The 121,896-nt window shown below is 40.3% G+C and overlaps 2 protein-coding genes and 1 long non-coding RNA gene across 5 annotated transcripts; 2 read left to right on the top strand and 1 right to left on the bottom strand.

Moving 5' to 3' along the window:
- Positions 1–1,253: 1,253 nt before the first annotated feature.
- gpr158a (G protein-coupled receptor 158a) lies at positions 1,254–97,019 on the top strand. 3 transcript variants are annotated; one of them, XM_085172328.1, is made up of 12 exons: positions 1,254–2,709; positions 22,012–22,117; positions 47,666–47,768; positions 52,276–52,502; positions 56,409–56,477; positions 77,109–77,218; positions 80,299–80,537; positions 82,909–83,047; positions 87,618–87,723; positions 89,623–89,769; positions 89,860–89,943; positions 90,421–97,019. In XM_085172328.1, exons 1-12 carry the CDS (start codon positions 1,832–1,834, stop codon positions 92,245–92,247), a joined length of 4,035 nt encoding a protein of 1,344 aa, XP_085028454.1. In that variant the 5' UTR covers positions 1,254–1,831; the 3' UTR covers positions 92,248–97,019. The 3 variants fall into 3 exon arrangements, with proteins under 3 accessions (XP_085028454.1, XP_085028453.1, XP_085028455.1); XM_085172327.1 differs by having other exon boundaries at positions 89,623–89,943; XM_085172329.1 differs by lacking the exon at positions 89,860–89,943 and having other exon boundaries at positions 1,255–2,709.
- A 2,603-nt stretch (positions 97,020–99,622) lies between these two features.
- Positions 99,623–101,042, bottom strand: LOC146511632 (uncharacterized). The gene is made up of 2 exons (XM_085172330.1): positions 100,979–101,042; positions 99,623–100,942 (listed from the first exon to the last, which is right to left on the bottom strand). Exon 2 carries the CDS (start codon positions 100,885–100,887, stop codon positions 99,754–99,756), a length of 1,134 nt encoding a protein of 377 aa, XP_085028456.1. The 5' UTR covers positions 100,888–100,942; positions 100,979–101,042; the 3' UTR covers positions 99,623–99,753.
- A 538-nt stretch (positions 101,043–101,580) lies between these two features.
- On the top strand, positions 101,581–110,918 carry LOC146511631 (uncharacterized). The gene is made up of 3 exons (XR_014875983.1): positions 101,581–104,271; positions 104,433–104,550; positions 110,385–110,918. It is a non-coding gene; the product is annotated as an uncharacterized LOC146511631 (long non-coding RNA).
- Positions 110,919–121,896: the final 10,978 nt, after the last annotated feature.

Raw genomic sequence — 121,896 nt, 5'->3', positions numbered from 1 at the left:
CCAAAAGTTAAACGCAGTTATCTTGTGGTCAGTTTCTGTACCTACAATTCAGTCATATCTCCTAAACTCATCAAATGTAGGTAAACACAAAGTTATTGTTTTAAAAGTGCGGTAAGGATAGATTCACTGTGTGTGTGTGTTTGTGTGTGTCTGTGCATGCCTGTCTAAATATTAACAGTGAGTGACACAGACTGACTTTTTATGTAAATTAAACCCAAACATACCAGCTGTATTTTAGAGAAACCAGTTTGAATCTCAGAACAAAAGAGTGACAAAATGTTGGAAAAGTCAGAACTTTTCTACCTGCTCTTACTTCCCTGCACAACATTGCAGTTTTGGACCAAAAGGCGTGATAAAGAAGGCATGAATATTTTTTAGACCATAAACAAAGTTCAGAAACAAAGGAAATCCAAAAACTGAAGATCACACAGTTGGAAACCTAACAGCTGAGCATGACGGATGCATGCTGTGCCCCATACTGAAGGGAAGACAGGACTATTTATACACAGAGGGCTCCTTGGAAAGATTACTGCAGGCATATAAACAACAATGAAACCAATCAGAAAACACGCAATCATATATTAGATGAAAACAACTCAAAAAAGAAAGTCTTAAGCCAACACAGGCATCATCACAAGGTTTAAGTGAGCAGCACGTTGTTGTTGTGGTTAAACCGAGATTGGATGCTTGGCTTTAATTTCTATTGTAGAAAAACCTTTAGCCAAAACACGAGAACCTCTCATCCAAATGACTTCAGATTTGGTGGTGCACTTATTCATCTATCCAACAATACACCAGCATATTTTTAAAAGTGAAGGTCAGGTGAATTGTTGTGGAAGCAGGTGAAAATCAGAGAAACGCAGATAAATTATTAGTCAGAAGCATTTCAGCTTTCAGATCTGAAGATAGCAGCCTATAGCAGATGACATGTTTTTCAATTTAGAAAGAAAAGATGAATCCAGTCTGCACCTTGCTCCAAAAGTTTACAATCATGAATCAAATCGTATTTAATAAAGCTTTCCCCTCACTGATGATAGAAAAAAAATCTTAGTCTCCGAAAATTGATCTAAAATTAAGTGCTTAATTGTGATAAATCGGTTGAGGGTGACTTTGTCTGTTTCAGCGTCGGACAGCTCCTTCAGTGCTTCATCGGTTTCAGCGCCGGACAGCTCCTTCACCGCTCCACCAAACACCGCTCCGAGATTGACAGAAGAAGCGGCCACACGCATAAGACGACGAAGACGACGGGCTTTGAAAGCGCACGGATCCTGATGTTGCTTCTTCGTGGCTTTTATAGGCCTGCTTAATGCTTGCTGTGGTCGGAAGAGGGCGGAGTGCGTTTGCCATCCAAGTGAGAAGCTCCTCGACTCGGTGCCTCCTAAAAAAGCATATAAATATAATAATAACCGCCCCTTACCCCTCCCTCCTCCTCGTTTTGATTCAGTCTGTGTAGCCTACACGCAGAAGGAGAACGTCCGCGGCACAGCAAAGCCAACACAGTCTTGTCTACAGTGTGTGAAAGAGAGGGAGAGAGAGAGGTGGGGGGAAACAGCTGCAAGCGGATACTCAACATCAACAAGCTGTATGAGGCATCTGTGAGGAAGAAGAAGGCATTTGACGAGGGAAGGGGTTCCTGGCGGGTTTCCCTCTTTTTGTGATTTTAAGAACAGAGGCGTGGAGCTCAGAAGAATATCCTACAAGTGGTGAAGCGATGGTTTAGCGGGGCAATTTGATAGGTTCTCTGTGTTTTTTCTACAGCACACTCGCCCGACGACACTGTTAATTCCGAGCAGCAATCCCCCAAACATCTGTGGTCGCTCTCTGGAGGGAGATGGCTGTTTTCCGGCTGTCGCTGCTGCTGCAAGTTGGATTTGTGATCGGATCAAACCTTAAATACGCAGAATGGTCAGGGCACGGGGAGGATAACGGGGCACGGGAGGCGATTCACGGCGCTCAGACGCACCGCTGGCAGCTGGCGCATCTCCGCGCGCCTCATCACGCTGCCGGGGAGACGGCGGAGCTGCCGCAGAAGACAGACGAGCTTCTACCCAGGGTCGTCACGGCTTTTTTACACACCGGGGACTCGACCACCTTAAAGCATGCCAACTGCTCGCGAAAGTACGAGCTCACCTCTCTGCGGGGAAGGTCACACGCTACCCCGCATTACTCCATGAGCAGCGTGCTGGATACGGTGCTGCACGCCACAAACTTCCTCAACATGATCCTGCAAGCCAACAGGTCCAGGGAGCACAACCTCCGGCGAGACATTGAGTGGTACCACGCGTTAGTCAGGAGTATACTGGAGGGAGACGCCAAGATTCACCGGGCGGTTGTTACTTTTAGCGGGGATTCATCCTTCCCGGGGCCCTCGGTGCTTCTTCAAGCCACCAGGGCCGGCGGTGAAATAGTACTCCAAGACCTCTCCAACATGGCCCACCGACATCTGCACAACCGCACGGCAGAGACAGAGTGGTACCACGAAATAAAAGACAGGAAGAACCCCAATTTCCATAAAAGAGCGCTGAGCCAAGATTTCAGATCGGTGGACAATTCAATGAAAAGAGGAGAGAGTTTTATTCCGGACAAGACGCACGTCAGATGGTCTGCGCCCTACTTGGAGTGTGAGAATGGGAATTTTGTTCCCCGTTGGCTTTTGACCTTATCTGCTGCCTTCTATGGCCTGAAATCCAACCTGGCTCCTGAATTCAGGTAAGCACAGAGGGTCCAAACCTGAGCTATGGTGTGGAGGAACACAATATATGCAACACAAGCTCTAAAGGTGATTCATGTGTATATATACACACTGTATATTTCTTTATTACCTTTTAAAACCACATTTCCAAAGCCTAACACAAATGTGCAGCGCCTTCACTTTTTCAGCAGAACAATACATTTATGTAACAATGACTTTTTTTGTCAACCTAAAGGTGTGCTCAGGTGAGCTTACCCTCCACTACATCTCCAAACCTGGATAAAGCTTTATAAGGTGATCATACCTGCCTTACAGCTTCCCACTAGACTCCTCTTGTTACATGAGGGTGGGGGGGGGGGGGGGGGGGTTTCTTCTCTCCTCCAGTCTGACAAGACGGCGGGGTGCTAAAAATAACCCAGGGTGTTACTGGATGCAACAGCGGTGGAAACCTCTGGCTGCAGGCCCTAATTCATTTTTCAAACTCACCGGGGATGCACTCAGGAAATGCCTTGTGCCCTTTCTTTTACCTTCTTCAAGAGAGGAGGCTGTTAAATCTGCAATGAGTTCCGTAAGAAAAACAAGCTCAGCAGCAGCAGCAGATGAGGATATTTGGTTGAATTTCTCCAAACCATAAAACCTCCTCGGCTGCAGCTCGATGCTATAATGAGCCATGTTTTATTCCAGCAATAGTGACATGCACTGAAAGAGTCAAGTGTTAAAGCTCCATAGGATCCCGACTAACATCTCCTCAATGAATATTTAATCCAGATCACTAGTTGTGTTTGTACTGCCTTCAATGAAGCTTTCATTGATACACTCTAGTTGCTCACAGGCTGGCACGGATTGCAAATGAGCAAAAACCTGCAGTGATTATACTGTAATAGGCTATCAGCTACCTGGTGTTATCCCACACTAAATCCTCTCAAAGCAGCTTCACAGCAAAGCTCAGACTCCCACTAAAGCAACCTGAAGTCAAACCTGTCTGACACACCAACTCTAGTTTATTAGTGAAACCAGACTTTTTGTTTGGAGATTTTTTTTGTCCCCAAAGGATCTGAGTTACAGACATTTTTATTAAACCAGTTCAGCTGAAGCCTTCTCCATAACCCACTGCAGGCGATGTATAGGTATTTGTATTGTGTGAAATCCCTGAAAAGCTGTCTGTAAAGAACAGTAAAGAAACAGGAGAGTACAATCTATACCATAATTTACAGTTAAGTGTTTTACCAATCAGAATATTTACATTTTAGTGCTTTTCTTGGTTCTTGGAGTATTAAAATCTTCTAAATATCTCCTCATACTCTTAAAGTAGACATGAAAAACTACATGTATAAAGGCTAATTTACACGCCATTTGTTCTCTACACCCTAACTGACAAGGAAAAATAAGAGTGTCGGACTTCAGCTTGTCTGTCTGGTGAACTATCAGTGCACCTGACTCAAACACGCTCTCCCCCACACAGTCCTCATTTAGAAAATGCTCTAAAAACCCTAAAATTATGGCCAGTAGCTGGATTTTCCCATTTCAGTGCAGCTAGCAAAACAGCGAAGAACCACTTAATGCTAAAGAGACTGAAAGTGAACAGTATATTGTATTTTTCTTTTTTTTATTATTTTAATTATTATTGTTATTTATTTATTTTTTTACAAAACCCCATTGCTACAGTCAGTTGCAGTCCAAAAGTGGCCTCCTTAGGCTGCTTTTTAGTTTTTGTGTCCTTATTTTCCACTGAGGTATCGGTTCTGACACTAGTTAGGTAACTGAGTGTATCAAAAGAAAAGAAAAGAATGCAAAATGAAGCACAAATACTTTTGTGTGTGTGACTTGTTTCAGACATTAATATAAGTTAAATATAAATATTCAAATAAAAAGTAAAGTCTCCCTAAAAAAAGAGTAAAAACAATAAGAAAACCTAAGGAGCTTTAAATATTCCAAAGTTAAAGCGCATAGGTTTGTGCTATTAAAGAACGGATTTAGTCTATTGGTTAATTCCACAGTTTAAACCAATGATGGACCATGCCACTCCAGACTGCCCTCATGTTGGTCTGCTGGATTTTCCACTCCAGTATTCTCCTGTAGTTGTCCATGTCCTCCTTGATGGATTTCTTTAGGATACTTTAAGCTTCTCTGTCCTCCATACTGCCAGCTCTGAAGGTCCTCGTTTTCTTTTTAAGGAGTGCTTTGATGTCCTTTGTTACTCATGATTTGTTGTTGTTCCTTTGGAATTATGGAGTCGGTGCAGAAATTTATGTAGACTGATCAATTTTACGCTCCCATCAATGTCCTCTCACTACGACTCACAGAGGACTGGCCAACCATTCACCTCAGAGCGGCCTGGCAGGGCCACAAAAGCATCCTATGACCATATACTCACCATCCGTGTGGTCAGAGGCTGCTTCTTGACTAGAGGGACACAGTAGAGGGTTAGGTGAATCAGGTTGCGATCTGAGCTACCAAGCAGGATGAAGGGGGAGGAATAGTATTAGTCCTTAACATAAGATCTGCTGTTCTTTCATCTCTCCTCTCCTGCTTTGAACATAAATATGTGAGAATAGACTTCTCTCAAAAATGCATGTTGCTTTTCTGATTTATACCAAGCCATATTAAATCAAGCCACATAAGCAGTTTTAATCAATTGTGTACTTTCAACTGCATTCAGTGAGGTTTAGATGAATTTTGCAGACCCAGGCTAGTGGTTTCAACCTTTATGATTAGTCCGGTTCATTGGCTTCTTGCAGTGGCTTTGTATACACTGTGTAAAAGTGTTGAACTACCCCATTACTAATGAAGTCAATACTCACCAAATGAGAGGCTCTCAAAGATTGCATCAAATGTGTGCTGATTCAACCTGAAATATAACAGGACACATGGAGATGAGATGAATAGTCCTAGAAGAAATATTGCAGTAGAACTTTTAAACCTGTCACTACCCTTTCTGTCTGGTTTCCTTCTCTCTCTCCTATTGACCCAAATGTTAGAAAGAAATTTAAATTGTTAAGAAAGGACATGCTGTTCTCATTAATCACTGGCGTGGTCTTGAAAAACTTGACAGTCACAGCTTGGTTCATGTGTACCACTTGGCTTTGAAATACATATTTTGCACAGTCAAGCTCAGTGTTGGTCGTTACTTGAAAAAAGTAATCAGTAACTAATTACTGAGTACTTCCCCAAAAAAGTAATCCCGTTACTTTACTGATTACTTATTTTCAAAAGTAATTAATTACTTAGTTACTTTTTAAAAACACGATTTACAACCTGAATAGGTGATAAAGCAATAGATCTTTTAGCCCAATTCTACTTTTTCTACATAATCCATCATACAAAATTTAATCAAATGGAAAAGTCTCTTTTTAAAACTTGTTTTATTAGTTTTAATCTTTTAACTTTATGCATCAAGCAAAAATTTAATTATATGCAACATTCATTGACTGGAAGAAATTTGTTTAATATTTAAACCTATTTTCTGCACATTCCAGCACATAAAATAAAATAATTTTTTTGTGTTTACACTCACTCTTTCAAACAGATGCAAGTAAAACACAGCAGAAAATAAATAAAATCAAAGACTAGCGGTCCTGTTGCTCTATTTTCACCTGTACAGCAGGAGGAGCCTAGGCGGAGGTTTACCCTGGTGCAGGTGTGCCGCAGCGGTCAGTGGAAGAATCCGCGAGTTTCTCTGTGAATTTCACATTACGTGGTAGCGCACTCGGTGCTTGCTCGGAAGTTAAGGGGTTTTCTTCCCACGCAGTGAACAGCGGACGCTAATGTTTTTGTCACTTTTTATGGAATCAAACTCAAAGTAAGGTCAGTACTTCCACGCTTTAAACGCTGCACGCTCATACTCTCTCCCGCACTCCATATATTATCAATTGTTGATCTGCACACAGCTGTTGCCACAAACGTCTCACTCGCTTACGTCATTGTCACGAGACACTCTTGCAAGAAAATCACGGTTTTAGTAACGCAGTATCGCAGCGTGCTTACGGGAAAGTAACAGTAATCTAATTACCGTTTTTGCAATAGTAATCCCTTACTTTACTTGTTACTCGAAAAGAGTAATCGGATTACAGTAACGCGTTACAAGTAACTGCCCATCTCTGGTCAAGCTCTTCTTTTTTTCCACATTGTCGTGCCCTTTTCCCAGGTTTGTATCTTTCCTCACAGCCGTCTTTCTGACGCTTGTATCAGAGTAGCAGGCGGCTCACCCTGCATCCTCCCAGCGCCTCAGCAGCCTGCCAGATAAGAAACAGGAGAGGAAGGGAAGTGCTGGCTAATATAGCTGCCTCAGACATCAGTTCTCCTCCGCTTCCCCTCCAGATGAATACACAATCAATACAACAATGAATTAATAATGAAAGATGTAGAACAACAACCCTGCACGGGCTGTCTTTATTTCCAGCCTCAGTCACTTCCTCTTTGGGGTGATGATGTTGCAAGAAGCAAGGTGACTCGTTTGGACTTTTTCGTGCCTCTGGCATATGGAAATTAACACAAACCGAGACTAACCCCCCACGTCGCCCCTTTTGCTTGTTGAACGTGCAGGTGCTAAACAACTTATGTGACTTGTCGAAGCAGAAGTGTGCGGACGTTCGTTTGCGATAGATCGACCTGTTGTTTCTGCGAAGGTGCAAGAAATCACACCTCTCGCACTTCGTCTCTTTCCTTTCCAGTCTGTCTCTTCAGCTGCGCTCAAGGCACAGGGGAGACAGCTTAGCCCGCACAGAGAGGATTGGCTGTTTCCAAGTGTGCAGTGTGTATCTCTGTGTGTGTGTGTGTGTGTGTGTGTGAGCGTGTGAATGCCATTGGTGGAGGTTCAGACATTCTTCAGGATGACACTTTGTAGTCCTAATTGGCAGATCACTCTAACTTCAGATAGAAACTCATGACAGCAGAGGCACAAATAAAGAAAAAAGTGTTAGAACAAACAAAAGAAAGTAAGGGAAGGAAAGTGAGGCAGGCGCATTACTTCAAGCTCACCTTTCACAACACAGACCTTAATTGCTTTGAGGCTGGAGCTCAGGCACCGGCAGCAGCAGGAATAAGCAAGATTAAATGAAGCTTAAAAGCAAAACTAAATGGTGAAAAGTATGCATTTTCAGCTTATCTCTCAAAAAGGCCAAATACGTTCTAACTATATGCAGGATCCTCTACGTTTTTGCTTTGCCTCTCATTTTACTATTCATGCAGCTCTGTCTGGACAGCCCGAGTGCTTTGTGATACCCAGCATGTAACAGAGTGGGAGGCCTGGAGCTCCAGGAGGAGCCAGCAGCATCTGCTTCCATGGACTCCATCCAGAAACAAATAGGAAGAAAATCCCACAATTCCCGAGGCTAAATGCAATAATGTTTGATGCTAAACTGAGATGAAAGGTGGTAGGAGTAAAAAAAAAATGCATCCAAGAGGTAAATTAGATTTGCAGCTAAGCATACCAGCAAGGAGAAAACTAAACTGTACACACAGAAGGAAGCTTTTAAACCCGATGAGCAAAAACGAGTCCGACCTTGTAGATTTTCCATTGAGTGCGACCTGGAGGAAGCAGGGGTTAAATATCCCCGAGGCGCTGCTTCTCTTACTGCTGACGTCAGTGGGACTCCGCTGCTCAGTAAGGTGGCCTGTCAAAGCCTTCAGCCAGTAAATGTCAACATTAAGGAAAATCGAGCTACTCAGGTATTAAAGAGTGCTGTTTGGTAGGATTTTTTTGCTAATAACTATGTAAGGTTATCTTTAATGACCTGGTCTAACAGAGTAAGGACAGAGTGCTGTGCTGCGTTTGGAGAATTTATAAAGATTTGGACTGTTGTTAGATTCTGTAAATTGACAAAAATACAGGAAGATATTACAGAAGATAACTTATAATAAATAATGACAATTACAATGACAACATAACCCTCAGCGAAGACGACAAATAGAAGGAAATGCAGCTTTAGGATAGGTGATATGTAATACACAGAAGTGCTGCAGCTGGTCCTTTGGTGTATCTCCCCAATATTGCCATGGAAGAATCACTCCAGTTTCATCTTGTCTGTCAGGAAAATGTTCATGTTTGTACAATTTGGTACATATTTTTTTACATATAAAAGAAAGGTACCCAGAACTGAGTAGTTCATCATTATTACTAGTACATTATTACTAATGTATTAGTACATTATCATCATTTATTCATAATTGCTAACATACCTCCTTCTTACTTTGGTTTGGTCATTGGAAGAAGGGTTTTAAAGGGGCAGTTCACTGCAAAATTCATCAAACTATTCCTGCATTGGTTATGAATCTAGATTGCTTTGGTGTGATTTGCACAGTTATGGAGATATAGGAGAATTACATGGCACTGGTGGTAGTCGATTAACCAAAAATACATTTAGAAAAACTCAGCAGCAATGTCTCTTTCCAAAAATTATGACTTGGTTAGTTAAAAAAAGGTGGATGTGGACACTAGAAAAAAGTAGTTCCTATATTCAGCCTGCAATATATTTATAAAGTATCCAGTCATGATTTATGGAAAGAGACGTTGCAGCTGTATTGTGTTGTTGTTGCTTTGAGCACCACAAGGCAATAGTCATTTACTTCCATTATATTCAAGAGAAGGTAGACCTCTCTACAGCAAATATATTTCCAAAACTGGGAACTCACACCAAAACAATCTAGATGGATAAACAGCGCTATAAGCCAGAGGGAGAAAAAAAATACACAGAAATTGGATTTTGGGGTGAACTTTTCCTTTAATGACACAAGCGTACTGACTATAAGAGAAAGTGCCAGCACTCTGAAGAAGAAGCAGTCTTTATTCACTTTCTGTCACAGCCACTTCCCCACAGGCGCCGTGTCTTTTTTGATGACCAGAGACAGGACTCAATAAAATAACCCAGGTTGCACTGAAATGATGGTAGACAAGCAGCATCGTGCCCGGCGGCTCGACTCGCATTTTCTACGTGTCCTGTCAGCTTAATGCATTTCCATCACGTAAGGGACATTTTCCTTGAGAAAGCTGCACGGGTTCCTGCATTGTGATGGTTCCACGGCATAATGCACAAATTGTGCCCTCCTAAAAGGACAGCACCGTGTTCTTGTCGAGACCCGGAGAAGGAAATATGTAAGTTCATGCAAGCTTGCAACTCCTTTGGCTACACTGCTAAAGGAGGACTTTTAAGCTTTTGTGTTTTCATCTCTTTTGCATTAACTTTGGTTTAAGGGAATGTTTTGCTTCAGTTCCAGACAGTATGGGAATACTTCCATTGTTCAAAGTTGCACTTTGTTACATGTAGCACAGGTCTGCTCAAGATGTGTTTTGCAAAAATACTCAAAATATTTACCTACATTAGGTGAGGGTGCCACGTGGATAGAGCATGCAGAAGGCAGTGTACAGCATGCCCACCGATTAAGTCATTGGACTTTAACCTCCACAGAATAATCAAACACTGATTTTTTTTTTTTTTTTTTTTTTGCTAGGGAGCTGGGAGGTTAAATATCACTTAATTTACAAGAACCAGTTTCAGCTTCATAACAAGCATCCGACAATGCGTATAGATAGGGCTGGGCGATATGACCCAAAATTCATATCTCGATATTTTTTAGCTGGATGGCAATATAAGATATATATCTCGATATTTTTTAAAGCCATAAGGTAAGAACAAAAAGAGAGTTCTTAGTCAAAGCTGTGTCCCAGATGTTACACAGGCACTTTTATTAACATACAGCATAGATGTACATGAAGAAATTACTCAAAAATAAATTATGAGCATTTATTAAATAATAATGCTCCATAAATAAAAGAAAACTATGTTGTTTTTGTGCATAACAAAGAGCTCACAATTGTGCAGTCAAAATGTAAACTAAAAGACGCAGAGCATAATAACAAAGCCAAATTTCACAGCTGCTCTCTTTCCAAGTTCGTGACTGACAGCCTGGAGTTTGAAATCCGCTTCATAACCGTGTCTCTTAACAGGTGCCATTTATGGTCCTTATACACACACAATACGGTAATATTACGTTGAAGCACAGTACGTATCACTCCGCGAGGCTCCTCGGTAGCCGCAATGCTCCGACAATCCATCAAGCCGGTGCAGCTCGGTAGCTTACCAAAGTCGAACTAAAACATTTTTTTGACAGATTGCTGAGCGCTGTGTACCACATAAAATCGGTTCGCGGTCATCAAGCACAACCAGAATTCATACATAAGGCGCACTGTCGATTTTTGAGAAAATGAAAGGATTTCAGGCCGTGTATGGCGTTAGCATGGTTAGCTCGTTAGCATGGTTAGCTCGTTAACACGTTGACGCCGTCCAGCCCCACGCACGGGGCGATGCGCAGTAACTCGTTAACGGAGATTTGCCGTGTCCATCTTGTCGCTGCCTGCAGGTGAAGCGATGGGGGAGTTGTGTTCAGTGAAGAGGCGAGGCCGAGTAATATTGCGTAAAGACAAAAGCGGACAAAAGAGAGGCAAACTTGTGGCTTCACAACTATAATTATAGCGTAACATAGACTATATCGATATAAAAGATATTGTCACATCTTATATCTTATATAAAAATATATCTATATTTTTAAAAAACTCGATATATCGCCCAGCCCTACGTATAGGTGTGATGTACAGTATTTATTAACCATTACCAGTGCTTTATCAATAAACCTTGCAACTGTACAATAACTATCCAGATAACTGCATATAAAGCAGTTTTAAAACAATCAGTAAACTTTTAAACTATTGATCACTAGCTTCTTAGCTAAGAAGCTAAGAGCTTCTTAGCTAAGAAGCTAGTGATCTAAATAGTGAAGGGATAGTGTCTACACAAGCTGAAACAAGGTGCTTTATGAATTTATGGTACCTTCCAATTGGCTTGTATTTACCATGAGAAGGGTAGATATTGGAATCCAAATTCTTGTGTCTTGAGTTTGACCTTGAATTTTTTGGCAACAGTTAGCTGTGCTAAGCTATCAAATCATGGATAAGTCTCTCTACAGAGGCATTAGGCAGTGAAGAGCATAAATGAGATCTTCTAGAACGTGAATAGAAAGTGAATAATGTTCTGCAACTTCAACTCACTACGGGCAAATAACTGCTGATGATGAGAAGTGGGCAGTACCTAAGATAAACTTTTCACAAATTTAAGGTGAGTAACTGAAGCAAATGCCAGTGCCAGTGTTGCCAACTTAGCGACTTTGTCGCTATATTTAGCGAGTTTTCAGACCCCCTAGCGACATTTTTTCTAGAAAAAGTCGCTAAAAAAAGACGTGAAAGCGCATATCACTTTTACTCTCAACAAGCAGCGGGTGCTGTAACGCAGTCAGTTCTTCTTTTACTCTTATGCTGTTTTGTGGATCAGGTTTAAAACTACTTATAAACACACACACACACAAAGTAACTCCACCAGAGTGCCTATTTCGGGTCACTTTTGCCGGTCCAAGCCCGGGTAAAGGAGCAGGGATGGAATTGTGACATTACAAAAAACAATAATCGCTAAACGAAATTTAATTTGTAGTTCTAAATAAATTCTAAATGCATTTAGGACGTTTTTTGCTCACTTTATGTCTCGTCCACGATGTTGTTTCTCTCTCCAGCAGCGTAGGTTACAATTACATTAGCATGACCAATTATGCAAATTAGGTGATGACGTCATTTAGCGACTTCTAGCGACTTTTAGGACAACCAATAGCGATTTTCCTTACTGAGGAGTTGGCAACACTGGCCAGTGCGAGAGAACAATAATGTTCATTGACATATTACTTGGTAGAACAAATGTGAGAGGATCACATAGGCAACCACAGCCTGGAATGGTGCCATCAACTTCAAAGCTGCGTGTGATAAGTAAATCGTTTCCAGTGTGTACACAGCTTAATGGGTCATTTTAGAATTTTAGTAAGTGGTTGATAGGCAACGTGATGACATCATACCCATGTGCCAAATGTAATTGCTCAGCTTCTGATTGTGTAGGAGGAGCTGTAATAAACATTTAAAATTTTAACCCTGCACAATGAAAAGAAGGGACTTAAATATATTAAATGTTTTTTTATTCTTTACACATTTAGTTAAAAAAATGACTGAAAAAGTGTTGTGACTAAAAAAATGTTAGCTAGTAGTTAAAAACGTTCAAACAAAGAAATTTTAGTATTTGAAAGAATAGGAGTGAAAAAATAAGAGCATGTAGGAAACTGAGAAATTAGCTGTAACGGTAAACTGAAGACTTAAGCAGGGGTGTCGAACTCCAGGCCTTGAGGGCGGGTGTCCTGCAGTTTTTGGATCTCACCCTGGGTCGCCACACCTGAATCAAATGATTAGTTCATTACGAGGACTCTGGAGAACTTCAAGACATGTTGACGAGGTCATTTAGCCTTTAAATCAGCTTTGTTGTATCAAGGTTACATCTAAAATCTGCAGGACACCGGCCCTCGAGGCCTGGAGTTCGACACCTGTGATTTTACAGTGGGGCAAAAAAGTATTTAGTCAGCCACCGATTGTGCAAGTTCCCCCACTTAAAATGATGACAGAGGTCAGTAATTTGCACCAGAGGTACACTTCAACTGTGAGAGACAGAATGTGAAAAAAAAATCCATGAATTCACATGGTAGGATTTGTAAAGAATTTATTTGTAAATCAGGGTGGAAAATAAGTATTTGGTCACCTCAAACAAGGAAAATCCCTGGCTCTCACAGACCTGTAACGTCTTCTGTAAGAAGCTTTTCTGTCCCCCACTCGTTACCTGTATGAATGGCACCTGTTTGACCTCATCATCTGTATAAAAGACACCTGTCCACAGCCTCAACCAGTCAGACTCCAAACTCCGCCATGGCCAAGACCAAAGAGCTTTCGAAGGACACCGGGAAAAGAATTGTAGACCTGCACCAGACTGGGAAGAGTGAATCTACAATAGGCAAGCAGCTTGGTGTGAAAAAATCAACTGTGGGAGCAATCATCAGAAAATGGAAGACATACAAGACCACTGATAATCTCCCTCGATCTGGGGCTCCACGCAAGATCTCATCCCGTGGGGTCAAAATGATCATGAGAACGGTGAGCAAAGATCCCAGAACCACACGGGGGGACCTGGTGAATGACCTGCAGAGAGCTGGGACCAAAGTAACAAAGGTCACCATCAGTAACACACTACAACGGCAGGGAATCAAATCCCGCAGTGCCAGACGTGTTCCGCTGCTGAAGCCAGTGCATGTCCAGGCCCGTCTGAAGTTTGCCAGAGAGCACATGGATGATACAGCAGAGGATTGGGAGAATGTCATGTGGTCAGATGAAACCAAAGTAGAACTTTGAAGATGAAACGAGGCTGGGTCTTCCAACATGACAATGATCCAAAACACACCGCCCGGGCAACAAAGGAGTGGCTCCGTAAGAAGCATTTGAAAGTCCTGGAGTGGCCTAGCCAGTCTCCAGACCTCAACCCCATAGAAAATCTGTGGCGGGAGTTGAAAGTCCGTGTTGCTCGGCGACAGCCCCAAAACATCACTGCTCTTGAGAAGATCTGCATGGAGGAATGGGCCAAAATACCAGCTACTGTGTGTGCAAACCTGGTAAAGACCTATAGTAAACGTTTGACCTCTGTTATTGCCAACAAAGGTTATGTTACAAAGTATTGAGTTGTATTTTTGTTATTGACCAAATACTTATTTTCCACCCTGATTTACGAATAAATTCTTTACAAATCCTACCATGTGAATTCATGGATTTTTTTTTTTTCACATTCTGTCTCTCACAGTTGAAGTGTACCTCTGGTGCAAATTACTGACCTCTGTCATCATTTTAAGTGGGGGAACTTGCACAATCGGTGGCTGACTAAATACTTTTTTGCCCCACTGTAGGTATCGCAGTGCTTATATGCAATGAACACTTACACCAGACAGCTGTTAAGTATAAGTAACATTTCACATTTGGTAGTCTATCAATTTCCCATTGTTTTAATATAACTAAACATTTTTTAAAGTAGGTTTTTTTAGGTCTGTGTAAGGCCCTAAACTAGCTAAAGTTGTTATATATTGCAGCATCCTGTCCTGTGACTAAACAGGCTAATCAGTTTCAGTCTATTTTCTGCTTTGAGACCTATAGCTCAAAGCGTATGAAATTCAGTGTTCACTGATGAATACATCTAAGACTGACTTGTAACAAAGAGGACACAGGCAGGCCTTCAATGCAAGCATCTTTTGATGAATATCCTTTTGTGAATATAAGCTATTATGTAGATATATCTACAGTCAGCTTCTTAATGTTTGTGCAGCTAACATTAGCTCAGAAAGAGTCAGTCAGAAAGACTCCCGCTGGTGGGATGCTCCTCTCTTTGCTGGCCTGGCCTTTAGACCCACAAAGAATGGAGGATAAAAGGAGAAAGCACTCTGTTTCCTTGGGCACCTCTATCTCTTGCTCTCTGTGATAATCCTCTCTTTATGCCCGAGGGCCTTGATGGCCACCATGATGGCTCTGCCACATGCTCCTCGCTGCTGCTCTCAATTACGACCCAGTCTTTGTGCAGCACATACCCAGTCAACACCACCGTTTCCAACATTTTCTTCTTTCTTTTTTCCCCCCAAAAGCCATTTTATACACCATATGTCCTCTTTGACTGGGAAGCTAAAGGTTGCCTGGGGAGTCGGGAGGAGAAGGGGGAAAAAAAGAGAAGCCGACTGCAGACTATTTTCCTCTTTGTGCAGACTCACTTTTCAAATGCAAAACCTAAGCAAATGTTAATACTTCAGCTGCCACTGAAACTAACGGTTTCATGAATCCTCCATCACTAACAAATCAGCGTATTCTTGTGTGTCTGCTGTGTTTCAGTGCGACATTTCCAATCCTTATTACATAACAGAGAATTGCATGTAATTTCTCACACGAAACAACCAGCAGTGCAGGAGAAAACAGCGAGGTCAGTTTGCCCCAAGGCAGGACCAGAGCAGCAGTTATTAATAACAGAGGTACAGGCAAAGAGAGCATTGCACTCACCTGGTGTCCACTGGGAACCGGGAATAGTAAACCGCCTCTTAACACCTGGAGAACATGCCAGAGCAGCAGTATTTGTGTATGCGTGTACATTATTATTTTTTATTGCTATTTTGATAACATGTATATATTTTTTTATTTTGTTTGTATAGCGCAACACATCCCCAAGTTTTAACTGCTTGTTTTGACCCTGGAGCTTTTACTTACTATGCTAAATAAGTGATAACAGTCTAGCATGGATTACCAGATGGACAAAGACTGCTGTAGGCCTGCAGAGCCTCCACAATGTCTCATGCTGTGTGTCAGTTGTGGTAATTTGATTTGTTTGGAATCCCGGCATTAAATGAAACCATCAAGGCTTGAAGGTGGCCTTAGCATTATCACTTGTCATGTTTACCAATGACAGTTTACGTGGCCAAATAAATAGATAACAACAAATAGATAATTCCCTAAATAAATTTGAATTATCTACATGATGGACTTTAGTTTGACTTAGTTTAGCTTACCCCACTAACTACAAGGACATGCACCTGTCTTACTTTATGACAGGTGGGGTAACCTTTTGTCCCCGAGTACCCTGAATCTGTTTAGTGGAAGAAAATGCAGGGAGGGATAGTTCATTTCTTATTTAGCATAGTAAGTTAATTTCTTAATATTAAGCTAAAAAAGATTTTAGATACCATGTTTGGAACAGTAACTTATTCTAAGGGTTGCTTTATTAATGTGTAGTAATATTCCCTCGTTTATTTTTGATATTTCTTTGATTTTTTTTCATTTCATGTTGTATTGTTTCAGCTAAGTGTGTGTGTGTGTGCTGAAGAACTCTTGTGTTCGAGGACTCAGATGCAGGAAACTGGGACACAATGGGAATCTTTCATCCAAAACGGGCAGTGCTCTCACAGTGAAGAAGTCAGTGAAGCGACTATTTCCAACAAGGGACTTACAAAAGTCCAGAAACAAGCAAAGGTCATACATGAGGAAGAGATTTAACATGAGAAAGGGGGAACTGAAGGGTAGCTAATGTTGTACATACTGGGTTTCTATCCACTCAAAGTCAGCCAACCAAAAATTAAGAATTGCCTGGCTCTGTTTGAATTGTCCAGTTTTTCACTCAAATGGACTAACTAGGGAACAAGTGCAGACAGCTGATGATACCTTTGCTGCAGATATCTGTCACCAAAACAATAGCAGAACATCTGCATAATACTTGGGGCCAGGGATAACTCAGCATTGCTATGTCTGAATGATTGCACAGTGCAATTGAAACTTATCTCCCCACAGCATTTAAATAAAAATGATAAGAACTGCATCTGCTCACAAAAGCATAATAGAACCTGCGTGGTACGTGTGATGATTTTGTAGTGCACTACAGTGGAAGTTTACAGATGAGATTTTGAGCACCACTATAAAATGGTGTGGGCATGATATAGGGCACTATATGGTGAACAGGTGGACAGTTTAAACACACAGATGAAAATAATAAGACTAAGCCGGTTACAGTCCTGTCATAAAGCTGCTAGTTCTGCCTGTGTTTTCTTCTGCTATGACATTCTGAAATATCCACAGTTTTTTTAACGCTTATGGATCAGTAAATTTTGCCTTTCCTTTGGTACCTGCTGCTTCTCCCACTTTCAGTTTGTCACAGGTGCAGTTTTTTTATTGCATTCTATTATTTGTATTTTGTTTTTTTTGTTAAATTACATAAACCATGAACTCTGTCTTTTATTCTCCCCAAAAAGTGATATGTCAACATTGACAGCATCTTCTGCCACCTGCTGTTTTGAGTATTGTTTAGTTACAGCAAGACATGGTTCAACCAAGGTGTTACTATGGAAACCACACTTTTGCCTGGTCTCAAAACTGAACAGTATGGGACAAGGTGTTTGTATGAGTTCCAGCTCATGTGAGCACAGAGTAACTGCCATCTAGGACTAGGTTGCTAATGTATGAAGCCATAACTAATTTTACATTAGTCATCAATCTAAACTACATAGAGATCTGTAACCTTTATAATATATCGTATTATTTAATTAGTTTAGTCTGTTACTCTTACTGTGTTGGAGCAACTGTAACCCACATCTTTTCCTTAAGGATTATTAAAGGATTCTGATTCTGATCATTAGTAGTTGGTGCAACTCTACTGTATGATATGATGGAAACCACAGAATCGTACCAAATATCTAATCAAGTACTCTTTTACATACAGGTTTGTCATCAGTCAAAATGCCTCATTATTAACGTTAAATTACAAAAACAAGTTGAAAAAGATGTGAAGAGGGTTGTTCATTTAAAAACAGGCTGCAGATAACAGTGTTCTCCAGACCATGACACTTTAACAAAGTGGCACCAGGGGCCAAATGCATTAACAAATCATTGGGCACTAATTAAAGCCTTAATAGCCAATGATCATTAGCTGAAACTTTCATCATCTACACCCTGAAACAGATCTCAGTCATGAATCACCAATCAGCCACAACACTAAAATAGATGAGGTGAATAGCTTTGCTAACATAGCTCCTGCCAGTTAAAATTTAAAGCCAAATTCTCACGTGTAGATAGCTGAGGTTTAGAGCATACCCAAAAGATCTTGTGGGGTATCTTTGCTATAAAGTGATTGTAGCTTAGGAGGTAGAGCAGGTCATACACTAACTGAAAGGTTTGTGGCTCGACCTCGAGCTGCTCCAGTCTGCATGTTAGATAGAAGAAAACAACAACAATGTAGAAAACAGTGCTTGTATGAATGGGTGAATGGATTGGATAAGGTTTGTAGAATAGAAAACCCCTATATAAGAACCAGTCCATTTATCAAGTGGAACCAGACACAGCATTGGTGTTGCGCTGATACACATCAGAAATAAGCTTGTAAAATAAGATAATGACATTTTAAAAAGTTAATGATGCAAACATGAACTACATGTGCACTCTACAGCAGATGATAAATAAATCGGTGTTTATATGAAATCAGATATAATTTGTTGTTATGTGTTTTTATGCATGCACAATATATATCAAAACGAAGACGTAATGGCTGAAACTGCGGTTGTCACAATTCATGTGGCTAAGCTTGGTTCCCAACGTTTATGTAGATTTTACTGACTAATATTAACTCCTTAAGCATTAACGCAGACTGCGTGCACTCCTTCGTGGCAATGATTTTCCTGATGGAAGAGGCGTCCTGCCGCACTTCAAATATTCTTCAGGAATGGTTAGAAGACCATGACAAAGATTTGAAGAGGTTAACTTCTCAGACCACCACACCATACAACTTTCAGAGCTTAAAAACATCTACTGTGAAGGTTAGGTGCCTGATACTACAGAAGAAATTCAGAGGTGTTGTAGACTTCATTGATGGCGTCATAGTTATTTTGGCAGAATTAGGGGGATTTCTATTAGGCAAGTTGTCTTAATTCTCTGATGAACTCTGGGCTTGACTGTGGCTCAGGAGGAAGAATGAGGCATTTACTAATCAGAAAGTTAGTTGTTGAACATTGGCTCCTCTAATGTGGATGTTCTTGATCTTGCAAATGAGCCAAGTTTTGGCTTATTGTGCACCACTCAATTTTTGTAACCTCTGACGTTTTGCTGTAGGTAAAGTAAAACTGGAGTTCATGGTGTGATGATGTCTCCTTTAGACACTGTTTAGGCAAGATACTAAATACTAAAAGTGGTTTGGCATAAAAAAGAGACTTGAGTATGAACGTGTATTAATAGACAAATCAGGCTTGTATTAAGAAACCACTTTGACACTTTTGTAGCACTTTTCTACATCATTCGAGCACTTGATCGAACCATCCCATCGTTTCAGGAGAAAGGCAAAACAGACTTTTTTTGGAAAAAAAATGTTGTATATGATGTTGTGTCAGTATAAAAAAGATACAAATTACATATTTAGGGTTAGTATTTAGATGACTATGAGAACTTAGACTTAGGTGATTAATGCGGTGGTATATGACGTATATCCATACTAGGTCAGGGTCAAGAGTTTAAAATCTACACCAGCGGGTTTTTTGTTTTCCTTTAAATGCAAAACACAAATCCTGGAAACTGGGAGACCAAAGTTTCCTGTTAATCCTATAACAAAATAAACCCAGTGTGAATGTCAGTGTTCAAACGGGCATCAAAGGAGTTAAAGGTCAGTGCAAAGTCGGCCGCTGATTTATTTGCAGGGAAGCAGCTGCAGGTTTTGCCTGATTAAATAGATAACAGCGCTGATTCGCCCGCTCACTTCAGAGCAGGGTTTGTGTTTATATTCATCCTGATCAAATAACAAAGTGTATATTTGGTGATTTTGTTCGAAAGCTACACGGCAACGCTTGGTTTTCTTTCCTCTCGTGTCGGCTGGTGTTTATGTAAAATGTTGTGTGTGAGAAACTTGAAGGCGCTGAATGCTGGATCAGAGAAATACCTTTTTTCATATGTGCACATTATCTTGGTGTCATGACACTCGTCCTACTGAGCTATAACTCTCCAGAGCATGTCTTCCATAAAGTTTAAAGTCGGTATAGATTTTCTAACAACACTTGCCTCGGGCTGTGCTTCATTTTTAAGTCTACCAAGAGAGAAAGCCTGTAAGTGGGCTGAGGTCGCTGAGAGACAGTTTAGAGTTTCTTGTGGATTTGAAGTATTTTGTCAAGCTTGTTTAGTTTTTTTTTCCTTGTATAGTTATGCATATAGTATACAGCATTATGTAACTGTCTGTTGGTTTGTCCTGTGAGCTGCACTTGTGAAAGGGACTTATGCCACACCAGTGAAAAGATTTGTCAGAATCAAAGGGGCCGACCTTCAAAATCACACACGGTGACCTCTTCACAGAGCTTCAGAAAGCTAAGTAAGTCTAAATCCTCAACAGCTCCATTAGAAGGTCTTGCCTGGCTCAGCTGGTCGAAACGGAACAAAGAGTCCAGCCTTGCTGAGCCGCCATTGCAGAGTGTCTCGTTGTGATGTAGTGCACGGCTAATTGCATCTCTGTCAGACTGATTTCTTTTAGGAAGAAGAGATGAGACATGAGGCAGACAAATGTCTGTTTTTGCTTTATAACATGTTAGAACCCATTAAAATTTCAGTTAAGATTCCAAGTACAGGTTTGTGCAATTACATGTTGAGGATTTTAAGGTAGTGTAACTCAGCGGTCCCCAACCCACGGGCCACGGACCGGTACCGGCTTAGTGGCGGCGAGAGTTAATCCTCGGGTGTGAAATTTATGGTTTTCAGGGTTTTTATCAGTTTTTAGTGTTATTTTATAGAATTCTTATCATTAACTCAGTTTCCCTGGGTCTTTTCCCATGTGTTACCGGTACTGGTTTTATTTTGTTGTATCTATCCGCAACACCTTAAAAGCCGGTCCATGAAAATATTGTCGGACATAAACTGGTCCGTGGCGCAAAAAAGGTTGGGACTGCTGGTGTAACTTTACTGTACTTTTAAGTGAAATTAGTAGATCAGACAATAACATACAGCTCATAATGTACTTGCTTTATCTACCTTCCTCAGTTCAACTCTTTTAATTTGAAAAGCTTAGAAAACCATCCAAAAAGATCCCGTCTGACACAAATCAATCAATCACTCAATCAATAAATCAACAAAAGGGTAAATGACTTTCTTCAACAGCGGGTTTCAGTTGGCTTTACTACACTTTGTTTACTCCGTGGTCTTTTTGTTGTTTTCGGGTTTTGATTTCCTTGCAAATATAATTGAGTTTAGACTTGAGGTTTTATTGTTGTTCCAAATGTTTCAAGTTTTGATTTTTGTGTTTGTTGAATGTTTCGGTTCTTGTTTTGATTTCTTTATTCTAGCAGATTACAACCTTTATTTTTTGTGTCCATTTTTGAGTATTTACTTCCTGTTGTTTCTTGTGTTCTTTTGTAATGCCAAGTTTCAGTTTTACATCCTGTGTTTTGGTTCATTTCATTGTTTCTTTTAGTAGTTCCCTCAGTGATTCTTTGTTTTCTTTCTGTTACTTTCTGATTTATTTGAAGATGAGTTTTCTGTCACGTCCTTTGTTAGTTATACCACGTGTGTTCTACTGTCCAATCAGACCTGTGTGTATAAATAGTCCCATCGTCACAGGGAAGCGTCTGTTGTGCTTCCTTTTTTGCACTTGATCTTTTTTCATATGTGTTGGTTTTCACATTTATGTCGTGAACTTTTTCCGCCTGAACTAATGGCCTTGTTTTGCGTTCAAACCTCCACACTCTTAATTTTTCTGATATACAATATGCTTAAAATGATACAATTTCAAAGTGCTTCAATTCCACAGCTGTTCACCATAACAATCAAATCGTGAAATGTTAGAAAATCATGTAAAGCTCTAGTTGAGTCCAAGAATAAAAACATGGAGGTAGAAATGACCCTAATAGATCTCTTTTAATGTCCTTCCATCTTGCAGGGGAGTGGTTCGAGTGGACATTAATCTACAGGATGTTGATATCGACCAGTGCTCCACTGATGGCTGGTTTGCTGGAACCCATCGATGCAACCTGACCACTATGGAGGTGAGTGTGCCAAGCATAGGGGCTAGATTGATTTGCTCAGTTAAACTGAACTGTAATCCACACCTACTGTGTCACATCTACACAAGGCTCCAAATGGAAAACCAGTAAATCTGTATGTCTTGTGACAAATGTGGGGATCTGATTCACCTTTAATGATACTGCTAACAATATAACCACTAAACTAAAGTGAACAGTGGATACAAAGCATCACTTGATGTTTATCTATGCGAATATATCCCACAGCGTGCCAAGGCTGCAGGGAAGATTTATGTTTTTGTCACACATGAAGCTTTGTCAAAGGCAGCTGCAGCTCGTCTCAGCTATTACCTCTGTCAAGGTTGCGTTGTCATGAAATATGATGTGTTTGTCTGACACTGAATGCACAGCTTTGTGTGAAACTAGGTAGACAGAGATGAGCCAAGTCATTTTGTAGTCATTAGCCAACTGATAAAGTACACAGACCCTATTGGTTCAAATCTTGAGGGTTTCCTTCCAGGGTCAAGAAATATATTTAACTCTAAGTATAAGTGCCTGGAATTGAGACGGAGGGTTATACTCATGTTCAGCATTGGCAGAGTGGCTCTGGTCATTTTTAAAATGAAAAACGTCTTGTCTCAAGGCCCACTTGGAAAAGATGATAAAATTCTCAGTACTGTTATTTTTAAGAGAATGTCAGACATCCACATTCACCATTATGAAAACTATTATCATTAAACACCGAAGTTAGGTTTCGGGTCAGATAGTCATATTACTTGGCTTGTTTTGGACAACTTTTTAATCTGTAGTTTCTAATCGCACCACTTTATTCAAGTTAGCTTGATTAGCTCTGCATCAGTGTGAGCACCTTTATAAAAGCACAACGCCGTGTTTAGACAAAACCAAACATCTTATGCTAGTCAAGCGTGGTGGTGGAGGGATGGGCTGGTTTTGCAGACATGTGAACTGGGCACTTATTCTGGAGTCAAATATGAGACCATCCGTCCAAAAGCTGAAAGTGGGTCATGCAACAGAACATTGATTACCTATATAAACTTAGGTTATTGCTGGTAAAAAAAAGGTTCAATAACCTAGTGGATGACCAGTTTAAAATGAGAAAAGTATGAAAATAAAACTCTACAGAAAGTGCAAAAGTAAAGATTTACAGTTTCACTAATTAAATAATTAATAATGCCATGTTATGTGCAGGTCATTACATTTTTATTCCTGCTGTTAATTGCAGCCCTTTATTTACCTGTCCTGCTGTCTACCTAGCAGCTAGTCTCCTGTCCGTTTCAGCCTCATCCTTAAGACGGATAGATTTTGAAGAGGTGCCGTAGATCAGGCTGCTTCATAATGCATGTGATGTAATGGATTGCAGTGAGCCTCTTTGAATAATTAATCACTCTCTTTGTCTGAGCACTTGCACCTCTCTGTGGACAGTCAATGCCAGAGACATTTGACATAGTGCCTCTGTGTCGGGTGACTGCGAGGAGAGAAATGCTTGGTTAATGGCATGGATTTTAGCCGGGTTTGCAGAATAATGTGTGCTCACACCGCGGGTGCATGTCAGGAGCGTGCTTGCTCAGAGCTGAATGATGAAAGCTGTTGTGGTTGTGGCACACTACAGGATGTGTCCTGTGTTGCTTGACAGCTTTATCGTGCGGAGGTGCTCATTATCGTCATGCCTGCTAGATAAACTATGTGGACAGGGAGAGCAACTGTATATGTGGACGTACGCTGACCAAGAGCAAGAGCAGCTACAGCCACCTCATTGTTAGTTGTTGATGTGGAATGCAGGGGTTGTAATTCATATGTTTTGCAAGAAACAAAAAAGCAAAATCTTTGTATCTGTTAGAGCCTCTTTCTGGTCTTAAAGTGCATGGCCAGGCAATTTGGGGCTGATAGAGGAGGCAGATGTTTCTCGAGCTATGGATAGAAAGCATGACTGAAGTGTAATCAAATGTTTTAGGATTTTTTTGTGTGGTGATGCTGTAAAAAACACTAAAAGGGTTCCCCTGTATTTGCAAATAGGCGTTCATTTAGTTTTATTGACTGTTTTTTTAAGCTGTATAGGTATTCCCTCTTTATGTGCAGCAATTTGATGTGTAATGGGTTTCTTTGGGACCATTTTAAGATCCATGTAAGGCGTACTTTCTTTGTTTTATTGGAAACAAAGCACTTTGTTATGATCGTGTTGGGGTTGTTTATTTATGTGCAGCATTCTCATTCCTTTTCCACCCCCAGATGCTCTTTATAGCAGCATTTACAGCAAACTCGTCACTACTACTTAGTGTCCTTTATGCATACATCTCGCCATCATTATTCGCATAACAACTACGACTTCCATGCGTCGCGCATCCGCTGTTTTTCATTTGCATCTTAGGAGCTGCTTAAGTGGCGCCATTCCAGCAATTGAATTTGACAAAATGCAGTCGCTTGCAGCCGCCCTGCCGGATTTCCAGGCCTCTCTTTCCTCTCAAGCTGCTGTTTGTCCAGCCGAGCGTACAGGCAGCCCAAACTCAGATGGAGGCAGATGACATGGATGACTGATCCAACAGGCGCGCACACTAAGGCAAAGCACAATGAAGCTCAGATTATTGACAGGAAAAATACAACAACCCCAACAGCATCCAAACACTGTGGTTATTTGAGGGCAATGCTGTTTTAAAATCTGTCAATATTTGTCTTTGATTCTTTAGTTTGTATTTTTGATTTCTTATGTTATATTTGAAATATGTTAAGTTCTTGTATTGTTATTATTAGTTTTGTTGAGTTTTAGTCTAGTTTGTGTTTCACCTATGTCCCCTTGTTTATGAGTCTTTTTCTGTTTGTCATGTGTTATCTCCTTGTCTATATAGGTTCCCCCTGTGTCTCTCTCCTCTGTGTCCCTTTCCCTCTCTCTGTCTCTCGTGTCAGGCTTGCATGTCCCAGTTCATGTGTCTCCATGTTTCCTGTTTTATTTTGAAAGTATTGTGTTTACATGTTCAGTGTGTTTAGTTTTGCTTCCCCCGTGGCATCTTGCTCATTCGTGTCAGCTGTGTCTCCCCAGGTGTTTCCACTTCCCTCATTGCCCTTCTGTGTATTTAAGTCCTCTGTCTTCCTCTGTTCAGTGTTGGTGTGTCTGTTTTCTTTTCTTCATGTCATGTCTTCAGGAATCTCATGATTCTGTTTAGGTTATGTTCATGTTTTTCTCATAGTTTCTCATATTTACCTGCTCAGAATCACGATCACGTCTCATTGTCATAGTTGTCATAGTTTAGTTTTTCCCAGTCTAGCTTTTAGTTTTAGTTTTCGTCCCGGTTTGCTCTGCATTGATTTGTATTCACGTTTTTTGGCCAAATAAACCGCTCACGTTTTGTTACACCTTAGTTTTTGTCTCTTCTGTGTCTGCTTTTGGGTCCATGCCACAAACGCACTGGCCTGCCCAACAGGACAACTTCATTTTCATTTCACCATTTCTTACAGATTTCCAAACTGTGTGTGAAATCATTAAACAATACCATTTTGTAGGAAAAAATATTATTTGACAAATGAATATCAAGATGTCACCAGCTGCTGTGCAAGCTGAAGTTGAACTGTGTATGACATAATCTCTGGGGAAGCAACTGAGTGATATGGAAGACTCACAAAATAGCAACCTGCTCAACCTGTTAATACACAGGATTCCTACATAGAGCTTGTGAAAAAGGCTGAAGTCACACCTTCTCTGTATTTTCCTAGAAAAAGACCTCTTGCTGCTGATTTTCAATCCAGTTTTGGGTTCGACCGTTATTCCCCTGTTTCCCTTCCATAAGAATGGCTTCTTGACAGCTACTCTTCCATTAGGATAATCTCATTTAGGTTAAATGGATCAACTAAAAAGGTCAGATGCATCTCTCAGGTCCTTTGTCAGGTCTGTTAACCCTTTAAAACCGGTCAGAGCGGGCACGCTCCGTTTTGCGTAACTATTTTTAAAACCCTGTAGAACTGCAACCACGTAAGCTAGCACAATAATTTTTTTTTTGCATATGAAACCAGAGGAGTTGTACTTACATGTTATGCCATCAGCTTGCCCTAGGTCACGGTTTCCTTCCACTTATAGCTTTGCAAAAACTGCATTAAAAGCACTTGCAGCAACAAAAACACAATATTCCAGAAACACTCTTTGCCGATCCGATCAGCTGTTCATAACACTTCCTACGTTGGAACAGACGTCAGCGCGAACTATGTCCGCCATTACTTGCCCGAAACCGGAAGTGACGGAAGATTTTTGCAGAAAATGTAGTTTACCTTCGGGGCCTTATAAACCTCTGCTGGTGTTTTTTAAAGTCATGTTTGACTTTATGCTTTCCTGAATACTTTCTGGGATGCTTAGAACTAAAATTGCACTGCTGGAAATAGTTTATTTTGATGCACATGCTGTTTTTTTGTAAATTTGCATTATAATATTTTATCTTCGTTTTTCCTGCAGTATATAAAAATTGGTGTATCTCAAAAATAAAACTAAATAAATTTCCTGTGGTTGGAAACTATTTTGTGCAACTTTTTTGTATTTACAGTTTTGAGGGATAAACCTCTTAAATTTCTCTAACTAGAAATATGTGTAAACTCCCCCCTCCCCCAAAAAAAAAACAATTTCCAATTTGTTTGTAGTTTATTGCACTTTTTTGCAATTTGTGTAGTTATTATGCACTTAATGCATACATATTATTAAAGTTTGGGCTATAACAGTTGTATTGATGTATAGCAACTTGAAATGCTCCCAAAAATGGCACTACAGCATGTAAAAATATAAAGATAACTCTGGCGGACTTGGTTCTATGGTAGGTCTTAAATGGATAAGACATGACTTTCAGATACCATTCATCTGCTGCAGACAGATTTTTTTTTTTAAGCCTGCCACTTCTTATTTTGTCATCTCTTTTGGCCAATTTCCTCAAATTTTTTAAGGACACATTGCACACCATGCTGAACTATACCAGGTTCAGTGCTAATAGCTTTTTGGAAATCACCTCATTGGTGCAAATATGCTGCACTATGCCTTTTCAAACTATGCTATCTTGGGCGTTTTGTAATAGTGCCAACTAAAGAAGGATGAATGGCTTTTGCACCGTACAGTACATTACTATACACACATTGCCTCAGTAAATATCAGTACTCAAGCACTTAAAACCATAATGCGAAAAATAGACATAAAAGAGGAAAGGAAACAGTACTCGACATAATGAAGTATTTTTACGTATTAATATTTTAATATTTCATTTTATTTACAGTGGGGCAAAAAAGTATTTAGTCAGCCACCGATTGTGCAAGTTCCCCCACTTAAAATGATGACAGAGGTCAGTAATTTGCACCAGAGGTACACTTCAACTGTGAGAGACAGAATGTGAAAAAAAAATCCATGAATTCACATGGTAGGATTTGTAAAGAATTTATTCGTAAATCAGGGTGGAAAATAAGTATTTGGTCACCCCAAACAAGGAAAATCCCTGGCTCTCACAGACCTGTAACGTCTTCTGTAAGAAGCTTTTCTGTCCCCCACTCGTTACCTGTATGAATGGCACCTGTTTGACCTCATCATCTGTATAAAAGACACCTGTCCACAGCCTCAACCAGTCAGACTCCAAACTCCGCCATGGCCAAGACCAAAGAGCTTTCGAAGGACACCAGGAAAAGAATTGTAGACCTGCACCAGACTGGGAAGAGTGAATCTACAATAGGCAAGCAGCTTGGTGTGAAAAAATCAACTGTGGGAGCAATCATCAGAAAATGGAAGACATACAAGACCACTGATAATCTCCCTCGATCTGGGGCTCCACGCAAGATCTCATCCCGTGGGGTCAAAATGATCATGAGAACGGTGAGCAAAGATCCCAGAACCACACGGGGGGACCTGGTGAATGACCTGCAGAGAGCTGGGACCAAAGTAACAAAGGTCACCATCAGTAACACACTACAACGGCAGGGAATCAAATCCCGCAGTGCCAGACGTGTTCCGCTGCTGAAGCCAGTGCATGTCCAGGCCCGTCTGAAGTTTGCCAGAGAGCACATGGATGATACAGCAGAGGATTGGGAGAATGTCATGTGGTCAGATGAAACCAAAGTAGAACTTTTTGGTATAAACTCAACTCGTCGTGTTTGGAGGAAGAAGAATACTGAGTTGCATCCCAAGAACACCATACCTACTGTGAAGCATGGGGGTGGAAACATCATACTATGGGGCTGTTTTTCTGCCAAGGGGACAGGACGACTGATCCGTGTTAAGGACAGAATGAATGGGGCCAAGTATCGTGAGATTTTGAGCCAAAACCTCCTTCCATCAGTGAGAACTTTGAAGATGAAACGAGGCTGGGTCTTCCAACATGACAATGATCCAAAACACACCGCCCGGGCAACAAAGGAGTGGCTCCGTAAGAAGCATTTGAAAGTCCTGGAGTGGCCTAGCCAGTCTCCAGACCTCAACCCCATAGAAAATCTGTGGCGGGAGTTGAAAGTCCGTGTTGCTCGGCGACAGCCCCAAAACATCACTGCTCTTGAGAAGATCTGCATGGAGGAATGGGCCAAAATACCAGCTACTGTGTGTGCAAACCTGGTAAAGACCTATAGTAAACGTTTGAGCTCTGTTATTGCCAACAAAGGTTATGTTACAAAGTATTGAGTTGTATTTTTGTTATTGACCAAATACTTATTTTCCACCCTGATTTACGAATAAATTCTTTACAAATCCTACCATGTGAATTCATGGATTTTTTTTTTCACATTCTGTCTCTCACAGTTGAAGTGCACCTCTGGTGCAAATTACTGACCTCTGTCATCATTTTAAGTGGGGGAACTTGCACAATCGGTGGCTGACTAAATACTTTTTTGCCCCACTGTATCATTGATCGGTCATATTTTAGTTTAAGGGCAGCACGGTGGCACGGTGGTTAGCACTGTTGCCGCACAGCAAGAAGGTCCTGAGTTCAATTCCAACATCAGGCCGGGGTCTTTCTGTGTGGAGTTTGCATGTTCTCCCCGTGTTTGTGTGGGTTCTTTCCGGGTACTCCGGCTTCCTCCCACCGTCCAAAGACATGCAGCTTGTGGGGATAGGTTAATTGGAAAAATCCAAATTGCCATTAGGTGTGAATGTGCGACAGACTGGCGACCTGTCCAGGGTGTACCCCGCCTCTCGCCCTATGACAGCTGGGATAGGCTCCAGCGCCCCCCGCGACCCTGAAAAGGATAAGCGGAAGCGAATGGATGGATGGATGGATGGACGGTCATATTTTAATCACGTGCAATGATGCATTTACTGGTGCAGGAAAATAGCACGTGTTGTTTCCTTATATTGCCAATGAGCTCAGGGTTTTCTATGCAGAAGATTATATGCTAGGCATTACACATACATCACCATCAGTTTGCAGGAGCAGGCTTGTCACTGTGCTGCTGTCAAAAAGTAGTATAGCAATCAATTTAATTATAGACTGCATTTATTTAGCTAGGAGCAAACACTGCAGTTCCTTTGATTAGGGATGCAGGTCTGACTTAAACCAATCACGATGAAACTACACGAATGAACAGAGACGAGTGCGAAGCCCACGGATGATCGACCCCAATCTCACCTTCATTTCCTGTGGAAAAAGTGTACACACTCTTGTTGGGGTTCTCGTCTCTCCTCCTCTCATCTCTCACTAATGGCACTTCCATTAGTGCGTTTCAATGTTCTCCAAAAGTCTAGGACTTTGCTGCCCCGGGGTCAGCTTTCATAAGAGAATGTGGCTGTGGATGATGATGAATGTTTCAATCAATTAGCTTATTGCTGGGAACAAGTGGTGGGGCCCAGGGGGATCGTAGCCTGTGAAAGGCAGTGACACATTACCTGAATGATTACGCCACCCGCCGTAACAAGAAACCCTGACTCTGTTCTGTGCCGTTTCTTTTTGAGGGATGCTGAGTAAGATGAGTAACCTCTCACTCAGTTTTATTAACTGGAAATAGTAAAAAAAAAAAGACCTAAAATACAAACACACACAAAAACTCCACAAAAAGCACTCCAAGGGTATAAACCTCCACCAAGGCATTTCAGTCTCTGGGCAGTATTTCCTTTTAAAGGAATAGTATTGCATTTTGTACATGTTTGTTTGTTGTTGTTGTTCTTTTTAAATGCATTTTAACTTCCTAGTACCTGGTATCCACATTTGTGGACATCACATTTTGGGATGTCTAGACCAAATACCTAATTTTGCTCTACAAGGGCCTGATATCCATTTACGAGGACATTATACTGCCACTGTTCTATCAAAATTTAAAACGAATGTCCACATATGCAGCTCTCATTTTTCTCAGAAACAAAAATTAGGTAAAAAAAAAAAATAAAATCTGATAATTCTTTGTTTTTACATTCATCGGGCCCCAATATGCCCAAATATCAAAGAGAAATTAAAAATGCATGCCATCAAAGAGTTTGCGTCTTAGGGGGTTAAATTTGCACTTGTTTCAACTAAAATATAAAATGCAGAGTTTTGTTATTTGCTTTGTTGAAACTGATTTCAGCACACCTGATTTACTTTTATAATGAAGTATTTATTTTATTGTTTTGTAAAATGTATTTAAACATTATTATTATTAACATTATAAATAGTTCTATATAGCACTCTGACCTTCAGATCAATCTATCAACCTTGAAGGAGAGGTCAGAGGTCAAATGTGACATGATATTGAAAATCTTTATATGGTATTTTCTATATGTTAACAATACACACCATACTTTCAAGGGTCATCCAGTCTACAAGGGTTTTTGTCAATTTTCAACCAATAAGTCACTAGAGGTGGGAATCACCATACATCCCACGATACGATATTATCACAATACTTAATGCACGATACGATATTATTGCAATTTTTTAAAAATATTTTGCGATATTCAGATTCTGTACATAAAGGTAAACTTTATCAATATTCATTTTATATAATATCAAAGTCTCGCACTCAGTCTTTCTCTCATTTCAGTCAGTTTTATTGTTGACAAACTGAATGGTTTGTATTACAGTCTAGTCCATTAACTGAATGCAACCATCTGGTACAATTATAGCTATTCTAAACTATGCAATTTATGAAAACTATGCAGCCCATTCAGCAACTGAAGAATTTGAAAGTAAATTAAAACAAAATATAATTTTACATTAAATAAAAAAGTTTTAAACTTAATTAAAATAAAACATGTCTTAAATTAAAATAAGTAAACTGTCATGTTTATTGCTGCCAAAAAAAAAGTTAAACACATTTGGACAGTGAAGGAGTGTCAGGATTCTTGCTCAGAAAAAGGATCAACATGCTCTGAAGTCAGAGCATGTTCCAGTCCACAAAAACGTTTTTTGTAACAAAATATCGATTTCTGCTGTCCCTGTATCGATACATTATTAGCAAACAAAATATCACGATACTACACAGTATCGATTTTTTCCCCCACCCCTATAAGTCACCAAGTTCATCTTGAAGACTGCGGTGGATGTAAGCCAAATTGTATTGGATTGTTACCATGACTCTGCTCTACACCACTACAAGGTTTTATCAGAATTTATTTACTTCTTGAGCATGACATGCAAACACTACCAAAAACATAACCTCCTTGGCAAAGGTAATGACAGCAACTCAAACTTTATATTGGTGTATTATAATATTTTTGTATCTGGGTTTCATGATTTTTAATTTAAAATTAAAGCTATTATGTGAAATCTATATTAGTTAATTACATTTATTTTTTATATGAGAAAAAAGGAAATATGTCAAAAGGAAACTAAATTAGTCAGCCAGTTTAAAAGGCTAACTCTGCTTTTTCCCCTATCTTAACTTTCTTTTCCTTGATTCCTTTTCTTTTTTTTTGTTAAAGATATCTCACTCCAGACACTGAAGTAGAAATTCAAGTTGCTGTATGTGCTTGTTTTGACAAGAATTTTAAATGGAACAGGATTTTCAACAAAACTTTTTATTATATCAAATAAATAAATAAGTAAAAAAGCTTTCCTTTTGGATGAGCTGCATCAACCATACTGTTCAAAACATACATAGCACATCCATGAAAGCACTCAGAAAACCAAACCGCTGCCTCGGTGACGTTGCAGGGTGACGTTTCATGGTGTTTTATGCACTGAGCAGCATGTGCAGTTTATTTTTGCCTCACTGTGGTGCTCTGTCTGCTGTTGAAAAGCCGAAATGGTTATTTGTGCTCTGTCTGTTGAATCACTGTTACATCTTGACCTTGGATCACAAGGTTGTCCTGGCCCAGCCTGTTATCATCTCAATCACATGCTGATTCCTCCGCCGTGCACCCAGCACTGCTGAATTAATAACGGCATCAGTGTTAAACAACTGCTGCTCCGTCTTATCTCACCTTCTGTCCCTCCCCCTGTCCTACACATATGTTGTCCTCACATTAGGACATTACAGTGGCTTCCATTTATTTCCTGGGGGCTCGTCCACTATGACCGCGTTATCTCTCTCAATCTCCCAAACTTACCACAATATAAATTAAAAACTAACCAACATGTTTTAGTCCAACAATGAATAATTAACCATGCAAAGACCAGATTTAATTGGTTTCTTCCCCAACATTTTTTTCCTAGTATAGCCCAAAATAAATATTTAACGTCATGGCTACAATACACCAGTGGTTCCCACTTGCAGCTGATAGTTGGTTTGGATCGATGCCCAATCACATTCTCACCATAAACAAACTGCTCTGGAGTTTTTTGAGGAGGAGGCTTGTGTCTGGTTCCAAACAGAGTTCAAGTATGGTTAGTTTGGTGTGATTACTGTGCACAAATGAACTGCACCAAGGAGGAAAACAGACCAGAGTCTGATTCAGATGGACTAAACAGAGCAGGGATGAAAACACCCTGAGTCATCACTCAGGTCACAGATCACATCACAACCTTAACCTTAATAGGAAAGTTTAAAAGTAGTTTTTGAGTTTTGTCCGTTTGAATGATAATTTTCTGTGTCCTTGTTGTCAAGACTTTGGAGGGAGAACGATTGTCCCATTTGTGCTCATCATTCTTGCAATTAGTGCCGGATCACATCGCTGGCACAGGTTGCACTTTTTTTTGCAACCTCGTGTGTATTGATGACACACGTTTAAGATCGTGTTGGTTTTTCCTGCGATTTTAATGATCTCAGTACACAATCAAAGATGATTCATAGATTATACAGAGGGAGATGTTGCAAGAGTTTCAAAGACTAAGCTTTCTAAAAAAAACCAAAACCTTGTACTTGCTTCTGGTTCTGTTTTTTAGTAATACCAGCGCTGATATGGAGTTTTTGTTTAGGCGGTGAAACCAATCACTGCCGAGAATAGTGCAGCTAGTGCTGGTAAAAATGGTACATAACTGTGGCGACATCACTGTTTGCGTGTGAAGCGACTGATGTGGTGAGCATAAATGGGCCTTTAGACTCGGAAGGTTTTTGGCCCTGCAGTGGTTTTACAAGCCTACTATATTTGGTCCCTTCAGCATGAACAGATTTCTATCCTAACATTACAATTAATGCAAACACACATCCTGCAGTCCCAACAAGCTTGAAAGGAAAACAGCTGATTGGCCCCAACAGCCCCACTGGGGACCTACAGTACAACACAAGCCATCCATGTCACGCATTGCTGGCCAATGAGATGTAAATCAGGGAAACAATCTTTCCTTGCAGCCGGACTATAACTTACCAAGATCAGGCAAGAAAAAGGCTGCATATTGTACTGGCAGCTATGATAACGTGCCCTTTATTTGCATGGCAGTGGATGCAAAAGAACATGCAAATCTACTGGGAGAGTTTACTTGAAAACATGAGATACAGTCCCTTAATTTGGCTCATCTATTCATTTAACGTTTAAAAATGACATATGACGGGTTAAACTGATGGGGCTCATTTTAAAACACTGACATTCATTAGTCAGTGTGTCACAAATAAGATTGATTTGAGTTGTATTTGCATGCAAATGTTTTAGACCTCATTCTGTCCCATAATGACTCATTCGAATATGCAAAATTGCCATTTTTTTCTCCCTAAAATACACCGTAATTGAAAAACTAGTGTTGCTACTTTTCTCCTGCTAAAATGCCTGTTCAGCCTAACACTGAGAGCAATTAAACATGCAATTAAATCTTAGTTTATATTCAATTTGTGTAATTTAATAGTTTTGTTGCTCATTTAAGCCTGACAAGGGGCTTGGGAGCACAGAAAAAAAACATGTACTTTAAGTGTTTTTTGGCGGGTTAAGTACATTATTTCTGGTCATAACTGGTAATATATCCAAATATTCCATTTATCCATTTTTTTGACACTCCAAAAATATATAAAGACATGGATATTTAATGCTGTGCAAAGAATTGGTGTATTTTTGTGGTCAGTAAAGCCAGCTTTACATGGCCTACTTTTGAGTTCCATCCAAACGTGTCCTTTTTCTCTCCCCTGGATCTTCATATTTCACTCGACATGGCGTACACTCAGGAAAATCCCAGAGTCCCCCGTGGGAACGTGATCCACATTAGCTGAGCAACATTTATCTGCTTGTTTCTCTGACAGCTTTCCCATCCAAGTGTTCCCTCTGCACTCATTCAGCAAAAACGCTTCCCTCTTCATCTGCAGGCCCTCCCGCGTATTGTAAGATAAAAAAAAAAAAAAGCAGTTGTTTTTGCACCTTGGGAATTCCCCTGGTGTTAGAGACTCGGCATCGTTGTGGGGCAGAGATTCCCTCAAGACACACATGTCAGGAATGGTGTCACACCGGGCCATGGTCCTTTCAACCTGTGCATTCTCGGCGAAGAGGAGCAAGTTTTAATTAATTACACTCCTTTCTTTGTTGCCTGTTGAAAGAGTATGTTGGACGCGATTTACAGGGTAATTGATAATTATCTACAGTGATCTCAGCAAAAGCTGTGATTATGCTTCAGAGTTGATAAGATAGAAAGGAAGTCTGGAAATCCTTTTGTGCTGGTGTGGTATGCATCATTGTAGCAAAGGAGGAAGAACTTTAAAAGGTGAAAGATAATTCAACTCTCTTTCCACTGTTGAAAGAAAGATTAAGGAGTTTCTCAAGGATGAACAGCGATTTAGATCCATCTGCAGCTCTGCAGATGGAGTGTTACATAGTTTTGTGCTGGAAAAGTAGTTTCATGAGACTGATAGTTGTATTTGGAAACCAGTATGACCTATTGTCACATTGAAAAAGTGCAATGTAAATTGGGCACTGTTGTCAAAATGGGTAACATAGACTTTAGATTTTAAATACATGCTTAATGTTGTATAAAGGGTATTTCAAGCCAAATTACAATTTTCTCCCAAATACCCAAACAGCAAAACCTAAAACTATGACTCAAACTCCTGCCTGAAGTTTAGGGGATGGTGTGCCACCTAATCCAGACTGTTTTAGGAACATGTATATGCTGCTTTTCAGGTGGTAGAAACAAGCCACTGATATAACTGTTTAGTTATAGGACTTTTCAGTTTCTGTGATTGCCTTATTCTCCCTGTGCTTGTATGTGTATAGGTTTTCTCCAAGTACTCCGTCTCCCTACCACAAACCAAAGACATGCATGATTGGGTTTGTTGGGGTAGGCTCTAACCTTTGGGACCCTGAATTGGATAACTGCTCAAAAAATAGCTAATATCCCGCGATAGGTTGTTCATCCATCTAAGGACTAATATCCCGTTCTTCCTAACTATTCACCTCAAGAAGTATTTGCGTGGATGTTTTCTCCTTTGGCTTCCAAGAACTCTTTCACTACACAGTATCATGTGCCTCCAAGATGTTGAAGGCCCTTCCTCCTAACCCCTGTTAGGTTACCACCTTGTTTTGGTCAAGGAGCTTGCATGCATCAGTGATCCTTAGAGTTATACCAGGTAGGATCACCCATACTGGCAAAGTTGAAGGGTATAGGCAAAGCAAAAGACTGTTGGAGGGTGGGCATAAGGTTAGCACCCATATTCTGTAAAATGAATTCCTTTGCTACATAAACTTTAACAGAAGGATCTAACATAACTAATATAGTCACAAACATGAGTACTGGGCCTCAGAACAAACAGACTCACTCAAATGATTCATAATTCCTCAGATATTTACAAAGCTCCCTCTGGAAGCACTTTTTAAAAAATATAAACTACACTATATATTGAAAAACATAAATTTTTACATTAAAATACTTGAAGCAAGGCTGCAATTTCTTTACTGTAAAATTTTCAGTGACTATATTGTAATTTATTCAAGGTTTTTTTTTATTTGTTTTAGAGGACAATACAATAAAAAACATACAGTATTATATCTAACGTTAACATTCACATTCCTTGAATGACCATAATTTAGTTGACTGAGAATCTACACAGAGAGCAATAATGTCATTTCTATAGTGTGTATGTAGCGATTCTCTATTTTTACAGTATTTATATAGTAATACTGTAATTTCTACTGTCTATTTACATACATATACAGTTTATTTTAAGAAATAATATAATTTATGTGGGGAAAATCTACTTTCTTCCCCACATATATATGGAGGAAAAGTAAAGTTTTTCCCCATATGTAGTTTTTCCTCTTTTTTTTTTAAACTGCAAATTTTAAATGGTGACGTTTCTGTTTTTAGTATTCAGTTTGGAAAAGCATGCAACATTAAAAATAACCCATATCCTCAATATTGAGGATTCTGTTTGTTATTCTGATATCCTGTTAACGCAGGATGAATAAAACCGCTGATGAACAAAATTAATCTCCCCACTGGACACAAATAAGATGCTCTGTGGGCCACAGTGTTTTCGCTTCAGTGGTTTTCAAGATGACAACATCAAGGTAGAGAGCTGTTGGCCATAATGCACAGTGAGGAGAGATCACAAGATACTTTTGGTGTTAACTGTGGCTCCCTGCCCCCAGCAGTGCAGGCCTCTTTAAATGCTGTCGCACTAATTGGCTATGTGAATAATCCTGGAACTCTGAATTTACGTGGAAACACTTTGAAGGCTTGAATACAGTTGCCCCCGGGCAAAGTCTTGCATCCGCTCTACCCAGCCGTAGCAGCACGGCGTCAGCTGACGCAGAAAGCAAACAGTCGGCCCAGAGAGGATAAGAGACGGGCTGAAAGTAAAGGTAAAACATTTGTCTAGGGACCCATGAGATTGGATGTAAAATGAGTGCAGCTGTGTGGCTACAAACAAAAAAATTGGGAAAAGAACAGTGTGGGTGCACGGGCAAAAAGATAAGGTAGTAGCAGTGACAATGACTTGGCAGCAGGCTTCTTTTCACCCACGTCTTTTACTCCTGAAAGATCCTAATATATCGATGAAATGTAATTCCTCATCTAGGTCTGCCAAAGGGTGCCTGAGGATTCTCACTGCTTTTATTCGCATTCCCTCAGTTGCTGCCATGAACTGCCTGTCAGCCTTGTATTAAGAGAATATGGGAAAAATCACAACACAGAAAAATTACATTTCACTCAATTATAATAGTTCAAATGAAGGCCTGATGAACTAGAGATGCTCAGCTAACAAGCTAAGGCAGGTACAGAACAGCCTCTGAAATATATCAATGAACAAAAGCAGCAGACATCCCAGGCATTCATGACCTCTGTCCCTGTGCCCACTGACGATGCTTTTTTCAGTGCTTATGTGTCTGCTGCAAGTTGCAAGAATCACTTGCATTGTACAGTGTGGCTAAATTTGCCTGGCTAGTTTGTTTTGACACATACATAATCTGCAAATGTGATTATGAAAGCAATATCCATGCAGTGTCTGTTGTGTGCACTAAGAAGCTCTATGTGTTTACTCGTCTCATTCTGATGGCAGTGTTAAGCTCCCCGTAGGCCAGACTGTTTATCTTGCTGGTGTTTAGGCTTTGGTCTTTGGACTGTACCCAAAGCGAGGCCTTGCTGTCAGTGCAGCTCCGCTCCGGTTAAACTCCTGCTAGTTGACCTCGTTTAAAGGCCTGGCTGCCTGTCTAGCTGTCCCTCTGAGCAGGGAGCCACAGTCATCCAGCAGTCTGCAGTGTCACTGCCACTGTGTAGACTTTGTGTGTGTTGCCTCTGTGTTTGCTGGTGAGTCTGCACAAGCCTTAAATTTCATAGCCATAACCAGTGCCAAGATGCATTGCCCCATCTTTGCCCTAAAAGCTAAAGAAAAAAAAGAAGAAGAAGAAGAAGAAAAAAGTACAATACTAGCCCGAAGCAAAAATAAAAATTGACGTCAGACACTCTCTTCTTTTGACCTCTCTGTTATTCTCTCTCACAAAAAACAGACAGCTACAAAATCTGTGAACTATATTCTTGCTACTCTAATTTAATTTATCTTCTCATCATTAAAGTGGACTGTTTATGCTCATTTCTAGCTCTATAAGTAACTTTGCATGATCTTTAGCGCTCAAAATAATCCTTATTTATCTTAAAATGGGCCACGTTCCTGTTCTTCACTTCATCTGCTGCTTGAAAACAAGCCATCTCATATAGCTTTCTCCTCTCTTGATGCCAAAATGTTTGTGCAGGTTCTCAGTCATCTAGGTCATGGTAATCTAAGGAGCTTGGAAAGAAAGCGACTGGACTTCTTTAAGTTTCATGACAAGGTTTCTCCTCTCATCCAAGAGTTTCAGTTCTAAAGCCAAATGGTGGCGAGTCCCAGGTATTAAACCCTACTTAGGGCTGTCCCTTAAAAGGGTTGTTGACCCACTATTGATTATGTGCTTCATCACATATGCCAAAAATTGGAGAAATGGTAATAACCCATGACTTTTTTTCAAACCTTTAGAATTGAAGAAGCTTCTCAGATGGGAAATGTCTTCACGAAACTCAAAGAAGTCCAACCTCCTTAGACCCCTTCAAGCCAACTTTCTTCTAACTGCATGCAAACAGAAGGTTTAAAGAGCACGTGGGAAGCGACCCACACAAGAGACTGGATGGGAAGTCACTTGCATGCATTTTTTTTTCAGAGCTCTCACTGAAGGGTGAGAAATGCAACAGGATGCCTGAGTGTTCAGCACACCGCGTACAACTTCCTTCAAAATAAAAACAAACATGCATCGTCTGATTTCCCTCGTACAACTTCCTTCAAAATAAAAACAAACATGCATCGTCTGATTTCCCTCGTACAACTTCCTTCAAAATAAAAACAAACATGCATCCTCTAATTTCCCTCGTGCCTGCATACACATCTCGAGCTGATAATTTACTGCCTGCTCTGCACACACATGCAAACAGGATAAATTGCCCTCCTCCTCGTCCTTCTCCGCCTAACCTGCTTTCTGTGTATTCTATAGTTCAGTGTGCAATGATTGGATAAAAAAATTTTCCTCTGGGTTTTTGCTGAACTGCAGGATCATTACAAATATCTACAGAGGCTAATTAGTGCTTGATTAGGCGCTATGCTGGACTGGAAGAGCGTGGGCTATTTCAAAATGAGGAAGAGTCCTTGGCAGGCTCTAATTAGCTAACAAAATTAAGGTAGTTCTGGTTTCCCATTCAGGTAGAAGACTCCTGGCCTCTGCATCAATTAAAGAAGATAAACTTAATTTTAGATTTGTTTTTTTGTTTTTTTGCTTTCATGCTTTATGCCATACAGAGGTGAGGGAGGAAGACTTTGCCTGGACAAAATAGATGTTGAAAGTGTACACAATATTATACTGTTATAATTACTCTAGTTACTTCATAGTTACAGCGAACCCTATCTCTTCTCAGACCTATCCTCTTCTTATTTGGTACCTACTAAATAGTAAAAAAAGAAGTTTACAATGGATTTGTCAAGAATTGGATGTGCAGACGATGTAAGTGCTCTAACGTTTGTCACCGTCAATGAAGTCCACACTGTGTGATAGTGTTAAAAATGCAACTTTACAGAATAAAAATCAACCAAACATCATTATTTGGACATAAGCTGCTTAAGAGATAATGAAACGTTTCAGCTAACCAGAGTTCAAAGAATACAAGGAACAATGAAAACATGAAGACAAAGCAGAGAACGTAACAAACACTGGACTGGACTGTATATACACAGAGGGCTGATTAGGGAAGTGGTGAACAAGGCACAGCTGAATATAATAAAGACAATCAACTAACAGGAAGTAAAGCCAAAAACAAGATAAAAGAGTGAACTACTTAACAGAATAAAGCAGGAAATGAATAAGAACCATAACTGGAACAGGGAGATGCTGTAGCATCAATGAGTATTCAAGGGGGGATACTCAGAGAACTAAACACAGACATGATAACAAACTCAAAGTAACCCAAAGATAAAACAAAAAACTAACTGTAGAAGAGTAAAAGCTTAAAGCTTCTTTTAGTACAACCTTAAATGCAAGAGATGGATCTGCAGATTCTTAAACACGATGTCCTGACATGACCCACCCAGGGTCTCCTCCTGGTCTCAGGACCACCACTCTATGATCTTACAATTATTCAGACTCTGTGAACGCTGACTGGTGGTCAAAATGCAAGATTACTTTAAGCAACAAAAAGAGAGAAACCAAACAGACTAAACTACTAATCATCAACACAAGTCCAAACATCCTAAAGCAACTCAAAACCCTGAAACAAAATGTTGATTGATGTTGGTATTGCAGAAACCCCATGAAATGTAAATAAGTCAGAAAAATTGCATTACCAAAGAAAAATCTAGTATCAACAAACGATACTGTATGATTTTTTTTTTTCTTTGTGCCAATAATTTAAAAAGGTTTTGGACCATAAGGATTTGTTTATGCCAAACAGAGGCCACTCATTGTTTTTTACAACTACCAAAGAGACTACTTATGGGGTCACAAGAGTAATAATTTATTATTGCCCATGGGTTTGGAAAATGATGGTTCTAATGCTGTAATAGCCACAATAATGATAATAACTTACTTGTAAAAAACATTTTAAAACCTGAAGTGGCCTGATCTGAAATGAATACAATTGAAGTGGTGTTGTTATCTGGCCCTGCTTTGCCCAAACAAATTAGTCTCGAGTTCAATAATGCTCTCTATTCACTGTTAATGCACAGGTCAAAGGTGAGATACAATGTCAGGCCTTTCAGGGTCATTAAAAAAAGATCAACATGGATTGAGGTGCAGCTGTGCACTGCTATGAATCTGAAACATGGCGGCAAAAAGATTAATTTTTAGAAATAAACTGTAACTATCTTTGACAAAAGACCCCTACCACAGAGCAGACGCTTAGATTCTATTGATTTTAATACACTAAGTTACCACGGAAACATCCACCAGTGTGTAAACCTCTGCTTTTCTGGTTCCTCCGGTTTTGGGCTCTCCTCCACATTTTTGGATCCCGGCTGCAGGAATTTGATCCCATGAGTCACAAAAGCATTAGAGAGGCTGGGTGTCGGTTGATAAGGACGTATCAGGACAGAGGTTCTGACACAAAATCTTATTTATTTATTTATTTATTGCATGAGAGCATTATTGTTGTGCTGAAACAGGAAAGGACAAAAACTGCTGGAGGCGTTCTTTTGTCTAAAACATCATCCCACATAGAGCCACATAAGAAATCAGAAGCTATGCTGTTTATCCAAACTATTGAAAATAGTCCTTAATAAGAAACAAACCACAAATTCTCTGTGTCCAAGTCAAGAGTAATATTCCAAGGTATATTATTCAAGTTAAATAAAGCTTGAGCTGAGCTTAAATGGATTTCTGTTTGGTGCTTTTTCAGGTCAAATTTGAATTAAAATTATAACAAAAAAAAAATCAGACATTAATGATTAAAATGTGGTCTGTTAGAGGCAGCGCAGAGAGAGGGAGTCTGAGTGTGGGTGTGAAGCATGCCGCCAGTTGTGTGTACGTACCTGTTGTAGGCAGTAAAGGTTGGTCTGAGAGCACAATGCACTCTAACACAAAGGCACCAAGTCACCATGACAATTAGCGTGTCAGAGTGTGCGTGACTGACAGCTGCCACAGCTGGGAGGTAAACAACAATGAGCAACGCTGATGGGTAAACCTGGAGTGTCTGAGGCACTCGCTACAATACAAGCGCTGCACGTCTCTTATACACGCGACTGTCGTAAAGAATAAATCGATTTACTTACATCTTATTCTGGGATCATTTCAGAAATCAGAAATTTGATTATTTACATGGCTGGAATTTGCAATACTGTCTTTATATTTCGTGCTTCCCGGTCTGAAGCTCCACATTTTGCAGGGAAATATAAATTAAAACGAGAAGAAGCAACAGAAGAAAAATCAGAACAATTGCAATAGGGTTCCTGCAGCTTCCCTGCCTGGACCATAATTAATAGAAGATGTCATGCATATAGAAGTAGGTCACTGCCTGTGTGTGCTTCCTTTGAAATACCATAACACTGTGTTGCTTTATAAGCACAGAAGATTTAGCCTACATAACAGAATGCAGAATAGACAATGGCAGTGATATATTTATATTTGAAAGCCTTCTTTTATTGATTTAACTGCAAATACTTTCCTCCAGCAATCAGTTGTTTAGTCAGTTACATCATAAAACGTTCTACATCACAAAAAAACCCTTGAAACTCGAAAACACTTCAAACACATTTGATGAGATGCATGTACATAATGATCTTTGATTTGACTCATTGTTCCAAGACTTAAATTTCAAATATACTGCGTTGATCTTAGACAATATTCTGTCAGTGATAGGCTTAGGTAATTGTTTCTTGCTAAAAGTCATTTTCTTGGTAACTTAGAATTGTGCACATCTCCATAAAACATTTTGAAAGATGTGTTCATTTTCACTCATTTTCAGTTTTACTCATAAGGACGACTTTACCCTATGTGAGCGTCCACCATTGTAACAGTGTATATAAGGGAAAGAATGATAGCCCCATGTTAATCTTTTACAATATTCATCATTATTTACAAACTTAAAGTGTTTACTGCATCTTGCTGCACAGCTGCTTTGTTGGTGGATTGAACCCCTCCAGTCTTGATTCTTCATTGGATAGATTCAACAAGGTGCTGGAAACATTCCTCAGAGATTTTGGTCAAAATTGGGAACAAAGCTTCACACAGTAGCTGCAGATGTTTTGGCTGCACGTGATAATGCGAATCTCCTGTTCCACCACATCCCAAAAATCCTCTACTGGATTCAGATCTGGTGACCGTGAAGGCCATTTGAGTACAGTATGACATGTGTGGCATGGTCATCAGCTCATCAGAGAGTCCAGTTTTGGGCTTAGAGAGTGACACCCAGAATGGTCTTCTGCTGCTTCAGCATTAAATGGGTTGTGTATTCAGAGATGCTCTTCTGCAAACCTTGGTTTGCAACGAGTGGTTATTTCAGCTTGATGAAGTCTAGCCATTCTACTCTGACCTTGACTGATAACACATTTTAGCTCAGAGGCCTGCTGCTCACTGGATATTTTCTCTTTAAACCCTAAAGTTGGTTGTGTTGGAAAATCCCGGCAAATAAGCAGTTTCTGAAATGCCGTTTAAAAGTCATTTAAATTACCTTTATGCTGCATCCTGATGCTCAGTTTGACATTCAGTAAGACATCCTGACTATGTCTACATACCTAATTGCACTGACTTGCTGCCGTGCTATCGGCTGATTAGATATTTGGATTAACGAGCAGAGGAACAGTTGTACCGATTGTCAATATGGTTCAAAAAACAATGTAAAAGATACAATTACTGTTTTATGACTAATTTTCTAAGAACATTATCTTGTTTTTTTAAGATGAAAGATTTCTTGTGGCTTTGCATTTTACAGTCCTTTGAAATGTACCAGTCTTCTGCCTGAGATCACATGTGATTGATGGCAGGTAGCTCAGAGGTGGACTGCTTCTCCCTTCAACAAACTCCACATCTGAGCCCCTGCATCAGTCACCACAGCAGGCAGGAATGGGATGTACTGCCAGGGCTATTCCTGGCTCCCCCTGTCACACACACTAAAAATATGCATGCTGGCACACACACACACACACACACACCTGTCTCTGACAGTTTCTCCTAGTGTCTCCATCAGGTGGGAATATTAACAGTGGCAGGCAGTAGCTGTAGCACGATGAACCTGTCCTGAGGTGGTGACTTTTGGAGAATCAGTGGGGAAATCAGTTACCAGACTTTTTGTTGTTCCACAGTCCTCATTTAAAGCAAGAGCAGGTGGATTCAGATGAAAGATGGACAACTCGCCAATATGGCGCATCATCTGCTTTACAGATTCAATCCTGTGATTTTTTTTTTTTGGTCTCTAGACAGTGCGGAGCTAAAACTATCCAGTGAAATCCAAACAGCTTCCTAAGCACCTTATTTATGCGCTCATTCATTTCACTCATCAATGTCCAATCTGAGTATCTGGTTTTGAGTGGCTTGGCAGTTTGCACTTACCTCTGGCTGTCATTTCAAGCCAATAATAAGCAAAGAAAAATCAGGTCCATAAGCTTCATAAGCCTCCATTTTATTAAGTACAAAACAAGTATCAGTAAAATGCGTTTTTACAAAAGAAAGTAATCAAATTCTGAATCTGTAAGACTTTTATAATAATGAACTATATTCTTCTCCCTCATTGTTCTCTAGAGTATCTGTGCTCTTGTTTGCATATGTTATTACAAGTTAACAAGTTTGCAAGATAATGGAGTGGCATATTAAGATAATTACTCATACATCATCACCATTCAAGTGTGTTATTACTCACCTATGCTTTTAGCAGTATAAGCCTATTTGGAGTCACTTCTCTGAGTCAGACCTGATGTACTTAACTCCAAAACTGATTCATAAGCTCCTGCAGCACTCTTTACGTGAAACACAACAAGTCACTAACTCTGTTCATACACTCTTTAGAGCTGCACAGATGGACCTCTAGAACTTCTCACTAAACAGCTGCTTAGTGCAGTAAAGCTACAAGACCACACTGAGCTAAAGATGCTAAAATGCTGTGCAGGTTGGGTGATAATTCTGTGTGATCTTCACTGTAACTAAATTTTACAAAATATACCTGCCTTTCACTATGAAATAATTTATTTCTAGTGAGGTTTAACATATCCTTTAGTCAACAGTATAACAACAAACCCACAGACTGTATATAAAGGATGGCTGAGGAGTCGCACCTCTATTGTTGCTGACCAGCTGAGGGCAACTCCTCTGGCTACATAAAGACTGATGGTCACTTTTTCTATAGCCACACTAAACACTTTGCTAATGAACATTTGGTCTGTTTTCTTTGTGGTCACTAGTTTCAAATCTTACTAAATATAACATGATGTTTATTGGGTAACTAATGTTGCTCTTCAGAGAGAACCAGATGACAGCAGCAGGGAATGCTTTCGGGCATGGCTACTTTCTGAATGAGAAGTTGCTACACTATGAGCATGCAGTGTCAAACTGTAGTTTGACAGTCAGCTCTAGCTTCATATGTCTGTTTTCAAAACAGAGTGTTTAATACTTTGTTTAAGGCTTCCAGATGGGGCTTCACAAACCAGTGAATCATATCACTGTGGCTACACCCTTCAATACACAGTCTGTGCATAAACGAAAATGAACAGAAGCTACTGTAAAACTTATTTTAAAGAAAAACTCTTTTTTTATTCCCCATGAACATGACTGGTGGAAGAGTGCTTAAAAAAGCATGATGGGGGAATATATTCAAAGCATGTGACACTAATAGCATAAAATATATAACAAAATGTCAGCGGTTCTGTTAGTGTTCGGTTGTCTCTAGTGTTGTTTTCTGCTTTCTGCGTTCCCCTTTATCTGTCGTGATGCCTTGTGGTTAATTAGTTATCTTTTGGTTACTTCCTATTTTACTTTGAAGGTTTGGTTTCTCAGCTGTCTTGTTTTGCTTTTATTTCCTGCTTTTGTTCTTTTCCCTCCTTTCTGATTGTCTGCTTTTGCATATGTTTCATTTTTGTTTCAAACAATCAAATGTGCTCAGAAACTGTTTGGCAGCCATAATAAACCTTCAACAAGTCGCTATGTTAAGCCCACAGCCGAACTATGAACATTAGGCTCCTGTGAATAACTCTGCTTCTTATCAAAACAGATTGTTGTCATCTTTGAAGATTCAGGTTGTCATTGTAGTTTTAGTCTTTGGGATTGCCTTTAATTGATTTCCTCATCCAAGCACGTCTTCCTTTTCCTTTAAAATTCCAGCTGTTGGGATAAATTGACGTTTTTCACTGGTGGTTCTTGTTTATATGGCCCGGCTCAAACAACAAAGTGAGATCACACAGGGTGTGCATTTTCTGGATGTTGAGGCTGCAACACAGATGAGATTTGTCGCCATGTTGTTAAGGATTCTAAAATATAAATATACTATAATATACTAAACTATAATGCTATGTGCATATAACTTCTTTATACATTTCTTGACATTTTCCAGGTAAATCGATTAGGGTAAAGGAAGTGGGAGGACATTTTATAAATACTAGACAGCACCCACGGTTTCGGACCGTGCGTTTTTCTAACAGCCAATAAAAACATGCTTTCTAAGGATTTTTACCTGCATTTGGGTCGTCTCTCCGCCAATACTTGACAGATACGTGACATAGAGGGTATGTCTTGAAATAAGCATCTACTTCGTTACGAGCCGTGTGGGTATTATATAGTGTTTGAGTACAGCGGTGAGGAAAATCACTCTACACAGATTCACTTTCGAGGGTCTCACCACTAAAACGACAAGTCGTCTTCGACAGATTAGTGAAGAGTCACTTCATATACTTTGGCCTCTTCAGTGGAATTTACTTGAGGAAGTTGTCCACTGAATAGTAACCTGGTAATTACCTTGGGCTTTTGAGTCCTGGCTGGCCTCTCAAGGCTTCGACTGAGGAGCGCACACTCTCGGACTGAAAAATGCATTCAGCCCTCACCAAGGACCTTGGGAGACAGTCAGAAATAGCAGCCTCTCAAGACATGCCGAGTCCAGTCCGCTGTGAAGAGCATCACAGTGACTGGTGCTTCATTTTGACGTTGCCACCGGCCTTTCCTCTAGATCTCTCAGTCAGGTCACAAACACTTCATAGCGTGTCAAGTGTCAGCTAAAGTACCGTTGCTATTCTGGGCCCCTTGTCGTTTCTTTGGATTCATAAGTCATTATCGTCTTGGCTTAGAAAAACATGTTCACGTAGTGTGGAGAAAAAAAAAACAAAACAGTAAAGGAGTTTTTGAAGGAGAGCAAGAATGAGAGGGGAAAATGTGTTTGTACTGGGGAGATGATGAAATCTCATTCCCACAAGAAATAGAATTAATGGCGATTCTCTAATCAGGCAAATAAGTCTGTTCTTAATTTAGCTATTAATTATGTCTTGTAATTTGGCAAACAGCACACAAAGTCTGCCAAGGGTGCCCCCTGACACCCCTCGTGTTTTTCTCTGCTCTTCTCAGTCTACTCCCTATCACACGTTCAATCAAATGGAAGAGGCTTTACTAATTTAATATGGAGAGATGAGGAGGCACAGTTAGACAGAAAGAGGAATCTCACAACTTAAATAATTAGACCCGTGTCCCTCCCGCAAGGCACTTGATCTCAGTCTGTTTGCGGGCTTTACTTTTTGCTTTGGTATTGACATATTTTAATAGTTTTCACGTCTGTGTCTGCATTACAAGATGTCACGATTAAACGCTGTTGATTGTAAAACTTATTCTAGCTTAAACTGCACTCATTTTTGTCTCTGGTCTTCTCTTCTCAGTGTTTGCCGATCCGTGGTCACGGATTTGTCTTGGACAAGTACAAGTGCCACTGCAGGAAAGGTTTCTATCATCCCAACAGAGTAGCTGTCAATGGTTTTACAAGTAAGTAATGGCAAATCAGTCACTGTAAGATGATTGTTCCCTGTATGCAGACTTTATTCATGTGGCTGCGTTTAAGTGTTGCTAAACATGCTAACAATGAACAGCCCTACGACTTAAAGCAGGGAAATCACAGGTGGAAGTGCGTACATTATAGCCAGTATGTGCCCAATTATACCCTGGCTTTAATTCACCTTTGTTAAATATATTAATTACTTCTGTGCATATCAAAATGTTTGATGGCATTTAATATTTTCTGGAAATTGTCTTACTGACTAAATGCCACAGCAGTCCATGAAACGTGGCTGAAAGATCTGACAAATGTGAGTAAACTGAAGGATTGATAAGTTGTGTTTATCATACTTTTTGATTTGCAACGTCCACAGTTAAAACCTTTATTGTCCTGGACTGAGGTGAAGAGAAGAGCTGAGTGCAGAATGTAGAGTTTGGTGGAATAACAATGAAAAAGAAGTGCCTTAATTGGCAAAAATCTGAAAAAAAAACCAATGTCCACTGCAGTCACTGGACTAAACAGGGCGTATCCAGACACTAAGAACCAGTAAAACATGGGGGAAAAACTGACTTGATGAAGGTGAAGGTAGGATTATGTAGACACACAGGACTGATTGCACAATGAGAGGCAGGTGAGAACAGAGCACAGGTGGAAACAGCTAAGGTGGGGTAATTCAAGCGGGTAATTAGCGGAATAGGAAGTAAAAAGCACAGGAGACACAAAGGTAAAAAAATTATTATTTAGCATCAGATTTTGCAAGCAGTTTGGCAGCAAATGTTTGAAAATGTTTCCACATAATCATCCTTTTTTCTCTCACTAAAATAGAGCAGATGAATTAACAATAAGTTCATTTTATTAATTCTGACTCTGCTAAAAGCTGCACTTTATGACGACGGCCGTCAGCTATTTGCGATAACCGTATCCGCCCTGTCTGAAAATTGAAGTAGCCCCAGTACCTGGGGAGGCTAATCTGGTTCGAGAAGGGAAATATCTTTTTAATGGTAGCGACTTTCTCCAGTTTATTCTGTCTGCTGTGAGTTAATTAAAAAAGGCTTTTGCAGACACAGAACCCCAGTGGTTTTCACCTGCCCTCCATCACTTTCTGTGCCATACTTTCATTTCAATCCACTTTCCCTCCTGCCTCATCCCACTCAAACCTCATACAGCGTGTTCTCGTGCGTCTGTTTCAATTTTACCCCCATTCTCATCCATTTCCCTCCCCCTTACCTTCCTTCACTCAGATTTTTCCACCATCTTATTGCATCCATTTTTTACTCTAAAACGTCACACTTCGTGCACAGAGAGCTAAATATATGTTCTGTCTGTTTTAGCCAATTTGTGTTGTTTGCTGTGCTGCGAAGGCACACAAACTTGCATGTGCAAGTGTTCAAATCTGCATGAAAGCTCAGTTTGTGTGCATCTTTGAGAACACAGCAATAGAGAGGGAAAGCAAGCCTGTTAGCGAGGCGTTGTGCTGCAGTTTGGCCCACCATGGGGCCAATAACAAGCCTGTTAATCCACAAGGGGACATCACTGACACTCCTGCAGAGGAAGCCTGTGCAACTCTCTTCCCTTTGTCTCACAGTGATCTTACATTGTGTATCTTGCATATAAATATGGGAGAGAGGTTACTGTAGCTGCGTTTCCTTTGACTGTCACTCAAACGTAGCAGCAACAAACCACTGAGAATGAGCTAAAGGAAATGACTCAGTGCTACCGAGATAAGTACTCCTTTTGAAGGGATCAATGATGTGCCGAGTCATAGCTTTGAAAAATAGGCCAGTTTCTTTTTAAAGGCAAAATCCCTGCAAATCTCTGAGACAATGCCTGCTTCCAATAAAGCCTCTATAAAAGCTCTATAAGTCCAAAATGTGTTATCTATCCAACCACATGGGCATCTCTCAGGGGATTTCTATACAAGCCAATAACAAGTCCACTTCCTCCTTGTTGTCCCCCTGGGTTTGTTTAGTTTGTTTGTTTGTTTTTTACCTTACTTTACCCTGAGAGAGAGTTTGCGTAAGTTTTTGCTGCTTTCCAATGTGACCAATTTATTTGAGCAAATAAAAAAACAGCTACTTTTGAAGTGGTTATAGTTAGTTTATACTACGCTTCATTCAAAAACATTTCACAGCTTCTCTGGTCCTGGTAGAATAAACCAAAAAAGTTAAAAAGAAAAAGTCTTTGTGTGTTTTTTATTAGGGACCCGAAATCATCAGCCTTGTATGATATGCCCGTGACTGAACAGGGTTGAGCAGTGTTGACTTTCCATGTTCACACACAGAGATCCATCTCCCTCTTGTTGACACAATGTCGATGACTTCTTGTAAGGTCAGAGATGAAGAAGAGTATATATACAGTCGGGATTCACTCTGCCACTGACGCACTTCATCTGGACAGATCTGGAGGATAATTCAATAACAAGGAAAATTTAAATGACAGCTGTACCATCTGTTCCTATCTTCTTCAAAATATGATGTCAAATGTCAAATTATTGAGTAAAAAAAAAACAAACACATATACAAATCAAACAGATTTACAGGTCAAGGGTAGTTGTGTAAAACCTAATTCAGTGAAAGTAGATGTTACAGTCTTTTGTCTTTATATTTACCTATAACAAAGCGATCAAACCATTCAACCAATATTTTAACTACACTATTGATTATTGTTTCAAAATTCATTAATTTTAGCAAAAAATTTCAACCAACTGGCAAACTGATTTTCTAGTTCTGTTTCTAGCTAACTAACTCTGTCAGATTATGTGTTACCATATTAATAAATTTACTTTTTTATTCTGATTAATTTTATAGCGCGTGGGTATTCTATTTGTTATGTGTTTTCTATTAAATAATTTCTATTAAAGGCATTTGTTTATGCACAGCTCTCTTAAGGCCACGGCATTACCTTGATTTCTTTTCCAGCTGTTCTGTTGTAGATTTGCTCATCATTGTCATGTTGCATGAACAAATTTGGGCAAAGCTTTGTAGTTCTTGGGTTTTTGGAGTTTCTCTGAGCATTGCACAGTCTGATCTAGGGGTGAATTTGCTTGAATGTCCACTCCTGGTAAGAAATGGCAACTGTCTTAAATGTTTTTCACTTGTGAATAATCTTTCTTAGTGTACAATGATGGCCTTCTTTACTTTTATAGAGCTGCTCAGACTTGTTTACGATGATCTGCATCTGATTAGCAGAAATGCTATTTACCATCTTGATTCCTATGGATGGAGGAAGGGTGTACATAGTTTTTTCACACATTTCTGCATTTTGACTTAGTTTTTTTTGTTAAATATGCTGTAACATTGTGTAATATGTTGTCCTGTTGTTTATCTGAGGTTATATTTAACCAGTTTTTGAACCTCTTAAGAACCAGATGATCTCTTTTTATGTCCTGATATGTAAAAACTTTAAACTTGAGTGCGTACTTTCTTTTTCGCACGACAGTTTATCATCTAGCTCATTTATTTTAAGTTAACAACTTATCAGTCCCACCATTAATTCTAGCATTTTTCAACTGTTGATCTTTCTTTTGTTAAGAGTACAACATTTACTTCAATATATTTCATAATTCATTTCTATTGTTAGCCAACTGAATAAGCTAAAATTTTTAGCTGTTGGAATTGCATTTAATATTTCAGAAATGTATTTATTCAGCACATTATGCTCTTTTTTAGTATTTTTAATTTTTATTAAATTTCATGGTTGCGGCTGTGTGCAGGCAGGATGAGGACCTAAACGCAAGCTCATGGAGGCAGGATTGAACTCAAAACACAGCTTTATTGCTGGACAGAAAAACCATACAAACTAAACTGGAAACTATAACATATTGCACGGAGAAACACACAGCCATGAATGATGGAGAACGCGACACAGAACTGAGGGAGACGCAGACATAAATACACAGAGGGTTAATGAGGGAAGTGGGAGCACACGGGGAACACAAGTGAAACTGATAATCATAACAAGACACGGCAGGAGTAAACGCAACACTGACGGGAGACTGTCAAAGTAAAACAGGAAGTACACAGAGGTTCAGACAGGAGGAGAGAGAGCACGGGGAGAGCACAGACATAACGGGCTGGGGAAAACATGGAATAAAACACAAGGAGGGCAAACGAGGGCTCACAGATACACAGAGGGTAATATAATAAGGAACATCTTAACAGAACCTAGGAACCACGGCATAAATAAAGAACAAAATACAAAACACACGAAAACTAAGAATGCTGGGCCAACATGGCCCAGGACCATGACAATTAAATGCACTAATTTATGTGCTACTTTAGCCTAAATGAACTTCACTTGCAGAAAATTGTTGGCGGGGTTATTGTGTCAGTATTTCGGGCCGTTTATTTATTTTTTATTATTATTAAAAATGTAGCTATAATTGTCCTGGAACACACAAAAAATATGAAATCAGCCTGTGAGAGTTTTTATTTAGTGTTTGTTTCTTTGAGTATTTAAGATTTTGGGACTTCTTCTTTTCAATGTTTTCTTTGACAGGAATGGGGAGGAAGGGAAAACCTGCAGAAAGCAGTCCCAACACAGAGGAGGGATCTTCCAGTGACTGCCTGCCTTGCCAGCAGGGTTGCGCCTACTGTAAAGATGACACCCCCTGTGTGGTACAAGAGGATGGCGCTCTTCGCATGGTTGTGGTCTCTTTCCAGTGCCTCTGCATGCTGATCGTCTTCATTAGCATGGTCCTTATATACCACTTTCGTAGGAATAAGGTAGGTGTTATAATAAAACAATGATTTTCCAGATACGTCATCTTGAATTGGTATTAAAGGGCATCTTCATCTTTAATATAATTATATTTATGTGTTTTAAACCAAGACTGTAGTCATTAATGCCATGAAGAGTTAAAGTTTTGTGACTCAACAGTGGATAAGAGAGATCTACACTAATTTAATTCACAATTGCAACATCACATCAACATGTTTGATGTTTTATAGGCCATACGGTCATCAAAGCCGCTCGAACTAATAAACAGTAGTTCCAAATGTGGGTGGTCACAATAAAGCTTTGAAATGATTTCAAATGAATCGAACACTTCAGATCAAGTCAAAAACACCACCTTGGATCACGACCAAAGTTTGCAAACACGAAAGCACATTTACTTTGATTCATACATCAGACCACTCACCATTCAATCTGTTTAATCTTTTACTTATGATGCGTGGTTTATATGTATATTTGAATGATGACACCTGGTTGAAATCTCCTGTTTAATTTAGTTTTAACTTCACTAAGTTTTACATTATTTACATGACCTTGAGACCATGCACCTTTAAAAAGAAGAGTATGAATATAAGATGTGATGCAAAGTAAAAGTTGAGATTTAGCTCATGCAAGAGTGCTGCCTGTGGTACGGTGGGGTCCTATAATCAGTCACAGAGAGTGAATGATCAGCAAACGTAGAGAAGACTGTATTTTACTCGTTTCTTACTCGAGCATGGCATGAGTTTGCGAATTAGTCACGTTTATTTTTGTTTTTGTGTTTGTCTGGTTTTTCTTTGCCTGAATGAGCTTTTTCATTTGACAAGCCCCATACCTACTTTCAGCTGCTCCCTTTAGGGGTCGCCGCAGTGGATCATCCTCCTCCTAGTTCCACCTCATTGTATCTACTGTATTGCCTTTCTAGATCTCAATTTCTATCTAAAAAGTGGAAAAAAAAAAAAAGAAAACAGGCTGGATGTGCTGGTAGTGGAGGAATTTAGAGACTTAGTCGGGTTTGAGATTTTAAATGGACTTAAAGGCTTAAAAAAACTATTCTGTTAAGTTTAGAAAAGGATTGTGGTTTGGGTTCAAATAGAACGGTTGTCCTTTTTTTTGTGCCTGGGTGAGGATACCTATACAAATTTTGTGGTTGATCAAAAGAGCTCATTCATTTTTTCATGTTATTGTGATGTAACCGTAACCTCAGACTCTAACCCTCTCTAAGTCTATACTTTCCTTACATGAAGTAGTACATACTACTTACACAAATTACAAATTCAGTCTAATTCGTAGCATCTCTTTGGTGATTCTTTTGTTTTTTGGATCTACGTAACTACTTTTTTAAAAGTGGGATTTGGCTTTTCAACTCAATTCAATTCAATTTTATTTATCCAGCACCATATCACAACAACAGTCGCCTCAAGGCGCTTCATGTTGTAAGGTAGAGCCTACAATAATACATACAGAGAAAACTCAACAATCATATGACTCCTTATGGGCAAGCACTTTGGCGACAGTGGGGAGGAAAAACTCCCTTGTAACAGGAAGAAACCTCCGACAGAACCAGGATCAGCGAGGGTCGGCCAACTGCCGCGACCAGTTGGGGTGAGAGAAGGACGACAGGATAAAAGACATGCTGTGGAAGAGAGCCAGAGATCGATCCTCCAGGAATCAGTCCTGGAGTTTTCAAGTACCAGAATGCTGTGGACGGCATTGAGTTACATTTGTTAGTTATCAGCAAGACTATATTTTAGTCATTTACTAAGCAGCACTTTGATGACACAGATTCCTCATCAGTCTAGCAACTCAATGTGTTGATGGTGTCTGAGCATCGCTTCTCTAATATGCCGGAAAATGAAACATGCATTAGAAACAGTGTTTATATATTAAAACTAATATTCAAAAGGTTTGCAACTCAAAACACAGAACTACCTCAACACACACTCAGGATGCTACACTTGCCTGGATCTGCAAACCGTAGCAGACAAACAGGAGATTCAGTTTCATTTCACTACAGGAGCCAACTCAGGTGTGAGACCCTACAATGTTAGAGAGAAAACCTCAACAGTCAGACAACCCAATCAAGTAACCCTTCTGCGACAGTGGGAAGAAAAAACTCCCGCAAAAAGCAGAAGGAGACGGGGTGTGTATTGTGTACTTATCCAGGATAAGAAAAAGTGAGATACCATATGGGGAAAACGGAGACTGCTCCCACTGTTCAGTGTTACCTGAGTACACCGTACAATGTCTCGTATTTTGGAACAAAAAAATAAATATATATTCATGTCAAGACACAAAACTTGATTTTGTATGGTTAATATTTCAAACATTTTTTCTTTAGTTTAACGTCTACCTAATTAAATCTCCGAACTTTTCAGCCTCCCATTGCTCCCGTTGTTTCTGTCAGTTAAGTGTCTTAATTACTAGCTTTGAATTGAGCATCAAACATCTGAGGATTAGCCTGAAGATGCTCCACATTCCTGACAAAGGAACTTCTAGCTGCTCTGTCTTCCACACCCGAGGACCCTGCCATTACAACGGCTAGAGTTCATCAAAGGATCATTCCCATTATTAAAGCAGATGGATGTTTCAGATACTCCAGGGCTTTGTCATAATTTAAAGGCTACTTATATAATTCCAATTAATGTCATTAAACTAAGTTTAATATTTTGTTTCAAAGGTCTTTGCAGACTTTTCAATTACATTCATGCAATTTAATTAAAATAAGTTTATCTGGTGCACCAAGAGAGCCCTTTTGCTTTCTTTTGCATGTATTTTTAAATGGGTGGCACAGCTGTCCTCTGCTCTCTGAAAGCCCCCCTCAAGCGCCTTGTCAATTAGAGGACGATATGTTGCTAAATATCTTACACAAGAGGTGCATACAAAGCGCCTGCAAATGGTGGATGCTTCTATAAAAAGTGCTTAAGGGAGGAGCTTTTGCTTTGCTCTTCTCCTCTTTCAAGCAACAAGGAACAAACCTCCATCCTCTTTAAATCAGCCTTGAGTATTATGACATGCTGTGCGATACATTTTTAATGTGAATAAAAACTACAGCACTCTGTACACAAAAGAAAAAACATTTTTATTTTGACATTATTTTGACATTTTTGATACCCTGTTTCTGATATATCTTTTAAAAAGTGGGCAGTTATGTCCATGTTATTTGGTTTATTTCTGTTTATGATACACACACATCAAAATTAAAGCTGTCCATTTATGTTTTTATATTAAAAACTGAAAAACTTTCTTCTGCAATCTGTTTGTAATGTAATTAAAGTTGGTCTTAGTGACAAACCACCCAACACTACAATTGCTCTTTATGAAGCATTTGAGTCTCTTTGACATCACTGTTTTGGTATTATGGCCATTGCATGGCTTTGAAATTTGGTTGTTTGGTGGATTTTTCTTCAGTGAAAAGGCCCCAATAAAACCTCAGTAATGGTTAGTTAAGCCTTTGGTCCTTCCTGGAGGATCGGCCTACGACAATTTTCCACCAGCACAGTCTCTCCTGAGCTGCCTTATCCTTTAATGGTTGGTTTAATGGTTTAATATTGCTCTGTCCACTGCTACAAGTTGATTTTGCTATTGCTATATTTTCTGGTCACCAGACTGAGAGTATTTGGCACAGGTACTGAAAGAATCGGGACTTGGCTGCTGTTGTGGTTCTCTGCATCTCTGCTTTATACAGTTAAATAATCATAGCTTGATGTGTTGACTGATCTCCCTGAGGCTACAACAACACCACTAGTCCCACCACCCTGTACTAGTAAAAGATGAACAACTTGAGCTTGTGAATACAATGTCCTTGATACCAGTTGGCTAAACATATTATTCATATTTTGTGCTCAGATTTCTTATATATTAAATGGTCGATAAATCCGAAGTTTAATAATTGTTGTGTGTTTGTGTTTCCACAGAGTATCAGAGCATCAGGTCTTGTCCTGCTGGAGGCCATCCTGTGTGGGGCTCTGCTTCTCTACTTTCCGGTAAGGCTGAGACTCTTGTGAGCTTGTGCATGTGACGCCGTGCAGCCTTGGATCTCTTCATGCAATCGTTTTTTGAAGTGTTAGCTGATAATCTACATGCCATGCTCCTTTGAGCTGAAAATAAAAATGTTCTCCTTGACTGAAGGCTGGCATTCAGCTCGACCTTCACTTCACACCGTCGCTCATTCATCTAAAGCAAAATCACATATCTGAGAACAAAGTTTCATATCTGCAGCAGCGGCACAAAGTGGGATTGTTTGCCTGTCAGACAGTGCAAACCCCAGTTCATAAATCACACTGTTCAGGTGTTTTTTTGGTGGCAGCTGAATGGAGCTGTGATAAGCAGGGATTTCACAGACGAAGTGTGCATGTGATAAAACGGGACTGGCAGAGACTAACATCCCAGGGCTTGTTGGTGACCCCCTGCTAACTGTACACAGAGCTGGCCAATGAACCCAGCAGCCTGTCAACACTACCATCTGTTGACCAGCCACTCACGCTGCTTCATACGCATTGTGTTAATTTAAAACCAGCACACAGAATTTATTTTTACTGTAACCTTTTAAAGACTTTATTATTTATATTTATTCTTAACACAAACTACCATCATTTAATCCAGTTTCTTTAGTTTTGAACTAAACTTATCATTAATAGTGTCTTGAATTCAAGATTTATTTTTATTTTTAAATTCATTATTTAGTACTTGAGCTTCTGCTACGTCAGCCACACCCAACCCCTGCTGCACTCTCCCTTTAACCGATTCATTGATCTATTAATCCATCAATCTACAGATCAATTCTTTCTTTCTTTTTTCTTTGCTTCACACATACATTTAATCGCTTTGCTTTAAAGACACAAGGAATCAAATAATTGAGTAAATACTTTCAAAGAAGACCTACTGTGTTCTTCTCCACCTCCATATTTCTAATCTTGGAATCTGCTGCAGCACCATTGCATAATTAACAGTTAAAATTTGTTGTATCTTTAGTATATACAGTCCTGCAGTTCATTCTCTGTCTGAACAAAACCAGGCTCCTGTCTCTTTAATCCTCACCTCCTGAAAGTATCTTCTAATTGGCAGCCCCTCGCCTGGCTTCTCCAAACGCAGCGCTTGTAAGCCACGCCTTCACGTCCCAGAAATGCCCATATAAGGAAATGTGCTAATCTCAGGGCGATATAGGAATAAAATAAAACGAAACTGACCATTTAGAGCAAGGGTGGCTTGATATTTTTCCTCATGCGACCTCACTGATTTTGATAAAGTAAAAAAAAACAAACACTGCACTGCACGCCCAAACAAAAGAATGATAACAGCTGAAATATGTTAATTTATATATTATAATATATATCTGCATCAGTGAATGAATATAACATAGAAATCTCAGATACAAACCAAACAGATACATGGTCATATTCATGAATATGAATTAAATTGTTTAGCCGTATCACTGATGGAAAAAAACAACTAAATAAGCAAAATTTAGTATATACATATTTAACATTTATTTGGGCCGGCTTCCTAAATATATTACCGGTGCTAGACACCAAGTATTTAAATATATATTATTATTAGATATAGATTTACTTCCATTTGAGACACTGATGGGATCAATATACAATTGGGCAATCCTCAAACTTGTATTTTGGAAGTTCAGTTACAGCTGACCCTTTAGCACTGGTGAACTCATCAGTTTTCTACTGTGGCAGGATCTAACTCCACAGTCTCGGACTGCAGCTGCTGGTACTCCATGATCTGGTCTGACACTCTAACCAGAACGTGCAGCTGGCTGAAAACTGTTTTATGCTGGTAGTTTACTGAGACTTCAGATGTTCAGAGATGTCTAAGCTGAAATAACAATGTTGCTCCCCTCAGTCCAATTGGATTACCAATGCTGGTGTCAATACTGATTCACCCATACCTACAGTACTGTGCAAAAGTCTCCTCTTCTTTATGTTTTGTTTCCAAGGAGTCACTTTTTTTTTCTTCATTTTTAAAGTAGTCTAGAGCAGTAATTTTTCAGGCTTTCCAGAGGCCTTTAAAGGGCTTTTTTGGACATTGTCTGATTTTTTTGATTTTCAGTGTGTGTACCTGGTATGTTTTTGTTTTTTTTCAAACATTTGAGTATTTCCAAGTAATTAGAAGCTCAGTGGAGAGACAACTGATTCTGTTACAAAGTATATTTTGTATGATTTATTTAAGAAATATGTGTCACCCACAAACACAGACATAAACACTCTGTTGAAAGTGTGGCTTTTATTGGTTTTTGATTGGAGGAGTTTTTAGTTTTAGGACTCAGAGTCAGATTGAGATGGTCTCTAACCCCCTTTGCATATTTTAAGCACGTTGGTTTTAGATGTTTTTGGCTCACTGGAATTCTCTTGACCTGATTGTTTGAAATGGTGTCCATTTTTAAAATGAACAACTTAGACTGTAAAAGGGTATCAATGTGACAGCAACTAAGGGATATAAATAAACATAATGATCCTATTTTAAGATTTAAAGCTTCTTCAGTGTGTTAATGGGCTTTGGAAATGGATTTCTTATAATTCAGGAAGAAATTAAAGTAGAAAATAAGAAACATATTGGATTGTCACTTGTGGTATAAGTTTTGAATAGTGCTAAATAAGAATAAATGTAATTCCACCCATGTAAAATATCCACTGAAGCTGTGCGACAGATTAAGGCTCTTTCTGCTTTTACTTACCAAAAAAATCATGTCTAACAGTGTTATGCAATCTATACCAGTGAAAATCAATTCAGGTTTATCAGTGACACTGTTCAGCCAGCTTCTGCAGTACCTCATTGCCATTGATTTACATGAAACCACCATTATGTCTTTCTCCCAGGTGCACGGGGCATTGGCTAATTGTGATTTAGTCTCAATCACGTGGAGATATATGCTTAGCGAAGCAATGCAAACTAAATGTAATTAAAGCCAACTGATGTAGAGCCGAATAATCAATGCAATTTGCTGTGACAAGATCCTGGAAAGTAATAATGTTTGAAATCTGCGGAGTGAAAGCGAGCCCGGGAGTCAGGTTATTGGTTAGTGAATGAATGAATAGCAGATGATATTCTTGCATCCAGCTGGAGTAGTGATGGCAGTGGAAGCTAAAAATAGATAGCTTGTAAAGAGGCTGTACAAAGGAATTTGACTTTGTAGCTCACTCTGTAAATCCTACCTCATTTAGAGATTACAATGCTTTGAAATGTTCTTGTGGAATAAATGCAGGAGGATTCAGTTTGATCGTCTGCCGTCAGCCTGAACACGACAGAACTTGTTTTGATAATATATGATATATTGGCCCAATTGTGTGTGTGTGTGTTCGTGCAAGGGGAAAGACATCTTTCTGCATTTTACTCTGCAGCATGCTAGATTGATCTCCACCCTGATGCATTTCCATGTCTCCCCTGTGAATCCCACATGAGCCATGGCTGCGAGGGCGAGGCACATCACTCCCAATCTAAATATAGATTCCGAAATATTCCACCGTTGCTGCCGCTGCTCCTATTTTAAATATTTCCACTGTTATTAAGCAGCAGGAGAGCTACATCTCTTTCTGCTCCTGTGGCATTCAGCTTTGTGAAGTAATGCAATTTTCCCCCCTTTTTTCTCTCCTGGGTGTGTCACATGCAATAACTTCAGTTTTTCCCCCCACTCCCTCCTGCTTTGAGATGAAAGGGAAGGAGGGAGGGACAGACAGTGCAGAGGGATAGAGGCAAAACTATGGCAGTGCCAAAACTGACTATTTCTGTCTGGCTGCGGAGATGGAGAGATGGACACGCATTTGTGAATCACAATGTGATCCTTGGATGAGCTCGCCAGTTTGCGTCTTTGTGGCTTCTTATTGACGCTGTTGGTGAGGCTTAGATTGGAGCAAAGTGACTGTTTGGATCGGCGCGTTATCTTTTCAGGTGCAGCCAGGAACACATTCAGATAGAAAACTTGACTTGTAAGGGAGATAGACATGGAAATACAGAAAGCTGCTTTATTGAACATGACTTTACTTATTTTAGTTTTCTACAGCTTCCAGAAGAGAGAGACTCTTCCACATTTGCCTCACTTGTGCTCCATTTACTCATGTTTTCTGTGTGTCACTTTAATCCTTGTTGATGTTCCTTCACTTGTTGTTATTTTCTATCTACCTTCTAGCTTCTGTTGCTCTTAGCAATGCACCTCAGTACTTGTGATGTCAAATATTCAGTACTTGCCTACTCTTTTCCTGGCTTATGATTTTAGTATGTTTAATTACCTAATAACTTAAAGGACGTCAAATTAACAGTTTAGGAGATTTTAGACATTATTTTTGGCCTGTTATTTTCCTATGACCGAATTCATGGGAAATTCACTTTTAGGACTCGGGATGCTGAAAAAGTGGGCAATCCCTAAAGCTCATCTAATAGCTACTACTGATCCAAAGAAACAAACATATCTTCATGATCAAATTCAGGTTATTTGCTTGGGTTGAATTAAATTGACTTCCTTTAATTCTTCCACATCTCTGTAGTCAGTTATGGAAAAAATGCACATGCATATGCACACACATTAGAAATTACCTTTGCCAAAAATAAGGTTTCCCCCGCAGAAATGAAATCCTTGATTCCTTTACCCACTCAATTCAAGGAAATCCAAGTCTCCCATTGGAGGAAAAAATAACAAAGCACTGCAGATAACCAGTAACATCCATGTAAATGCATCATATGAGGCTTCCCAGCCCTTCTTGTGTGCACTCCACTGCAGTCTGCCCCAGAGACAGCCCTCGTTGTTGCTCTCTTCCTCCCACACCCCCTGCGCTGCTGCTCATGCATTCATAAATTTTAACACATATGTAAAAGTGGTAAAAAAAGCGGTAATATCAAATTTACTATTTTTGATTTTGGTCAGTTCACTTCCCAGAGATCACGTCTTAATTAGATTTTCCTATTTTTTCCCCCTCTAAATAACCAGGCAGCTGATGAGTTTCTGTTGTTTTCTATTCTGTGTTTACCACTTTACTTTAATTTCACTGCCCACCAAAATCTTCTTCTTCTTCATATTTATTTATATTGCCAAAAGTCATCGCTTGTCTGCCTTAATGGATAACTTGACATCCAATTCTCAATCTATAGGAGTTAATATGATGTCAGCCCACCTTTGCAGCTATAACAGCTTCGCCTCTTCCAGGAAGGCTTTCCACAAGGTTTACGAGTGGGTTTATGGCAATTTTGGACTTATCCTAAAAGTATATTTGTGAGGCCAGAGACTGATGTTGGACGAGAAGGCCGTCCTTGCAGTCTCCATTCTAGTTCATCCCAAAAGTGTTCTATCAGGTTGAGGTCAGGACAATCAGGTGCAGGCCAGACGAGTTGTTCCACACCAAAGTCGCTCATATAGGTCTTTATACACCTGGCTTTGTGCACTGACACACAGTCATGTTGGAACAGGAAGGGGTTGACTTATCTGCAAACACTACCCAACTAAAACTACAAGTTTCACTAACTAGCAGGAGTGAAACTGCCATGTTGGTTGAGAATGTTTATCTTCAGAATGAAAGTTGTGCCTTATCTCTGCAACCAACATATTTCAAAAGGTGCAACATTTACTTTAGCAAAGACAAAGGGTCTTTGTTTAGTGTTTGCACTGCACTTCTGCACTTTTCAGTTTCAATACTGCTCAGTTAGTATTTGCAGACAAGTTGGCATCTCGAATGCAAACTGTAGACAACTTTAGTAATCTGCTAGAGAACCAATCAAATCCAAGAAGGGTTTTTGGTGTAGCACTGTATACCTTCTTGCAACCAATTTCATCTAGTGACAGCCAACAACAACTTGCCAAGCTGTAGGGAAAACACTTTTTTTTCAACAACTGGTGGTTGCTGGCTGGTCTCCTGACCTATGTGACTGGGGTGTTACTTAAAAAAATCTGCCTGTCTCAAGAGTTTTACTTCCTGACTAAATAAATATTAAAAGAAAAAAGAAGAAAAAGAAAAATGTGTTTAACCATAATAGAAGAGATTATAGTCCTCTACCTTCTGCTCAATCGTTTTGTTGAGGGCAAAGTAGAGAATCTATAGAGTCCCCATGTTTTCCACCACTGGTCTTTTGGGTATTACTCCCTTTTCCCCATCCCTGTCTTTCCACCTGTCCAATCTCGGCATTGTCTTTGTGCCAAGGAGGGCCAAGGTGCTGCCTCATTCCAACTTAGGGGTTTTGCCATGCATGGCAGGACGAAGCCATGCCTTCACAGCGCATCAGGGGGCTAATGAGAAACAGTATGGCCAGAGGATAATGGATCCTGACCTGACAGGCCATGAAACACAGTCTGCCACCCGTTAGTCTGCCTTTCTCTGCTCTGCCTGCCATCCAAGCTGCTCTGACACTTTCAATCTGACTTGAGTGGATCTGGAGAGTTGTTTTGTGCATGTGCAGCTTTCCCTTCATACTCTACTTCCTTTCCTCCTCCTGAAAAATCCAGAGTCTCCCAGAGCATACAGAGACTCAGCTGAGGATGCGTTGCTGTAGCTCAAGTGCTCCTACTTACTTGAGCAGAGAGACAAGAACTATGAGAGAGTGGGGAAAGAAGAGAGTTGTATGACATGCAGGCAGGCTATTTCCTCTGATATGTCTCATTGTGTCCTAGCAAGATGGGAATATCTCTCTCTGAGATTGTAACTGGTGGTGAGAAGGGAAGGGAATGTGGGAGGTGGGTGCAAGTCAGCTCCAGTCTTGACTGAGCAGAGGCTGAGCTGGATGTAATTTACACTCAGCCCACCTCAGGGAGCGGCGGGAGGAGAAGAAACCATTACCTCCCTCCAGAAAGCTGCCCTTCCCATGTGGCAGTGTCAGCTTTCATATAAAAATGGATCCATTGCTATTACAACACCCCACCTCTCTTCTGCTTCCACCTCCCACCGCAGCTCCCTCCCACTCTCTCATACTGAAGGTGTTTCGTAGATTAGAAATAGAAGGGTCGGGGAATGAGCAAGAGATGATGACCGGACAAAGTGGGGCATGGGCGGACCGCATGGCTGTCACCATTTCATGTCAAAACATTAAAAGTAGCGTGAGAGCTTTGTTGTGACAGAATGATTCCCGAGGCTGCACAATCCCATTCTCTACTCAGATGGAGACAGACACACTAAATGGCTGAAAGTCATTTTTCTCCCTTTTAGCTGGTAGCAGTTTCCAAAGAAACTGTGATAACAAAAGGCTGAAATTCGGCACTGTCTGTTCTTTTGACTGGAACTGGCTAATGTTTTTAGCGCTTGGTGTTAGTCGTTTTTGAACCTAAATTGTGATGTGTTTATACTCCATAATTGACAGATGACTAATATATGATGTTGTATTTCTGCACTTTCATTTCGGTAAGTGCTCCATTAGGATGATGTTGCTCTTATACCCGTCATCACTGGCAACCCTGAAAATAGTTCAAACTGTAATTTTGTATTATGCAAAGTTTGTTGCAGGCTATTTTTTAATCTGTTAATTAATAGTAAGACCTTTACAGGATGAAGCTATCTAACAATGATTCCGCAAACACTGCTGTGACTACAGTAAAACTGCTCAAAAACTAACATTAACCTCTTAGGACCTGGCGTCCACATATGTGGACATCACATTTTGGGTTATTTAGACCAAAATACTCAATGTTGCTCTACAAGGGCCTGATATCCACTTACGAGGACATTATACTGCTACTGTTCTATCGAAATTTTAAACAAATATCCTCATATGTGGAAACAAAAATTAGGTTAAAAAAAATCTGGTAATTCTTTGTTTTTACATTCATCAGGTCCCAATCAGCCCAAATATCAGAGAGAAATTAAAAATGCATGCCGTGGAAGAGTTTGGGTCTTAGGAGGTTAATTGTCATGTGAGATTAACATCAGCTGATGGGTTGGCTCTTATCTCTTGATACCTTTACACACAGTCATGTATAGCGTTTTAATTAAACTGCTTCAGCTATGCAAAGTTGCTGTGCTCTGCAAGCTGGTTTGCAAAATACCGTGTTCCCAGCGCATATTTCATTCTGCATCCGATGGCGTCTGTTGTGATTGATATCTGCTCAAGTGTGTGCTGAGGTATTTCCTGGAGACACAGGAGGTCTGAGAATGGAGCCATAGCTCTAATACAAATAACTGGGACGATCGTGGCTCAAGAGTTGGGAGTTTGCCTTGTAATCGGAAGGTTGCCGGTTCGAGCCCCGGCTCAGACAGTCTCAGTCGTTGTGTCCTTCGGCAAGACACTTCACCTGCTGCCTACTGGTGTTGGCCAGAAGGGCCGATGGTGCAATATGGCAGCCTCGCTTCTGTCAGTCTGTCCCAGAGCAGCTGTGGCTACAACTGTAGCTTGCCTCCACCAGTGTGTGAATGTGTGTGTGAATGGGTGGATGACTGGGTGTGTAAAGCGCTTTGGGGTCCCTAGGCGGGATTAGTAAAAGCGCTATACAAATACAGGCCATTTACCATTTACCATCTGAATTTTATTTAATGTAATAACTATGGAGAACAACAGGTTATATATCTGGTTTAGTCGTAGTCCTCACAGGTTTCACTCGGGCAAAATGTCTATCCATTCATCCTTTTTCTTAAATGCTCATTCAATTCAGGTTCGTATGCAGACTGTGGAGCACCATAAAGAGGTCACCAGTCTATCACAGGTTAAATGACAAACAGGAATTAACAGGAAAACACAACAAAAACTAAATTTAAATAGCACACTCCATAAATACTAAACTAGAACTGAAGTAAGGACCCAATCAGCTTAATAATAACAATTAGATCTAGAGTTTAAGAATATGAAACACAAACTAGGAGCACTTAAACGTGAAACAACCCTCAACAAAGCCCATGAGTCCCACAGACCATAACAGTAACAGACAAAATATTGTGCGGTCTGAGCATATGGAAGCTTTTTTCCACTACTGGAATTTAATAGTTTTTTCCATCTGTAAGTCAAAATGTCAGGTTAGTATGTTGAAACTTTGACTTACAGTAATAACTAATGAGATGCTAACTCATTAGAGTTCTATCACTTTTTTGGGCAGCTTCAGTTGCCTCAAGGTGCTTTATAGAGGGTGTGTAATGTAAAGTCGCTACAATACTACAGAGAAAACGCCAACAATCAGATGGCCCCTTATGAGCAAGCGCTTTAGCGACAGTGGGAAGGAAAAACTTCCTTTAAACAGGAAGAAATCTCTGGCAGAACCAGGCTCAAGGAGGGGTGGCCATCTGCCGCGAGCAGTTGGGGGTGAAGGGAGGAAGAAAGGACAAAAGACATTCATTTACAACAGGAAAAAATGGTGATCATTTAGTTGGTTGACTGTGTGAGTTACTGTGAGCTACAGAGCACCTTAGTGTCTTTTAGCTCATTGTTTTGTCTCACTGATTTAACCAGAATCCAACAATCAGCAGTTTTTATACAACCTGCTATCATAAACTAGAGATGGCACGATACCACTTTTTTATGTCCGATACCAATACCGATATCATAAATTTGGATATCTGCCGATACCGATATGAATCCGATATAGTGTTTTTTAATCAATAAAACTGTTTTTTTTTAAATATCTTGCTGCATTTTGTATAAGTTTATACTCAAGTTTAAATAAATAACAACACTAAAGCTATTCTGTTATACCTGTATGTAAAAAATACACTGCGCCCAAAATATTTCATAGTTCAGCAATACTGATCAATCTAATAAAGTTAAACCTGCTCCATCCTCCCTATTCTGGTATTTTAAAGAGTACTTAGCAGAAATATTAAGCAACCTAACTAATAGGGTTGCAAACTCCCAGCAAAAAAAAATAGGGAACCACCCACACCCCCCACCTCATGATGCTTAATCGATGTAATCAAATTTAATTTGATGCAGGGAGGAAAATGCACAGAAATAAATTATTTTTCAAGAATAATTAAATAGATTCAACATCTTTCTTCAACAAAATTGCAGACTGCACAGATGGTATCTTCCCAAAGGAAAAAGTAGTATAGCTTACTAGGGTATATTAGAATTAACAGTTACTATATACAGTAATGGACTTATATATATTTTTTACATCAGATTAAAACTTTGGGTGTAAGAGTCAGATAATTATTTATTAAAAGCTAGACATTTTAAATGAGAATAAGAAAGAAAAGTATGTCTTTGTGCCCCCTTTTCCCTGTTCATGCCCTATCGGCCCCCCTGGCTAAACTTTGCTAGATCCGCCCCTGCACAGTTACCAGCCGTCAGCTGCATAGAAAAGGATCCTGGTCTAGAAAGTAATATTAAATAAATTCTAACAACAGCTTATCAAGCTTAAACATGCTGCTGTTGTTTAGCCGCTGGTTTCCTCTTTCTGGTGCAAAGTGGGCCAAAAACAAACAAGAGAGACGGACTCGCGACAGAAAAGCCGATCAGCTGATCATTGATCAGTTTCACGTTTGAAGTAGCAGCAGGAGAGAGAGAGAGAGAGAGGCAGTCGCTCCATATATTGGTTGTTAATCTTAACGCGGGAATGCTTTACAAACATTCAGAGATGAACTTACACACTTGCTTTACTTCTCTCTGGGAAAACGTCCTCGGAGATGAAATGCTGGTTTGGTAGCACACAGCCGCTCTATCACGTGATGCATACTGCTGCAAGTGCTACGGTTATGAGCCGGGTTACGCCTTGTAGCAAATTTTGTGAGGTGCTTTTTTGATATTTAATGGATCGGATTACATTTTTTATTTCTCGCCGATATCCGATCCAGGAATTTGGGTCAGTATCGGACCGATACGATACCTAATATCGGATCGGTCCATCTCTATCATAAACCCAATTATGGTTCCTGCCCCGCGTAATGGTGGGAAATGCTAGCAAAATGCTGGTGAACATATGGGCAACCCAGCCGAGTCAATGCCGGACTTACAATGATCAGATGGGACTCGCAGTGCGTGCTAATGTTGTGTCATGCTTGCAGAATGTGTAAACAAATTATTTGCTAACATGCTAGCAATATCCTCTTTACAAGGTCACGTTATGCAAATGTGGAGTTCACAGCTTGTTTTTCTGTCTTGAAATGGGCAAAAAAAATCATGTTATATTGTTATAATATAAATCATGTTATAATGCATGTTATAACACAGAAAGGGTAACTTCACATGTAGAAAAATGACTTTGGATTCAAAGGTGATTAGTGTCACTGGTGCTTTCTTTATCTTCTCAGAGCACGACCGATCAATGTGAATGTGTCAGTGTTTTGCACGGTTGCTGCCCTATAACCTGAAAACTTCCTCTAAATGCTTCATAAGAACTCAGCTCAGTAATAATTTTGTGTCTGCATTTAAGCAGCCATTATTTTATGAAGACAGAGGATTTTAAAAACATAAGAAAACAGACTACAATTAATTTTTGCTCTCTGCTCTTTAGTGAAAGCAGTATACTGATTTAATGGCACAAAGGGAGAGATCTGTCGTCCCCTGCGATCAATATCCTGTGGCATCCTGACCTTCACAAGAAGGTGGATCTATCCCTAAAGCTTTCACCTTTTGCACCAAACACCCTGCACCTATGCATTTGCATTTTTATTGTCTGCACATAACAACTTAATTACACACTGCTGCTTCTTGGAGTGCTTCTTCTAACTGCATTAGTCTGATAAAAGAATCCACCCACTTCCTTTTTTTAAGTGTTATTTGCTGAATATCTCTTTTTTGCCCTGCAGCGAGAGCTAATTATCCAAAGCGTCCTAGCACTAAATGATTTTTGCTACACTCTGTGGTGCATCTAGTTTGGGTGTCATATTTTTGTTGTGGGTGTACAGCCATTCTTACATGAAGCCTTTGGGCAATGAAAAGTGCTAAAGTTTGTGTTAAAAGTTTGCTATGACAGGTTCTGTTTACATTTACAGGATAAAACTGACTTCTTCAGTTAAGGTCACATTAAGGTCTGAATATCCAAAAGCAAAACCTGAGTACCACAAAAACTATTGTACAGTAACCTGTACAAATGGTAGTAATGACATATTACATAATAATGTTGTTTTTGTCTTATTTTAACAAGACTTTACAAGACAATTCATTTTCTCCTATTGTGTTTTTTCTACTCAAAATAACAAGACATTCTTCCCGTTTAACCCCAAATTATAGCCCCTTTTGCAAAGGTTAACCTCACACGTGAGTTCAGACTCCTTTGTTAAATTCTTTGGATTTTATTGAAGAACAAATATCACACAGACTATCCGCAGCTTTTGAGCTGTGACACATAACAAAACTTCAAAGAATGTTAAAGTAGCCAACATCACAATAGCTCCCTGGAAAGCTGATGTTCACACCACAGCTGGCCGGCTTGCGTCACCGTCCTATCAACAGGGACACTTTCTGGTGGGTAACCAACCCAGTGAATCTCAGTGTGGAAGCCAGCTGGTGGGTGCTGAAATGAGAGATGATTAGGAATGAGAGATAACCGCAAATTAAGTGACTGAGTGTTGATTGAATCACTAAGTGGGTGAGTGAGTGAATCTTGCTTGTGTCATGTTTGTCTGCCATTCAGTCTCCCATTGCTCCTTACTGTTCAACATAGATCTTCTTAGTTCAACATAGATATAATATATAATAATATATCATATATTTTGTCCCATGCCTGTTTCTATTGTCAGTTCTTATCATTTTTCTATTTAATCATTATAATTTTCTAAATAGGCTTTTAGGAGAAATGTGCTAAATGTCATGCCATCAACATTTAAGTGGAAAAGAAAGAATAAAATCTAGATATCCTCAACTGCACTAAAAGTTAATCCAAATAAACACAGTGCATTGACCATAAGGTTGCTCTCTTCCAATTCATTTCAAAAGCAGACCCATAGCCTCGTCCACCATAACTGAAAAACTCAAACTGTTTTAGTAGTTGTTATGAATCATCTGCCTTGCCCTTACTAAGGCTACGTCCAAACATACACAGGTATTTTGGAAAACTGAGATTTTTTTTCCTTTTCGTTTAAAAAAAAAATCCCAAATACCATTTCTGAAAAAATATCTCTAAGATTATCAGCAACAGTATTTTGTCTATATCCGCCATTGTAGAAATTCATCTATCAGGTAAACAATAACGTGACGAAGGACAGCGTGACGTCAAAAAAGGTGCACAGCTTTGACGTTGCGTGACTAAATCTCAGTTTTCCTCGTCCACGTGTAAACGCATAAACTGAGTTTTTCGAAAATCTCCACCCTGGCAGGAGTTTTTAAAAATCTCCATTTTCAGTAATCCAAAACGCTGTTTACGTGTGGATAAAAGGCCCAAACGGATAGAAAAAGCTGTGTTTTCAAAAATACCGTGTAGGTGTGGACGTAGCCTAAGACTTTTCAATTTCTCAGACTTTTTTTTTTTAATCTGATTTACTTGTTCAGTTTAGATTAAGTAATCATTCTAGGTAATATTAACACCCATCTTTATGAAGAATATGACAGCCTCAACACTGCAATAAAATTGCAATAACTTGTCCTGACATATAGCATAGAAACTTAACATTTAACATTAATCCCTAAAAACTCTCTTTTGATAACATTCAGATTTACAATGTTTTATATTGCAAAACACTAGCAAATAAATTTCAATACAGTAGATGCCTTTGTTTCTGCAAATGCTATAACTGAACTATGGAAGCAATTCCTCCATGGTTGTTTTCTTTCATGTCATGTACCAGCAGAGTGGGAATCAGCTACTTAAACTTTACTCCGACAGAACTTGATTATTATGTTAATAGCTTTACATCCTCACTTAGTGCAATGCTGGATATGTAGCTAGTACTGTGGCTCATCTGAAAAGGAAAATGTCAAAGAGATGCTTGACCCACTGGTACAAAATGCACAGAAAAGTAAACCTGTTGAACTGCTCAGTAATTCAACTATTCAATCAGCCATTCCAGTGGCTCAGTGCATTAGCTGTTGACACTACCATTGTTTTTTGTTTTTTTGTTTTTTTACATACTACTTATGTGACCAAACTAGTAAGCAAACATATGTATATGTCCCATAATATCCAACTGCTCCTAGTTATTATTAATTGGTTAACAGGATAATAACACATAACAAGAATATTTGTTGTTTAAAAAAGGTAGCAGCAAATTATTTTAGATTTTTGTAATTTAAGTCAAAATTCAGTGGTAAAATAGGACATAGAAGATTCCAGAACTCTTAAAAATATTCAGTTGTGCATTTTTACAACTTCAAATATTTATATTTGCATATGAAAGCTCATCTCAGGTATATGTCTGTATAACACTTTGTGTTGTGTTGTAGCTTCCACATAATAAGATTTTGTTTTAGAGAGCAGGTGCAGAACCAGGTTGTGATAAGTCAGGTGTCTGCAGAGCCTGGAGACCAGGCCAGCAGATAAAACTCCATCATCTAGGTCAGGGGTCGGCAACCTGCGGCTCCGGAGCCGCATGCGGCTCTTTAGTCCTTATAGTGCGGCTCAGCATGGTTTGGGAAAATAAATTAGAAGTATTTACCTGAAGTGTAATTTATTTATGTTAGTTCTTTTTTAACTTGTAGTTCTAAATGGGAAGATTATTGTGATATTGAAATATAAAAATACAAATATATTCTATTATTTTTTTATCGGCCAAAATAAGCGTCACACTCGCGGAAGCTGGTGTACCCACTGTGCATTTATCGAGACTTTCAACCCCAGGTAGGCCAATTATGGACCTTCGGATCCACATTATGTCAGCAGCTATTCTCCACCATGAACTATGTTAAAAACAAACACCGCTCACGCCTCACAGATGACAGCTTACAGTCCTGCGTAAAGATGAAAGTGACTTCGTACAGCCCCGATTTGCAGACGCTGTGCGCAGAGGTTCAGGAGCAGAAGTCCCATTGTAAACATATCACGGCAGACCCGACGATGTTTGCATGAACATGCTTTTCAGCATCTCTTTATTGACCACTTTTCACACACGGTTGCTGTACGCATACAGCCGGCTGTAGCTTTTCAGCTCACAGCCCGACACACACCAACACAACAGCATAGAGAGCACAGACATTAAGGCGGCGAGGCGTGATTGCGGGTGCCGCTCAGGTGCAGACCACGCCCCACCACACACATTAACCAGGTAAAATACATGTTTAGGCAGAATTTTGCAAATATCTATTTTTCATCTTTTAGCAGCATAGTGCTTTTTTTCCAATTATTTTTTTTAAAACTCAGGTCAGGGCTCCAAAAGCCCAAAGGTAAGGGTGGCGGCTCACAACAGTTTTTGTTTGCTACATGGATCATTTTAGTTCAGCTGGGTGTCTTTCCTTTTGTTATATTTCTTTAAGAGTTCAAAATGTGTTAATTACATAAATAAAATGTAATTTTCTCATTAGCACTTCATGGATTTCATAAGCAACACACCTTAGTTGTTCACACAAAGCATGAAGGTAAAAAACAATATATACAGCGTTATCTTCATTTTAGATGTCAAAAAGTATTTGTGGCTCCCAATGTTTTCGTTTGCGTGGAAACCTTTGGATGTGAAAGGTTGCTGACCCCTGATCTAGGTGTTTATCCAGCTGGGACATATTCACCTGCCTGCCTGAAAGCAAAACAAAAAAACCCTATGTTATCTAAATGTCTTCACTACTAGTTGCAAAATCTGTTGCATGCAATCTGACAGAAGAACTAGCACTTTTTAAAATCGCAAATAGCAATAGGATGAGATTCAAGAAATGTAAAAAGTAAAACTGGAAAGAGGACTGCTCAGCTCAGCTGAAGCCTTTGCTATGTTGTAGGCAAACGACAAGGCAAATGGGGCTGGGATAGAGGCTTGATATTAGTTCATAATTGTCTCCTTGATATTGATGTCCATTAGATAGGTATACAGTACCTCACTTGCATGCATATACACTATACACACACACACATATTCACCAGTAACATTTGATCCTTTTCCCTCCCCTCCCCACAATGCTAAACCCAGTATTCCCAGCACTTAACATCGATTATTAATGGAAGGTTTCAAAAGAGAAGGAGGGCAGAAACTGATCTTACTCTTTATACCCACTAACATTAAGAGAAACCTGTCTGAGGATCGGGGCCAGTAACTTCCCAGAAACCTTACTGATGGGAAGTACTGTGCCAGCACAAATTGATTGTGTAATGTCTGCAGATCATCGTGAAGCCTGAGGGTCATGGTAATGTTTGACAATAGCGACTTATTTTTGCCTTTGCCGTATGGTCTGAGAATTTTTGAAGACACATGTGGTGGGGTCATAAGGAAGTGACCACCTCTGAGGCTGAAAAATGAAGCCAAGTGAAAAGCATCAAAAAGTGCAGTTCCTTGAATGGCCACATGAGGGTGGCTCCAAAAGGAAGTTCTCAAAATGTTGTCCAACTAGACAGCATTAAACAGCATCAACCACTACGAGTAGTTTTTTTTTGTTTGTTTTCTTATTTTTAATTAGATAAATCATCCAAAAAGATACTTTAGTAATGGGTGTGACCACTTTGAAAGTTAGTCAAAGGAAGTACGATGAAGCCAGAAGTCATTGAACTAGACCTCTCCACCATGTTTGTATCAGCAGCAATCATCAAAATTATTTGGTATTACCTTTTAATGTCTTCATCATCTGTCATTCAAACTGTAGTAAGATCACGACACACCATCCATCCATCCATTATCCAATTCACGACTGCAGGGAGAGAAGGATGAAAAGGATGTCTTACATGTTTGTACATATCCATCACTTTTTGTTTCTTGTTGTGAGCCATTAAAATAACCAGAGGTGAGATCGCACCATTAAAAGAGAAGCTCAGACTGCTAAATGTGTAAAAAAGTTTTTTATGACAGCTTATTCAGATCATTTAAAGCCAGCCCTCAAGGGAAGAATGTGGCAGATAACACCTCCCCGTTTCCGTCTCATCACAAACAACACCCGTCTTAAAACTGGCACGTGATGGAGATTCAGATGCTATTTGGTAGTTTATCTAAAAGGGAGTCCTGAGCTGTGTTTTCCCATTGTGCATTTTTACTCCTCTTCCTGTGCCCTCTCCTGTCCCCGTGGAGCCAAACGTGCGTCAGCAAGTTGCTCAGCGGCAGCCTGGCTATCTTTTTATCAGCTCCTGTTCCTCTGCTCTTTATTTTGTGAAAAAGGTAATGCATTGAGGAGCAGTCACACATTGTTATGTAGATATTTATGTTAATCCCACCTGTTTAAAAAAAGGCTTTTTAAAAACATATTGACAGTAGATATAGTATTAAGCACCTTGTATGCATTGAAAATGAACAGCTCAGCACTCTTTAAGTCTTTATTTCCTCAGCGCAACGTTCCTTTTGCAAAATCGAGTCAAACTGTTCATGCTTTGTTTGAATCAGAAGTTTCTCCAGTTGGTCTTCCAGACTCTGTGAGCAGATGAAGATGTGGGCCACCGTTCCTCCCGTGGGGTCCTCTGTGTCCCTTAACTGACTCGAACCTAGTGAGCAAAAATATCCACATGCCTGCGTCTTCGCCGCTGCCTGAGGGAACGTATTAATGCCTCAGCTAATCCGATTAACATTAACAATCCCACAGGGGAAATCTCTGCACATCTGCAACGGACAGATAATTACGTCGCCTCAGATGTTTGTTTCTTTTTTCTCTCTGTTTGTTCTGGCTCTTTTTATGTCTTTGGAAGACCATCAGCGTTATTTTTTTTACCAGCATGGATGGGCACTGTTTAGCATGCTCAGGTCTTTGTAGAAGAATCTACTCGTGAAGATGGAACATAGGAGGATGCCCTCTGTGTCTCAAGGGCAAGTTTTCTATGATGATTGTTTTTTAAAATAATGCCAAGGATGGTTATGAAATGTCACTGCACTTTACTGTTATGACTAATTCAGTTCATGGATTTTCTCTTTGATGTATAAAAGGTAAATTTCTCATGAGAATGACTCCCGTAATAGTGGCAGCAGCAGTAGTACTACTATTAGTTGTACTATAGTTATAATTATTGGAAAAAATAATGCTAACTAATAGAAATTTCTCTACCTGTTTCTTTCTTAGACATTTATCCATTGAGTGTTATATCTGAGACACTATGTGCAGAACATGTCAGTTGTTTTTCATTCCTAATTGCTCTATTATGTAATCATTGTAGCGTAAGGGTTGTTTACTTGTACGCTCGCAACAATATCAAAGCACTGGCTGAACCCTGACGATGTGTGTGAGGCATTTTAGGAGCGAGGCGGTAAGCGTCAGTCACTCATTGTGATGTTATCCTGTTAACAGAAGGTTTCTTTCAAAGATTATCTGAGCTGAGTCGCTGTGTGTTGGAGTTCAAACAATGCACTAAAGAGATGAATGCGGATTTAAATCCCGAAAGATTGGGAGACTATTCCTGGATGAGTTTCATTCTGCCAGACTGGAAGAGCTAGACATTAAATTCATCAAATCACCAACAACACTGTGATATTCATACCGGCCCTCAATATAGTCTCTTTCTTTTGTTTTTCAATTGAAGATTAAAAATCACACTAAAAAGTAGTGACAACCAATTCCAGCCTGGTCAAAGTTTAGCTCAAACTTTTACCAAAGGTTGGCCAAGCTGAAACAATTATTTATAAATGAGATAGAGCGCTGAATGCACATATAACACACACACACACACACACACACACACACAAACACTGCTTTATCTTGCTCATAAAACGATGACTGGCAAATCTCGAGATTCAAATATAATCAGTGTTTTAAGTAATCTTCTATTAAGTTATTAAATTATTAGCATTATTAATTTATTAGCTTGGTTCCTTTGCGATATGTGTTTGGTTTGGTTTGATTTTTTTTTTTTTTTTTTTTATCTTTTAGTGACATTTCTCAAAAGGTTATGGTTGGATTTGCATTCAGATTTTAGCAGAAATGGAGCTTTAACTTTATATGTAGACCTGGATCTAGATTTTATGTCCTTTCACAAACATATGTGATAAATTAATGTCACTTGTAATAACAAGTTTTGGAGGTATTGTCTTAATGTCCTCATTATCTCATCCAGATACCCTTCTAGATTTATGGGTTCAATCCATGTACAATGTGGAGGGAATTTTCAGCCTCGATATGCAGTGTCAACATTGTTCTCATTGTTCTCTACATTGTTGTTATGGTTGTTAATAAAGCTTGTAAGATAATTACAAATGAGTGGTTATACCCTTAAAATGTGTCAAAGGGAAAAATATACAGTGAAAATAATAATAAAATAGTAGTTACTGGATGTAACCGCGAGCTTAAGCTCCTTTACTTACTGGGCTTCACAGGGTGCTGACAATATGGTAAGATGGGCACCCCAACGTCAAGTATGCATATTTAATTTTACAATATGCATATACAGTAACACTGCGTGCATATTTAATAATACTAGAATATTTATAATTTCAGCTATTTGTAGTTATTTTGTTATATTTTGTAACTTTGTTATATATTCGTTTAGTTAGTTACTATGCTTTACTGTCTCATAGCAACTGTGAGCACATCATTTCCTCTGGATTTCAGTTTTGGTGGTCGTGTCCACTTATTGTTCTGTTTGACACTGCCCCTTCTTGAATAGGTTGTATATCTGGACCATAAACTTTCTGAAGTTTTTATTTATTTATTTATTTTTTCATCAAGGGAACCTGATCATTGGCACATAGTTTTGCCGTACACCAACAAGCTTTTTAAAGTATTGTTCTAAGAAAGCAATCTTATACCTTTTACTGGAGCAAACCTTTTGTTGTTTCTGCAGCTGTCGTACATATTGTATCTGTTAGGTACTTTTTAGTGCTCAATCAGACTAGAAAAGTGCTCAACAAATGCTACTTTTTCATTATTGAGAAGCAAGCTCAGCAGCTGTTTAGCCATAGTAATTTTAGTACAGTCAAAACTTCTAATCCTTGAGAGTCCTAGAAGTAAGTCCAAGTGTATGCGCTCAACTGATGCCCAGACCTTTTGATCATAGCACATGATCTTCATCAGCAGATGGAGCTGCTCTTTGTAGCATATGAGAAAAAATAAAAATTTGGTGCTCTTTTTTTTTTTTTTTTTTTTTTTTTTTTTTTTTTGGCATGACATGAGCAAAAAGATCCTAGAATTCAAGCAGCATTTGATCTTTTATGTCAACACATTCATGACATCCCTGGAAACACCATCTGCTGACAAAAACCACTATAAAAAAAAGTTCACAGCCCCAAAACACACTGAGTTCATCTGCAGCATCGGCGATACACACTGATGGTCACTTTTGCTGTATTTTAAATTCCCTTTGATGGATGAAAGGTGGCAGAGGAAATAGAAAAGGTTTAGAGAACACAAGCAAAATAGCTTCATGAGTAGATTCTGTGGTGAAACAAAGCAAGTAACTGATTATAGAGGGACTTAATGTGCGATAGGATGTACAGTAAACTAAACTGCATAAACCCACTCATTCACTTGTGCGACACCAAAGGAGAACAGTTGGAGAAAACCAACATTTAAATAAGATTACTTTACTGTTTATAGAGACGTCCACTGAGAGCACAATGAGGCAGCAGCTTCCCACGAATTTAAATGTAATTTCCCAGGGAAAGAGGGCCCATTATCATTTAGATAGAAAAAACACTCACAGCTGGGTGGCTCTTTTATTTATTTATTTATTTTTCAGTTTCTTTTCACGACCTTTGTTGTTTAATGCTTCTTCTGTCCTCTTCCAGGTTGGGATTCTCTACTTCCAGCCCAGTGTTTTCCGCTGCATCCTTCTGCGCTGGGTTCGACTGCTGGGTTTCGCTACCGTCTACGGGATGCTGACTCTTAAGTTGTACAGGTACTTCACCCACAGTTCGACACTGTTATCCATCCCTGGAAGCACTTATCAGATTACATTGCATCTGACCTCTTAATCCTTTGATAAAGAGTCCTGTAATGTGTCAAGGCAGCGTGTTTTTCAGCTACTTCATCACCAGGCTATACTGCCTCATTAAGTGGTAAAGTAATTAAGAAAACACGGAGCGCATTGGCCCCAAATGAGCTCCATATTTAACAAAGTCCTGAATGACAGTTGCTGAGAAAAAGACAAAAACAGAACTCGGGAACAGAAAGCATCGCCAGAGGATGCAGTGGAGTGGTGTTGGGGGGGAGTTCTCCAGCTGTGAATAGCTGTTAATGAGACAGGGTGGTCCACTGTATTTAAAGTGACAGTGATGAAATTCTTCATTTGTGGGCCTTTTTTTGTCAGGTGAATCTGTCAAAATGCGCTAATGGAGATACTGATGTGGCTAACACGAGCCGGGGCCCAGTTCACCCTTAGAGGTGCAAGTTAACATATTGCACAGATCAATTTTTGATGGGGGGCTCATTAGTGGAGAGAGCAGTGGACACTTCATCAATGTGCGTGAAGGGCAGAGCCTAAGAATAGCTATGCCGGTGATGTGTTTGAGCAGAGTTTAACTCATGTTCCACAGTCTGTGGATTTGGCAGGTGGAATAAGTGCTGCAAATGTGATGGCTAGCAGTTTTTTTTCTGCTGCGCTGCTTTGCAGGAAGTCAGGAAAAAGTCTTGACATGTCATTTAATCATATCTCAAGGCAAACTTTCTTTTAAACCAAAGTCCTTAAATAAGTTTGCAACATATTAGCATTTTTTAATAAATAGTGTAAAATTTCACCCATTTAGTGAGGTGACAAACAATAAGTTTGCTTTGTTTTTTTTCTTTTCTGATCACTCAGCTCTAGGGTTGGGTGATATGTAAAAATTTTCCAACCGACAATTGTCAGTCCAATAATCGCCGATCGGCGATATATTTGCGTATGCGCAGACTTTTTGATGGGCGGAGCAATGTAATCATGCACGGACGGATTTGCTGTTTACAACGCAGAAGGCCAAACATGGATGAACTAATTTCCCCAAAGAATTAGGGCTGTCAGCGTTAATGTGGTCATCACGATTAAAATTTTTAACGCGCTCAACCCATCTGGAGTGCAGAATGAACAAACTTTGGACAAACTGCCTGAAATGCGTTGACAGAGACATTTCAGGGACTTTGACTCCGTCTGTGCTCCAGATGGGTTAATTGTTAATCGTGTTAGTCGTGATTACGGCGCGTTAATGCTGACAACACTAAAAAAAGTATAAAGTTGCCAATTTGGGATGAAAGAGGTAAACCTAAGGATGTAACCAAAGCGGTGTGCCGCTTGTGCAGACGTATAGTGTGAACAGTGAACAAGTACTCAAACACGACTAACTTGCATGAACGTGTACGTGTGCGGCTGAGTATGCAAGGCTATCACCAACTTCTGCAGCTCCATCAACACGCATTTGGGCGCAGAATTTAGATTTTTTTCCTGTTGCCTGCTTGTATTAGCTCCATCATTATTAGCAAACTTACTCATGGGCAAATAAATAAATAAATCGACCGTGTAAAAACGATCACCGATGGCCTCAGCCTATCGTCGATAGTTGATATATTCGTCCAATCGCTCAACCCTACTCAGCTCTTTTTGTTATGTTTAGTAAGTTTAAGGCAGATAAACTGTCTTGGTTAAATTTCATGAACTAATATGGTTGAGAAAATCATCGATTCTGAGCATGTTGGAGCCAGTTCACAGGAAATGGTGCTAATAAAGAAATCTTGCTATAACTTTCTACTCTAGAGTTACCTTGTACCAGTGTTTTCAAATGGCTCAACCATCTAATAAAACTATGATTTATGCAGGATAAGTAAGCAAGAGGTTACTAGTGACTGAGAACCATTCCCTTAGATAGAGATTCTGGATCACAGTTAGCCTCACACAGTGAGATGTGCAGGTTTGAAGCAGTGGTTACAATAGATAGTATAAAAGATGGACACAGCCATCATGATGTGATCCAGTGCTTTTGAAGCCTCACTGCTCTCCACATAATACTAGTTCTTTAATCCTGTCTTCCTTCTCTCTCCCCAACCGCCTCTCCCTGAGTCTGGTTCTGCCGAAAGGTTTCTTCCTGTTAAAAGGGAGTTTTTCCTTTCCACTTTGGCCAAAGGTCAATTGATTATACATGTACATTCAAGTCCTTCATTGCAGTAATATGACGTATACTTCTCATTTTGCAAGAGACAGCATGACTAGACTAATATTTTACATCAGCATCCACCATCAAGGTTAATTTTTTTGCCCGGCCCACTTTTGATCACAGAGTTGACGTCGGCGTTTTCACCGTGTTTGTTTGAACACAGCAGCACATAATAAAAATCCTTTGAAAGGCTGCAATAGCACAGCAGAGAGTTTCAGTTCAGTGAGTCCTATTGACACAGGTGAGTGAAGTTCGTGTCCAAGGAGGAAGATGGGTCACACACTGACCTAAACACTTTGCATACACCCAAGTAGCATCAACAATTTATAGCCGTAACAGCCTGCGTTGTTTATGTTTTTTGGAATAAAACCTTTCAAGGAAACACATCACTTTCTCTTGCATTTTGATTAAAGTGAAGATTTAAGAATGAGTGGGCTCTTGGGATTTTCTGGTTTTTAAGTGGGCTGCAGCACTCTTGACTTTGGGAATGGCTGCTATAAAGCTTAATAAGAGTCTATGAAAATGGAAATACTAGTTTTCTGTTCAGTATTTATGTCAAACACTTAAAATTAAAGCAAAAATAATCTCATATTGTGGAAGCAATATTTTTCCGATACTAATATTGCCATAGACTAATAAACCAGTGTGTAAAGCAGCTGTGATGTATTTTTTGCTTAAAGCTTTTGCATGTAGAAGGTTTCAAATTCTAGCAGATATGGGAAATAAAAAGATAAATACACTCAAGGCACACTGAGTGTAGAGGTATTTCCCTCTCATGGATACTCTGTTTACTTGAAATGACGACAGGCTTACATGAAACTTTGTGAAACAGTCTCAATGTGAGCTTCTCCCTCCACAGGGTGCTGAAGGTGTTCCTGTCTCGTACAGCCCAGAGGATCCCCTATATGACCAGCTGGCGAGTGCTACGTCTGCTGGGCATCATTCTGCTCATCGTCTGCTGGTTCCTGGTGGCTTGGACATCTGCTGTCTGTCAAAACCCGGACAGGAAGTTGGCTCTCATCGAGGTGGGCTACACGCCCAATGGGCTGCAGTTCAGCATGTGCCTCCTGGATCGCTGGGACTATATGATGGCTGTTGGTAAGTACCGTTACTGTCCTCTGCCTCTGCAGGGCGCTGTGAGTTGATTTCAATGTGCCGCACTCTGCATGTGCGTAGTGTGGTGAGGAAACGTGGGTTACTTGATGGACACGTGAAATTAAGAAGTGATTTGTTAGGCATGATAGCGATGGGAGTTGAAAGTGAGATGAGGGAAGAATGAGTGATGGGGTGAAGCTGGATGATTAAGACAACTCCCTTCCATGTACATTTGGAAATGTTTCCCAAAAGAAGACATTAATCCTCTCTACTGGTGCTACGCTTTTGGATGCTTTCCTGTGTTGTACACAGGAGGGGAAGGGCAACCAGCAGCAGATGAAGACAGATGAGAAATCAAAGATGCTTTGAGAGCAGCATCTCACTTTGAGCAAGTCTGCATGCTGGTGTATGTCTGCTGACTCAGGCTTCATGAGAGAGCGCTGTGGTCGTTTTAGAGTTCTGGGAAAACAGATGGACCCCCAGCCGGGCCGCCATGCTGCGCTACTGTATACTGAGGACACATTTTCATTCTGTTTATTAGGAGGTAAAAATAGGTTGGCAATAAGGATGTGCGGGGCAACTCTGATGCCACCTGAATGCAGCTTATAATTTACACCCACAGAGATGCAATAAATCTTTCAGATTTAGAAATCCACACCTGCATTTGCTCGCAGCAAGAGATATAATTGTAGTATTTTCTGCTTTGCTGTGTTTCTGCGCAGAAACAGTCCCATAAAAAATGAGCTCCTATCGAATAAAGACTAATTGTTAAGACCCAAGCATGCAGCAAAACTGCACTTTCAGTAGTTGTTATCATGTGCTTGCATGTGCAGGGGTAGAGGACAGTACAGGCACACTGGGATTCTTGTATTAATCTTGTGCAGTCTAACTTTATAAACATAAAAACAGTAAAAAGCAGTTAACAGCAGTCATGGTAAGAGAACACACTTCTTTTGCACACTCCTCTTCCTCATCCCTCACACGGCCTCTCGTGCAAATCACAGGCTGGTGCGAGTTAGTTTCTTGTGACACCCATGGCAAGGTTAAATATCATAGAACACAGAAACACTAATTACATTATAGAAATTAGTAAGTGAGTAGTAAGTATTTTTTTTAAATATTGCACCATACAACCTAGAGAGGTTTCTTTTTCTTCATGTGATATCATGCGTGCACGTTATTCAACAAATTGAATATGATATGCTGCACTAAGAAGCTCATTATGATTGCTTTGGTCGCTAGTAGGTTGCCTTGGTCACCTGTAATTTGCAACGAACAGCTTGGCTGCAAATACTTGCTAACTGCTACCCAAGTGATTGTAGTTAGCAAAAGTGCAACGCAAACTGGAAATGGAGAAGGCTTCCCATCAAAGTAGAAGTTTAAAAGGTGCAGCTTTTATTTTGAAGGAAAATGGTCCCAGTTTCACTAGAAGTGTTCATACACAGGGATGAGTAAATGTCATTGGGTTAGCAGTTCTTTGTCTGCAAATCCTCTGTATAATTGGTTTCACAAAGCCCACTCTAAACTGTATGGAGGTTCATGATGGATTACAAAAAAAGAAAGTTACTGGAAAGACTGAGTTATATTCTTTATAAATTATTCTATAGAAGTTATATTCTATAACAGAATATATGGTAAAAAAAAAAAAAGAAAGAAAAAAAAAGAAAAGGCTTTGAGGTAGCTAAACTTGTGAATGAAGTCTTTTAGTTGCTAACGTACCAGAAACATTTTTTGTGTAACGCTGTAAAAAAAAATCAAGTACAAAAAAATTAAAAAATCTGCCCATTTTGAAGGATTAATATGATGGAACTACTGATAAATAATTTACAAATGCTCTGAATAGACCATTAAAAAAGAGTTAGATTTCCCTCATTGCTCTCACTCGCTATTTTATTTCAAGAAACGGAGAAAACAAATTTATTTCTATTGTTGTCTCGAGTAAATAGTTTTACTTACAAAAATAAAAGTTTGAGATCTAATTATTTAAAAAAAGAAGTCCAACCGACAGGGAGGCGTTTACAGTAATGAGTCACTTTGCAGTGATTGTTGTTCCTATTGTAAGGAAACATGATTCACTTGCCCTCACAGGCAGCAACCTGGCGTGTTTACAGTTGCGGAGCTGGATACCTTGGAAACCTTATGTGAGGCTGCCGCGGAGGTGCACGGGGACTCATTTAATGCCCTGAGAATACAACCACAGCTGTTGCAAATGAGTCTGACGAGCAGGCCACTTTCCTGTATACGTGTGTTTTACAACCATCTGTGGCAGCTCCATGTGTGCGCTGGAGTGTGAAGTGTGTGCCGCATTGAAATGATTTCTTGGCCAGAGCTTTCGCTGTGTTTCATGCTTCTTTTTTGTTTTTTCGCTTCCCAGCCGAGTTCCTCTTCCTGCTGTGGGCGGTCTATCTGTGTTACGCCGTGAGGACTGTGCCGTCGGCCTTCCACGAGCCTCGCTACATGGCCATCGCTGTTCACAATGAGCTTGTGCTGTCAGCTATATTCTACATCATCAGGTAAGAGCTCCTCCTCCCAATGATTTGGCACCATGAGGTTTTTTTTTTTGTTGAATTAAAACAAAAATGCAAATATATTCTATCGTATTATTGCATCGTACCAGAAAATTAGTAAAAGTTATATGAGATAAATAGTTTGGTTATAAGGTCAGTGAACTGCCAACATAGTCTCTTAGTTATAGCACATTGAGTAAGCTAGAATGAATCTTAAGGAAATGTCATGACAGAAATCAGAAAGTCTGAAAACCTTCAAACCGCGAACACGTTTTCAATCGCATGAGGTGATTTGATGCAAATTCACACTGGGCAATGCAAACAGAGGCGAAGCCGCATTTGCACAGGTTAAAATTTTCAACTCAAATTTGCATCATGTTGCAAAGCAAAAACCCATGATGACAATTAGAAACGGAGCTCTACAGCTCACTTTTATGCAGAGACAGGAAAAATAGATGAAGAAGGTGTGCAAAATGGCAAAATTTCCAGCTATCAGTTACATGCCTCCTCATCCTGTTGGTCATTCGATGGTTGGTTGCTTTTGGACAATTCAGCCCTCGGTTGCCTAGGTAACCTTGTAATTTATTTGTCGATCAACATATGTGGGTGTCGCCATTGTTGGTATTTGCTGCATTTGCTCATGCTCGAGGGGCCCACTCACTTCTCCGATTATCGCTTGAAGTTGCTGAACATCTTTGGCATTTTATGTTCTCTGATCACCACATTGCTCCGTGTGTGGACGACCCTTAGCTCAGGGGGAAAGTTTGCTTTGCATTTGATAGCCAGCAGACCAGCAATAGTACGAAAAACATTAAACATGTAGCCTAATCTAATGGATGAGGATAAAAATTGGCTGTGTAAACAGTGTTTATATTTAGAAACCACTTGAAACTGTTAATTACATTCTTTAATAATCAAATCATATTTAAAATGTCACTCAACAGTGTGGCACTTTGTACTGCAAATCATTTTACTCATGATGTCAGATTAGTTTGCCAACTGTTCCTTTCTTTGCAGGTTAGCATCCACACGCCTGTGCTGTACTTGGCATGGCACATTACTCCAGTGATTATACACTAGCTTCTCTCACAGCCTGCATACAGCTGTTCATTTTCTAAATCACATACTGCTGTGTAGCATCTGAGAACAGTTAACTATTGCACATGAGTAAAATAGTAATTATTTACTCAACCAGCTGGTATTTGTGGTGCAGACTAGTGAGGGAAGGGTTGTTTAATCAGCTAGAAATTTCTTATATGTTATCAGTACTGCATATGAACGTTTTTGCTTTGTGTAAAGTAGTCAGTCTGTTCAGATTCTTGGTACATATGTACAGACTTGGTACAAACCAGCAGCACTTTGAGGTTACGGCACAGAATTGAATTATTCTGCTGCATTTTTGATTCAGGTTGTTTGTGGTAATGGCAGGAAAGGTACTGCCCTCTTCTGGAAATGGGCAGCAGCAGCTCAAATAATTTAAAGCTACAGAGAGTTGAAGAGAAGAGGGCTGAAACCGAGCAAAATCAATATATTTAACAAAAATAACCCAAAATGCAAACCAAGAATACAGTGGTGTGATAGAAAAATCTGTGAGGTGTCTTGAAGTGAAACTGGGAAGGCTCTACTCTGGGGTCCAGTGAGACTTGTTAAAGGTGGACATTTAAGTATCAGCAGATACGCAGGTAAACCTGTGCTGTTTGTCAAGCTGTGTTTTCTGACTCAGCACAGACAGTTTTTTACAGTAAACTCCCCCACCTGTGCTATACTGTAGGAAGCCTACAGTTTACATCATCTGTTATAATGCTATATCCAAAATGAAAACTTTTTAAACTGATTTTCTATTTATTTATATAATAAATTTGTCTAGAATTTTTACCAAAACACTTTGAGCATCACAAATTATATTCTGTTATACCCCATACAATACTGAATTTGGAGCTTCTTTGGGTAATACTCCTCTGTCTTGAAATATGCTCCAACTTTTATTTTATGACTAACACTGATGATAACTGACAGTAACATAACTGACAGGATCCGTTAGAAGAAAAAGAGACACTTTTATTTAAGATATTTAAGATGAAGAAGTGGTTTTTTGTTTGTTTGTTTGTTTGCATTTTTATTTGGATGGCAGTCTGTGTCACAGCTAAAAGGTGTTGGGTTCAAATCCAGCTCAGGACCTTTCTGTGTGCACACGTAAATGGATGTAAATCTCATGGAATAATAAAGGAAGAAAAAGCAAAGTCCAAGTTTAACAAACACAAAAATCAGAACCTTAACACTGGAATAACAGTAAGGCTCGAATCCACCCACATAGCGCTCTAAGCATAGTTACAAATAGATACATTGTGTTCAGCATGCAAATGTTGTCACTTAAATTTGCAAAATTCCCTGTACGTACTGGCTCCATATTTAATATCATAGTCTGTGTTTAGGTTGTCATTTTGATGTTTATATCCTCCAGTAGATCGCCTGATTTCCGTGTACGCTAGCTCAACTCTTCTGTTCAGCTCGTAGTTAATTTTGATCATAGTGAAATCAGCCCTCTCCCTCCAGTCTACACGTCAAGTAGCTGCAATGTGCAGTTTTAATAAATGAGATGTTTCAGCTGACACTGCCACAGCCGCTCCTAGCTCGAGCCGCCCTAATTGAGAGCTCAGCTCCATCACATTATTCACTAATGAACTATGTCAGGATGATTTTTTTTCTAAGACAGCATCAATTCCTTGAACTATTGGCAGCTTTATTATCGTTCATTACCAATAAATTGTGCATGATCGATAGTTTACTGGAAGAAATGTCAGTTTTTAAGTGTTCTGATGTCTTTTTGAACATCTGGCTCTTGTGATTGCTTGGCCAGTTCTTTTAACGAGCCTCTCGAGCATTGTTGTGAGGCTTTCCTCTGCAGAAAATGGCCAGATGAGGTCCTTAATAAACTGGAGAACTGCCTGGTGTGGCGGGTTAATTCCGTCTGGTTGCCACCTGGGGCTCCAGTGTGCACCGGGGCTAGTTAAAGGCATCCGCCATCTATTTATGTTGCACGAAGAACCTGCTATTTGATCCCATAGTGACCAGTTAAAGCTCAGGCTTCCGTGTTGGCTGTGGTCATCTTTAGGTATAAGCCAGGTCCAAGTAAATTGGATGCTGGAATGAAACCGCTGGAGTCGTAGGAGTGGTGGGGATCGCTCAGTTAAATGCTGCAGGCTGAGAGGAGACAGCATGCCAGAGTTATTAAATCCTCATCTGCACACAAACTCATCACAAAACACGAAGGAGAGAAGACTTCAAAGCTTCGAGACATTTCATATGCTGGACGTTTGCCTTCATTCATGCCTCACAGCTATTACCACAGTAACTGTTTGTTAATTAGCCATTTGCCAGCCTCAGCAGCGTAATGAGCCTGCTACATGACATTTGCTTGGTTAGAGGCTCTCCAGTGGTGGAATTAGTATCTAACAAGACGTGCCTTCATATCCTTAGTGCACACGAGGTCTCACTGTGCTGAAAGCCTGTTAGTTCGTTCTAAATAACAGGCTGGAGCTACTCCTCTCACCACTGTTGTTTCAGATGGTAATTATCTTATTTTCCTCCAACTGCTGCAGCACAGCTAGCCTAGTGTGTTCCCATCTGATGTACACATAGACTGAATCTTTTGACCAGATGAAGGTCACTCCTTTTTATTGTGAATCCAATTGAGCGGATGAGGAAAATATTGTGTCCTTGCTGGCACGAGGATCACCCAAGTGGAACACTGCAGGAGTGCATTTGACAACTAGACGGACACTACTGCTAAATCTGCTGCGTTGGTGGCAGCTTTCTCTCCCGCATTCATCTGTATCCGAGACCTTTGATGCAGGTTTCACTTCAGTTAGTGAATGAACACTTTAAAGTTGATGAACTATAATAAAGACGTGTCTTTGTGTCCAAATACTTTCCTGGTTTATGTGATGAGATTAGCAGGTTGAATAGTGATGCTGAACAGCTTTATAGATATATCAGAATATAAGAAACTGTCATGGCTGGGGCAGCAGTCGTGTTGTGGAATGAAAGGAGGACCCAAGATGCAGGCAAGGGACGGAGGATATGAGTGAGAGTTTATTTACAGAGTGGCAGGGTGACAAAAACGGGCAATGAAGCATAAGCAGTTACTGAAGACAACCTAAACTGGGAGAACTAAATAACAAACCTGAGAGCATACGAAAAGGGGTGCGGGGCAGAGAGACGCAGACCAACGAATAGGACACATACCGACACCCACTAAATATACACACACAAGGTAATCGGGTAATCACACACAGGAGGGAAGAACAGCTGATCCTAATACACATGATGACTGGAGGACACAAGCTGAACACAATGACAACAGACCGAGACCTTCAGAATAAAACAGGAAATCTAGAACCCGAACCGGACACAAGGGGGGAGGACACAGAATAACTAGAACAGAGGAAAATAATCATAAAACGCAAAACGCTGGGTCAACGACCCAGCACCATGACAGAAACTGAAATCCTATCGGCAGTCAATGAAATTGACTAACATCAGCTTCACATCTGGATGTCTGTCTTTATTTTTACAGGTTCACTCTTGCTCCTGAGCTGCATCCAGACTGGATGCTGCTCCTGTTCTTCACCCACACTCACCTAACTGTCACTGTCACCCTGGGTCTTCTACTCATTCCTAAGGTAACCATTTCAATGTATGCAATACATTCACAAATGTATGGAAAAGATGGGTGTAGTATCTAATTGAATTTAAGTTTATTTATATAACGTCAAATCCCAACAACAGTCGCCTCATGACGCTTTATATTGCAAAGTAAAGACCCTACAATAATAATTGTAGTTTGTGAACCATCGCTGTGAGACCTCAGTGTCAGCAGCCCTGAATCACAAGCACCCCTCGATGCTCACAGAGTAGTAACTTGTATAGATTTAGTCTATGAGGTTGCCCTAAAAAAGTCGCTAGGGTGGAAAAAGTATATTCACCAACCAGGTAGTGAGTAGTTACTGGAGGTTACTTTACTTGTTACTTTGTGGTGTAATAAAAACCTGCTTGTGATTGCTTTGGTCGCTAACAGTTTGCCATATACGAGTCAGTGTCTTGCATGCAAACTATGGTCAATTTTGGCAAACTGCTAGCGATCAATGAAATCGCAAGGTTTTTGGTGCAGCAACCGCTCGGCAAACAGCCGGGGTATATGCATTTTTCCAAAGGTTGCTATGGAGTCGCTGACTGGTCTCTTGACTTATGTGACTGGGGCCTGAAATAGTGTGTACTCATAGAACAAATCAGCAGGACGCACTCTGGGTATATGTTGGGCTTATTTCCAGTTTTAGATGTCATGCTCCCTAGGTCAGTTAGCCTTAAAGTTCTTATTAGTTCAAGTTTAAGCTCCAAAACTTTACAGTAGCGTTCCTCTCCAGTTGAAAACATCTACCTACCAGTTTTGTATAAAAAGATACCTTTTCTCATTGACTTTTTCAATATTGGATCATTTTCCAACTGCGTCTTTTTTGAAGACTATTTGCCTTTATTTTATTTTCTATAGTATGTATAATTTAATTTTCTAAATTGTTTTTAAGTAGCTTCTAGCTTTCTTTTACTCAGACTTTTAATTGTTTTCTTATTTTGTAATTGCTTGCTGTGCAGCACTTTGACAGTATGCAAGAGAGGTGAAGAAGAGAGTGCAGGCAGGGTGGGGTGGTTGGAGATGAGTGTTGGGGGTGATTTGTGTCTGAGGGATAGCAGCAAGAGTGACAGGGAAGGTTTACAAAACAGTAGTGAGAATGCTATGATGTATGTTTCATGGCAGAGCTGGAGATGTTAAGACTTTCATTGGGACATAATTAGAAATGACTACATCAGACAGACAGCTCAAGTTGAGCAGTTTGGAGACAAAGTTAGAGAAGAGGCAAGACTGGTTTGTGCAGAGGAGAAATAGTGGATTATTGGATGGTGAACATGGATCTGGCAGGCAGGAAATGCAGAGGGGTGATGTGATAGAGGAGGACACTAGAAATAGAGTGAAATGGAGGAAGACAATTTCCTGTGGACACCCCTAAGGGAAGGAAAGAAGAAGAAGAATCTGTGCAGCACTTAAGTTTCATTTAAATGTTCTACTGTATATGAGTAAATTGCCTTAACTTGGCCATTCAACTTGCCCCCACTGGCCCAGATTTAAAGCACTTCTCCACTGGCTTCACCTTTCATATGTAGCCTGTGCTTATATGATGCTTTACTTGTAATTTAGCTCCTTTGGTATTAGATGCTGTCCAGCATTTAGGCATTACCAATTTAAGATATTGTTATTATTGTTGTTTTTATTCTTACTTTTTATTTTATTCATTATCTTTCATGGTGGTTTTTATTTTCATCAGTAAAATATAATGTTTTATATTTGCTATATAGACACGTAAATACATACTAATGCACTAAAGAACTGTTTCCATCTTCTTAAATAATGGTAGGTTAAGTAAGTAAGCTATATATGTATATTGTGATTTCTGCATTGTTTGCCTTTCCTTGCTTAAGAAATGTTATGGAAACAATCAGTGTTGACCAATTTTACCGCCCTCCATCAGTTCCTGTTTGCTGGCACCCACATGAGAGACGATATCGCGTCTGAGGCCTATGAGGACGAGTTGGACATGGGTCGCTCTGGATCGTACCTCAACAGCAGCATAACGTCAGCATGGAGCGAGCACAGCCTGGACCCTGAGGACATCAGGGTGAGGGGTGTTTCCACCAACTTTTACATTTCCATTGTGCACCTTTTGAATCCTCCAAAAATACTGAGCCATGGCAGTTTTTTATTGCAGACACCAGACGAAATGGGCCATCTCAATTCTATTAATGGCTGTGGCATAAGGTCTTGCGACAGCCTTTGGGAAAAACGTGCCAACGTGAGCAGAGATATCTGTTTGTCTGTTAGAGCTGAAGAAGTCTCTCTACCAAAATATTTGGGTACCTTAAGCCTATAATGTAGAGGAGGGGGGTTTTATGGTGACATCCAGGTGTTTGAGAGCATTCACTGTCACGGAGGGAAATGCCGATTGAAATCCAACTGATTCAGGATCTGAGCTTAGAGGCTGTTTCAGACCTAACACTAAAAGACACTCCGTTTTCTTATTTGATGCTGTCCTAAACTGTCCCGTCTTTGCTTTTTTTCAGCATGTGATACTCTGTAATGCATTATTTAAAAACTGTTTGTAGTCACGTGTCATTAGGTAGTACTGCATGTTTTCTGTGCAGCAGATTGTGTGCTTTTCTGTAGCAGTGTTTGAGCGCGACCTTTGTTTGTTTGTTTGTTTTATTTAGCCAGGTTATTGTCTTTAAAAAAAGACGAATAACTTTGTATCTGTCTTATCATTGATGTGTAGGAAGAGCTGAAGAAACTGTACTCCCAGTTGGAGATTTACAAAAGGAAGAAGATGCTAGCAAACAACCCTCATCTCCAGAAAAAGCGAAGCTCTAAGAAAGGGCTAGGTCGCTCGCTGATGAGGCGCATCACAGAGATTCCCGAGTCCGTGCATCGCCAGTGCAGCCGTGAAGAGAAGGAGGCGGGAGAGCATGGCAGCAATCGTAACAGCATCTCCATGCTGAAGAAACCCCCCTTGGATACGACTCACCCAGCAAAACCAGCGAAGGAAGAGACACTGAAGAACAAGGTGTTCTCCCTGAAGAAGTCGCACAGTAGCTATGATCACGTCCGGGACCAGAATGAGGACTCCAGCAGCACTGTAAATGATAAGATTGATGAGAACACAGCTGAAGGGTCCCTCCTGGATACACTTATGGGCAAGAAGCTGGTCAAGAAGACATCCAGTGAGAACATAAACGCCCCCAGTGAATCTACAGAATCAGTTCCCTTGGTTTGCAAGTCAGCCAGCGCCCATAATCTCTCTGCAGACAAGAAACCAATTCATCCTAGAGCCTCCATGCTGCAGAAGTCCCTCAGTGTCATTGCTAGTGCCAAAGAGAAGACTTTGGGCTTGACTGGAAAGACCCAGGGTACAGAGGAAAGCAATAAGAAGAGTCAGCCAAAGAGCAAAGACACAAAGGCAAATGTAGAGCCGGAAAATGAATGCCAGCCCAAGATGATTATCAGCCAGTCAGTCGAGTACAAACAAAGCACCACAAAAGGCATAATCATGAAACAGCCAGTTAGTGGCAGCCAACCGACAATCTGCGCCGACCCCATTAAGGGAAAAGACCTCTATGATCTCTCAGAAGTATGCCCCTGGGAGGTGGAAGATCTCCCAACTCCATCTGAAAATAAGGTTCAAAAGCATGTATCTATTGCACCAAAGGAAACCACAACTGTTCATGGAGGTAGCACGAAAGGAGCCAAGTCTCAGAAGCAGAAAGGTTCTGATCATTCTCCATCCAGTGGCAGGCACCCAAAGGAGATTCAGAGGTCATCGGCTATTCGAGCAGATGTGTGCCCATGGGAAGACAGAGGTGAGAGTCAAGCCAGTCAAGTGGAAGCATCGAAGCAATCGGTGTCTCAGTCTAAAGCCCAGCAGCCTCCCTCTTCAGTTGAAAGCTCCAGAACACATCGGGCAGATGTTTGTCCCTGGGACTTCGAAGAGCTGAAAAAACCAACAGAGTCAGCTCACTCACCAGACGTGACAAAGCAGAAAAAGGGAACCTCTCCAATGGATGTGAGAGATCCACCTAAAGGATCACTACAGCCACTAACATCAAAAGTCGACGTCTGTCCATGGGAATTCGACAGCAGTGCAGCTGCTCCAAATTCAGAGAGGATACCCAGCCCCTCACAAGCACCCAAAACCAAGGAGTCCCCTTCTAAAAAGAAAGGGCCCCCTTTCACAAGAACAGTTGACCAAGAAAAATCAAAAGACACTGATGATGAGAAAAGCAGAACAAAGGTGAAGGACAAGAGTAAATCTTCAGAGAAACATGTCGGCCAGCAAAAAATGGTTGAGGTCTGCCCGTGGGATGTAGAGAGTCACCAGGAAATGCTGCTGGTAGAAAAAAGGAAAAGCGCTAATGTTGGAGCAGCCAAAGAAAAGCAGCCGGAAGTCTGTCCGTGGGATTTTGAGGAAAAAACGGGTACAGACAAAAGTGCTTCTGCAATGAAACAGAGCAAACCAACTCCTAAAGGGGGGCCTGTAGGTGCTGCTAAAAAGGCAGATGTTTGTCCCTGGGACTTTGAGGATAGTACGTCGAGCAAGAAAGCATGACACTCAACCTTAATGGACCACTGATATATTATAATTATTGATGTATACTTTTTTTCCACTTTGAAATCGTTAAATATCACCTTTTACTATTAGTACGGTGACTTGGAAGCAAAGTTGATCCACAAGTTGCCTTCCTTTCCGAGGTTTTGTTCCTGTTTTATCTATTTTGGAAAAAAGTGAAATCTACAAAAAAAAAGAAAAAGTCATGATGAGCATTCCAGATTATTACAGGAAACTCCTGAAGAGAAATTGTAGACTAATTATGCAACTTTTAATTCAGTCTTTTCACTTCATAAGCAATGTTAAACATCCATGTTCACCATGTCAGCTGTTCTTACATTTTCTTTTGCTATGATTAGTTCTCGGACCAGACTGTAGAGACAAATATTGATGTGTATAAACAAGAAAGTATGAAATTAAGGTTGAATTGCATAACAGGGAAAGTGAAAGCCAAAGAACAAGTGAACAGTTGCAAAGAGGGATGCAGGTCTCGAAGCTCTAAAGTTAATTTATTAGTTTGTCCTTGGCGTAGGAAAGAAATCAGTCTATAGCACTTTAGCCAATTTCACAAATTAAGAACTGAGGACAGGTTATGTCCGACTTGTACATTTTGTCTTCTTATTTTCAACCACATGGCATGATATCACACACGATATAACACACTGACCAAACTCAGACATGTTTTGTTTGTTTGTTTGTTTGTTTTTTGTTTAGATCTATTTAATTGTAGTTCTCGGCAGATTAAAATGCTTCCAAGTCTGCGGAGATGTACTGTATGTGCCTATCTAACTAGCATTGTCTTGTATCAGTCTGAAGAGAAGCGAGTGTCTTCTTCTTCAGCATTTTGTGATGGTGAATTATATAAACAGCATGCACAGCCAGGTATCGAGAGTAGATGAAGCCTACCGGTTTGTCAACTAAAACAGTTAATGTGTTGGCAAATCTATAATGTTGTTTTCAGTTCACTTTTTTGAGACCCTGTTTTATAGTTTCAAAAGCTAAAGGGTGATATTTGAGAGCAGCGTTAACATGAATGTGTCAGATATGTTCACATATGTCAAAAGTAGTGAAGGAAAAGTTATTTGCACCAGCTTTGTGTATGAATCCAGCTTGGATCTTTGTCTTGCACCAAATGTAAGTAAGTGTGTGCCTGAGGATGCAATATTTAAAGGACAAATGAGATGCAGAAGATCTGTTCTTGCCTTTGTGTTTACCGTCCTACTGCCTGAACGTAAAAAAAGGAAAGCAACTTCTATTACACAATAACAGAAGCATTCTGGGTAATTAAAACTTGGGTTCTGTATAATAGTTGTGGCCACTAAATTTTGCCAGATAGTACCACAGGTTTTTAAGGAGACTTCTGGCTTAGCTAAAACTGTCTGGAAGTTATTACTTAGTCTGGATAATCATCCATCAAAATTAAACAAATTAACATGCTATGCATTTGTAGATTATCGTCTAATGTAATGGCCTAAAAGCAAAAGATACCCTGTTTGAAAATGAAGGAGACACTAATCGCTTTTGGATCATGTCAGGAAGGGCAGCTAGCATAAGTATCGAAAACATGGAGATCCATGCTGTAGCAACAGAAGGTAACCTTTAGTCAAAGAAATGAGCTGCCTGAAATGCTGCTGTGCCTCTGGGACCTCGTTTTTCATGGACATAGCTACTTTTTCTGGATCTTGCAGCGATAGATGACTTTGTTAGCTACACTTGTGTGCTACACTGCACTTGAGCCCACTATGTTTAAGTCAGTCAATCCCTTGAGAATATTGAAAATGCCCAACTTTACAGTGTGCGAGTGATCTGACAAATATTATAGATTATGATGCATTTCAATGTACTAAGAGTCTATGCAAGAGGTCTGTACAACAGTTGTCATGAGTAAAATGCTGGTATGTTTTTGTTTACACCCACCTGACATTTTATAAGGACATCAGCTCCACTGTTCATTAGCGCAAATCTTGACTCAGTCAGTCATATGGTAACTCAGTCCATTTAGGTATGTAGACATGGTCAAAAAGACCTGCTAATAGGGAAGTTTAGAATGGGGGAAATCTGTGATTTAAGTGACTGAACGTAGTATGATTGTGGTTGTCGGATGAGCTGGGATGAATATTTCAGAAACTGCTGATTTGTTAATATTTTCTCGCATTCCCGCTCTAGAGTTTACACAGAAGGGTCCAAAAACAGAGAAAAATATCCAGTGAATGGCAGTTCTCTGGGCAAAAATGACATTTCTGATGTGAGAAGTCGGAGGAGAATGGCCAAACTACTTGGAACTGAAAGGAAAAAAAGAAAAATACTTACTTAATAACCACTTGTTACAAGCAAGGTATGCAGAAGAGTATCTCTGAACCTTGAAACTGATGAACTATAGCAGGAGAAGCCTGTCCTAGATGCTATTTCTGTCAGCTAAGAACAAGAAACTGAGCCTATTTCACATTGACTCACCAGAATTGGACAATAGAAGACTGGAAAAATATTGCCTCTGGTCTAATAAGCCTCAATTTCTGCTCCAACATTTGCATGGTAGGGTTAGAAGCTGGAGTTAACAACACAAAAGCATGGTTCAATTCTGTATCAGTGGTTCATGGTGATGCTGGTGGTGTTGTAATAGCTTGGGGGATGTAGGCCTCTAATACAAATTCATCACCGTTTAAATGCCACAGCCTACCCAAAGTCTCTGAGGAATATTTCCAGGACTTTGCTCGCTAGTACCAGGTTGCGTTAGTTAAGGTAAGTTGATGACTTATACCTTCATCCTCACTTCCACATGTGGTTCTTTCTGGCTCAAGAAATCCCAACAGCAGCCAAAATGCCAAACTCAACTCTTCATCAGTGATGTCATGTTGTTCACATCCATCTTTTATTTACTTATATAGTGTTTCAAAGTCTATGGTCTAGTGCAGATTAAGCATCAAGTCTGAAATCTGCAATATAGGAAACTCTGGACACAGACAGATGAATGAAGGTTCATCAAGTATGTTCTTGTCTAAATGATAGAAACAGTGGCCATAACTTCCAAAATAAAATCCAAGTTTTTATTAACTGGATAATGGAACTGTCATTGAATGATGTGAAATACTGACAATAGTGTGACCTTTTATATTTAAAGGTTAAGCGCTGCTGCAGTTTTTCTTTGCATCTCCATATTAGGCGTCATTTCAACTTAAATACAAATCAGACTGAACCCCCATTTGTTTATCAACCTAATAAGTTCGTAATTAAACTTAACATGGTAGTTATCAAATAATAATCTGACTAAATCTTTTAAAGGTTTTGAGATGTGCCGTGTTTTGTATCAAAATGTCTAAATAGTCACCATAAACTATCAAAGTGAAAAAAATACCCCCATTTATATTTGCAGTTGTGTATCAGTAAAGCATCCACAGTGCATTGTGGTATCTTGTGAGAATTACTGATTGTAATTGTCTGTGTTCATGTCAATTTCCTCAGAACCCATTAGGGGTTGGTAATGACTATGATTCAGGCCAGTACCCATCGGTGAGTTTTCTTGAATTACTAAATTTCTTTGGCACAACTCAAATGAAAACAATCCAGCAACTGATATCATTTTCTGAGAATTACCTCCACCTCCAGCCTGTGGGAGGTGTCAGAGAGCACTGATTGATTGCAATCCTTTGATGGATCCTTGTGATCTTTATGAACCAGATGTTAAGCGTCATCTATCATCTGAGTCAGGATTTTATTGCATGAGTACAGCGACATTTGAAAAGTCCCTTCTTTATTTAAACCTAACTTTGGAGTCACTGCCATTTTCACTGAACTCGGGTGAAGAATAACCTGCTGCCTCTTTTACTGTCACTGTAGGAAAGTTATTTCAACATGGAAAGATGTGTTTGTTTCATATTTGAAAGTGAAATGGAGCGAACAGAGGCTCCATGATTTTGGTTGAATTTAATCCCAAAAAGAAAAAGAACCAAAAACAAGCAATATGTTAGCATTTTTAACAACAGAAGGAATTTTTATGGTGTCATTTATGTTGATTTTAAAACTAAACCCCAAAAAATGACAGTGCAACATCCCAGCACTAAATGAAGTCACTGTTTTATGTAACTTTGAGTCTACTTTTTTCATTTACAATAGCGTGCTTGCTGCAGGCATTCTCAGTTCTGCCAGTCCATCGCTGTATGTGTATTGAACAGTGTGATACATAACCAAGTGTTTGTTACTGTCCGTCTCTCTGCAATTCATCAATGAGTCTGTGAGTATTTGAACCTCAGCCATTTACTCGGGTGTGAAAATCCAAGACCATTATTCTTGTACCACGCCGTGTCCCGTAGCTTCTTTGTCCTCCAATTGGGTCGTCTCTACCATGGTGCATTTTTGTTGGTTAGCTGCTTTCATTTAAACCTGACTTCTATTCTCTTGTGACCAAACAAAGTCACACGAAGGCAAATACAACTACTACTATCGCTACTACTACTACTCAACGCTGTAACGTCGTAAATCTTGCTCTTGTGGCTTCTGCATGAATTCAAGAAATTAGTAGGACCGATGTTTCACTGCCCTTGATAGAACAAAAAATAAAGAAAAGAAAAGAAAAAATTTATCTTTTATGGACTGTTACAAGTTGTATAGTGAGTGATACTGTCTCTAACCCACTGTATTGTGCTTGTTATAACTATTGCTCTATGACAAGCTTATAGCATCAATATATGGGAATATTTGGTAGATTTATATTGTGTTATATTGTGATAGCATGTACATAAAAGATACCTCCTCTGCAATAAATATTTATATGAAAATTTACTGTGTGTTCTCCTCTGTTTCCACTACAATGCTTCAGATCCTACAGGAAGACAGTCCCGTGATGCATTTCTGCTTATAATCATGCCTGTCTCAGATTGATTTGCTTATTCTTTGTGCAGACATACAGTTGGAGAAAGTCCAGCCTTTAACGACCTTGTGCATCATAACCACTTTAGAGTATGTGCTTCTTGGCGACTGCCCTGAAATGCTTTTATGGCTCATTGTGGTCTTTTTGGATGAAGATCAATGGACATTCTCTACACGAAGCAGGACACAGAAGATTATATCAAATGCTGACTCCAGACCCCTGAAGAAAAACTGAGTGCTGTTATTTTCCTATTCTGAGATAATTATCCGCCAAGGTGAAATTATTTCATACCCAAGCCAAGGGAAAACCTGCTCTGTTAATACTATTTAAAGCAACATAAAATCGTAGCATTCAATGAAATATCTAGTGTGCATATGCACATGCACATGCAAATACAGTATATAAGGCTAAACAGATTATGTACAATTGTAATGAGTCTTCAGGAATGGTTCTTGGATGTCCACTGCCTTCTGTTCTGTTTTCTGACAAGATGATCCTATACTGCTTTAATTTTGAGGTTTGGCCTCTGGGGAGGTCAGTCAATGACTAATAGTGTTCTGTTGCCTGTTTTTTCCACCAAGGTCTGCTTTTACTGCAATGGCAGTGTGTTTGGGATCATTGTCTTGCAGGAGAATGAAGCCAATGCAGTTAAATGCTTTCCAGATGATATTACATGGGGAATCAAAATTTGGCAGTGCTTTGGTGTGGTTAAAATTCAGTTTTGACAAAATCCCCCAACACCACTTATTAAAATACAGCCCCAAACCAGGACAGAGTCTCCACCGTGTTTTATAGGATGTACAACTCATGGTTACTGTTGGTACATCTCTCCTGACTTTCTTTGTGCACACTGACAATGATCTGAACCAAAAATCTCACAATAAGGTCCATAACAACATAATATTTTCAATCCAGTTCTTTTGTAATTTTAGATATCTCGAGCTTTTCTTCCTTAAGAATGGCTTCTTAACTCTTGGGCCAACCTACTACTGAGACTATTTCTGATGAGTCTTCAGTAAACAGCAGATGGATCAGCTGAAAGGCCAGATGCATCAATCAGGCCCTTTGAAATCTTTAGTGGATTTCTTAAGGACATGACTTTCTGATACTTTCAGATCTGCTGTAGATATTTTTTAGGCCTCCCACTTCTTCTTTTGTCCTAAACTAAACTAAACTGTCCAATTTACTTACTTATTTATTTTACAGTTTTTAGGGATATGCTGTGCACGCACCATGCAAAAATGCACAAGGTTTTCAGCTAGTAACTCTTTATCACCTCGTTAGGCATTTTTCATAGATTCAACTGAAGAAATGGGACTAAATCATGTGTCTTTGTGACAGGCTGCTGGTAACAAAGTGCCTTAAGATACCATTAAAAGTTCTTTGCTAAGTTGACTGTTATGTGTAGACACGACACTGGTTCATCTCTTTAGTTCGGTGCATTTATTATGCTTGAATGATTCATAGGTTAAGGTTAGTGGCTTAGTAAACAAAACAAAAATCCTCTGAAATGGTCCGTTTGCAAGCACTGGACTAAAAGTGAGTGAAAGCCAATGTGCATAGAAACTTTTATGTTCACAAAGGATGGAGAACTCTGGCTGTATGGAAGCAAAACATGAAGAAATGAGGGCTGACTCTAGACTACAACAGTTTTGTACATCCCTTTATACATAAGACGAGATGCAGTCAGATATCAGTGCAAAAGGCTAAGCATTGACTGCTCTTTAAAGAGCATTTGCAGAGCCTTTCTAATAAATACAAGATCAATACAGGCTGCTACAGGGAACTAAAATTGAGAAACATTAGAGCAGAAAAGAACTAACTATGATAAATAACCTGTGATGTGCTGATACTGGATAAATGGAACTTGATGCTCCATTTAATATTAATTATGGTTAGAAAGCAGTTTGAGTCATCCGAGGATAACATAAACAATATTGAATGCACATGTTGAGATAATGAGCTTTTCTATATCTAGATTCTTTTCTTAACACTTTTACCCAGAGTGTTATTATATTTTTTTCATCGTGGTTTCAGGTACTCATATTTTCTTTCTTTCCTGTTTGTTTATTCTTATTGTTAGCAACAGTAGAAAGCTATTGTCAGGGGCTGAGTGTGTGACCCAGCATCTTGAGTTTATTTTGTATTTTTGATTCTTTGTGTTTCATTGGAATTATGTTAAGTTGTGATAACAGGTTCTTGTGTTATTATTAGTTAGAGTTTCGTTGAGTTTTAGTCTAGGTTATGTCGCACCTATGTCTCCGTGTTTGTGAGTCTTTTCCTGTCGTCTGTGTTAGTCTGTCATGTATTTCTTGTCTTTGTGTTTCATGTTGTCAAGCTTGTGTTATCATGTCTACGTCTCTCCGTGTTTCCTGTTTTATTTTGAAACTCTTGCATTCAAGGTGTTTTGTTTTACTTCCCGGGTGGTATCGTGTTCATTTGTGTCAGCTGGGTCTCCCTAGGTGTTTCCATTTCCCTCATTACCCTCTCTCCTGACTTCTTCCAGAATCAGAATCAGAATCAGAAAGACTTTATTTATCCCCAAGTGGCAATTAACATATAACAGTGACTAAAAGTGAATAAAGTGTCGGTAGTATAAAAAGAGTGTAGAGTAGTTTATGTTTCTGGTGTGGGAGATGGTCTTATCGGCTGGAGTTAAAAAGCAGGGTGGCTTTGGGGACAAAGGTGGCTCTCCTCTTCTCAGTCCTGAAAGAAATGCAGCGGAGGCGTCGTCCAGAGGGGAGCCATTGAAATGCGGGGTGAAGAAAGTGAGAGTTGTCATTGATGATTTTGGCTGCCTGTCTTTGGGCCTGTTGGCTGAAAACCTGTGCCAGAGTTCTGACAGGCAGGCCAATGATTTTAGAGCACACTGATGAAGTGTGCTGCAGTCTGTTCCTGTTCTGAACGCTGAGGGAGGGGAACCAGCAGGTGATGGAGAAGGTCATGATGCTTTCCAGGAAGGCATAGTAAAAAGTCATCATGATGGGTGTGCTGACTCCAAAGGAGTTGAGTTTCCTAAGGAGGTATAGCCGTTGGTGGCACATCCTGAGAATCTCCTTTGTGTTGGCAGAGAATTTCAGGAGGTTGTGAAAGATGGTACCCAGGTATTTGTACTCCTCAACTACCTCCACTGGCTTCCCATGGATGGTGGTGGTGACTGAAGCAGCCAGATCCCTCTGCCTACTGGAGAAGGTCACCACCATCTCTTTGGTTTTGCTCACGTTCAGTTCAAGTTTGGAGCTGTCACACCACTCTACAAACTCCTGCAGAGGGGGCCCGTGGTGTTGTGAGGGGCCTGACAGCAGTGACAGGAGAACTGTGTTGTCAGCATATTTAACCAGGTGACAGTTGGGCTGTGTGGATCTGCAGTTATCAGTGGAGAGGATGAAGAGCAGGGGGGAGAGCCCACAGCCCTGGGGGGAGCCAGTGGAGGTGGAACGGAGACCGGAAAGAGAGTTGTTCACCCGAACTTTCTGAGTCCTGTTGGTCAAAAAGTCCAATATCCACAGTATTAGCTGATCATCCAGGTGAAATCGGGTGGAAAGCTTAGTGGCCAGGATATGAGGCTGCAGAGTGTTGAATACTGATGAGAAATCAGCAAACAGAAGTCTGGCGGAGGAGTCAGGGAGCTCCAGATGTTTGTGGATGGAGTCCAAGATGAAGATTTTTGCATCATCGACACCTCTGCGTGCACGGTAAGCAAACTGGAGTGGGTCCATCAGGGGGTCAGTTGTTCTTACAATGTGCTGTTTTATGATCTTCTCCATGGCCTTCATCACCAGGGAGGTGAGGGCCACAGGACGAAGATCATTCAGAGACTTTGGGTTGTTTCTTTTGGAGATGGGGATGACGGTGGAGTGTTTCCACAGCTGGGGGACAGTGTGACTGTCAATTGAGTGTTGAAATAGAGTCCGGAACACACTTCCTAGTTGCCCTGCACAGTGCCTCAGAACAGCATGAACCAATTCAATTCTCACATTTGGATTTATCCCTCCATAGGACCTGTTGCCACTTATTTTCCTCAAATATTTTAAGGACACGAGTTTTAAAGCTAATAGTTCTTTGGGGATCACATTGCTGATGTTATTGCAACAATACTATTTAATGCCTGCCAAACTGTTACCTTTGGCATTTTTTATAGACTCTGCTACTAGCAGCTTGTCACAAGAAGATTATAATGTATTATTTTTTTTTATAATTTCTTTAACAAAGCATCTGAAAACATAACTTAAAACTGGTTCTTTGCTAAGTTGTCTGTTATGTATAGACAGTGAACAGCACATGAATCACAGCCTTTTGTGGCAGGGGCATGTGTGTAGAGATGGACGGCGGCTGAGAGGAGGCGAGACGGGAGATGAGCGGAAGATGATGGCTTGGCACAAGCCAAAGTATACTCTGCTGCTGACTCATCCATCTTTCAGACGCAGGAACAGCTGAGGGAGGGTCGGAGGGAGGGTGGGGGTGGTGGGTAGTGGGAGGGGGAAAGACACTGAGGACATATCGTGTGTTGTGGATGCACTCATGACTCACAAAGAGGGGGATGCATGCGTGGGGGGGAGAGCAATGTGGGAGATGCGTGTGGAAACACAAATTGTGTACAACATAATTACAGCTGCAAGCATCTGGTTTTTCTCTACTGTAGCTCATGACCACAGAAGGACGTCATTTTGGATTAACCTCCTAAGAACCAAACTCTTCCACAGCATGCAACTTTAATTTCTCTTTGATATTTCGGCATATTGGGGCCCGATAAATGTAAAAACAAAGAATTACCAGATTTTATTTTACCTTATTTTTGTTTTTATGAAAAATCTGAGCCACATATGAGGATATTTGTTTAAAATTTTGATAGAACAGTAGCAGTGTAATGTCCTCGTAAATGGATATCAGGCAAAATTGAGCAAAATTAAATATTTTGGTCTAAATAACCCAAAATGTGATGTCCACATATGTGGACACCAGGTCCTAGGAGGTTAATTTAAAACTTTTATATATTCTGAAATCTAAAAAAATGTAAGTCCAGTTAAGAGTTTGTCGACTTTAAACCTGTCTAAGCTCAAACCAGACTTGGAGCTTGACTTTGTGATCATTATTCCTGTATAAAATCACAAAAACTGTTACCTATTAAAAAGTTTGAAACGACACTGAACTTCATGTAGTACAGACACAATTTAATTTGACTTCAGACACAATTTAGAGTTTGACTTCACCATTTATTTTTCACTGGTAAATTAATGACTTTGTCTCACTGCTGCCCAGACAAACTGCTTTCAGAAATGAGACAATATTCAGATGTGAAGGATAAAGGATATATTTTGTCATTTAAATGCACAAAGTCTGAGTGGTTGGCTCAACAAGGGGTGCCTGTGTCTGAACGTGGGCAAGACCCTCCTGTGTTCTCCCTGTCCTAACAAAAAGGAGAAGTTTTAAAGCATTTATGACCAGAGTGGACAGAATTGGGAATGAGTAGATCAGAGGGACAGCTCAGGTTGGGCAGTTTTGTGACAAAGTTAAAGAGGCAAGCTTGAGGTGATTTGTGCAGGGAAGGATAGTGGATCTATTGGATGAAGGATGTTGAATATGGAAGTGCCAGGAAGAAGGAAAAGAAGAAGATTTGTGGATGTAGTGAAGGAGGACATTAGGAGGGTTGGTGTGACAGAGGAGGATACCAGGTATAGGGTGAAATGGAGAAAGGTGCTCCATTGTGGTAACCCCAAGTGGACCAATTATCATATGGTATTTTCTGTCATGTACATGCTGTTATGTTTCAAATAATCAGGACAACATACACTGTATTGACTCCCCTATCCAAATCATCAAATCCAGGTGTTCCAATCACTTCCATTGCCACAGGTTTAAAAACCAAACAAACAAGAGTCTAGGCATGCAGACTGCTTCTACAATTATTTATGGCAGATTGGGTTGGTCTCAGGGGCCCAGTGAATTCCAGCGTGGTACTGTGGTGCCGGATTATGGTGTGGGTTCAGGCGTTGGGCTTGGCTCCTCAGTTCAAGTGAAAGGAACTGTTAATGCTTCAGCATACCAAGAAATCTTAGACAATTTCATGTTTCCCAACTTTGTGGGAACAGTTTGGGGATGAGTACAGTGCATCAGTACATAAAGCAGGACATAGAAATGGATTTGTGAGTTGAGTCTAGAAGAACTTGACTGGCCTGCACAAAGACCTGACCTCAACCCAACAGAACACCTTTGGAATGAATCAGGGTGGAAATTGCGAGCCAGGCCTCCTCATCCGTGTCTGACCTCACAAGTGCACTTCTGGAAAAATGGTTAAAAATTCCTATGAACACACGTCTAAATCTTGTAAAAAGCCTTCCTAGAAGAGTTGAGGCTGTTATAGCTTCCGAGTGTGGGCCAACGTGAAATTAAACCCTGTGGATTAAGGGCTAAATTAGGATACTCGAGTTCATCTGTGTGAAGGCAGATGAGTGAAATACTGCTCCATAATACTTCATACAGCTCTAAATCATTTTTTTTACTGTTGGACATGTATGTATCATGATATCCTGTGAGCACATGCTGTTTAAACCGTCTGTTTGTGTGGAGCACCCAATTAGGATAAAGATGGGTTAAGGGAGAGGAACTAAGGGTGGCAACAAGACCCAGTATAAGATGAATAAAGATTATTTACAGCCATAAATCTTGCAATGCTTGATATAATACTCCAAGAATACAAATATGGAACCAAAAGTGAGCCAAAAAGCCCCCATTAAGGTCCTTAACAGGAGTGGTCAGTGACCTTCGAATTGAGATAGGATTTGAATCTTGATATTGAGTTTCAGTGGGTAAATGTACCTCTGAGCTTTTTGGATTTTCTGACACTTTGGTTTTGTTTTATTTAACGTGGAGTCTGATTTATTTCAGCAGTCAGCTGGATGTTTGATAAACTGGAGACCCCAGCCAGTAGTACACACCCACAAGCCTCTGTCCTCTGGTCTGGACTCCCACACAGCGTTACAAGCTTCAATGGTGGTTTCATCACTGGAGGAGGCCCTGGTTCATGTAAGCACTCATGACTCACAGAGCGTTCCTGTTACGCTCCTCTGCTGCTGCCGCCAACACCACTACTACCACCTCCACACCCAGAGGGAGGAGGACTGGGAAATAATCGACGCTTTAACAGACAATTCAGCATTCAGGTGCACAATCACGATTGAATTACTTGTGTATGTAATGAATGGGTCATTCAGTTATTTTAAAAAAAAAAAGCCCTGATGTGACTGCTGCTGAGGCAAACAAGTGGAAACAAAGAGCATTAAAACCTTGAAGCTAATGTAACTTTGCTCTATTACGCTCACAGATCAGCTCTTTACACATGATGACACATCTCTGGAGGACTGATGTCATCTGCATACAACCCAAAACATGTACCCGCAAAGGACCTTTTAACTCTCGCAGATTCCTGACGCACTCTTAAGGTTTGATTTTTCTTTTATTGTTCATTTATTTGACACACAGAGAATTTTTTTTTGTAAAACCTTTTCTTAAAGATTATGTCTGAGCAGGTTGGCAGTACCTCTGAAAATGCTTTATTTTACACTCATCGAAATAGCTTATGATTATAAAACCAGTGACACAATTCTTAGACTTTCGATTTGAGGGTAACACTGTGTCCTGTAACCAGATTCTTTCATTTTCTTCATCAGTTAAGTTCTGTCATGTTTCATTCCTGGCATGATGTGTTAAACTTATGGAGAAATACTCCTGAATACTCCGTGTTTGCATTCATACTGAGCCAAAAAGAAAAAAAAAAAAACACCTTAAAATCAACTTGTGAACCAGCCATGTGTTTTTAATAGTGTCAAACTAAATCTACCAAAACTTCTATATTATTATGTTGTGTTCGTGTTCCTGTATTTCTCTGTGTTTCCCCATTCGTCTGTAGACACAAAGTTGTCCTTTGGTTTGTTTTCTTTTAATAGGGCTCACCAACCTGAAGTAAATGACAAATAAGGGAGTCACATATTATTCAGTACTGAACTTAAATGATAAATTGAACCTAATTTTTTTTTTTTTTCAAAGTGACCCTTAAATTTACAGTGATTGAAAATTCTGTGGCTATGTTTTGAAAAGTATCAGCAGATTTAAAATCCAACGATTTTGGTACACAAGACTATAACATTTAAATGGTGCAAACTTTTTTAAAGATACCACAGCTAACTAGAGCCCATTTCTGTAGTTTTATAGATTTTCTGTGTTGAGGACCAAACAAGTTACTTTTTGAATCACCGATGCACATTACTTTTACTGAGAGAGTCCAACGAACAAAAAGCCGCCAAGCTTTTAGTCTTTTTGGGTAAAAAGAAGGGTGAATGTTAAGGGGTTAGATTAGTCATTAAGGTCAATAATGAATACAGTGAGTGGCTGAGCGGACACACGTCACCTGAAATCAACTTATAGGTGCCTGAAAGGCAGAAGAGAGACATGGAAATGTTAGAAAATACAGAAGCCAGAGGTCTGAGCAGCTCGTGATATCTTCTAATCTGCTTGTTCTCTCCTGAGCCAGAGAATCAAACCAACCACACAAACACCAACAAGGAGGTGGAGGAGGGATGTCAGACTGTGGGTTGGACACTTTGCGAAATAATTCTTTACTAAGTGGGCTCAGCAGACGGGGAGTTGAAGGATAAAAGCAGACTTTATTCATTCAGTAGGCATGATAGGCAACAGGTAGGCAGTCAGCGGAGGCAAACCAGACTAAAAATTGCCATTGTAGATACAAGTTACAGAGGCTGGCCTGGGATTGCTACTGACAGGCAATCTACTACATCATAATACTCCCTACATGTAGGTTGTTAGGGAAATGTGAAAATGTGCCTGTGCAGATTGTGACAGAGTAAATATCTGATATTAGAACAGAGAAATTAGAATAAAAAGACACCACACTGCCATGCAATAGCAAATGATCAATCACGAGTTAGCCATGACCCAAAGCAGGGGTTTGGGCGATTGATTTCCCCAAAGGGCCGCATGGAAAAACTGGGACTGTTCAAGTTAATATTAAACCTACCAGTTTTTTAATGGGATACCTAGGAAAAATGATTTGTCTACTTCTTTCCTACAGTAAACTCTGATTTATCATCTATTATTTTCCATCATTTACAAAATAAACATAAAATAATATTAGAGAGGCATAAAATAAGACAGGCATAAAACCTGAGTTTATAAATCAAGTGAGGAAATGGATCTTTTCCCGTAGTCATCAAAGCAATCACACTTTCATATTCAACCAGATGAGACACCCCTCTGCTGGCCACTGGAAGGAATGCAGGTCTAACTTTCACATTCGCCTCACCTTTCAGGCCCATAAATGTTTACATCTTTTATATACAGGGAGTGGATTTTAATTGGTGCAAACACTGTTTTTTTTGTTTGTTTGTTTGTTTTCGTTTTTACAGTGCCTGCCAGCTTTTTCTGAATATAAAGCCGTCAAGCACTGACTGACTGGTAGCAGGCATGTAGTCTGTCATGCATGCCAAGAATAATGACTCTATAATTACACCATATAAACAACTTATAGAGTATTTTGCAATAAGTGATCAATTACATAAAGCTGTGTAGCTCCGGATCACCTCATGCTGGACATATTTACAGTGAATTAAGCAAAGTCTGTATGTTTATTTGTGTGTTTTATGGCTGGCTAAGCATCTCAATTCACCCTAGCAGAGAACGATTGCTTTCTGGATGAATTCAGTTGCAGATAATCCTGAGAGCAGAAAGTCCCAGCTCAGTATGTCTGTTCACTCGTCAAAATAGCTTCCAAATTGCCCCGTCTCACCACAATCAGTTAAAACCCTTTCTCATCTCATTACCTCTACTGCGACCATGCTAGCAAAGCACAAATTACGTGTCACATTTTCCTCTTTTGTTGTGACGTGTTGCTACCAGTCACCAGTCTAAGAGAGAAAAAATGACACGAGAGAGAAGTCTAAAACGTCCAGTCGCACTCCAAAAACACTTAAAAGGCCAGGTACTAATTTTACACACTAATAACCAATGAAAGATTTGCTGCCCTGATTTAAAAAAAAAAAAAAAAAAAGTATAAGCGAACAACTCATAAGCACACATTTCAGGGGAAAACAAATAGACACTCTGTATGCATACAACCTTTTATTATTCCAGTTAGATGAGCCTCTATTTGACACCTATTCATTCACTATGATTGATTGTATAAAATTATCATAAACCCAGAGGGCTAATAGGCAATTTATCTCCCCCAGCTGACAGGATGAGACCAGTTCTGGCTCATCTCTGAAATCGGATGACTAACCTAACATAATGGCTTTGGTTCAGGATGATATACAGTATAAATATAAATATTGCCAATCAATGCTATTATTACTGAAAACCAAGATGCTGTCAATCTGTGGAGTCCTCCCCAACATCTAGAGTTTATTAGACATTTATGAGCCAAATTATATCTGCTTATCCAAGTTGAGTGATAGTAGAGAGACACGGCCCAGCAGAACATAGCTTTACAGTAATTATCCCACATACTCGAGACAATTATTTGAACCTGTGTAAACTATCGTCCTGGCAGACGCAACAAGGAGCTGTGAGTTTCCCCAGCACAATGTGCAAGCACTCACGATGTCTTGCAGGGGGGGGGGGAGAAACAATGAGTCCTCCGTGTCTGCAGTTCTCTCCTCACAGTGCCATGATTAACTGCTGGGGGTCGATGACACCTCTCTCCCAATTAGGGAAGGCCTTCAGCCCTGAGGAAGCTGTTTCTCTGAGAAATTCCCCTTCTTGCTCTTGTTATTTGGACAGACACACTCCAGCTGCGAACACAGTGTTTGTATTTTTATTCTGGAGTCCTGTAGGCCTACGTGTGTGTGTGCGTGTGTGTGTGTTATTCATTGCCCACTTTTCACTCTGTTTGTTGATTGGGTGTATTTAATTTCACCTGAAACAACCGGGCATTCTTCTCTGAAGACAGGTATTTTGGTTCATGAGTGGCCAGTGTGGCCACAAATCACGTAGCCGGTACAATCGTAACCCATAAAGCTCTTTGGCAAACAAAAGCTGTCTTAACCGCTGTCTTACTGGTATAGGAAAGGTATGGACTGTTATACTTGTACCAGAAGGGCCCAAATGTGGCAGTCTCGAGACAGAACAATAAAAAAAAATATTTAGGTGAACTGACGTCCATGTTCTATGAAACAAAATTCATAGAACAGTTTGAACTGTTCCTGAGCTCCAAAGGCACAAATAAATATCTATACTGTACTACTTCTATATACTAGGACTCTAGTATAGGTCCAAAAAATGCTGCAACTTGAATTTGCAGCACACCAGCTTGAAGTTGCCCTGTGCTAAGTCCCCAATCCACATAAGTCAAATGTGGCATGCCAGGAGCACACAACAACTGCTGTAGCAAAGGCCATGCTCACAGGTGCTGTTAATCAAGCATCAATCAGGCCAGATGCGTGATTGTCAGCACCTGGGGTACCGGACGCTTGAAAAGACAGACAAGGTAATGAAGAAAGTAGAAACACCTGGGTACAGATTAAACTGATCACATGATTAGTTTGAGTTTTTAATCAGATGATGTGAGAAGGAGAAGTCAAATCAAACACAGCACAAGCCAATACAGGCAGTACAGCACAGGTGTCGAACTTGAGGCCTCGAGGGCCGGTGTCCTGCAGGTTTTAGATGTGTTGTTGATCCATCACAGCCGATTTAAATGGCTAAATCACCTCTTCAACGTGTCTTGAAGTTCTCCAGAGGCCTGGTAATGAACTAATCATTTGATTCAGGTGTGGTGAACCAGGGTGAGATCTCAAACCTGCAGGACACCGGCCCTCGAGGCCTGGAGTTCGACACCCCTGCAGTACAGTGACAATCATTAGTATAGACAAGTAAGTAGCAAAATAAAACAGGAAGTAAGAAAACAGCTAAACAGGGAACCACAGACAAATGAATGGGCTTTATGAACAGGGTAAAAAAAAAAAAAATACTCAAGGAAAAATGTTAACTTTTATTAAAAAAAGATATCAAATTCTTACCTTATCAAGTCCTACCTTTGCATAAATGTGTAATAATAATTTTAGTTAGCTAGCTAACTATTGTTAAAGTATATGTCCACACAAACATCTTGATTTGTCAAATAAAGTTATCAAAAAATCTGATTTCACTAGCAGGGACCACATCTTTGGTAACGATGGGCAATGAGGGATCAGGAGTGTGAATAGTGCTGCGGTTTGGGGAAGGAATTGAAGGGGACTGGCGACGGCTCTTGGGCCGGGCAGAACCCCATGTACTAACAAGGAATAAAGGGAGGAAAGGAAGAGAGGAGAGGACAGGAGAAGAGAGGAAAGAAAAAGGGTGGGCAGGGTGGGGCATGAAAATGAGAACAGCAGGTATTGGAGAAGGAGGGGTTTTATAGCCTGATGCCGGAGGGGGCGTGAAGGAGGAGCGGTCCCGCTCCTGAAATTAAGATGATATCTCCACTAAAAGCACTCATATTGTTATGTTGTTATGGGTTTAATTTATTAACTATGTACTATTCTTCTTATTTAACATAGTTTGTAATGGGTTATGTTTAAATACATTTTTAATTGCTGTAACAAAGAAATTTTCCATCTTATAGAGTTAATATGTATCTTAACCTGTTATAGTACATTGCAGTATATTAAGCTTTAACTTCTTAAATCTGGCAGAGAAACAAAAGATTTTGTGGCATTTTTTAAAAAAGAAATTATTGAATTCTATGGAAAAAAAATCTCTGTTAGCAGGAATTATAAAATATTAATAAAAATTACATTTTGCCTTTGTCCCTTAAGTATACTGTTATCTGATTCCAGAGTAGTGATTATATTAAGTTGTAAGTTGATGCGATGTTGTGATCTGATTTATAAAGATCAGGAGAAATCTGCACGTTAAACAGAGTCCAGCAGCCAGAGGGGTGAGCGGACAGCAGGGATAAAAACATAAGTCTTCTTCCTGTGTTTGTATGATGGTGAACCCTGGATGTAAGTGATGTACAGTAATGAAAGTTAAAGATCTACGTGATAATCATCTCAGTAAAATTGTTTTTTATTATTACACGGCTCATCCCCGCAGTAATTATGAGCACGATGATGGCAGCGATCACAATGCCGGCATGGTTTATGCACAAGTGTAGGCAACAGAAACATGCCCTTGGTGTGGAAAGGACACACCAAGGGCTCATCCAATATTCTGTTCTGATTGTACAAAAGGTGCAAACGCTGCCTGCTTAACTCTAAATCATGGCGCTGTTTTTCACCAGGAGCTGCTACCGCACGAATGCAGATGCCATGCACAAAGCCCAAGGCCAGGATGCTGGTGAGTCACCCACATACCGTTTGTTTGTGAATGAGCGTTCATTCAGGCTTTCATTTGACGTCATCAGTCTTAATCACTCAATTACAGCAATTTCCAGAAGGTAAGTGCGCTTTGTCTTCACTGTTTTCTGCCTCCAGGTAGAATGCAGGCAACTGATTGATGGGAACGAGTCGGCCTCTCTCAGGGACCAATGTGAGCTCATTCACCCACTGTTAGTCACTCACTCTTACTCATGCGTGCAGGAAATATGTGACTATGTGCGCCATTCTGCAATGATTGGCTATAGTAAGACAAAGAAAAACGCACATATAACAAAATGTACCTTTACCACCACCGCCCACAGTGGTCAAGACAAAGAGATTTATTCCCCTTATTTTTCCTTTTCGAAAGTTGCTTTTACTGTGCTGGTACAACGCCATCATAAAATATTTTTTCACACAGGGCCAGATAGATTTTTTTTTTTTCTTCAGTAAATTAAATCATCACTCTCTACATCCTCTAGCAGACCATTACATGGGGAAACCATTTGAATACAAGCGCGCCGATCCACACAGGTGTGCACATGGGTGTTCACTGTTCGTAGACTTAAATCACACCTTTCTTGGCTGCTACTTCAAAGCACATTGTGCGCTGTCTGTGCTGCACAACAACATTCAATATTTAGTATTTACTGCTGTTTACACTTAGCTAGATTAATGCGATGGTGTTGTGTATAGTATGTTGCTTTGTTTTGGGTTTTTTTGCTTGTTTTCTATTCTTTTTCTCTCAACAGGTGATCCCGGAGATATTTTTTCTTCCCCCCTTTTCTCACTGTCCCTCTCCCCTTCTGTTTTTCTTTTCCTTCCTCTTTCTTTCTCCCTTTCCTATCCCTCACTCATGTCTGTCCCGTCTGTAACAACTGAAAATAAAATAAATAATTAAAAAAAAAAAAAAAAAAAAAAATTAAATCATCATTTTAAAAAGTGCAATTCACATTTACCCTGAGTATTTTTTTTGTAAAATGTTGCTAAGACACAAAATAAACCCCCCAAAAAACAAAATGAAATATAATTAGGCACCACATAGGTTACGTGATAAAGTGACGTCAACCCCAATAATCAGCCTTCAAATGTATTGGTATCATAACTAGTGCTGTCAGCGTTAATCTCGTTAAAATGACGTTAACGCCATAACTGCATTAACGCGCCAAATCTCCGTTAGATAGAGCTAACCGCACTAACACTGACGCTGTGCTAACTCGCTAACGGAGATTTGCGGTTATGGCGTTAACATCATTTTAACGAGATTAACGCTAATCATAAAATCAGTGGGAGGTTGTAGCCAAAGTGAATAGCAAACACTTTAAAGAACGACTAAAGAATGCAGGCCAATAGTTAAAAACTCTTAAAAGTAAGCACGGTGAATGCAGGATTACAGCTGCTAGCACCACTGTCAGAAATCACCAAAACAAGTGTGATATTTGACTTATCATGTGAACCCTGAGGTAGTGAGATAAGACCACCGTTTGGTGTGAATATCCTTGACCTCAACCAGTTGTGAACCAGAATGCTATGGTGCCTGATAGGGATGGGTACCGGTATCCGGTGCCATGATGGCACCGGTTCTGACATAAACGGTAGTAACCAGACCGAAAAGCAGCGCACATTTCGGTGCTTTATTTCGGTGCTTTTTTTTCCTGAGCTGTGGTACACTTTCTTCTTCCTTACATTTATATTGGCGTTGGCAAACAACTGAAAGGTGCATTACCGCCACCAACTGGTATGGAATGATACACTTTAGATTCTAGCCAATCATTTTACGTTTCCGGATAGTAGGCGGGTCCATGTACGTACGTTCTTTTAGAGCAGAGCTACAGATTAAAAATGCCCAAGGCGAAGCGGTCAAAAGTCTGGCTGTACTTCACAGCAAAATATGCAAACTCAGCAGCCTGCAACAAGTGCTTTAAGCTGATACTGTCAAAGAAGGTAACACCTCAAATCCGATGAAACACCTGGCGACGGATAGCGTTTTTTTTAAAAGCCGAAAAATGCGCCGTATTTGATAGCTTGCTGCAAGACCTCACACCAGCGCATCGACTGCGGGTGGGTTGCCTGTTATCGGACTCGGAGTTAGCAACATCCCCCAAAAACCCGAAGAGGAGAGTCCTGGCCCCTAGCCCTGCCAGTGTAGCAGAAATGATGACGGATGATGATGGCAGCAGCAGCCGTTCTTCTCTGCGTGAGTAGCTTAGTAGGCTAACCACGTTATTAAATTAATGCATGTAAGGTGAACTAGCAAACACCGTCATAGTTACATGCAGCTGTCTTCTTGTTTGATGGCAGATACTCCCTTCACCCTGGCCAAAAAGGCTAAAATGACCAAAGAAAAAGTGGAAAACAGCTAAACATGAGAGGTTTTTGGACAAAGTTTGTGTTTTTTCCATTGATTAAGCACTGCTTCCAGCCAAGAGTGATACCATAAATCCCCTATAGCTGCAGAAAAGGCTAACATTGTTATCTTTTTACAAAAAAACAGCTGAACATAAGATGTTTTTGGACCAATTTTGTGTTCTCCATTCTTTAAGCACCGGTTTGAGCACCGTTTAAGCACCGGCACCGTTTCAAAAGTACCGGTTTGGCACCGGTATCGGATAAAACCTAAACGATACCCATCCCTAGTGCCTGAGGTGAGTTCTCCATCAGCAGATGCTTCCCACTAAACCTTTCTTTGACTATACAGGCGAATTTACGTGATTAAGACTCCTCCATTGATTAGCAGGGAACACAGAGTCCTGGACACCAAATTAACCTTGCACCTAAATTTGTCAAAATTCGGATGATCACATGAGCCTAAAATGATTCCTGGCTGTGGCTCAGGAAGTAGAGCAGGGCGTCTACTAATCAGATGGTTGGTGATTTGACCCCTGCCTGCTTCAGTCTACATGCCAAAGTATCCTTGGGCAAGATCGGAGTGTGGATGTTGGATAGAAAACAGCACTTGAACATAGAGAAAAAAAAGGTGCTTGTATGAATGAAGTGCTTTGAGTGCTCCAGGAGCTTAGAAGAGCCAGTGAGTTTACCATTCTTTGATATCTTTTGATCTCCTTATGATTTGCTCATCAAGGCTGATTTTCCATTAACAGGTGTATCTGACAACCACTGCGCTATTTTAGTTATTTCCTACTATTGATGGGATAAAAGACATGTTCAGGATTGCAGTATCTTCATGGGTCACCATGAGCAGCAGACCCATTTTAGAGGGCCCTTTTTACATAAATAATGTAGAATTCACAATCACTCAAATAAATACATAAAAACTGCAAGTAAGCTTGGTAGTTTTTCTGTTCCTCCCCTCTCTCATCATATCATTTTCTCTGCTATGGTGAAATTTGCCTTTACGGCTTCATCACTTTGAAATTTGACTCCAAACAGGACATTCAGTGGTAACTTCATACCTTTTTATAGTTTAGCCACTTTCTAAAGCTTCCTTTCCCTACACATTGATTCAATTCCCAGCTCTTTTAAAATAATTATCTTCACAAAACATTATTGCAAGCAGATACTTAGGCCTTGTTTAAAGCTCTGTCTTGAAGAAATCTGGCTTTAGACCTTGATATATTGCATTGATGACATGGACACAGACATCTCGCCGGTCCTGTTATATTTCTTTAAAGGCACCTGGACGTCTGTCACCTAGGACACACGCGTAGCTCGTTAGTTATTGTACCAATGACATGCAATGTAAGCTGTCTGCAAGCAAGTCCACGTGGTCAGAAAAACCAGGCAGGTATGAGGACATCTGCGCGGACCGTAGTAGATCTCGCATATGTGGAAAGTATAATCGAGGCTTTAACCATCAACTTTTCTTTTTGGATCCATTTCATGTTAGCTAGCTTGTTAGCTTGCAGCTGCAGTGGAGAGGACTCCCTCTGTTTAATTCAACCACAGCCACAGCAAGATGGGCAAAAATTAATTGAGAACCTAAAGGCCAGGCTAAAATCTGAAAAGGGAAAGATTTGGCCCTCAAGGCTTGAGTTTGAGACGTGATTTAAGGTATTAAAACTTGTGTGATTATGAGGCACAAGATGAAATAATTTGCAAAAAAAATGTTGGAGTTAAAAACATGGTTTTCAAAAGCTATGTGATTGCTTTTCTCTATGTATACCACAAACTGCTGCTTACCTCAACCTCTTCAGCTACTTTTGGATAAAGCTACATAAAGTCTGACCGATGGTGTGGAGGCTCTTGTAGCCACAGTCCATATGACTGTAGAAATACAAAATGTTCAGTAGCCATTGTTGCACATATAAAGGCAGGTCTTGCGATGCTCTAAAGCTCTGTAAGACCCACATAACAACAAAAACAGAGTTAACATAGCTGCTGCTACAGCTGTGGATTAACAATGGATAAAACAAGGAAAAGAAAATAAAGTCAGAAGCATTTAATTATTATTTCTGCTGTATTTCCTCTGTGTTTAATCAAAAGATGTTTCAGACTAAATGAGAGCAGTCAGGGGATTTAATCCACACTACTGTAGTACTGAATTAGTTACATAATCAGGCTGAGACTACTTAATCACTGCCTCCATGACAATACAGCCACTCCACACTGCACACCTCCACTTACGGGAAGCCTAGGGGAATTCTGCACGAGGAGACAAAGAGCACATTTGCAGTCACGGCCTGAAAGGCGATGTGAGTCAGCCTGATAGTACAACTTATTTTGAGTGGGCTTTGCTACAGTGGGAGCTAAATGGATAACTCCAGCTCTCACAAAAGGCTTTCTCCCCCGTCAGCGGAGGAGACAGTCTGGGTTACAAAACAGGTTTATTGATTTATTATGTTACGGGCCCCAGGAATGGTGCCACAATAACAAAGAAGAAATCCCTGCAAATACAGGTAAAGTTCAGGAGCAATGAAGACGGTGTACTCGGTTTGCCTCTCAGATTGCATCTCTTATTCAAGTTTCAATAAACATGAACAACATTAACAATATATATGTGTGCATGACTCTTTCAGTCCCAGTGTCCATATCTGTCCATTTTCCAAAGTCACAAGTAGAAAAATAAATGGATTCACACTCTACACTTTCCACTATTTTACATGTGCTTCATGTGATCGCTCAGTGAAAGTCAAACAAAAGTACATACATGCTCTTGCTTAAGCAATTGAAAGCCACTGTGATCTACAGTGAATTTACAGCAATATACAACTGTATTTAAAACAAACCACACTTTTATCTGGTTGAAATTAAAGTGGACAACTGTACCGGTTCTGAATACTGAAATTGAGCAAAAATAAACACACATCATTTACAGCACACTAAAGATGAAACTCACTTTTGCATAACATGGGCAACTTCTTTCTATTTCACATGTCATTAACACTCACATATTAAACAGCTTTATACTTTTCAAACCTCAATGACACTTTAACAATAAAACATCTTTTTATCATAAACTTTATATAAAATAGTAAAGTGTGCGGGAGTACCAACCTTCATAATGAAAAGAAAATAAATCTATATGAATGACCTTCCTACAAGACAATGCTCTGGGCGCTACGACCCAAAATAACAAAACATTACCGCGACGTTTCTGCTAGCGGCCTGCGCAGCCTGACCCCGCTGTCTCAGACTGATGCGGGTCAAACGTGCGTCTGTGCCCATAAGTGTTACAGGTACTGTCTTACTTCTTTACAACTTAGCATGGAGATAAAACATTGCTATATAACAAACAGTGGTAGTATTTTTTCCAGGTACTAACCTGCAAATACAGGTAAAGTTCAGGAGCAATGAAGACAGTGTACTCGGTTTGCCTCTCAGATTGCATCTGAATAGTGGGCGGAAGTCCATCCCCCTAAAGCAACTGGGTTGCACCTGCCTTAAAATAATAGTTCCACCTGAGGTGTTGCTCCATTTTTTTGTACCTTCTGTACAGTTCATGTGACAAAATAATATATAGGTTAAATTGGTCATGTTCCCAAAGTCATTTTGAATATTACTAGCCACGGAAAATAACTGATAAAGAAATTAAATAAATTAAATTAAGTGATTAACACAAAAGTGGCCATGCATTTTGGGTGTGCCACACACTTCCCTACAAACAAAAGTGGCTCCCGACACTTGCAATTAACAGTGCAAACTTCCATTAACTCTGAATCAGGCTTTAACTCTTCACTCAATATACACACATATTACAAATACATATGGGTGTGCAATGATTTTCTACATTTTCTGAATACCCCACACTATATGTGCACAAGGTCCTATGTCCGTCTTAAACTCAGCAGCAGACGGGGTAAGTGAGAGCGGAGTGTACACCAGGCATCATATGGATGGGTTGGACTGAATGCCAGTACGATTGTGGATACTGGTGCATATAAAACACTGGCTGTACACCTATAGAACTAACAGCAAGACGTGGCTGGTACGTTGGCTGACCAAGGGAAGAATAGGTCAGTATCTGGCCAGGTCTTCTCTCCCTTGCAGATCTCCTTAGTGCGGGCTGAGGTTCAGGTTGAAACCCTTGAGTGTTTTCACTGGAGTCATTGTTCTGGGGCGCCAGCTGCTCTTCGCAAAACTCTGGTTCCTCAACAGAGGGTGAAATGTCATTCTCTCTCTCTTGCTCCATCTCTCCTACATTCACTCGGTCAGACTCTGATCCCATAGGAACATCTCCACCCCGCATGTCACCAGGTGTCTCAGGACTAACCAATGGCCCACTCACTGGGACCTGATTAGAAATGTCCCGATTGGTCCTTGATGGTTCTCTAGGTACCCGCAGCCAGTAACAAGGTGCTTCCTCATCTGTTTCAGATCCACTTGCATCACCAGCCTCTCTTTGGTCGACCGTTTCACGTGGCTGATTTGACTTTCCTTTCGCCCTTGGCGGTCTATCAGGCATGAAAACATCTGTGATGTCTACTGGTAGACCATTAACTTGGAGCAACAAATTTCTGTGGAGGGTGCGAGTATGGTGACCTCTGTTCTCAGGGCTGACTTTATAAACTGGGTTGTCACCAACCTGCTCTCTGACAATGTAGATAGTTTTCTCCCAATAGGGTTTCAGTTTGCATGGACCTCCCCTTTCTGCAACGTTGCGAACAAGAACCCTGTCACCGGGTTGTAGGGTTACACCCCTGTTTCGTTTGTCATAATAGTGCTTGCCTTTGGCACTCGAATGTTGACTGTTCGTGCTGGCTATCTTGTATGCTTCGATCATTTTCTCCTTCCATCGTTTTACATATCCACTTGGAGTGTCGGCCTTGTCCTCAGCTACCAATCCAAAGAGGAGATCAACGGGGAGACGTGGATGGCGACCATAAAGGAGGTAATATGGAGAAAACCCAGTAGACTCATGTTTGGTGCAGTTGTATGCGTGAACAACGTGAGACAGGTGATCTTTCCAGTTCTCTCTCTCTTTCTCGCCCAACGTCCTGAGCATTTGTAGCAAAGTTCGATTGAACCTCTCTGCAGGGTTGCCCTGTGGATGGTATGGGGAAGTTCTAGAATGGTTTACACCGGACAGTTGTCTGAGAGCCCTACACAACTCATTCTCAAACTCCCGGCCTTGATCATGGTGAAGCTTAGCTGGATAACCAAACCGCAGGATGAAGTCACCGAAGATTCGATCTGCAGCCGTCTTTCCAGCCTTGTTTTTAGTGGGATATGCTTGTGCGAATCTGGTGAAGTGGTTGACTACAACCAGTATATATTCATACCCACCCCGGCTGGTCTCAAGGTGCAAAAAGTCAATGCATACGAGCTCCAGGGGTGAGCTTGATGTAAGGCTCCCCATAGGTGCTCTGTCAGGTAAGGCTGGCTTTTTTTGCTTAATGCAACGACATCGTCTGGTGATATATTCCTCAACCTCTCTCTTCATAAAGGGCCAATAAAAGCGATCTCTTACTAGGCTAAGGACTCTTTCCACGCCAACATGCCCCATGTTGTCATGTAGGTGTGAGAGGACAGTTTGTTTGTAAATGGCAGGCAGGACTAACTGCTTTCGGCTGGGAGTCTTCCTATAGAGTAGGCCATTTTCCACCTGCAGCCTACTCCACTCTCGTGACAATTTCCTTGTGGACTTGTCCAATGTTCTACGAACCTCATCAGTTAGATCTCTGTTATTCTCCTTTAACTCTAACATTTTGCTGATAACAGGATCTTTCCGCTGCTCATCTGAAAGCTCTTTGCAGCTGATGACTGGAAATGTTTCAGTGTCTGCATGTGTCTGGTGTTGTGATGTTATGTTGAGGGCTGCCACCCATGCTACATCCCCTTTTTTGGCCGTCCTAGTTCCCTCCCAAGTGGCACACACTGCTTCTTCTGGTAGTCTTTCTGAGCACTGATCCATAAAAGCACTGATATCAAGTGGACAGCGTGAAAGGGTGTCTGCATCAATGTTCTGTTTGCCTGGCCGATACCTGATTTCAAAATGGAAATCGGCAAGCTGCCCCACCCAGCGATGACCCACAGCATTGAGCTTGGCTGTGCTCATAATGTAGGTCAGGGGGTTGTTGTCTGTAAAGACTGTGAAATGGGGTGCATAGTACAAGTAGTCGACAAATTTTTCACATACTGCCCATTTCAAGGCCAAAAACTCCAGTTTCCCACTATGGAGGTGGTAATTCTGTTCTGCTGGAGTCAGTGTGCGCGACCCATAACCTATCACCCTCATCTTATCATCTTGCTTTTGGTACAGGACTGCCCCCAGGCCCTGTTGCGACGCGTCTGTGTGCAGTATAAAAGGGTGATCAAAGTCTGGGTAGGCTAGCACTGGTGGGCTTGTTAGAATGTCTATGAGATGCTCAAGAATCTGTTGGTGTTGACTGCCCCACTCTACTGGAGTCCGTGAAGATAACTGCGGCCCCTTCACTTTTGCTCTTACAAGATTAGTTAGAGGTGGGCTGGGGTTTGTCTTGAGCAGTTCATAAAGCGGTCTGGCTATGCGGGAGAAGTCCTGCACATAAGCCCGGTAGTAGCTCAGAAAACCCAGTAGCCGCCTGACATCACCGACTGTTTGGGGGGTTTTCTGCTTTAGCGCCTGTACTGCCTCTAGATCCTTTGGATCTATCCTCACTCCATCTGCAGACACCAAGCGGCCTACATACCTGACCTCTTTGCGGAGTAGCTCACATTTCTCAGGACGGAGCTTAACTCCATGACGTTGCAGAGCTTGAAGTACACGCCGCAAGACCTCAACATGTTCCTCAAAAGACCTGGAGAAACACAGCACATCATCCAGATAAGGGATGCAACACTCATCTCTGAGTGTGTCCAGCATTTCCTCCATGCTTCTTTGGAAGGCTGCTGGCGCATTAGAAAGGCCAAACGGGATCCTGACCCATTCATATAAGCCCCATGGGGTGGTGAATGCAGTCAGGTGCCTGGACCCCTCCGCGATAAAGCCTTGGTGGTAAGCCTTACCCTGATCTAAGATGGAAAACCATCTGTAGCCTCCGAGTGAGTCAATCAGGTCCTGTATGCGGGGGAGGGGGTGCCGATCTGGCACAGTCTTTTTGTTGAGGAGCCGGTAATCAATGCACAGGCGCAATGATCCGTCTTTCTTCCTCACACAAACAATAGGGGCAGCATATGGTGAGTGTGATTTTACAATCCACCCCTTCACAAGCAGCTCCTGTATATATTCTTTAACCTCCCTGTACAACAGCTTTGGGACTGACACATAAGCCTTTTGGACTGGGGTGTCATCTTTGAGTCTAACTGACATTTGGAGAGAGGGTATACATCCAATGTCACTGCTGTCCCGTGCAAAAACAGCTGATTCCTCATTCAGCATTTTCTCGACTATTTTCTGCTGTTCTGAACTAAGGTGACTGAGGTCAACCGGTGGCCGCCACAGGTCAGCAGAGGGAGTACCAGGAGAGGCCACATTAACTTCAGCCTTCAATACACAAGCTTGTGTTGGACCCCCATCTCCAACGTCCTGTTCGCCTGGCTCAAGAACTTTGGCAACATGTTGGATGGAGCCAAGTTGGGACCTCTTTGGCAGAGTGATTACTTGGTTTGTGTGGTTGGAAATTGGCACTCTAACAAATGGTTGTTTGTTGTTACTGATTTCTAGCAATCCTTCTCCCACACTAAGCTGCTCTAGCGTGGCGCTATCCTCTAGTGGCTCATACAGGACAACAGGGTTGGAAATGTCAAAGGTAGATGGTACTTTACATTGCACATTTACCGTTTTACCAGGTGGAACATAAACATTTTCCTTCCCTACCCTAATGGTGGTTATACTGTGGTTTGACTCTTTCTGCAGATTGATAAAGTTGACCATGGCTCTTGCCTGTTCTTCCTCCACTCCTAGAGCTTTGCGGAGAAGGCTGAGGATCATAGTGTGTGTATCTGCATCACACTTATGACTATTAATCATCCCTTGGAGGACATTGGCTCCCAGTAGTGGCTGGGGGAGGGGGAGCTGGCTGATTAGGAAGGGTACTTCCATTGTAAGGTTGGGATCGGTGTTCCCCGGGAGATTAACTGTTAGCTCCACCCACCCATCATATGGGATTGGCTGTCCATTTGCTGCATACAGGTCAAGGCTTTCCCCAGGATCAAGAAGTTCTTGTAAGGGCCTCACTGCATATTGGGGAATGAACGTCTCCTTCCAGGATCTATCAATGATGCTCACTTGTGAGCCAGTATCAAATAGTACTGTCACAGCATAGCCATTGACAAAACAATTTAGTAGGCTCTTTTTACCAATCAATGGCACTGTTCGGGCTGTACTGTCAGTAACTGCTTGGCTTTTCGGTGGGGAGGGCTGGCTTTCTTTTTTGCAGCGTTTTTTTTCCTTTCCCTTCAGATGTCTCAGTTTGCTAGTGGGCATTACTGAGTGGGACTGGGGATTTGGGATGGTCTCTGTCTGTCCCTCAACAGAGACCGGCTCCCGTTTCCCGGCTGGTTGGTTCGTTTTAAACAGCCAATTGCCCTATGCCCGGCATCCCCACACACAAAGCAGTGATTACAGTTTTCTGAGCCTTGCTGCATACATTTGGTGCAGCTGGGTATTTTACCTCTCCTTGCAGCTGAAGGTTGAGTGCCATGGAATTGGTCCTGGCCTGGCGTTTGGACAGGTGCAGTCTTTGATTGGGTTGTTTGAATAGCTGCCGCTTGTTGGCCCATTAAAGTCGCAACCATGTTAGTCAAAGCCTCTACTTGTGCACTAAGCTGTTGGATCGCCTCATTATCCCCACTGTTTGCACTCACATCTCCTCCTTCCACCTGGACACTATGTGTATGTGTTGTTTTTTGACGGGGGGCATGACCTAGCCTACGCTGGTGTTCATTTTCATCGCTAATCATCTTCATAACCTGGCTGAGAATTTCCTCATCAGTGACGTCGCTGTTTGAAAGGAGTGGCCTTAGTTGCTGTCTGATGTCAGTATGTTTTGTGCCCAGGCCTTGGTAGATACTGTGAAGAAAGACTTCCTGAATGGTTTTGGGTTCATAACGAATGTC

This window comes from Neolamprologus multifasciatus, chromosome 9 (assembly GCF_963576455.1).
Source record: "Neolamprologus multifasciatus chromosome 9, fNeoMul1.2, whole genome shotgun sequence".
Taxonomy (NCBI): Eukaryota; Metazoa; Chordata; class Actinopteri; order Cichliformes; family Cichlidae; genus Neolamprologus; species Neolamprologus multifasciatus.
This window is presented reverse-complemented; position numbering and strand designations above follow the sequence as displayed.

Coding starts and splice junctions, on each gene's coding strand:
- gpr158a (XM_085172327.1), top strand. CDS start 1,832: ATGGCTGTTTTCCGGCTGTCGCTGCTGCTGCAAGTTGGATTTGTGATC. Junction 47,769..52,275: donor AGCTGTCAATGGTTTTACAA/GTAAGTAATGGC, acceptor TTTCTTTGACAG/GAATGGGGAGGAAGGGAAAA. Junction 87,724..89,622: donor GTCTTCTACTCATTCCTAAG/GTAACCATTTCA, acceptor GCCCTCCATCAG/TTCCTGTTTGCTGGCACCCA.
- LOC146511632 (XM_085172330.1), bottom strand. CDS start 100,887: ATGAAGGCCATGGAGAAGATCATAAAACAGCACATTGTAAGAACAACT.